Below are 144,179 nucleotides of genomic sequence, written 5' to 3'. Positions count from 1 at the left end.
AACCGCGACAGTAGCGGGCTCGGGGGGAAGGCATAGATCAGATTGTACTGATCCCAGGGAACTGTCAGAGCATCTGCCCCCTGAGCAAGTGCATCTCTTGTCCTTGACACAAACTTGTCCAGTTTCCTGTTGAACCTGGATGCAAACAGATCTACGTCTGGAGTGCCCCACTTGTGACATATGTTCTGAAACACGTCGGGGTGCAGAGCCCACTCTCCTGGGCACAATTGCTGGCGGCTGAGAAAATCCGCCTGCCAATTCTCCACTCCTGGGAAGAAGACTGCAGAAAGACACGGAACATGCTTTTCTGCCCAGACAAGTATGCGATTCACCTCCTTTTGGGCCACCAGACTTCTGGTACCGCCCTGGTGATTGATATAAGCCACTGCGGTGGCATTGTCGGACTGAACCCGAACCGGGAAACCTCGCAGTCTGTAAGACCACTCTATGAGTGCCATGTAAACTGCCCGAATCTCCAAGATATTTATGGGCAGTAGACTTTCGGTCGCAGACCATTTCCCCTGCGAGCACGTTCCCTCCAATACAGCTCCCCAGCCTGTCAGGCTCGCATCTGTTGTGATAATCTTCCATGAGAGAGGAAGAAAAGTTTTGCCTTTCAGCAAATTCCTGGTTTGTAACCACCAGACAAGACCTTTGCGTGTCCCGGGGGATAAACGCATAGGAAGATCCAGGGATTGGGGCTTCCTGTTCCAAGCCGCAAGGATGCATCCTTGCAGAGGCCTTGAGTGGAACTGGGCGAATGGGACGGCCTCGAAGGAGGCGACCATCTTTCCCAATAGTCTCATGCACAACCGAATGGAGGAAGATCTTCTGCCCAGAATCAGGCGCACCAGATCTCCAATGGCCAAGGCCTTTAGCCTTGGAAGAAACACCCTGCCCTGAGCGGTGTCGATAATCATACCTAGGTATTCTAACCTGGTAGTCGGTTGTAGGTACGACTTTTCTAGGTTTATAATCCAACCTAGGCGTTCTAGATGTTCTAGCGTTTTGGTGACGCTGCGACTTAGGAACGCTGCAGTTCTCTCCACGAGAAGCAAGTCGTCTAGATAAGCCATGACGGCTATACCCTGAACTCTTAAGATTGCTAAGAGAGGGTCCAGAATCTTTGTGAAGACTCGAGGGGCTGTAGCAAGCCCGAACGGCAAGGCCACAAATTGAAAATGGCGCCGCTCTACCGCGAACCTTAGAAATTTCTGGTGTGCGGGAAAAATTGGCACATGGAGATATGCATCCTTGATATCTATTGATGCCATGAATTCTCCCCCTTGCAGGGAGGAGACCACAGTGCGGATTGACTGCATTCGGAAGGTCTGGATGTGTAAAAACCGGTTTAGGTCTCTCAGATCCAGGATAGGTCTGACACTTCCATTTGGTTTTGGAACGGTGAAGAGATTTGAATAAAACCCTGAACCCTGATCTTTCGGGCTCACTTCTACTATCACACCCTGGGATAGTAACTGATCTAAGGCCAGGAATAGCGGTTTTTGCTTTACTGGATCCCTGGGGATCCTTGACCTTAGGAAACGAGAAGGTGGAATCTCCTGAAACTCTAGCTTGTAGCCCAGAGATACTGAAGAGATCACCCACTTGTCCTGGATCTCTTCCCGCCAGGCGCCTGCAAACTGCAGGAGCCTTCCCCCCACTCTGCCGAGCGGGGGCGCCCCTTCACAAGGAGGTTTTGGGGCTCTGCTTGGCAGGCTTTCGCCCCCAAGTCTTTTTCTGTCCCTGGGCTCGGCCTTGAGCCTTTCTAGCAGAGGAGGGCTGAGAAGGCCGTCGCCACTGTTTAGAGCTTGATGCTTCGGGAAAGAGAGCACGCCTAAATGAAGGACGCTTGCTCTTTTTGACTGGAAGGAGAATAGACTTACCTCCTGAAATATTTTGGACGAATTTATCTAATTCTTCCCCAAACAAACGCTCCCCTTTAAACGGGAACCCAGTCAGGAGTAAACAGTTTATCGGGATGTCCCCAATCCTCATACATCAATTTATCCATTAAAGGATGAATTGGGAAGGAATAAGCAGTCTGTGGGGCTTTCCTGACTCCCAGGGAAGAAACAGAGGACGTAGCGACTTCAGCAGCAGGCATTCTGAATGTGGTACGCACCAATTCAGTATAATACTGCACCTGCTTTCTGAGTGCCTGGGAGGAGGGGACTATCTCCTCTTCCACTGACTCATCCGACTGCTCATGATCCCTATCCAAAGATAGGGATCCCTCCTCATTTTCAGAAGAACTATCCGAGAGAGGGATTTCAGCAGAGGGAGGGGATCTACCCCTTTTCCTGCTATCTTTTAGGGAAGCAGAAATAAAATTCATGATTCTCCCTTCAAAACCCTCCAATGTAGCCCTAAGGGAGTCCTCAGTGACATAAACCGGGGCTGCGACATTAGGAGAGGCTGCAAAACCTGACAGGGGCACCGACTCGTCTTGAGAGGCTGGCTCCAGTCTTGCAGAGGGGGATGGTAATTTACAGGCACTTTTGGAACCCCTGGACCTAGGCGGTGACTTGCCAGTGCTCTTATTACCTCCCCCTGAGACCCTCTTACGAGGAGACATAGTACTAAGCTACAAAGCAGAGGTACTAGTACAAGTGCGATCACTGTTGCGCTTAAAGTCTCACAATAAATAAATATATGCTTAAACTGCACAACCTGATGCTGAGTAGGTGTCTTAAGGTTTGCCTGGATCCAACCCCACGGATGCTTACTGCCCACAGCTCCTGTGTCTCCAGTTACAGTCCCCTGACGCTCTGGGCTTTTAAAACTGCCGCCTGGCGCCTGCGCAGTACAGCGCCGTGCACACTGACGTGCACGGCTCGCAACCACACCCCCCCCTCCTCCATTAGGCCGGGAGCGCCCCGGCGCGCGTGCACGAGGACCGCGGAATCCGGGGGGGGGAGGAGAACCCAAAACGGAGCAGCGTGGGACCCCTGAACTGCGTGGGACCCCTGTTTACCTTCATCTGTGGCAGGGACTGCAATGGAGACGTGAGTAGCTGGGGAAACCAGGCTTTCACTGAGCGTGTGTATTGAAAGACATGTAAGTATGCATCAGGCTGCTCTTACTCCCTCTAGTGGTGGAAACCAGGTAAGACATACAACTACTCACAATGAGGAAATCCATTCATATATTTAAATATACAGGATGACTTCCCTTACCTGTCCCCGCCGCAGGAATTGCTGAACCAGACCAATTCCAGCCTTCACCCATCACGGCGGGTATTGTTAGCCAACCTTCAGGTATAACTGGGGCTCTTACGAGAAGAACCTCCCACCTGGGCCATGTAAAAAGCTCTGCCAGAAACTTTCGTGCGCTCTGTATAAACAGTACACCAAGTCTGGTTTTCCCAGAGCCCAGTCTTCCAATGGAGAGGACTTACAGGCAAAACCTAGCTTCTTCGGCAGACGAGGCCCGGGTACCATACCATCTTGGGAGTCAAATATCGGTCCGAGGTATGGATCCGGTTTGTTGTAGCCCTTCGGCCCTCGCAGGGACCTGCATAGAGCTAAAGTTTTACGTGACCATCACCCAGACACTGGCGAAAAAACTGAGGTGCCTCCCAGATGGGAGGGGTTATATAGGGGAGGAATTCTCCTTAATTAGGGTCAACCAGTGTCCAATCACCAGAGGTGCCTATATAACCCACTATGTAATGAAGCTCCTGTGTCCCGTGATGTATGATCAAGAAATATATATATATTTTTTAAATACCAATGAAATACTCAAATCACCCACATACACTTGAATGTAAAATGACTGAGAGAGATCTCCATATTAATCAAAAATACTAAATTAATAAGGGCTTTCTTTAGATCTTCAAATTATTGTATATAAGTTATCTTTTGTTATTAAAAAAAAATATTTGCCCTACAGTAAGCCTATATAATTAATTAAAATTTACTAAAAATCTCAATGAACTCTTGAGAAAAGTTATTAAAGCGGAGGTCCACCCTAAAGTGGACCTTCCGCTCATCGGAACCCTCCCCCCCTCCGGTGCCACATACGGCACCTTTCAGGGGGGAGGGGGGTGCAGTTACCTGGATAATCCAGGTAACTGCACCCACTTCCGGGACAGCTCTCTGCTTACGCCCCTTTCCGCAAGTACCCGCCCCTTCCCGCAAGTGCCCCGCTGCCTGCTGGGAAACACACAGCTCCCAGAGGCAGCGGGGAGCGTCCTTATTGCGCAGCGCAATTCGCGCATGCGCAGTAGGGAACCGGGAAATGAAGCCGAAAGGCTCCATTTCCTGATTCCCATACCCAAGATGGCGGCGGCAGGACCCGACAGATGACCTAGCGATCGGCTTCGGGTGCCGACATCGCGGGCGCGCTGGACAGGTAAGTGTCACTATTTTAAAAGTCAGCAGCTGCAGTATTTGTAGCTGCTGGCTTTTAAAAAAAAAAAAAACGCGGAGTCCCGGTGGACTCCCGCTTTAAGGCCCAAAAAATCTTATTTTTTAAAAAAAATTGCTTTTAGTAAGTAATAATACCTTTTAAATATACATTTTTTCATTCATGAACCCTCCTCTAGTCTAATCTGTGTAAATGGATTTGCATTTCTCTGTTGGTAATACATTCCTTACATGTCACATACTCTTCAGAGAATGATCTGTTACTGTCATTTTTAGCTGCTATGCTTTGTATCTCATTCACTGTACAATTCGGTAAAAATCTAGTTTCTCGTTTTTATAATGTTTAACCTTTTTACCACTTTTTAAATATATTTTGTTTGTACATCTGCCAAAAATCATGTGCACTATGTTATATGACTTTCCTGATTATAGTAATGACAAAAAATTTGTTTAGAGGATAATCTTGTGAAACTCACAGATTGGGTCCTGCCCATGAACTGCGGTTGGCCATTTCCCCGAGAAAACTCCTCCCCCAACCAAAGTCCTTACTTTTACCAGAAATACTCATTGACAAAGACTTTTAACAATAGTTTTTTTTTTTTACAATTTTTTTAGATTCTTTTTCTTTATTTTCTTTCCACTTCAGCGAAACTTTCTGAGAGACTTATTTCAACTTTGCAGTTCAGTTTTGTCCCTTCTCGTTTTCACATCATAGTGGTCTATTCTGCAAAATCTTTAATTATTTAAAAAGTATTAATTTATATAACAAAACAAACTTCCAGTATTGCTTTTCCTATTTCTTACCGCAATTTTTTTAGATTGAACAAAACTTTCATATTTTAATATTTTCTCTGGGTAGCCTTATGTCTACCACATTTAATTTAATAACCAAATCCAAGTTTGGAATTTTTTGTAAAAAATGCTCAATCCTTAACTTATTATTTCCTGCAACCAAATCTGTAGGATTTTTGTAAAACACTAAACACCATGTTGTTTTCCATTATCTCAATGGTATACAGTTCTTTCCACAATCTTAATCAATATTTTTTTCTCTGAAAACTGTGTTCTGCCCCCATATATGTGTTTTAGAATGACCACGTGTAATAACACACATTTTCTGTTGTTCAGGGCTTAAATATTCATAACATTTACATGCAGCATTAAACTTAGTTTCCTTATTAAAAATGTATTTACACTCTGGCATTAATTAATTACCTTACTACTGCATGTATTCCTATATTCCATCTATATGAAATGTATCAATTTCCCGATAGTACAGGGACAAACTTCTGAGCCTTGAGATGTTAACCATCCCATGTTACCCTTTTAGATAAACAAACACACATGTACATTTAAAAAAAACAAGAGATGAATAATGTCCTTTAACTTTATCTGTTAACTCTCATATTAGCTCACCCAAAGAGTACATCTGCCTGTTGTACCTACAATGGTGGCTTTTTCAAATAAAGTGAAGTCTTAGTTCCTGTTTTAATGTTTTTTTCTTCTTGGGCAACAACCCAATATTTTCTTATGTGAGACTTTCTCACCTTCTTAGGAACTAACCTTGGCAGAAATCTTCATATACGTAACCGTTACGTTTACACAAAGTCCTGGATTTGCAAAAATAACTTGAAGCATACCATCCAATTGGCCTTGTCAATCAACTTCGTAGGCTGTGTCTTTTTTTTTTTTTCTTCATGCAAAGTTACAAAGTTTGGCTACAGGTGAGAAAACAGAGAAAAGCTCACCCTCGACTTTTACTGGACTGTTGTCCACATCTGATGCAAACGCCTCCTTATTAATAGATTCTGAACCGTCTTATTTTTCTTGAAACTTGAATATTCGCAAAACTGCGCTAATCTCTCCCCCTTCAGCAAGGATGGAGATGGCTTCAGTCTAAAGATAAGTAGCATAACTCCACCCATTGTCCTGACATAGTAACTCAGAATAGAAGTACCCACACAGCAAAATTACTTCTCTATGCCCTTTGTCCTGTAACCTTCAGAAACCATCACTAATTACATATAACATTTATGTGTTTCATATATTTTTGAGAAACTTTTATCACTTAAAATATTAATTAACTCAAAATCATCTAACGGTTTGAGTGCACCTCCACTGCAAAGGAGGACTTTTACTTTTGCTGAAGTTCAGCTTTAAAATCCCAGGACTTTCACATAATATATGAGACAGTTAAGGGGTATGCAAGTGTAGCGCGCTGGGGTTTAGTGAAGGAGCTCCTCACCAAATTATTCCCTGTCAGGAGTAGCTACTGTAGATAGTTGTTAGAGATTCATTGAGTTCCCCCTAAGTTTGGCCTGGTTGTACTTTTCTCTTTTGCCACTAGGTGGCTGAGCACTTGGTGACATTAGATGTGAGAAGGACATTTCAAGGTCAAGTTATGGGTATATGGGATATCTCAGCCAATGGACATGGGGTTTTCTGGAATCCTTTAGCCTGCTGGGAGAACCTATATATTCAGGTAGAGTCAGTTGATCTATGTTCTGTGCCACCTGGACTGACGTCTGGGTGGATGTGTATTGTCTGCCCTGGGCTGCTAGGCTGGAGATTGGACCTATCCTGGGGGCATCTGGCTGGCAGGCTGTGTGTGGGCCTATCCAGAAATGAGAGGGCAGCGCAGGGTTTGGACTGCGGCTTGCAGTTCAACCAAAAGTGATGGTTCTGCCGGCCAGAGAAACTGTCGGGGTGTAAGGTGGAAGGGAAGCTGACGCCACTAAGGGACCAACCACCTTTACCAGGGACCACAGTGAGTAACTCAAACAAGTACCGGAGCAGTATTCTCACCGAACGGGCACAGTGGAGAATTGGGAAACTTCAGGCAGTGATCAAGTCAGGGAATCAACCAGCAGAGATGATGCTTGCAGAGCAGCCTTGTGCGTCAAGCTAGGGACTGAGCCAGTCAGCAGGGGTGAAGCTTGAAAGGTATCTGGAGTGCCAAGCTAGGGACCCAGCAGGGAAGTGTGGGTGACGCTTGAGGGAGATACCACTGCAAAAGCCTTGAGGAGCTCACGAGATTCAGAGTCATGCAGTGGGTGGATGAGGCTGTTCCTCCAAATACCCCTCAAGATGGACTTTCTGAAACTATCACCTAAAACGTCTGGGAAATACCCTCTAGTGCTGGATACCTGGGGCTACGGTCGTAAAATCAATCTGGACAGTGTTATCCTTCGTAGGCCAGACAAGCGAGATGTTAAATACCATGTTGTCACCGTGAATGCTAAAGGAAAAGGTGTGACACTGCCAAATCCCAGATATTACTGGTAAAATCTTATCAAAATGATACCTTGTGGATTACAAATATGGGTTGTTGTGAGAACCTGTTGAGGTAGAAGGGAAGCTGTCGCTATTAAGGGTCCAACCACCTTTACCAGGGACCAGAGTGAGTAATGGAAGCAAGCACCAGAGCAGTATTCTCACTGAATGAGCACAGTGGAGAATTGGCAAACTTCAGGCGGTGATCAAGTCAGGGACCCAACCAGCGGAGGTGATGCTTGCAGAGCAGCCTTGTGTGTTAAGCCAGGGGCCGAGCCGGTCAGCAGGGGTGAAGGTTGAAAGGTATCTGGAGTGCCAAGCTAGGGACCCAGCAGGGAAGTGTGGGTGATGCTTGAGGGAGATACCACTGCAAAAGCCTTGAGGAGCTCCCGGGATTCAGAGTTCAGTGAGAGACTAGGAGCTCAAGGGGCTGAAGAGCTACAAGTGGACATTGTAGTGAAGCTGAGAGAACTGTTGAACTTTGTGTTAGGAACTGCAAGAAAAGTTGCCATAGGAGACAGAAAACTTCCACGTGCAGAAGTGGCACCTTGCTGAGGCCTGTCCATGTACGGCTGTCCTCTTATTGAAGTCTCAGAGTCTGCCAATTTAAATTGTAACTACTTACGGGTGTCCTAGCCCTAACCCTTATTCCCTTGCAAAATATAAAAAGGATTGTTAAAAGAAATAAAACCTCTTTTGCATCCAAGAAGCAGGGCAGCCATCAGAAATGTTGGGGCCCCTTACACATCTTTAGGCCTGGGCCCCCCCAGGGCCTGGCAATGCATCTCCATCCATGCCCAGCATCCCTCTCCACAGTGTACCCCCATCCATGCCCAGCATCCTGGAGAGGGGTGGATGGTGCTGGGCGTGGATGGGGATACATTGCGGAGACTGGAGGGATGGATAGTGCTGGGCTTGGATAGGAATACTTATTGTGATTTTTTTAATCAAAAATATGTAAAATAATACGTATCGGCCTAAACTGAGGAAAAAAATATATATTTTTATATATTTTTAGGGGATATTTATTATAGCAAAAAGTAAAAAATAATGTGTTTTTTTTCAAAATTGTCACTCTTTTTTTGTTTATAGCGCAAAAAATAAAAACTGTAGAGGTGTTCAAATACCACCAAAAGAAAGCTCTATTTGTGGGAAAAAAAGGACATCAAGTTTGGGAGCCACGCCGCACAACCGCGCAATTGTCCGTTAAAGCGACGCAGCGCCGAATCATAAAAAGCGATCTGGTCTTTGGCCAGCAAAATGGTCCGGGGCTTAAGTGGTTAAAAAGGCTGCAGCCAGACTTTGTGGAGGGAGATTTCTGCAGCATATTTGGCAAGTACAGAATCATAGTATATATAAAATAATATGCAAAGGGGTTGGAGGGAAGCTTCAGAATGGCAAATTTGTTTACAAATTATGTGAGCAGACTGCAATTCCTCTTTAAGCTTTGGCAATAGAACTTGGAAGGTGATTGGTTTATATGCAGAAGTGAGCCTGAAGTAAACCCCTTAGTGATCGTAACCGACACAAGTATACACTATAGAGGGATTTGCTTTGTTCATATTTCATGTTTGAGGTTTACAGGCACTTTAAAGTAGATTTTTTTTTTTTTTAATTAAGACTCATAGCTGTTACAGCAGAGGATGTCATTTCATCTGTGCCCAGTCTTGCCATGAAAAGTAAATCCAGCTCAGAGCAATCCTCTTATCTTTCTTCAGTAAGATAAAAACAGAGCACAGAGAAAAGGTGTCCATTCTTCCCCCTTGCTGTGAGTGACAGGTGATTTCCTTATCTCATGCACGAGCGTGAGAGAGGCGTTCTGTGTACTTCACATAGGTGTATCCTTTTATTATATAGCTTTGTTAAATATACAGGAGATTGTACAGAGATTGTATAGGGTATGGACACCTTTAGCGTTAATAGATAAAAATGTTTTTATTTTTTATTTATTTGTAATTTTTTCCCAGAAAAGATATCAACCTTAGACACTACATAGCATCCTGGTCATACAAATATAATTTATAACAGCAAAGTTTTAGATATAATTTGGTATCAAAACATTATACTATCCATCACAACAGACATCCCACCAACACTATCTTTCTTGGCATTGACAAATGTAGTACCCATTGGAGAGGTAGTTCTCTGGTTAGAGAGTTATCTAGAATGCAAATGTCATGGATACATAAAATCAGGTCACATGTTCCTCATGGTCTAAATGTGGACGTTGATGTGAAAGCTTTTATTGATAACGCTTAATTTCTGCTATGAAGCATTCATTTGTTTTTATATGTTTGGGTATTTGCCTTTTTCAAAAATGGAGCATAGTTTAGAGTGACTACCAGAAGCTCAGAACAAGGTGTGGTTGTTTCCTATATTGTATATATTGCGATGAGTCAGTATGCCGCCTGTGCCCCAGAACGACGTCATCTGTGATGAAGTGCGTAGGGAGGAGTGACGTGGTGATGTCACCGTGTTTTTGCAGGGCCTTAATGGGCCGGCTGCCTTTTCTTTTATGCTTAATTTACATTCCTCAATGTAATTATACTACAATTCTACTATAATTCAACTATAAACGCCTAAGATTTTACACTACGGAGGCCTTATTTCTTTTTGTGGTTCATGTGTGATCGGGCCCTTCCAGGAGGTGGAGGCTTGACACCGATTGCCTTGGATGACAAAAAGCCCTGGCTGGGTATATAGCCACAAACGGTAAAGACTTCCTGTAATAGGAAGTCACAACGAGCTGGTAAGTGGCCATTCTTATGAGGTGGAGGCTTTCTTTGAAATTCATATGCTACTCTGGTGAAAGTGTTAAGCACTTAGGGATTCATTGGACATCACGTCATTGTATGGACTTGCTTTTAATGTGTTCACTATTGTTTTACATATATATATTTTTTTAGTTTAGCATAATTTCATTTTTGGATTATTTGAATGTGTGCTGTGCAGATCTCACAGGAAAGTTGCTGTTTTTTTACATTCATTCATTTGCTATATTCACTCATTGCTGATTTGTGACAGTGCAGTAATACCCAATTTTTATATTTTTCCTGATCTAGAACAGCACGGAGGATGATCAATGTTTTATCTTTCTGAGCTAGTAAATATGGACGCGGTTTCTATGGAAGCAGCCTGGAATGGGAGAAATACAGAATATCAAAAGCACGTTCAGTGCTGCAACCCACAGCTTGGAAGAGCTGGCAGTTATCCACAATAGTGGCAGCTGCGATGAATAACCCTATTATTTTTTTATTTTCACAATCAATTGCAAAGGCAAGCTCTCTGTGACCTGCTGGTGACTGAACTCTGCTTCCCATAAAGTCAATCAGGCTTGTAGCAGCTGCTGAACAAGTTACAGGTTGCTTACCTGCAGTGCTATAGCACCATCTGTGCCATTTGCAGCTGGGCTCAAACCACTGAAAACCTTCTTCTTCGGCTTTGTTCAATAAAGTGCTTAAATGCAAATTTTTTAGGGCCACTAACCTACAGCAACCAATCAGAACTCCATCAGCTTAAAGCGAAACTTCCGGTAGGTATAATAGTCACAAATGTATGCAGCCTTGTAATCAATAATAGATCATTAAATATATTTATTTAAAAAGCGGTCAGTATAATCAAGTGAATTTGACCCAGTATTAGCCTATTGCAGTCTACTGTACAATCTGTACAGCAGAGCTCGAGAGGGGGGGGGGGGGTTGCTGTAGTGCAAGGAGTATGCTGATAAGAGGAAAGAGCAGATTGACAAAGAGATGAGCACATCAGTGTGCTGCTTTATAGTTCGCTTTCCAGTCACAGGGTGAGGATTGGGAGGGGGCCTGTAAATAAAAAGTGAAACTGCAGCAGGGAATGATTAGGTCCCCTACCCAATTAAATGGGGCTGTTGGGAAGGGCTGCTTAATTCTCAGAAATGGATAGGCAGAAAATGTAAATCTTTTAGTTGTATTGCTACCCCCCCAAGTAGCCACTTGGTAATTTGGAGACTCTGTTCTGCGCCTCGACTACAAGAACAACCTTACCCCTCTGACACACCTATAGAGTTAAGCTTACCTTACACACTATGCAATCTGATTGTATAATCTCCTTTAGATCTACCGTCAACTATGTAATACAAAGGCCAGTCAGATGGTATACAGATTGACTGGATAGATTAGGTGTGTTCTCCTACCTATTAGGTGGTAAATTTAAAGGGGATTGTACAATAGATTGTATAGTATATAGCCACCATTAGAGTAGGATGTAGAGACAGGATATAGAGAGATTGAATGTGGTTTGTAGGCCATAGGGAGGTGGAGTGGTGTGCAGGATGGGGTGCGGCAAGTTGGATTAGGGTGCAGAGAGCTAGCATGTGGCAAGAGAAGAGAGGCAGAAGCTTGTAATGGGAGGTGGGGAGGGAGTAAAGAGTTGGAGTGTGGTACAGAGTTGCCAACCCTCCAAAGCAAAATTACTGGCAGGATGGCAAAAATTTACAAACAGCACCAATTTTTTACTGGCACTGCAAAAAAGTACCTAAAATTACAGTTTTCAGTGCTAAACAGTACAAATATCAATATTTAAACTATAAACATACATCTAGTGCTATTAGCAATGTGTTTAAGTTTAACAAAAGTAAAAAAAACATATTTCTGTATTGACATGAAGGTCAGGTTACCATAACCCAGCTAGCACAGAGTTCCTTCTTACATCAGAGTCTGCAGGATTCCCCCTTACAGTGAAACAAAACTCTTATGTAAAGGGGAACACTGCAAATCATGATCTAAGGGGGATCTCTGATGTAGAGGAGGGCTCTGGTGACCAGAGACCACCTTATATCAGAGTCCACTGCATTCCCTTTACATCAGAGTTCCCACTTACATCAGGGTCTGCAGCATTGCCCTTTCACTGTAAGGGGCAATCCTGCAGACTCTGATGTAAAGGGGAATGCCAGAAACTCTGATGTGGGGGCACTCTGGTGACTAGAGACCACCTTCTGCAGAGTGAATACACTAAGGTAAGGGGAGTTACTAATATAGAGGGGAACCTTTATATTAGTTCCCCTTACATTATTGTATTCACTCCCCTTACATCAGCAACCCCCCCCCCCCAGACTGGTCTGGCGGCGCTGTCACTGACCTCCCCTCAGGTGCATTGTGCAGGGCTCAGTCAGATGGCTCCAGCTTGGCGGTTCTGGTTTTCCTAATGGTCTCCTCTCCACAATCCACACACGTCTGACTTCTCCCTTGACCTCCATGATCGCGGCGCTCCCACTAATGACTCCTCTCTGGACTCCCAATCAGAGACTGCAGACATGATGTAGGAAATAGTCAGAGGCTGCGGACATGGTAGAGGAAATAGTCAGAGGCTGCGGACAGGAACAGGAGATGGTCAGAGGCTGCGGACAGGAACAGGAGGTGGTCAGAGGCTGCGGATATGGTACAGGAGATGGTCAGAGGCTGCAGATAGGAACAGGAAATGGTCAGAGGCTGCGGACATGGTACAGGAGATGGTCAGAGACTGCAGACATGGTACAGGAGATGGTCAGAGGCTGCAGACATGGTACAGGAGATGGTCAGAGGCTGCGGGCAGGAGATAGTCAGAGGCTGTGGACAGGAGATAGTCAGAGGCTGCGGGCAGGAGATGGTCAGAGCTAGGCTGCGGGCAGAAGATGGTCAGAGGCTTCGGGCAGGAGATGGCTCCTCACTGTTGCGTTCCCCCTGTGCTGAACCTCTGAGAACGAGTGGCGGCTTCCATTTAAAAATGGGGCCAGGCGGTGACATTACTTTACTGCGCATGCGCTACCCAGCCGAGCTTGTACGATCTTTCCCGAGTCCTGCAGGCTTCGGAACGGCACATGCGCAGTTGCATGGCCGGCCTGTAGCCATCGTTTTTACGGGCACCGGCTGCCTGTAACCTACATTCATGGGCGCCCCGAAAATGGGGTGAAATTCACGGGCTGCGGGCGGTTGGCAACACTGGTGTGGTGTAGGGCAGATACAGGGATTTGGGCTGAGGTATGTGGGGTGCACAGAATTGGAGAGAATGTAGAGAGTTCGAATAGGGAGCAGAAATGGGACACAAAGTTGCAGTGAGGGTGTAAAGAGCTGGAGTGAGGCGCATAGGATTGAAGTGCAAGGATGGGTGTACATGTCTAGAAAAAGTTAAATCTAAACTTCTGATGTGCGTGTGTTCCGGGTCACTGGTTCAAAATATAAAAGCTGTTATATCAGTATGACTGCCTGGCAACTAGTATCTTCTGAAGGAGAGGACAACAACATCATCCCTGTCTCTCTCTCTCTCTTAGTTCTTTGTATAGGGGGATATGATTTCAAATTTACATTGACCTGGATATGACTGTACAGTAGAAACAGAAGGTCATATAATATCTTACAAAAGTGAGTGCACCCCTCACATTTTTGTAAATATTTTATTATATGTTATCATGTGACAACACTGAAGAAATGACACTTTCCCACAATGTAAAGTAGTGAGTGTACAACTTGTATAACAGTGTAAATTTACTGTCCCCTCAAAATAGCTCAACACACAGCCATTAATGTCTAAACTGCTGGAAACAAAAGTGAAAATATCCAAATTGGCCCCAAATTGTCAATATTTTGTGTGGCCACCATTATTTTCCAGCACTGCCTTAACCCTCTTGGGCATGGAGTTCACCAGAGCTTCACAGGTTGCCACTGGAGTCCTCTTCCACTCCTCCATGATGAAATCGCGTCGCTGCTGGATGTTAGAGACCTTGTGCTCCTCCACCTTCCATTTGAAGATGCCCTACAAATTCTCAATAGGGTTTAGGTCTGGAGACATACTTGGCCAGTCCATCACCTTTACCCTCAGCATCTTTAGCAAGAGAGTGGTCATCTTGGAGGTGTGTTTGGGGGTTGTTATGTATGCATGTTGGAATACTGCCCTGCGGCCCAGTTTTCGAAGGGAGGGGATCATGCTCTGCTTCAGTATGTCACAGTACATGTTGGCATTCATGGTTCCCTCAATGAACTGTAGCTCCCCAGTGCTGGCAGCACTCATGCAGCCCCAGACCATGGCACTCCCACCACCATGCTTGATTGTAGGCAAGACACACTTGTCTTTGTACTCCTCACCTGGTTGCCTCCACACATGCTTGACGTCAGTTTATCTTGGACTCATCAGACCACAGGACATGGTTCCAGTAATCCATGTCCTTACTCTGCTTGTCTTAAACAAACTGTTAGCAGGATTTCTTGTGCATCATCTTTAGAAGGCTTCCTTCTGGGACAACAGCCATGCAGACCAATTTGATGCAGTGTGCGGTGTATAGTCTGAGCACTAACAGGCTGACCCCACCCCTTGAACCTCTGTAACAATACTGGCAGCACTCATACATCTATTTCCCAAAGACAGCCTCTGGATATGACGCTGAGCTTGTACACTCTGGTCTTGACCACCATGCTGCAACTTAGTTTCAGGGTCTTGGCAATCTTCTTATAGCCTAGGCAATCTTTATGTAGAGCAACAATATTTTTTTTTCCGATCCTCAGTGTTCTTTGCCATGAGGTGCCATGTTGAACTTCCAGTGACCAGTATGAGAAAGTGAGAGCGATAACACTTGGGGATTTCTTGGGGATCCCCAGGTCACCAGAACTAGTGTCCACATTGGAAGATTTCTCCTCTATTACTTTTCTGGGAATAACCCAATTTTTTTGATATTTTTTTACTTTCACTTAGGATAATGAAGGTAAACAGAATAAATAGAGGGGGTGACTCTCCCTAATGGGGACACAGACAGCAATAAAAACTGACAGGGGTTCTAATCCCTCTAGACTCTATCCAAAACTAAAGAAAAAGTTTTGACTTTAGTTATACTTTAAATGTACTGACAGTTATATTTTACCATGAAGGCTGGATAGTAAGCCCAATGATGATTTCCCTATTCTGCCTCACTGTATGCCAGTAAAATAATGGGTCAATATGTTGTGATAAAGGCAAACATTGCACTGCTTCATTTGGTTTGGTTTGTAGTACCCAAAGGATACCACAAGATGGCAGAAAAGGGTTACTTAAATAATGAGTAGCGCACGTTCAAATTTAAACTTTTATCTATTTATCTAGGTCATGGTATATCTAGTAGTAGTTAGCAGTGGCGGCTGGTGGTAATTTTTTTTTGGGGGGGGGGCAAACAGGGTCAGGCTCGACCGGTCGGTCGGTGCACTTACCTCAACCACAGTTGGCTTCCCCGTGTCTCCTCCATGGGTATCAAGAGCGGGCATTTCCTCCTTTCCCTTCTCAGCATCTTCCGTCTCCTCCCTCCTCCTCGCGGCCAATGAGAACACTTCTCCTTTCATCCAGTCGGGAAACGTGTCTCATACCTATGCCTCCTGAGAGGCGATTCAATGTTAAAATTGCTCTGCGTCCAGAACCTACCTTATTTTGAAGCCTATTAAAGCCTCTGGCTCTAATCAGGTGCTTAATGGAAAAACCCAGCTGCTGTAATTTATGTGCCCGGCCTCCTGAAAAGGGGCCGGATGCATGAATAGGGTGTGGCCGCGGCGATGGAAAGGGGAGGAGGCGCTCATGAGCTCTTAATGAATGCCCCTGGTAGTTAGTCACATTCAACTGGATTTATTCTGTAATTAGTAATCAGCTAAGGTGTGTACGGATCCTAGTCTGAACCCACCTAACCACTTGCAGGGAAAGAAAATCTATCACTTTTCCCCTGTCAGAATGTAGCTTTGTCTTGTTTACTAGGCAGAGTTACGTCCTGTGTCTCTTCCACATGATTGGAGGGTGCTGGTGGACATCCATTTCCCGGCACCCACTGATTGGCTTCTGCTGTGACAATTCACAGTAAAAAAGGGGCGCTAGTGGCACACACGTGCCCCCTACCCGGAAGTGAAAAATCATGTATATACAGTATACGTGATTCTGCACAGCGGGGGCTGCCCTGTAGCAGTAAATCTGCTATGGGGTGGTGGGCCGGTGGCTAAACAAGCCCACCAGAAAGCTGTCACTGAAACTGGGGCATTGCACTGCAATTGGAGTGTATATGGGTGGCTGCAAAGCAGGGAATGCCTTCTGATTGGCCCAGTACAGGGACAGCTTCCTGGTGGGCTTGCTCAGCTGGGTTCCAAACATGCCTGAGTTCCTCCCTACCTGTAATGTTGAAGACATTGCACAGCTTATCTAAACTGCTTCTTCACTGCTGATGAGTGTTAGGGATATACCCCAGCATTTATGCAGTCACACAGGTAACTTTTGAGTGCCAAAGAACAGAATAGGAGATGTGAAGGTTTATGTAAAGACAAGTTTTGTTACAGAATGTAAATCCTTGGATCTCCAAAAACTCTGCAACAGATGTTTTTTCTCAAAGGGACTTCTCTGTATATCAGGGTAAAATACGCTTTTTGGTCTCAAAAGAATGTCTCTGTAGAACAGGAAAAATTCAGAAAGGACCCTCTGTTCATTGCTTTCAACACCCTTTCAAGCAAACTTTGCATAAAGAGAGAGATTTTCAGTTCACAGACATTACAATGAATGTTTAACCAGATGCCGACTGCCCCACGTACATTTACTGTGGCAGGGTGGCCGCTCTGGGCAGAATCACATCACTTACCTGTACATTATTCTGCACTTCCGGGTCTGGGGCACGCAGGCGTGCCACTGGCGACCCACTCCCACTGTTGCCGATCATTTTGGACCCAGGCAGAAAAACAAGGCAGATCGTCATTCTGCGACAAGGGGATTCAGTGATCTTGTGTTTCTGCTAAGTAGGGACATGGATCTCTGCCTTCCCACAGTACAAGCATCCCCCACGCAGTTAGCAAGCACTCCCTAGGAACACATTTAACCCTTTGATCACCCCTTATGTTAACCCCTTCCCTGTCAGTGTCATTAGTACAGTGACAGTGCATATTTGTTAGCACTGATCACTGTCTTAGTGTCATTGGTCCCCAAACAGTGTCAAAAGTGTCAGTAATGGCGTGTACACATGAGCGGAATGTCCGACAGAAAAAGTCAGACGGGAGCTTTTCATATATATTCCGTATATTCTGATCTGACTTTTTCCATCGAAAAAATTGACGGACCTAGAAAGAGAACATGTTCTAAATTTTTCCGATGGAACCAATTCGTCTGTATGCTGTTCCGACGTGCCAAAAATGACGCATGCTCTGAAGCAAGTATGAGACAGAAGCATTCGGTGTGGTAAAACTATCGTTCGTAATGGAGCACATTCCTCACGCATGCAAATTCTGTGATCTTTTAATGCAGCGCATTCTTTTATTCTTTATAATGCTGGAAGAATGAAGTTGTTTTGTTGCTGATATTCACACAGAGTTCTCACAAACGTATTTCTTAATTATTTCTCGTGATCTCATGAATAATCCTTTAATTTTTAAAAGCCCAATCTCCATAATAATGTTTAGAATTATTTTTTTAAGTCTTTTTTTTTATTTCCTCAAGATCTCCTTTTTTTTGGATTATTGAAAAATTATTTTCTAGTGATCTCCATATATAATTTATTTTTTTGTGTGTCAAGTTACCACAATAACATTATTATCTTGTATTTTTTTTTTATTTTGAAAACTGACATTTTATTGAATTTTCAATTTTAACAAAGATACAGAAGAAAGAACAATAAGGTACATTTAATGAAGGTAGGCAGTCACAAGCTACATTACTCTGTGTGGCGGGTGGCCTATACCAACCGAGCCGCCAATAGTTCTATTCAGTGGTGTGGGCATAAAATTCCGGCTCTCTGGGTCCACTAATAGTATAGCAGAAACAAAAAATACAACATTACATCAACTCAAGCATTACACCACTACCGACGTACATTTACAGGGGGAATTAGATTCCTGCATTCTTCCACTGATCAATTTAGTAAACCTTCATGTGACTTTGATAAAGGAGATTGAGGGGAAAGAGGGAAAATAGGAAAGATGGATAAAGACACGTAGAGTCGTGTGAACAACCCTAGGACGGGAGAAAAAAGGTACAGATTAGATAAAGAAGGAGAAAGAGGAGGAAAGTAAAGGACGCCCGTCCGACCGACCCCGCGCCCCTGCCGTCCCCTCACTCAAGGGGTGGGGGCCTCCATCCTATCCCAAAGGTCCCATACCTTGTTATGTTTGTCGAGAGTGTTATTTAGGGACGCTGTGAGATATTCCATTCGCCTGACGTCTCTGATTCTGGTATTCAACTCAACTAGTGAGGGGATTTCCCTTTTCTTCCATTTTAGAGCAATTAGGCATCCCCCAGCCGTCAACACATGGGCTAGTAGTTTTTGGGAGGATCGGGAGAATGAGGTAGGAGGAAGGCCCAGGAGAAATAGTTTGGGGTCTAATGGTATTTGTACTTCAAAAATGGTTTGTAATAAGGCCTGGACTGTTTGCCAATAGGGGACGACTTATGGACATGTCCAGTAAATATGGAACAGTGTTCCTGCTGCACTACGGCAGCGCCAGCAGCGGGAGTCAGCGGAGGGGTATATAGAATGGAGTAGCGACGGAGTTTGATACCAATGTAGCATAACCTTATATTGGTTTTCCTTATATAAGGTGCATACGGAGCTTTTAGCTGCACGTGACCACACCTGTTGCCATGTCTCCAAAGGTATGGTCTCCCCTAGGTCCCTTTCCCATTTATCCATATAAGCGTGCCGCGGTCCTGTCAAAGAGGGGTCCACTATCAGAATTTGGTAGGTGAGACCATGCCTTTTGGGGACGGGCCTTCCAGGCATACTTTTTCAAACTCTGTTAAAGGGGAGAATTGTAAGGTCGGCGTAAAAGATTGTGCAAAGTGGCGGATCTGCAGGTAGCTATAGAATGCTTGTCTAGGTATATCATATGAATCTTTTAATTCCTGGAATGATCTAAGTGTCCTAGTCCTGGTATCCACCAACTGACCAAAGCGGAATAGACCTCTACTAAACCAGTGTTGAGACATTCGGGATGACAGACTATCTGGGACAGTGGGTGTAAACAAAAAAGAGGTTGCCGGGGAGGCTGTGGAGGTCAGCGGATATACCTTTTTGGTGCGGAGCCACAGTGTGCGAACAAGCGCTATTGGTCCCAGTGATTGGTATTTACTAAGACTAACTTCCGTACTCCATAACATGGAGTTAGGGTGTGTAGGGGCCAGCCACAGCTTCTCAATTTGAGACCAACGGTTATAGGCGTGTAGCGTACTCCAAGAAGCTATTGGTTAAAGTTGGGCTGCTAAATAATATTTGGTTATATTGGGGAAGGCAAGACCCCCCTGGTTCCGTGGGGCAAATAATACGGACTTGGCTAACCGCTGCCTTCCATAGTTCCAAAAGAACCTTAGAAGGTCACCTTGGAGCTTCCTAAGGTGTGCTGGCGGGATTGGGATGGGTAGAGTCTCATAGAGGTAGAGAAGTCTGGGAAGGATTGCCATCTTAATGGTTGCTAACCTGCCAAAGAGGGACAGTTTTAGAAATTTTGGCTAGGGACGTCCTAATGTCCTTAAATAGTTGGGGGAAATTAGCTTTATAGAGAGTCTCATAGGTCGGAGTGAGATGTACCCCCAGATATTTTAGAGAGGAAGACTTCCAGGAATAGTTAAATGAGTGAGAGAGGGTTGACAATGTCCTCGGGGTCATATTAAGGGGAAGGGCTTCCGTCTTTGAGTTATTCATTTTGTAGCCCGAGAGGAGGCCATAAGTATCTAATTCCTTATGGAGATTTGGCAGGGAAATTTGCGGCTGGGTCAAGGTTGGGAGGACATCATCCACAAACAGGGACACTTTAAAGTCCCTCATCCAGACCGAGATGCCATGAATGTTCAGATTTTGCCTTATATGGGCAGCAAGGGGTTCGATGCATAGGGCATACAAGAGAGGGGATAGGGGGCATCCCTGCCGAGTCCTGTTAGTTATAGGTAGCGTGGGAGAAAGGGCAAACTGGGTCCTAACCATGGTCAGAGGGGATGAGTAGAGATGAGAGATGGCTTGGAGGAATGAGTCTTCCACACCCGCCCTCCGGAGAGTGGCAAACAGGAAGGGCCAGCCCAGCCTATCAAAGGCCTTCTCGGCATCTAAGCTAAGGAGGATTGCTTCCGTATTGTTCCTGTTCGCCACCTCCACAAGGTCAATCACTCTCCTGGTGTTATCCCCTGCCTGTCGGCCGGGGATGAAACGCACTTGGTCTTTGTGTATCAGTGAAGGCATAAAAGCGTTCAATCTGTTGGCCAGTAGTTTAGTAAAAAAATTTAAATCTGAATTTAGGAGAGCTATCGGCCTGTAATTAGGGCATAGAGTGTGGTCTTTCCCAGGTTTGGGGATCATTGTCAGGAAGGATAGTTTGCATATCCCTCGGGATGGGTATCGAGCACATGAAGGTGTTAAATAGTGATGTAATCCGGGGGAGCAGGGTGGCAGAAAAGTTTTGTAGTAAAGGTAAGGTAGGCCATCAGGCCCGGGGGCCTTGTTGTTTAGGAGGGCTTTAATTATGTCCTCGACTTCCTCTTCTACAATTGGAGAGTTGAGGCTAGCTAGGGCCGTGGGGGAAAGCCTTGGGAGGTCACAGTCTGCTAAATTTTCATCGATTGCTTGGGCCAAAGCGGGTGGCGGGGGGTTATGGGGGACGCTCGGGTCGTTGTAAAGGGTGGAATAGTAATCATGGAAAAGTTGGGTGATTTTGGATGGGTGAGATTGTAGAGTACCGTTTGATCTTGTATTTTTTTATTAACCTCAAGGAGGTTGGTATCCCTTGTTGATTTGATATTGTCTTTTGGAAATGTACCTGCCCACTCACAAGCAAACTGTCTTTTTTCGTAGGAAAACACATAGGCAAGTATTTTCAGAAATTAAAATCTCCATTTATTCTGGGTAACAAAATAAAGAGGAAGGCAACGCTGGAGAAACTTTTGGAGTTTGCGAGGACTTTTGGCCCCCAGGGCACACATCAATGTGTGGAAAATAAAATTGTTAGCTTGAGGAGTCCATATAATTTGGAGCCCAATCTGGTCCAGGTTTCCAGAGATCAGGACCAGCAGCTGACATATATGTCCCCAGGCTGTGGTACTACACCAGCCTGCATATTCTGTCAGACCAGACTGAAGCCAGGTCATCACTTTCTTCTCTTCACTGCAGCCTTCCCTCCATGCTTCCCTGCAGGCCTCCTTTTAAAGGCTGTGGCTCTGATGGTGGACTTGTGACAGGAGGAGTAGGATGGGCAAGCTCATATACATGGCTGTTCTCTGTCAGCTGGCCCCTGAACCCCTTCTGAAGGGCCTCACCAAAAAATTTCCTCACAGAGGAGGCGTTAGCCATCCTCCAATTTCATCAATCTAGTGGCTAGATAGCAGCCATAGGCCTCTTCAGCGTTGGGGGGGCTTCTGGGGACATCACTTGCATCCCTAATTAGGCCCAGTGGTGCCTCCTCCATCATCGCCCCCTTCCTGGGCCTTTTTGTTTTAAAGTGGAGGTGAGGCACCTGGGATTGGGTGAGGCTCCTACTGGCTGACACTGGGCCCGGTCCACCACCTGGCTTACACTGGGCCTGGCCACCTCCTGGCTGACACTGGGCACAGCCTCCTCCTGGTTGCCACTTTCCAGGCCCTCCTCCTGGCTGAGCGCATCCTGTGTATAAAAAAGGGACATAGTTTTAGTTTTAGATTCATCATTCACACACAATTTTCTGCTCATGACTTGCAAATTGAATGTTAATAAATAGAAAAGACTATCATTCTGACCCCAGCATTTTTCATTCTTGTCCCAAACATTTTTGGCCACTACTGTCTATTGATATGTAAATCATTAATTTGTTATCAATTATAACACCTAGTTAACATCATTAATATTAGGACAATAAATATATCTAAAAATAATATACCTGGCTCCAGCGGGGCGCATCCACTTCTTCCAGGATGGAAGGCCCAGGTTGTTCCTCGCCTTTGCTGGGGTGGAAGGAAGGCTGCCCGGAAGGGTAGAAAGTGATCCCCTGGTTGTCCAGAAACCGCAGTTTGTTGAAGTACCACAGCCTGGGTACATACACTTGCGCTTCTGCTGCTCCTGATCTGAGTGATTTCTGGATCTTATTATGCTCCTTCTTATAAATGTTCCTCAAGATCCCAATTTTCTTTTCCAAGAACATGATGGTTGCATCGGGGACCCGAGTCTTCACAAATTCCAGAAGTTTCTCCAGTGTTGACCTCCTAGCTTGTTTATTATAATATAAGCTGTGTTTAACCTCCCACAAATTCCTCATCTCCCTGTATTTGTCTATGAAACTGGCCATGAATTCTGGGATTCATCTTTGCTGTAAGACAATACACAAGACAAAAACACTAATGTCAGCCTAAACTCTCATAATCATATCCCAATATAGGCCTCTATCTTGAATCAGTATTGGCAACTGATGGCCCAAGATCAAATTTTACCTTTGTTTCATTGGCCACTTCCGTTCCTCCTTCCTCTGCACACAGATCGTACGCACGACATGCGTAACGTGTAACACGACATGCGTGTTAGCTTGATATACACTGCGCATGTGTGAAACTCCGCCCGTGTTGCCCACCCCTGACGTTCTTTCTAGACTATTCCCTGCCCCTTCTTGTTCGGCGCGCAGTAGGAGCGACATGGCGGAGACATAGCAGGTGTGTGATTGGGCTAATAACGAGGAGGAGGAAAGCTGGAGGCTGAAACGTCCCGATCCCAGAAGAGAAGATTTATGGCCTCCAATATGGCCTTTCTAAATGGTGGAGATGGTGGACATCTTGAGGAGGAATGACTATGATGGCAAGAATGGACCTTACACCAACCCAAATGTGAGAAAGGCCAAAATCATGACGAAAGTTGTGAAGTGTCTGCACACAAATTTTGGGTACTACGATCAAAGGAGCAAATAAAGAAACGCTGGTCAGACCTGAAACTGAGGGAGCAGGATCAGTATAGATGGATCAAGAAAGTTCTTCTAAAAACTAAGTAATTGTCGTGTGTTCCAATTATTATTATTATACTTGTATGCTGTGCTTGCATTATACTTGCATGCTGTGTATTTTCGTTACTGTTGTACAGTTTAAAATGGCGACTTTCATGTTTGTGGGCACATTAGTCGTTGTAGGAAACATTGTTTGCTCATTAAATACAATGTTTTGGGCAGATACAGATTAAATACATTTGGTCATGCTTATTGGTCTAAAAATATGTTTTGTACATTGACGTCTAGATGTGTTTGTAACTAGAATGAAATGCAAGCTTGATTCAGTGTAATGTAAGGAGAGGACACTCAGCAGCTGTTTACACATCTGGACTAGTGTGGGACACAAGAACAAACTTTTTAAGGTGTCCCACACAGGTGCTCCAGTGGATACTTGGGGTGTCTCCATCTGTGAAAATTGACAGAAAAAGGTAAGTATTCCAGCTTGGGTAAGGTAAAAAATCAGGTCTTCAGCTTGGAACTCTGCCCAAAACAGACAATGTTTCATATTCCTATTTCTGGACTCAAATACCTGTGTGCTAAGTATACCTTTTGTTTCATTCTCATAGGGGAAAAAAGACTCCGAGGACACCACTCAGAGGACACCAGGAACTCCACACCTTAAAAAGAAGGGGAACTCAGCAAAACACCACACCCCAAGGATCTGGAGAAAGTCGGTGAGATTGTCCACACAACAGGTGAGTGTCTGACACCCCAGCTTCAGGTACTATATGTATGCCTGCATATTTGGGTGATGTGCTGGTTGTTAAAGAGCAAACTGAACATTTCACAAGTGACAGTGCACAAAGGCTAATCAACGACATCATGGTGTGGAATGGTAAAATTGAAATCATAAGGAAGAAACTCAATGTTATGGAACTACAAATGAAGAACATGATTGATGTGTTTGGTAGAATCTGAATTTCTTCCAAATGCCACCATTTTTCCATTTCTTGGACTTTACCAAAACATTTTTTGACATTTTAAAAGCCAAATTTTGAAGATGTGCTATCTGCCATCAGGGGATATCAATGTACTCGTTCTGTGGGTGCAACCCCTTCCTCGTAACTCTAGTAGGTGAGAGGAAGGGGTTGCACCCCTAAAAAACGTCCATTGATCCCCCATTGTGAGAGATAGCACATGTTGACATTAGGCATGGGATCAGGAGGGAAATACCCATTTTAACTCCCAAATTTTGTGCATCTTCAAAATTTGGCTTTTACAGGGGTGACATCACCCTAACTGATGAAGGCAATAGCAAGACATTTTTGACACTATAATGTCTGATATTGCCTTTGGTTTTTCTACGTTGAACTTTGTAAGTTCCAGAGTTTTGTATGTTATATTTAGAAACATGTGTGTTTATACCAAAAAAAAGTAAAAAAATTGAGAAAAAAAAATTTACATCTAAATTTTATAACGCACATGTGAATGTGCACAGAATAAAAACTTTGCTAATCAACAATGTGTGACTTCTTCTTTCAATGCTCAGTACCAGTTTTTGAAGTAATTTTGTGTTTACAGTCACAATGGGGCTTATTTACTAGGAAAATCCACTTGGCACTACAAGTGCACTAGGAGAACCTAGGAGACAGCCAAAAACAAACACAAGCAATAAAGAAAATTCAAGATTTTATCAGATCTTTTTTTAATTAAAAAAAATATTTACACATTGTTTGGCATAGTAATGGCCCCCCTAACCATAAAATAACTAATAATGAACTTCACGGGCGCTTTGGGATGCCAAGCCAGGACAGCCAGTATCCAGGCCCATCAGGGGATTCTCAGGAAGTCTGGCCTCAGGCCCAACTGAGGCAATATCATTTTGGGCATTTTTCCTTAAAAAATTGTGCAATATGCAGCAGGATAATATGATATGGTTGATTTTGTAGTCCGCCACATGGATTGCTATCAGAAACAGGTAGAACCGGCTAGCCATTATCAAAGGTATTCTCAACGACTCTTCTTGCTCTGGCCAGCCGGTAGTTAAAAACCCTCCTCTCCGGGGTGAGGGTCCTCTGGGGGAATGGCCTCATCAGGTGCTCGCCCAGACCGAAAGCTTGATCAGCAATAAAGACGAATGGCAGTTCTTCAACATTGTCCGCATCAGTTGGCAATGCCAGGCCACCAGTCTGAAGACGTTGGTAAAACTCCGCCGGGGCGAAGACTCCTCCATCCAGCCATTCTTCCCCACGTCCACATAGAGGAACTCATATTGTGCCGACACCACTGCCATTAACACTATACTATTAAATCGCTTATAGTTATAATAGTAAGAACCTGAATGGGGTGGTGGCATGATCTGGACGTGCTTCCCATCTACAATTGAGAATGTCCCAACAGTCGGCAAAATGGGATGCCACAGTCTGCCATTCCTGTGGCATTGAAGGAAACTGTGGAGTCAAAACAGAAAAAAATATATAAGTACTTTTGCACATAACATTGCAAGAAGATTAGACACAAACATTCTTGGCCGACATCAGAATAACATTTATTTTATGGAGTATTTCAAGACAAAAATGGTCCACTAATCAAATTCCTCACCCCTCTGATGACCCATTGTAAAAATTTTAGGGGGGGAGGGTTCAAGCTGAGTTTGGGACCCAAAAAAAATCCTCTGCCTGAATTTAAAATAACATTTGTACACATTTTAGGAGGTGTTTAGGGTAAAGCACTACAATAGAGCTGACAAAATACATTGTATATGACTAGGCTAGGTATATATGGGCCCAGGATAGCATGCTGGGGAGGTTAGTGAAGACAAATATGCATGTAGGCCAAAAAAGGAGCATTATAAGCTTACAGCATGCATGGGGACAAAGGGGACATTCACAGCATATTCCAATCATGGTAAGTTGATGAAAGAAATACAATACATAGATACGCAACATGACTTCAAAACGGGTCAGAACAAACTAACAGAATGCACTAAAGAGCGAGCTGAAAATCAGCAACGAGCAGACAAGAACACACTGAAAAACATATATGAACTGACTGCATGCACTGAAAACCAGATACAAACCCATAAGCACAAACTGAACAGTAGTTCAAACGATCTGAAAAGCATGAGTCTGAAAAGCGTGAATCGTCTTTAACCAGACGTCTACTAACACGAGATTAGCAGAAGGAGCCCAAAGGGTGGCGCACTGGGTATTGAACTTCCTTTTTGTTGTCCCGTCATATGTGTTTTACGTCACCACGTTCTTGACTGTCGGAATTTGGTGTGATCGTGTGTACGCAAGACAGCTTCAGCAGAATTCCGTTGGAATTCCATCGGGAAAACCTTCAGAGTTTATTCCAACAGGGAAAACCGGTCATGTGTACATGGCATTAGGTGTCCAATTCCACTTAAATATTGCAATCCTGCTATAAGTCGCTGATCGCCGTGATTGCTAGTACAAAATAGATAAATAAATAAAAATTCCAAAAATATATCCCATAGTTTGTAGACGTTATAACTTTTGCACAAACCAATCAATATGTGTTTATTGGTGGATCTCAGACTGGCATGGTGGGCAACGCTGGGCGGAGTGGAGGCAGATCAGCAAACGTCTGTTTGCTGATCTCCCTTTCCAGCTACTGACCTGGAAGCAATGTGTAAAATGTCCCTTACGGGTCCTGGTATCATTCTAGCTGGGGAAGAAACTAATGGTGCACCTGGAGGTCAGGTAAGAACCCTTTCTTTTAATTACCGATGTCCCGAGAAAGAAAATCTGTCACCAAAAAAGCATCACAAAGGGGACCTTTTGTCCCTTATGTGATGAAAAAAGTGTAAAAAATTAAAGTTACACTTAAGCACTTAAAATCCCCCTCAATTTTTTCTAACCTATCCCCCCACATACATGCACATTGTCATGCTCACTGGAGTGAAAGCAATAATTCTAGGCCAGTGGTGACTCTAGGGGGGTACATAAGATACCACAGTCAAAACGGGGGGGGGGGGCATATATATAATATATATATATATATATATATATATATATATATATATATATATAAAAATACATTTACAAAAATACGGGATTAATACAGTATGCAATGATACCTATATTGTACTAACCTAACACTTAAAAGACAAGCTTTCAAGAGTTTTAGCAGCTAGACTCAAAATCAGTTCACTGAATCAGATCAGGCAGCTATTGCGATTGGTTGCCAGAGGTTACAGTGTATCATTACCACTCACTGACTGGCTGCTAGAGGTTACAGCACACATTACGGCTCACTGATTAGTTGTTAGTGGTTACAGCACATGATTTCTGCTGGTTGATTGGTTGCTAGAGATTACTATGGACCTCAGGATGGCATGACATACATATCAATGCCAGCGGCTGCCGCTATTTACATATGAATGCTTCTGCTATTTACATATGAATGCCGGTAATTGACATGTAAACACAGGGTCTGCAGGTAAGCCATTTGTACACAAGAATAGGCCTGAGCTGGGCAGCATTATTAGCAGCAATTCACACTGAGATATTGGGACACAGCACAGGACTAAATCTTCAAGGGACGAGGGAATTTAAACCAGGATAGTTGGCAAGTATGAAGCAGCTGCTTTGGGCCCCACAACAATGACAAGGCCCAGGGCAGCTGCCCCTTTTGCCCTGCCTTAAAAATAGCCCTGACATCCAGCACTGGTGTCAGCAGATGCACTATTACAGCCCTACACCTTGTCCATCTAAATGCATGTGCTTCTATTGTTGGAGACTCACATGAATTCAACTTTCAACAGAAAATGGGGTGCCTTGCTTTGGCTTATGTATGTATTTGAAAATGTGTGCAACTAAACCCCTGTCTTTGACGCATACTGCTCGACAGGTCAATTCGGTTGGTCGCAGGCTGGTCGGTAAGTTGAGCGTGGACATTTCTTTATTTTTTAGGGTGATGTAGTGCCAGGTTAGGCGATATAGTGTCAGGTTAGGTGATATAGTGCCAGGCTAGGGTGATATAGTGCCAGGCTAAGGTGATATAGTGCCAGGTTAGGTGATATAGTGCCAGGTGAGGTGGCACAGTGCCAGGCTAGGGTGATATAGTGCCAGTCTAGGTGATATAGTGCTAGGTTAGGATGATATAGTGCCAGGATAGGTGATATAGTGCCAGGCTAGGGTGATATGGAGCCAGGTTATGGTGATATATTGCCAGTTTAGGGTGGTATAGTGCCAGGCCAGGTCTGCATGTAGTGACAGTGTCCTCAGTCACTTACAACATGGCAGGTGATGAAGACTCTCTGGGCTGCTGTGTTCTCTCCCCTCTTCTTTAGCTGAGGGACCAGGATGATATAGTGCAGGTTAGGTTAGGTGATATAGTGCCAGGTTAGGTGATATATTGCCAGGATAGGGTGATATAGTTCCAGGTTAGGATGATATCCTGCCAGGTTAGGGTGATATAGTGCCAGGCTAGGCTTATATAGTGCCAGGCTAGGGTTATATAGTGCCAGGTTAGGTGATATAGTGCCAGGCTAGGGTGATATTGTCACGGTCAGGAGTGAGGCCGAAATGCTGAGAGGGCTCCCCTTGCGGCCGAGCGCAGCACAACCCTGAAGTTGACACAGGGATGCAGTGCCCACGGTAGCACAGGTTGCCAGGTAGCAGCAGCAGAGGCCAAGTACGGAGTAAGCAGGCCTAGAAGGGCAACTGTGCTAGGAAGTCCGAGAGTAGGCAGCGGAAGTCCAGAGAATAGTCGAACAGGCCGGGATCAGGTGCAGGAAGCGGATCAGGAACGTCGGGTACAAGCCAGGAGTCAGAGCCAGGAGAACAACAGGAACAGGTCAAGCAAGCCGGGTCGGTACACTGGAGATCAGAAAACAGGAAGCACGGGTACAGGTTTCACAGGAGAGCTGACGATTATCCAGCAATGCAGGAGTGTCAGGCGATCGTTTAAATGGACGAGATGACCGGGTCACGTCGTGAGCGCGTTGGAGCGATCGTACGTCTACGTCGAGTACGTTGAGTATTCGTGGCATCACCGCGTATGCCCGCCCGGTTAGACGTAGCGTCGGTCGTTCGTCTGGAAACTACCTTGCGCTTACGTAGGCGCCGACGCGCGTTAACACGAACGAGCCTCGTGATATTGCGGCTATTTCCCTGACAGTGCCCCCCCCCAAGGGGCAGCCTCCGGATGCCCAACCGAGCCCATTTTTCAGGATACCGGCTGCGGAACCTATGTAGAAGCTTAGGAGCATGTACGTGGTTGGCAGGCTCCCATGAGTTTTCCTCAGCAGAATACCCCTTCCATTTAATTAAAAACTGGATGGTCCTACCTCTCCGACGACAGTCGAGGATGGACTCCACTTCGTACTCGGTTTCTTCACCAACCTGAACTGGAGCCGGGGGCATTTCTTCTCTACCTGAAAATGGACTAAAGGTAACAGGTTTAAGGAGGGAGACATGAAATATGGGATGGATTTTAAACGATTCAGGCAAAACAAGTTCAAAGGCTACGGGATTAATCTCCCGTTTGATCTCAAAAGGACCCAGAAATTTAGGTCCCAGTTTCCGGGAAGGGCAAGGCAGTTTGAGATTCGCTGCTGAAAGCCACACCTTATCCCCTGTCTTGAAGGTAGGGTTGACTCTCTTCCTTTTATCATACTGCTTCTTGTATTCCTCCTGGGCCCTTCTCATGGAATCTTGCAGTGTTTGATAGTTCGAGTGAATGAGATTTACTCTGTCTTGGACTGCCGGGACAGACGATTCAGGGATGGTGTTAGGCAGGAATGAAGGGTGAAATCCGTAGTTTGCCCAGAAGGGTGACTGGTTGGTGGAGGCGTGCACAGAGTTATTATATGCGAATTCCGCACACGGTAACAGGGAAGCCCAATCATCCTGGGAGAAGGAGCAGAAGCATCGCAGGTATTGCTCCAAAGTTTGGTTTGTCCTTTCGGTTTGTCCGTTACTCTGTGGGTGGTAGGCAGACGACAAACATATCTTAATTGAGAGCAACCTACACAGTTCTTTCCAAAATTTGGAGGTGAATTGTACCCCTCTGTCCGATACGATGCTATCAGGTACCCCGTGTAACCGGACTATCTCCCTTATAAAAGTTTTTGCCGTATCTAGGGCAGAGGGGGTCCCTTTTAGCGGCAAAAAATGCGCCATTTTGGACAGGCGGTCTACGACTACCAAGATGGCCGTAAACCCCTCAGAGGGAGGTAGCTCCACAATAAAATCCATGGAAATTTCTTTCCATGGTTTCTCCGGGACTGGCAGTGGCCTTAACAGACCCCAGGGTCTGGTGTTGGATCCCTTATTGCGCTGGCAGATGGTGCAGGAATCCACGTATAATTTACAGTCCGCCCTTAAAGTAGGCCACCATAGGGACCGCCGTACAAGGTCTGTCGTTTTCCGCACTCCGAAGTGGCCTGCGAGTTGGTGGTCATGGAAGGTCTTCAATACCAGTAACCTGGCCTGTTGGGGAACAAAAATCTTGTCCTGGCGCCATAGAAGCCCTTCTTGGCTCCTCAGGGACGAAACTTCGGTCTCCGTACACTGCCTAGTAGCCAGTTCGATAGAAGACCTTAGGTCTGGTTGTAATAACAGGAAATTTTGGGGAGACAGAATTGTACTGGGTGGAGCTCCTTCAGGGGTGTCAGGAAACATCCTCGATAAAGCATCCGCTTTGCTGTTCTTAGATCCCGGGCGGTAAGTAAGGTGGAAGTTGAATCTTGAAAAGAACAGAGCCCATCGGGCCTGTCGGGGTCTCAGACGTCTGGCCGTACGGAGATACTCCAAGTTCTTATGGTCCGTGAAGATTAGAATGGGATGAGCGGCACCTTCCAGGAGGTACCTCCATTCTTCAAGAGCGGCTTTGATCGCTAGAAGTTCCCGGTCCCCAACATCATAGTTCTTCTCTGGGGGACTCATCTTCCGAGAAAAAAAAGCTACGGGATGCAGTAAAGCTTTGGGACCTTGGCGTTGGGATAAGATCGCCCCGGTGGCCACCTCCGAAGCATCAACCTCTAGCACGAAGGGTAAGGCGGGATCTGGATGCTGCAGGATGGGCGCAGAGGTGAAAAGGATCTTGAGCTGATCAAAGGCGGACTGAGCTGCTGGGGACCAGTGGAACTTGGTGTGCTGGCGAGTGGTCAAGGTGATGGGGGCTACGATGGTGGAGAATCCCGTATGAATCTTCGGTAAAAGTTAGCGAACCCGATAAACCTCTGTACCCCCTTTTTGTCGGAAGGAGCGGGCCAATCCAGGATGGATTTTACTTTCTGCGGGTCCATGGCAATTCCACCTGTAGAAATAATGAGTCCCAAGAAATGGATGGATTCCTTCTCAAAATCACACTTTTCGGCTTTGGCATATAGCCCATGAGTTCTAAGAATACATAGTACTTTCTTAACATGTACCCTGTGAAGTTCTAGTGAGGTTGAAAAAATCAGAATGTCGTCAAGGTAGGCGACAATAAAGTGGTCAAGGTGCTCCCGAAAGATATCATTAATGAAATGCTGAAAGGTTGCCGGGGCGTTACATAGTCCAAAGGGCATGACTAAATACTCGAAGTGACCAAATCTTGTTCTGAAGGCGGTCTTCCATTCGTCCCCTTCCCGAATACGGACAAGATTATAAGCCCCACGTAGATCAAGTTTCGTAAAGATACGTGAGGTATGGAACCTCTGGAGGAGTTCAGGGATAAGTGGAAGAGGATAACGGTTTTTGAGAGTAATATTATTTAATTCCCGATAGTCCACACATGGTCTTAGGGTCTTATCCTTTTTCTCCACAAAGAAGATACCTGCTCCGGCAGTGGATGAAGAGGGACGAATGAATCCTTTGGCCAGGTTTTCATCAATGTAAAGTCTCAGAGCCTCCAGTTCAGTCTCCGAAAGGGGAAATATCCGACCAAAAGGAATGGGGGCCCCGGGTAACAATTCAATGGGGCAGTCATAGGGGCGGTGTGGAGGTAGGGTATCGGCTTTCCTCTTGTCAAACACGTCTCGGAATTCCCGGTAGACTGCTGGTATGTGAGAAGCCGGACCGGGTACAGGTTGTACAGTCAGACAACTGGTCAGGTTGCAAGGGACGGGATCTAGGCAGTGCTGCTGGCAGTAGGCAGATGTGAAGGAGACCACCCTTGTGGGCCAATCGATCTGAGGGTTGTGCGCCTGTAGCCACGGGATCCCTAGGATAACAGGGAACATTGGGGAGCTCAGCACATCGAATTTAAGGAATTCCCGGTGACCCGAATCGGTGACCGTCAGGATGGGACTAGTTTCCTTGGTGACATGACCTGAACTAGGTAAGGAGCCATCGGCCAAACGGACGGTCAGTCTCTGTTCCTTGAGGTTCAGTGGGAGAGCCAGGCTCCTAGCCAAGGTTAAGTCCAGAAAGCAGCTGCAGGCTCCAGAGTCGATGATGGCTTGTAGAGGGATCCTGCTGCCTGCCACCATCAGTGAAACTGGAAGAGTGATGTGGGCAGAAGCTGACTTGGCTACCTGAAGATGAGATGGGGTGCTTGGGACTGGTTTACTCGGCCTTGTGGGGCAGTAGTTAATGAAATGTCCCGATTTCCCACAGTAAAAGCAGAGGTGTGCCTGACGGCGATGGAGTCTCTCTTCGGGGGTTAAAGCAGGACGGGGAGTGTCCTCCAGAACGGGAGCTACTGCTGGATGAGCTGAAGGTGGGACCTGGATGGAGCAAGTAGTCCGAGAGCGTTCAGACTGACGTTCCCGTAGACGCCTGTCGAGCTGGATGGCGAGTAAAATGAGGTCCTCAAGAGTAGTGGGGATCTTTAATCTGGCCAACTCGTCTTTAAGGGCTTCGGACAACCCCATACGGTAGTGAAATCTTAGTGCTGCTTCGTTCCAGCCGGAGTCAGAGCTCCAGGTACGGAATTCTACTGAATAGTCCTCCGCAGGTCGCCCACCCTGGCGAAGGGCGTACAAAGTTGCTTCGGCTGTAGCTGTCCGGAAAGGATCATCATACAGGCGGGTCATGGCTTCAAAGAACAAGTCCAAAGTATCTACATAAGGGCTGCGTTGCTCCAGCAGGCCGTGGGCCCACGTCTGGGGATCGTCCCTTAGTAATGAAATGGTGAACCCCACCTTGGTTGCTTCTGAAGAAAAAGTCTGAGGTTGCAGGGAGATGTAGAGGAAACATGAGTTCTTGAAGGATCTGAATCTTCTTCGGTCCCCGAAGAAGCGCTCCGGGGCTGGGACTCGTGGTTCCGGGGCAGCTGAGACTGTAGAAGCAGGAACTTGACCAAGGAAGGTGGATGGTTCAAGCGGGTGTTGCAGGCGTTCCTTCAGCCAATGATATTTCTCTCGGAGCTCCTGAATAGCTGGAGTAAGGGCCGTAAGTTCTTGTAAAACGGCCTCCAACGGGGAGGAACCTCTGTCGACCTCTGACATGGCTGGATTATACTGTCACGGTCAGGAGTGAGGCCGAAATGCTGAGAGGGCTCCCCTTGCGGCCGAGCGCAGCACAACCCTGAAGTTGACACAGGGATGCAGTGCCCACAGTAGCACAGGTTGCCAGGTAGCAGCAGCAGAGGCCAAGTACGGAGTAAGCAGGCCTAGAAGGGCAACTGTGCTAGGAAGTCCGAGAGTAGGCAGCGGAAGTCCAGAGAATAGTCGAACAGGCCGGGATCAGGTGCAGGAAGCGGATCAGGAACGTCGGGTACAAGCCAGGAGTCAGAGCCAGGAGAACAACAGGAACAGGTCAAGCAAGCCGGGTCGGTACACTGGAGATCAGAAAACAGGAAGCACGGGTACAGGTTTCACAGGAGAGCTGACGATAATCCAGCAATGCAGGAGTGTCAGGCGATCGTTTAAATGGACGAGATGACCGGGTCACGTCGTGAGCGCGTTGGAGCGATCGTACGTCTACGTCGAGTACGTTGAGTATTCGTGGCATCACCGCGTATGCCCGCCCGGTTAGACGTAGCGTCGGTCGTTCGTCTGGAAACTACCTTGCGCTTACGTAGGCGCCGACGCGCGTTAACACGAACGAGCCTCGTGATATTGCGGCTATTTCCCTGACAGATATAGTGCCAGGTTAGGTGACATAGTGCCAGGCTAAGTGATATAGTGCCAAGCCAGGTGATATAGTGCCAGGTTAGGTGATATAGTGCCAGGTTAGGTGATATAGAGCCAGGTTAGGTGATACAGTGCCAGTTTAGGTGATATGGTGCCAGGCTAGGGTAATATAGTGCCAGGCTAGGGTGATATGGTGCCAAGTTAGGGTGACAGTGCCAGGTTAGGGTGATATAGTGCCAGGCAAGGGTGATATGGTGCCATGTTAGGTGATATGGTGCCAGGTTAGGATGATATAGTGCCAGGTAAGAGTGATATAGTGCCAGGTTAGGCTGGTATAGTGCCAGGTTAGGGTGATATCGTGCCAGGCCAGGTCTGCATGTAGTGACAGTGTCCTCAGTCACTTACAGCATGGCAGGTGATGAAGACTCTCTGGGCTGCTGTGTTCTCTCCCCTCTTCTTTAGCTGAGGGATCAGCCTGAGGGAAGGAGTCTGTAGGAGGAGTGGAGGAAGGTCTCTATATACAGGAAGGAAGGTGGGTGTATATATAGCTGTATACACCCACCTTCCTCCATCACTGACTGCAGATATACATTATCTGTCCTGTATACAGGTATACAGTATATACAGTAACAGGACAGATGGTGTATATCTGCAGTCAGTGATAATGGAAGAAGGTTTCTATATAGAGGAAGGATGAAAGTGAGTGTATATAGCTGTATACACTACACAGGACAGATGTAATCACAATTTGTGTATATCTGTGTAGTGTATATATACACACATTTTTGATATAAAAACATCTAGGAAGACTGACAAGTGACACTTCCTGATTGACCCTCAGTACATGGCAGAAATCCCCAAAATGTATAAAGCGTGCATTGCAGCCAGCGAGACATGTGGCACACTCACTGACATCCTGATGCTCCAGCTGTGCGAATGCCATCCGCCCTGGGCCCAGTCAAAAATACCAACCTCCAACCTCCCCTTAGAGCCGGTCCAACACACACCTGAAAAAAAGTACTGGCCTGCAACCGCCTCTCACAGTCAGGGCAATACACACCTGAAAAACGTACCGGCCTCCAACCTACCCTGATAGCCAGGGCAACACATGCCTGCAGAAAAATAGACTACCAGCCTCCAACCTCCCCTTACAGCTGGTCCAATGTGTGCCTGCAGAAAAATAGACTACCAGCCTCCAGACTCCCCTCATAGTCGAACATGTGAACATGTTAAAGTCTATGGGACATGAATGTGAAATCAAAAGTGCTCATTTTAAAGGCTTATATGCAAGTTATTGCCATATCAAGTGTATGGGGACCCGGGTCCAGGTTACATTAAAAATTCATTTAAATATCTTGCCTGGGGAGTTCCCTTAGTCTGTCTGTAAAGTAGCACATTTTTCCCATGTTTATAGCAGTACCGCAGCAAAATGACATTTCTAAAGGAACAAAAATTCATTAAAATTCCTTGCGGCTGTAATGTATTGCTGGATCCCGGCAATATACTTAAAAAATCATTTAAACAAAATGGTGTGGGTCCCCCCCCAGTCCATTACCAGACCCTTTGGGTCTGGTATGGCTATTAAGGACTCCACACCAAAATGTAAAAAAAAATGGTGTGGGATCCCCCCCAAAATCCATACCAGGCCCTCGAGATCTGGTATGGATATAAACCACTTCAGCCCCAGAATGATTTACCCCCTTCCTGACTAGGCCATTTTTTGCAATACTGTCAGTGCAGTTGTGCGACACTGTACCCAAACAAAATCTATGTCTTTTTTTCCCACATTATTTTTTGCGATATAAACAAAAAAAGCATCACTTTTGAAAAAAACTATTTTTTTTACTTTTTGTATAATAAATATCCCCAATTAAAAAAAAAAAATAATACATTTCTTAGAGGATAATCATTTAACCTCTTACACCAATTTCTCCCACAATATATGTAGAAGGTGAAGAGTCACTTACCTTTGTCTGGAAGGTCCATGAGTTCAGGATGCACAGGCACCAACTTTTAGTATTTTGCTCTAGTTGAGGGCTTCTTCATACTTTACTTTGTTCTTGGTCATGATTTTGACAGCCAGTGGCTCATCAGTGTGGGTGTGTGATATCAAAACCATCTGGAGGGGACAGATGGAGAGAAAATTATAGCTGACAATCTGGGACATTCACTTACATTTAATGCTTCATTTATGGTTGCATAGTAATGGCTAAAATCACCAAAATGGCAATTTATTCATCATAGGGTCTACATGGGTGAAGCTGCTGAAGTTATGGGACCTTCTCTCACTACTGGCTGGAGTCTCACTCAACCAGCTGCACTGAGATATAAGACCATCAAGAATCCACCAAGAAAGGGGAGGCCTTCCCCTTTCCATATAACTCATACCTTCAAAAATAAGCTGTTGTCCTAAGTTTCACCACCCTGATACCTTCTCTGTTATATAAAGTTAGAAGCCCAATTGAACGTTTACTTGAACTCAGCTAAATACATTGCAGATGCATCAAAGCAAAATATGTGCCATGTAAGTCTTACAATTTGTTTTAATTAAAAAGCAGCCACAACTTAAATAGAACCTCTGTCCCACCAGCAAACTGCATAATGGAACCCTTTCTCTCTCAAGAAGCAGTGGTCTTTCTACAGAGGTTCAGCATGCCCTTTCTAAATCAGAGCCTGGAGTTCTTCAGTAAGTATGGAATATGAGCTTTGCTGATTGGAGAGCTCTAGCTCTGACTCATTAGGGGTGTGTTGAGAAACGTTAAAGAGACCACTGCTTCCAAACAGAGAGTAAGGGACCTGCTGTGCAGCATGTTGACAGTGGACAGGCTTTTCTACATTGGCTTAAGCTACTTTAGAAAAAAAATTGCTGTAATTGTCCTTTATTTTGATGCATCTAGAATGTATTTAGCTGAACAAATTGAAAGATTATTTGGTCTTTTAAATGTAAGTTCAGCTCTGCAACATTCATAGAAACCTAAGTAAAAATACTTTTCCTTAGTAGAATAGGGGGAGGGGATTTCTGTCTGTGCCATTGTCACAGATTTGCCATCATTTCCTCACTGGTGAAAATGTCATTAGCAGGACAGGAAGTGAGGGGGAATCTCTTGAATGGAGCCCTGGATAGTGATAAAACCTAACAGGGGTTCTAAACCTCCACCACTCTATCTGAAGTTTTTAAATTAGAGAAAGGATCCAACCACTTAGTTTTCTGAAAACACCCTTTCCAAGAATACAATGGAATCTGAAGCCATCCAATATCATTGGGACAATCTCCAAAAAAAATGTAATTCTGTTGGAGTCTCAGTGTGACTGAAAAGTTTTGGTACAATCTGAAGAGAAATACCACATTTTCATGGAGTCTGAATCACAATGTTATCGTCAATTTTTGGAGGAAGGGCAAAGCAAACACGTCATTTTGGTGGGGTCTCAACATGAACATAATTTTTTGGGGACGTCTCAATGTGACCATCACATTCTGGCAGAGTCTCAATGTGAACATCACATTCTGGTGGAGCTTAAATGTGAAAGCCACATTCTGGTGGAATCTCAATGTAAATGTCACATTTTGGTTGAGACTCAATGTGAAGGTCACACACTGGTGGTGTCTCAGTGTGAATGTCACACTCTGGTCGAGGCTCAATGTGATGGTTACTCTTTGTTGGAGTCTCAATGTGAACTTCACATTCTGGTGGATCCTCAATGTCAATGTCACACTCTGGTGGAGTCCCCATTTGAAGATCACACTCTGGTGGAGTGTCAATGTCAATACCACACTCTGGTGGAGAATCACACTCTGATGGAGGCTGCATGTGAAGGTCACACTCTGGTTCAGTCTCCATAGAAAGTTACACTCTGGTGGAGTCTCAGTGTGAATGTCACACTCGAACGAAGTTTCAATGTGACAGTCACATTCTGGTAGAGACTCAGCGTGAACTTCACATTCTGGTGGTGTCTCAATGTAAACGTCCCATTTTGGTGGAGTCTAAATGTGGACATCACATTCAGCGTTCCTCACTGGGGCAGGCCTGCCATGTGAGCTGTGTCTGTGGTAAGGACCGTGTACATCTGCAATAAAAAAGGAATCATGTAGGTAAACCAATGGAAGTTGAATGCTCGCATATTTGTGCCTTATGAGGATAGCCTTACTAATATATACATTTTGAATTTATACCTTTCAATTTTTTGTACTACTTGTACACTGCATTGTATTATGTAATATATCTCAATAAAAAACTATTTAAAAAAAAGGAATCACATTTAGCACCTTTACCTACAGTTCATATGTTTTTCTTTATGCAACATCAAATTATAGAGAGAAAAGATAAAAACTCCTGTGCCAGGGACAATAAACCCAACATGACAGGAATACAGGGACAACTACTGCTGGCCTTCATAAAAAAAATGCTGGTTGCCTGGCACTCATCCCAACCCACTGGCTGTGACACTTTCTACAAGTCAGTGAGTCAAGAAGCTGGCAACAAGTCTTTTCAGTTTAATGAGTGGGGAGTTGCAAACCTTTGCCAGGAAGTAGTGGTGTCACCTGCCTGGCTGTGAAATGTGGAAGGGGTTGGTAATCCATCAGACCAGCTAACAAATAGTACAAAGATTTTTTAACCACTTACAGACCGGAAGATATTCCTGCTTAATGACCAGGCCATTTTTTGTATACGACACTGTGTCGCTTTAACTGACAATTGCACGGTCGTGCGATGCTGTACCCAAACAAAATTGACATCCTTTTTTTCCCACAAATAAAGCTTTCTTTTAGTGATATTTGATCACCTCTGCATTTTGTACTTTTTGTGCTATAAACAAAAAAAGAGCGACAAGTTTGAAAAAAAAAAACAATATTTTTTACTTTTTTCTTTAAATATCCCCAAAAATGTTTTTTTTTAAAAATATCTCTTCATCAGTTTAGGCCAATATATATTCTTCTACATATTTTTGGTAAAAGCAATCGCAATAAGCGTATATCGATTGGTTTGGGCAAAAGGTATAGCATCTACAAACTGTGGGAAAGATGTATGGCAGTTTTATTATTTACTAGTAATGGCGGTGATCTGTGATTTTTAGCAGTACTGCAACATTGCGGCGGACAGATCAACACTTTTGACACATTTTTGGGACCATTGACATTTATACAGCAAGTGCTAAAAAATGCACTGATTACTATGTAAATGTCACTGGTAGGGAAGGAGTTAACACTAGGTTGTGATCAAGGGGTTAAATGTATTCTCTAGTTAGTGTTTGTTACTGTGGGGAGATGGCACTGACTGAGGGAGATATATCGCTGTTCCTACTTACTAAGAACAAACGATCTGTCTCCTCTCCCCTGACAGAACAGGGATTTGTGTGTTTACACACACAAATCCCCATTCTGGAACTAGTGCCACATGTATCGGTTTCCCCGCAGTGCAGTGGGCATGTGCCTCCGGTGGCTCTTAAAGGGAACAGCGTATCCATAAGTTGTTTTGCGGGAACGTGCCACTTAACCAACGTATAACGGCGTGAGTCGATCAGCAAGTGATTAAAGAAAAACAGCAGGGAGCGTGCAAGAAACTGGAAGACGTACATGTATGTGATCCAGCCTGGCTGTGTCTCCCTCCCGCAGTAAATGTAGAGTAGGGGATTGGCAAGCAGTTAGGAGGTTGCTCACTTGGCACAGGTGCCTCTATGTCCACCATGCAGCTTGGCACAGGACCCGGAAGCAAGTGTAGGTCACAATGGTGGCAGTGCCTGCTACACTGCTACACTGATTTCCAGCTTCTACAGAGATTGGCCAGGTATGGCACATACATACTTATATTGCTCCATGGTGGACCATTGTATAAATTGCTATACCTGGAATTCATTTTTAAAAGTTAAGTCGAGTTGCCAAATGCCAGAAAACATTAGCCCTCGTACATATACCATTGGAAGTGTTTTGTTATACCAGTTTGATACAGCTCGCGAATAAAAAAACAACAAACTGTGGACTGTGCCATATATTCTGTGAGCTCAGAACTTCCTGTGCTATTTTCCTCTGATTTTATCAGTTACATTGTTCTAAGGCAGTGATGGCGAACCTTGGCACACCAGTTGTTTTGGAACTACATTTCCCATAATACTCACCTACACTGCAGAGTGCATTAGCATCATGGGAAATGTAGTTCCAAAACATCTGGGGTGCCAAGGTTCACCATATCTGTTCTAAGGTATCTCTGAGGACTACAGAACCATGCCCCTCTATGTTATGGAGAAGAGGAGAGGGCGGAGTCCTGTTTTCCTCATACAGCAGGGTGAGTTTTGTAATCCTAGGAAAAGAAGAAGGGCCTATCCTGGCTGGATGTACAGCATAGGCCGAGATGCCCAAGAGCAGCCTCCCGAGACGGTCCAATCTGAGCCTCTGCAGCTAGGAAAAGTGCTCCGCCCCCCCCCCCCCCCCGGCCACTTCTCAGCATTAGAGCTATGTACTGTAACCTGCCCCCCTTTTCGCAGGCCACCACATTTGACAAGAAGATGCGGGCAGCCGGAAGACAGTGGGGCTGTACTGTATCGAGGCAAGCGGGAGCCTGCTGTCCCCAGTAACCAGACCATTAAGTAGGTGAATCAAATAAACAGATTTAAAGCTCCTGCAGATGTGGGCTGGGAAGGGGAAGCACTAGCAGTGAGCAGCAGTCTTTTTATTCTGTTTGCTGGGCAGGCTGAGGCTGTCAGCAGATGACACCCGCAGAGGGATGGGAGGACGAGGTCACAAGGATGGATCTCAGGGATTCATGCTGGAACTTGTAGTCCCTCACTTTTGGGGATGTGACCCTCCCAAAAGTGAAGGACTACAGGTCCCAGCACGAACCCCTCAGAGCTAAGGCTGTATCACACCCCGTGCCACCAACTAGTGAAGGACTACAGGTCCCACTGTCCCAGCATGAACCCCTCAGAGCTGAAGAGGTGTCCCCCTGGCCCTCCAACTAGTGAAAGACTACAGGTCACAGCATGAACATGTGAGATCTAGAGGACTCACATCCTTAGGTCTCAGGGGTTCATGCTGGGACTTGCAGTCCTTCAATTTTGGGGATCTCATTCTTAAATATCAGGGTCTCATGTTGGGACTTGTCCTCCACTAGTTGGGGGTGGGGGGGGGGTCACGTCCACAGCTCTGAGGGGTTCATGCTGGGACTTGCAGTCCTTTACTTTTGGGGGGGGGAATCACATTCTTAAATCTCAGGGGCTCATGTTGGACTTGTTGTCCTCCACTATTTGGGGTGGGAAGTGTCACGTCCTCAGCTCTGGGGGTTCATGATGGGACTTGTAGTCTGTCACTTCTGTGGAATGTGCCCATCCCAAAACTGAAGGACTGCAAGTCCCAGCATGAACCCCTCGGAGCTGAGGATGTGTCACCCACCCCTATCCCCAACTAGTGGAGGACAACAAGTCCAAAAAAGGAAGTGTCTCACAAAAGTAAGTACACCCCTCATATTTTTGTACATATTTTATTATATCTTTTCATGTGACAACACTGAAGAAATTACACTTTGCTACAATGTAAAGTAGTGAGTGTACAGCTTATGTAACCATGTAAATCTGCTGTCCCCTAAAATAACTCAACACACAACCATTAATGTCTAAACCGCTGGAAACAAAAGTAAGTACACCCATAAGTGAAAATGTCCAAATTGGGCCCGAAATTTCAATATTTTGTGTGGCCACCATTATTTTCCAGCACTGCCCTAACCCTCTTGGGCATGGAGATCACCAGAGCTTCACAGGTTGCCACTGGAATCCTCTTCCACTCCTCCATGATGATATCACGGAGCTGGTGGATGTTAGAGACCTTGCACTCTTCCACCTTCGGTTTGCGGATGCCCCACAGATGCACAATAGGGTTTGGTCTGGAGACATACTTCACCGGTCCATCACCTTTACCCTCAACTTCTTTAGCAAGGCAGTGGTTGTCTTGGAGGTGTGTTTGGGATCGTTATGTTACATATTGGCATTCATGGTTCCCTCAATGAACTGTAGCTCCCCAGTGCCAGCAGCACTCATGCAGCCCTAGGCCATGACACTCCCACCACCATGCTTGACTGTAGACAAGACACACTTGTCTTTGTACTCCTCACCTGGTTGCCGCCACACACGCTTGACACCATCTGAACCGAATAAGTTTATCTTGGTCTCATCAGACCACAGGACAAGGTTCTAGTAATCCATGTGCTTAGTCTGCTTGTCTTTAGCAAACTGTTTGTGGGCTTTCTTATGCATCATCTTTAGAAGAGTCTTCCTTCTGGGACCATGCACACCAATTTGATGCAGTGTGCGGCATATGGTCTGAGCACTGACAGGCTGATCCCCCACCACTTCAACCTCTGCAGCAATGCTGGCAGCACTCATTCATCTATTTCCCAAGGACATGTAATGCTGAGCACGTGCACTCAACTTCTTTAGTCAAACATGGCAAGGCCTGTTCTGAGTGGAACCTGTCCTGTTAAACTGCTGTATGGTCTTTATGTAGAGCAACCGCCATCTTTATGTAGAGCAACAATTTTTTTTTCATATTCTCAGAGAGTTCTTTGACAAGAGGTGCCATATCAGTATGGATGTCACAACACTTCCTCAAACTCCATCTTTCTAAAACTGAGCTTGTTATATTTCCTCCTTCACGACCCCCCCCCCCCCCCATAACTTCACCATTAATATCAACAACACCACCATTGGTCCCTCCACACATGCCAGGGTCCTGGGTGTAATCCTTGACTCTGACCTCTCCTTCAGCCCCCATATCCAATCACTGGCTAAATCCTGCCGCCTTCACCTCCGCAACATCTCCAGAATTCCTGACTAATGACACCACAAAACAACTTGTTCGCTCCTTGATTATTTCCCGCCTTGACTAATGCAACTCTCTCATTAATGGCCTACCCTTAAGCAGGCTATCCCCCCTTCAGTCTATTATGATTGCTCCTGCTAGACTAATACACCTCACTAATCGTTCCGTGACTGCTGCCCCTCTCTGCCAATCCCTTCACTGGCTTCCCCTACCCCACTGTGTAAAATTCAAATTGCTAACTATAACATACAAAGCTATCCACAACATCGCCCCCATCTACATCACCAACCTCATCTGCAGATATCGTCCAAATCGTCCCCTCCGCTCCTCCCAGGACCTCCTGCTTTCTAGCTCCCTTTTTACCTCCTCTCATGCTCGCCTTCAAGACTTCTCCAGAGCCTCACCCATCCTCTGGAACTCCCTGCCCCAGTCTGTCCGATTAGTCCCTACCCTGTCCACCTTTAGGAGTTCCCTGAAAACTCATTTATTCAGGGAAGCCTATGCCACACCCACCTAACTGTCCCCGAGCCACCCCCATCAAATCATTCTCTGCAGCTATTACCTTTTGTACAACCACCCCCTCCCTTTAGAATGTAAGCTCTATGAGCAGGGCCCTCTTGTACCTTTTGTATTGTACTGTAATTGTGTTGCCCCCCCATACATTGTAAAGCGCTGCGTAAACTGTTGACGCTATATAAATGGTGAATAATAATAATGTTGACCTTCCAGTGACCAGTATGAGAGAGTAAGAGCGATAACACCGAATTTAATGCACCATGCAGTGATCATCTACTTATAGCGGGACTCGTTGCCATAGAAACATTTGTAAAGGGGAGAAGTTAGTAAGATGGCCACGCCCATGTGGGGGCACCAGAAATATTTCTGCACCCAGGCGTCTGTGACCCAAGGATCGTCCCTAGAATGAAGTGTGTTAGCGGCAGAATTACCAGGTCATAATAAAGGAAAAAATTAAAAGGAATGCAGCCACCACATCTAAAGACTAATAATCTGCAATATATTATATTTTTGTTTAGGGTTAAGATACACTTTATTGGTTTACATTGCAAAATTGGAAGTTGTCTTTATATATGTGAACATGTCCAAACAGAACATAAACCTGAAGTGTTACTAGCCACATATTATTTTTATTAATGATCTGACATTGCCTTATAAAAACACCAAGGCCACGCTACTTCCATCTGCTGCATTACCGCTGGCAGTGGCTGACTTGTTGCCTAGCAACAAGACCAAAAGAGAATGCACTTGATTGATTTCTCCTCCGACCAATGGCCTTATGGATTGCTTTTGACTGACACTCGTTCTCGCCTAAGACTGACTCCGCCGACACCCAATCAGATGCCAGCTTTCTTTTTACCTTGGGAAAGGCAATCGGGGGCGGGCGTGGCGCTCTTCAGCCAATGAAGAGCCGACTCGCTTTTGACAGACGTCGGCTGGGTCTAATCGGAGGCATCTGTCGATTTGCCGAGGGCGGGCGCTATGGCAGTCTCCCAGGACGAGGAGGCCGAGGATCGATACGCGAACGAGAAAATGGCGGCCGCGGCTGGTACGCCTGGCTCGGGGGAGGGAGGAGGTGAAGCCGAGCCGGACAGCGAGCCGATTCCTGGCGAGGAGAGGTCGTCGGAGCTCGGCGGTGTCCCAGAGAAGCTCGGTCCTGAGAATGAGCCTTGTCCGCTTGACGGGAGCGAAACCGGACACGGCGGAGAGGGGCTGCGGCAGCCTGGGGAGGAGGAGGCGGAGGCGTGTGCTGGGCCTGACCGGGCACAGGGAGCCTCACCATGGCCACCAGATCTGGGTGGCCTGGCTGCTGTGGAGCCCTCAGAGATGGACACTGGAGACTGCAGAATGGGGGAGTCTGCCCTCCTCTCCACTCAGGAGCAAGAGGAACCTATGCAATTGGGGGAGGACTGGCCCTCAGCCCCCTGTCATGGAGCTCCAACATCTGTAGACCCTGCCTTATTGGAAGCTGGTGGGGAGATGACCTCTGCTGAGGTGGTGCATCCCCTCAATATAGAGGAACCCACATCTACACCCTTGCTGGTTCCCTCAGAACTAGAGGAGACAAGATCTACATTGTCACCTCTCCAACCCATGATGGAAGAGCCAATGGATGAGGGGTGCCCTTCTGCACCAGGTTTCAGTGGCCAACCCGCCAACGACCCATCCTTCCCGGAGCTGCACATGGAAGCAGATGGTGAGATAGTCTTACTGGAGGGAGGGAACCCTCCAGAGCCAAGAAGCCAGAGGCCTTCACCATCGCAGCCTACCCCAGTTCTAGAGGAACTGAGATGTGCATTGTTCCCCACCCCTGTGCTAGAGGAACCAAGATCTGCATCTTCTCCCACCCCTGGATCTATGTTGTCCCCTACCCTTAACCTTGAGGAACCAATACCTACTTTGTCTCCTACCCTTAATCTTGAGGAACCGAGATCTGCTCCATTTCCTATGCCTGATCTTGAGGAACCAAGACTTGCATTGTCTCCTACCACTTTTCTAGAGGAACAGAGAACTTCATCCTCTCCTACCCCTGACCTAGAGGAACCAATATTTATGTTATCACCTATTCCTGATCTAAAAGAACCAAGATCTTCAGCCTCTCTTACCCCTAATCTAGTGGAAGCAAGATCTACAGCCTTTTCTACCCTTGATCTAAAAGAACCAATATTTACCCCTGATCTAGCAGAACCAAGATCCACAGCCCTTCCTACCCCTGTTCTAGCGGAACCAAGGTCTACATCCTCTCTTACCCCTGATCTAGTAGAAGCAAGATCTACAGCATCTTCTACCCTTGATCTAAAAGAAACAATATCTGTAGCCTCTCCTACCCCTGATCTAGCAGAACCAAGATCCACAGCCTCTCCTACCCCTGATCTAGCAGAACCAAGGTCTACAGCCTTTCTTACCCCTGAGCTAGTGGAACCAAGGTCTACAGCTTTTCCTACACCTGATCTAGTGGAACCAAGGTCTACAGCCTTTCCTACCCCTGATCTAGCGGATCCAAGATCTCCAGCCTCTCCTACCCCTGATCTAGCGGATCCAAGGTCTACAGCTTCTCCTACCCCTGATCTAGCGGATCCAAGGTCTACAGCTTCTCCTACCCCTGATCTAGCGGATCCAAGGTCTACAGCTTCTCCTATCCCTGATCTAGCGGATCCAAGGTCTACAGCTTCTCCTACACCTGATCTAGCGGATCCAAGGTCTATAGCTTCTCCTACACCTGATCTAGCGGATCCAAGGTCTATAGCTTCTCCTACACCTGATCTAGCGGATCCAAGGTCTATAGCTTCTCCTACACCTGATCTAGCGGATCCAAGGTCTATAGCTTCTCCTACACCTGATCTAGCGGATCCAAGGTCTATAGCTTCTCCTACACCTGATCTAGCGGAACCAAGGTCTACAGCCTCTCCTACCCCTGATCTAGTGGAACTAAGGTCTACAGCTTTTCCTACATCTGATCTAGCAGCTCCAAGATCTCCAGCCTCTCCTACCCCTGATCTAGCAGCTCCAAGATCTCCAGCCTCTCCTACCCCTGATCTAGCGGATCCAAGATTTCCAACCTCTCCTACCCCTGAGTTAGCGGAACCAAGATCTACAGCTTCTCCTACATCTGATTTAGCGGAACCAAGATCTCCAGCTTCTCCTACACCTGATCTAGCGGAACCAAGGTCTACAGCTTCTACACCTGATCTAGTGGAGCCAAGCAATACATCTTCCCCTACACCTGATCTAGCGGAACCTAGGTCTACAGATTCTCCTACACCTGATCTAGCGGAACCAAGGTCTACACCTTCTCCTACACCTGATCTTGTGGAGCCAAGCAATACATCTTCCCCTACCCCTCGTCTAGAGGAACCGAGATCTTCTTCATTGCCTCAACCCCTCACCCCATCTGACCTGGTGTTTGCAGATGCCCAAATAAAGCGAGGGGTAGATTCAAAATTCCAGCAGCCATCCATGTTGGAAAATTTTCTTCAAGAATCTGGACTTGAAGTCAAGGATGCACAGGAGAGCTCACCACTGGAGGTACAGTGTATAGAGGATTCTGCCCCTATGAAGTCAGTCTTGGTTCCAGCTGCCGAGTCAGTGTTAGAACAGGTAGTTTCCTCCGTAGAAGCTATGGACACACACGGACCAATATCGGAGGTGGTATTGCAGGTGGATTCCGGACCTATGGAGTTTGTTCTTGAACATGAGCCAGCTTACAAGGTTGTATGTCAGGTTCAAGAGCCTGCCTTGGAAGTGATGCACACATCTGTCCCTGAGGTTGTGTCACTTACAGAGGACTCTCATGAGATACAGGAACCCATCTCCGAGTTACCACTTCATGATTCAGAGCCTTTTTCCACTGTGGTCAGCTCTGAGCCTGAAATGGTATTGCATCTGATGCAAAATCCCTCCATAGAATGCGTTGTCCCTGGATCAGTAACTCATTTGTCAGACTCTGTTCCTGAAATTATAGATAGCAAAGCAGTTGCCAAGACTGTAGAGACAGTATGTAATGCAGGCCTTGATCTTTTTGAGGCCAAGATGGAGTGTGTGCCTGAACCATTACATAAGAAAATACAGCATGAACTAAGCACTGTTTCTGTAGAGGAAAAAGTACTTGCTTTAGGTGTTGCTGAAATTAACCAAGGAGTGCATCCTGTAACTGAACAATGTACTGAACTTGGGGTGGAAGTAAAGCTTTTCTTACAACCAGTCCTAAAGACGTTGGAGGAAGGGCCAAATAAAGAGGACTTAAGTAGTGGTTTTCATATAGTATCCCATAGAACAGAATTAAAATCAGAGGAGACCTCCCTGCATGTGGTCTCCAAAGTAAAGTCTGTTTTGGAACCCGGGAACATTCAGATGTCTAGTAAAGTGGCTCTTGTGGAAACAGAGACACAAGCAGACAGTGCAGTCACCACACAACTAAAATCTTTGGAAAATGAACTGGACCCTAACTGCATTCATTTTGATACTGAGCCTAGTATAGAACCTAATTTAAAATGCACAGAAAAAAGGTCCATTGCTGGTGATGTTGAATGTGACCTGCTTTCTAGGAACACTAACCAAGAATTTAAATCTGTAGATAAAATAGATTCCAACCCAGAATTAGACCACCAGCGGGTATCTAGGATTGCTTCTGATGCTGCACAGTTAAATGACTGTAGTGAATGGTGTCTGGAGGAGTCCAAGCTTTCCCTCATTGATCCTGTCATGGAGGCATGTTCGGACAATCATGATCAATGCGAAAGTCCTCTTGCTGTACCAGAGCAAACTGTTGCAGTTGGTGGCATTGCTGATCTCTCACCTGGTTCAGAAGTTCAGGTTACGCTTGATCACATCATTCAGGACGCGTTGGTGGTTTCCTTCCGCCATGGAGACAGAATCTTCTCAGGGGTTCTAATGGATCTGTCTAAAAGGTATGAAAGGTATCTGGAAGCTTGCTTTTAGGTTTAACAAAAAATATATATTTATTTATTTGGGCAATTTGAAGAGGAACTTCATTCTCCCACTCTTCCTCTGTTGTGTTCATTGATTTTATTTTTATTTTTTTTAACCTTTTCCTACTTCTTCTTTTTTTTTTTTTTTTTTTTTTTTTTTTTTTTTTTTTTTGTGCACCGTTGTCCTCAGGTCACATAATCACCTGTTGAATCCAGCATAGTCGCACTGCAATTTGCTGTTCAGGTGACCTGGGTCCCCTTGTGCGTTTGGCTCTCTAGTCATTGGGAGCTGTCTGTCTTTTTTCCAGATTCAGGCAGATGGCACCCAATGACATGCGCACTTCTACGTACTCTGTGTGCCTCTTACAATATAACTAGAATATCCCAGGAAACTGTTGGCACAGGGACATGCCATTCTCACCTGGATGAGAATGGCGGTGAGGGCGATGGGCTGAAATTTAGAAGAGAAAACAAAATGTAAACTGAAAAACCTTTTTCAAGCAGCAGTGAAGAATGGGTTGCAGTGGGCGCAAGTGTGTAATTTTTAGACTGTAAGTCTACTTTAAAAATGATGAGAACTTATCCTTTACCTTTTGCTGCTGTGGCCTACTGCACTGTACAGAGCCCCGAGGGGGTGTTAATAAATGTAATTAAAACGTTTTGCTTGCTGTCCAAAAATAGTACAGTGTACGAAAGTTTACTAAGGTTTTTTTTTTTCAGCAAAGTTTGTGTTCGTTATTTGCAGGGAATGATTCTGCAAATATGTGTACAGACATGGTAAATAAAGTCACTGTTTGTAACAAGGGTGAGGTTACCCATTAACAAATTAGTTTGTGTGACTAATAATACATATTAAAGGCTTGTTCTCACCTGGTATAGTGGGGCGGCATTGGCCAGCTATTCCAGTGCATTTCCTCTGCAAGACCAGTCAAAATGACTTGTCTCCTATGTGCCCGTGTTACACCGCTGCCTTGCTATTTTGTGTGTGTGTGTGTGTGTGTGTGTGTGCGCTGAAAAAAGTACACCAGGCTGTCCCCCTATTGCGTTCAAGGGCAGTGCTGCCACTGACCATGACCCATTCAAGTGAATTTGGCCACTAAGCATCTGCCATGTACAATGCATGCAGTGCGGTGATGCCACATACCCACGGGCTGCTGCTAGTGCAAACTTAAGTGGGCCAGTTCCTTTCAAATCGTGTATGGGCAGGCTGGTTGTACTAAAGTCAATCTATGGAGTGACTTCAGTGCAACCAGCCTGTTGGGGGTTTATTTTATTTTTTATTTTTTTCCAATCGCAGCCGGCGGCCACAGCTGCAAGCAGTGATCATTGTATTCTGACAACTAGGAAACCTGCCTATGTCTGAATACAGTTGCTCTGCAAGAGGGAGTCCCCCATCAACTCTAAAAGCCCGTTCACACTAGAATGCAGTGCGGGAAAGCTGTGTTCCTGTGCGGCTTCCCACATGGCATTCGAAATGCACTGCTCTTGCGAAGGGGGTCAGTGCAAAGACGGCACCCCAAATGCAGGTCACAAATGTAATGCTTTTGCCCGCACCAGAATGTAATGCATGCACTACTTTTGGTGTGGTGTCATTTCAGCCCATTCAAAATGAATGGGGCTGAAATGGCACTGCATGTGAATTGCATAGGAACTGCACATTGGTCCTGTGTGATTAACATGCAGTTCCTAGTGTTAATGGGCCCTGATTGTGTTGATTGAGGGGGGGGGGGGGGGGTAAATGGAGCAATGTTCTTTCCTTCAGCCCATGGTTGAAGGAAAGAAAATTGTATAATGTATGGCCTTCCTAAGTTTGCAAACTACCTCTGTGGACCACTTCTCTTTTACTTAAAGTATGACTGAAAATTTTTGCCTTTCATTTTGGACAGAATTTTTAGATGGATTAGAACACCTTTTCAGGTTTTATTTCTGTCTGTATCCCCATTAGGGGGATTAACCCCCTCTTTGTCCTGTTTACCATTATCATTGAAAGTAAAAGAAAAGCCCAAATTTTGGGTTGTCCCCAGAAAAGTAACAAAGGGGAAATATTCCAATGGGGACACTTGTTCTGGTGACCGGAGGGTCCCCAAGAAATTCCCCTAATTTTTCTCTCCGTTCCTGTTTGGTTATGGGACAGGAAGTGAAGGGAAATTTCCACAATGGCACACAGATAAAACAAAAAAAAAACATGATGGTTATAACCCCTCCCTTGCTCTATCAAAGCTGAAATAAAAAGTTTTGCCTATAGTTCCACTTTGAGTGACCATACAGTCTGTTGAGCTCTGTATGCTGTTGTAGCAAGGGATCAGGTAAAGTCCTTTTTTACTGATGCCTCAAGCATAAAGGACTACTTAAATCATTTTGAGTTTAAAACTACTTATTTTACCCTGCATTTAGAACCACATAGTTCTTCTGGCTGTAAACCCCCCTGAATTTTGGCCTATGTATTCATGCACACCTAGGTGTTTAGCAGTAGGAAAAACTGCTTGATGTGTGTAAATGCTAGGCTTGTCAAGCATTTGAGCGTTAATTCAGTTCAGCAGCTATAATTATTTTGGTCACTGAAATGAATTAATGTTCAAGCGCTTGCCGCACCATAACGCATTCAGGCTCATTTACGAGCGTCATTTTATTTTTGTTTTTTTTCTGCCAAAATGCCACTGCCAGAAGGAAAGGCGTCTAGGAGAGGTGAGCAAATACCCTGTGTGCATGAGGCCTAATGTATTATCTGCATTGGGGTAGAAAAACTCCCCACTAAGGATGAGATCAGGCGTGTTCGCATACTCCACGTGCAGAGCCCGCCAGGAAGTCGGTGCAGCGCTGCGCTAATCACAGGCAGTGAGACATTTCCTCGATCTCTGCATCAGGGCAGTGTCTCACTGCGTGTGATTAGCGCTGTGCCGACTTCCTGGCGGGCTCTGCATGTGGAGCATGCGAAGGCCTGAGCCCATCCTTACTCCCCACTACCTAATCTACCTACCCCCATCTCTAAACAATTGCCCGACGAAGTCACAGATCCAGCGTTGTTCCAGCTGCATACCACACTCTCCTCGCTTTGTGCTTTCACAGGGAACGCTAATAACAGCGGGAGCCATAGACTCCTGTTTCTGTCAGTTAAACTACTGCAAGGAGGGAGCAGGGACATGGCTTACTGGTGCTGTTTATGTCTGTATATGTACACAGCCCATCTCAGGCGGTCGCTCCCATGGCTACCCCCTTAGCACCAGGCTTGCTGAGGGGGCACCGGAAGGAGGAGTAGATGGCATCGGTGGGGCGGGGGGCTGAAAAAAAGGTAAGAGACTGTAGAACAATATTGCACCGAGCAGAGTAGGTAAGTATATCTTCTTTTTATTTTAATAAAAAAAATGTACCCTTCATTATCACTTTAACCCTTGAGAGCCTCCCTGCAAGGGAAATGAGCTTCAGCATTTACCAAAACTATAATGGAAGGGCAAACCTCCCTTTTTTGTAGCCAATTGCATGGACTCTCATTATTGTTTGTAAGTCTAAAGGACGTTTGTACAGTCAGTGTATAACCGTAAGACCCCTTTCACACTAGGGGTACAGCGCTAAAAAGAGCACCTGCAAAATGCCCCGAAACTGCCTTTTTGTCTCCAATGTGAAAGCCCCCAAGGGCTTTCACACTGTAGTGGTGCGCTAGCAGGACTGTAAAAAAAAAAAGTCCTGCTAGCAGCATCTTTGGAGCGGTGTGTATACGGCTCCTTCCCATTGAAATCAATGGGGCAACGCGGCTATACCGCCGGCAAAGTGCCTCTGCAAAGTTGCTTTGCGGTGGCTTTTAACTCTCTCGACTGCTAGTGGGGGGTAAAACCGCCCCGCTAGCGGCCGAATAGCACCACAAATCTCACAGTAAAGCACTGCAAAAAATAGCGGCGTTTTACCGCCAACGCACCTCCTGCCCCAATGTGAAATGGGACATTTTTACCTTTAAACGGTTTACTAGACCTAGCGTATGCTGGTGCTGCTTTAAAGCCTCATTCGCATGGCTGTAACACAGCTGTAAAAACGTTACTGATCCTTAAAACAAGGAACAAACGTTCTTGTGTAACGATCAGTAAAAAGATTGCAGTTTTTTAATGAATAAAATTGTTCTCTTTTTTTTTTTTTTTTTTGTCAGCGCTATAAATGTATACGCATGTCCTCAGATGTAGATTTTTGGTTACAAATCTAAATGCAGTGCATGTTTTACGCACCTGTGTCTGTCTCCATTGAAAATAATGAAGCTGCATTTAGATCTGTAAATTTAAAGGATGAGTTCACTTTTGGAACATGTTCCACCCTATATTTAGGGTGGCGTATGTAACCTGTTCAGCTCCTGCAGCCTCTTAAGCCCCCACCTTCCCCTCCCAATTAAAAAAACAAAACAAAACAGCACTGCTGTGCATGGCTCTGTGCACATGGCCACACCATTCAGTTTCTCGAATGAATGAACTAAAAGTACTGTCATCCTTCCCAGCTGAGGGCTTTTAGTTAATGAACTGGGAGGGCGCTGGTGAATGCTCTTGTAGTCCATTGAGTATTTATGCCATTCAGTAACTGCCCACATTGGCGGTACAGGCAGACAGTGTACTTGGTCTGCTGATCGTGGTTGCATTGCCTTACAGGCCTCCAGGGGAAAAAAAATAAAATAAATACACATTTCTTTACCTGCAAAAAGATGTGCATTTATCTGTTTGTGTAAAAGGTGAACTTGGCCTATAAAACAGTTGTAACTGTGTTTTGTTTTTTTTGTTTACAGCCATGTGAATGAGGCCTAAAGCTGCCCAAAGATATGCTTGTTCTGCTCCAATTTGCTGCTGGCAAGAAATAGTTAAATATTCAGATCTTTCCTCTATCGCCTGAGGGCGACCAGTTCTGTTTAAAGGAGTTGTAAAGGCAGAACTTTTTTTTTTTTTTTTATCTTAAAGGATCACTAAAGGCAATTTTTTTTTATTTTTTTTTTAATAAAAAAACATTGCACCGCTGTGCAGATCGTTTTGCACAGAGTGGCCCCGAACATCCTCTTCTGGGGTCCCTCGGCGGCTGTCTCGGCTCCCTCCCGCAAGGACTCCACAACTTCATGCGAGCTCCCACGCATGGTGTGGCGTACTTGCGGGCCCACTCCCGTGATACAGCTAGTGGCTGTAGCCGCTCGCTGTATCACTCCGCCCCGCCCCCCGGCACGCAGCGTCATTGGATGTGATTGACAGCAGTGCGAGTCAATGGCTGCGCCGCTTTCAATCCATCCACTCTAGCCAATCAACGGCCAGGGTGAGCGGCGAAGAGGATGTCAGGGGTGAGCGTGGGACTTTAGAGGGATCAGGTAAGTAAGACGGGGGGGACGACGGCATTGTCGGTTGTTTTTTCACCTTTAATGCATTAAGGTGAAAAAACTTTTACCTTTACAAACTCTTTAATGCATTCTATGCATTAAGATAAAAAAATGAGATTCAGCAATTGTACTGTGAAGGGAATGGCTGAATCTCCAGTGTTTCAAGAGAAGCATCTTCTGCTCATTTAGGCCAGAGACCTGCAGTTCAGCATACAGGACACAGTGCTGTGAAACCAATTACATTAGGACTTCAGCAAATATTTGGTTCTCTTTAAAATTAAAACCGATAAGGGGCAATTGTGCCTTTTTACACAGGTGCTGCTGTGATTTTTGCCGATTTGCTCTTATTGCTTGGAAAGTTAGCAGGAGTACTTTGTAAGACTGGCCATACAACTATAGATTATCTGCAGATTTTCTATGGTCAGATGGAAAAAGTGGAACAGATTCCTCCATCTATGCTGAACTGTGTGGCCCAAGCTTCTTCCATATCTTGCTAGTCGGCCCCACTGGCTCTCACAATACTTGAACATTCTGGTTGGTTGCAGGCATTGTTTAGGTTGAGAGCCAGCGGGCCGACTAGCAAGATACTGAAGCTTGGTCCAGTGGGGGATTCATCCATCCACACAGTTTAGCATACATGAAGAAATCTGTTGCACTTTTTCCATCTAACCATAGAAAATCTGCAGATATTCTATAGGTGTATGGCCAGCTTAACTAGTGCAGGGTGTGTGAGTAGGAATATTTTAGGACCAGGTCAGGGTATGTCATCTCAAACATGCAAGGTAAGTAAGATCCTTGCCTTGTTCATTTATGCTCAAAGCCTTATTAAAGAGCAGCTCCAGGCTTAAGTCAGCATCTACAACTACTGTAGCTGCTGATTTTTAATATTGGGACACTTGCCTGTCCAGGAATCCAGCAATGTCTTCCTCCGTGCCGACTTTTCGATCGGGTGCTACTACCGCCACTGAGGGAAACCAGGAGTGAAGTCTTGCAGCTTCACAGCCAGTTCCCTACTGCACATGCACAAAGTGCGCTTCGCTCTCTTGGCTGGCTGCAAGGGAAGGAGGAGGAGGAGGGGGAGGTCCGAACTTCTGTCAAAACCAGATACCTGCCCCCCCCCCCCCCCCCCCCCCACCAAAAAAAGGTGCCAAATGTGGCAGCAGAGGGGAGAGGAGGCAGACAAGCGGTGCTTCCCCTTTTGGTTGGAGCTCCGCTTTAAACCATATTTACAAATGTGTATCTGCCCTAACTCGGCTGTGTATTTCAGTACACCAAATTACACCCAACATAGAAACTTCTGTGGTGGAATTTTTTTGAAAGAGAACCAGTCACAATTGAGTTTATGTAGGAGTCTTGACTAGAAGAGTGTGCAAGCTTACATACATGATGCTTCAGCAGGTGTATCAAGGGCTATAAGGTGACCTGAAGTGTGACAGTAGCTGGCTTGCCAATCGCCTGGCGTCGCACATTTCTCTCCCCCCTTCTGGGTGTACATTGTGGGGTCAGGCACTTGACAGGCCAGCAGCTGTACTTTTTTTTTTTTTTTTTCCTATTAAAGCCTACAGAGCATTGCAACTGCGATCAATGCATTGCAGGTACGATGTACACGCTTCTGCATGGTTTACATCCCAACCCCAGGTCTGTACAGAGCTGTTATGTGGCTGGAGGAAGTAAGCAATGGATTTCAAGTGCAGTGATGTTACCACACTTGTGCTGGCACATTCTACGAGTTCCTCTACAATGTTCCCATTCACAGATCCCTGTAAATGGATGACAGCTGTGTGGGCAGAGCAACACACAGCTAAGGATGCTACAGGGATGAAATCCCCATAATTCAGGTATGTGGGGGTTGAGGAATGCAACCATGTTTCATGTTTCACCCTAAATATAGTGTCGAGGAGTTATAACATCTGTCAGGTTTTTATTGTTGGTTATGCCTCCAATAGCGAGATTTGCCACTGTCACCAGAAGGTGAACCTGAGGGTAAATCTAAAAATTTGAGGTATTACTAGAAAAGAAATAGATGGGAAATCTCTGATGGGGAACAATTGTTCCAGTGACAACTGATGGAAATATACCCCTTTCTGTAGCGCTTTTCCTCTGGTCTACAGCAGCGGTTCTCAGCGTCAGGCCTCATGTTTTTCTTTACATTGCACAGCTGCTTTAAATCGATAAAGGGGGGAAAAAACGTGCTTAGTAAAAAATGTATTAAATACATATATCAAATAATTAAAAAGTCCAATGAGCAGCAGCTTATTAAGACAGGGCTTGACAAATTTGCTTGGAATCTAGGAGCCAGCTAAAAAAGTTAGGAGCCAGGTCCGTAACGGCGATTCGGACCTGTCCCTGGCCTGACATGGAGACAAGTGAGAGGAAGATAGCGCTCCTACCTGTCTCCAAGTCATTGCCCATAGCTCTTAGAGGGACATTTTATTTATTTTATTTTTTTCAAATGACAATTTTTTTTTTTTTTTGCATTTTAGTGTAAATATGAGATGTGAGGTCTCTCTGACCTCGCAGATCTCATATTTAAGAGGACCTGTCATGCTTTTTTCTATTACAAGGGACATTTACATTTACATTTTACATAGGAATAAAAGTAACAATTTTTTTATTTATTTTTTTAAAGAACCGTGAAAAAATAAAACGTTAAAATGAGAAAAAAAAATGTTTTAAATGCGCCCTGTCCCGCCAAGCTTGCGTGCAGAAGCGAACGCATACGTGAGTAGCGCCCGCATAGCAAAGCGGTGCTCAAACCACACGTGAGGTTTATGCTATGGTTGGACTTCTCTCCTTATGCATGGCTGAGGCACTGAGCATTTAAGTCTTAGTCGTACGGTGCCAGGAGCGTTTGGAGAATTTATGCAGCCATCCAATCAAAGCCTGCCAGATGATCTTCCATACAGGCAAAGGCCTTGGCTGGGCTAAAGCCATCTACCTGGTTTTGCTTGCCAGCTGGTAAGCAAGTTTTTCTTAAGGTGGTGGTGCAATTTGTTGATCGAGCTCACTTTGGTGTTTGTTTGGATCAGGATTGAACTGTCATTTCATCACATTCTGTTACCTACAAGCAATTGTTTGGATTTAACCTTAAAGCAGCGCAGCTTCTTCTTTCCATGCTTTTAAATCAATATCGATGACATGGTATTGATAAGAGCTATTTTATCTAAGGGATGTTTTGAAATTTTGATCATCTGAGGCCTCATTCGCGTGCAGCAAGATCCTGTGTAAAAAGTGGTCCGTACTGCAAATTCGCTCATACAGAGATACATGCGCTTATGCTTTGTATGAGTTGAGATGTAAATGGGAATCTGGACTGTTGATGTTTACATCTAGCCTTGAGTGATTGGGAATGAGTCATTCACCAGGCAGCAGCAACGCACACATGCAGAATAACTGGCCTTCAGTCACTCAGAATGACCTGAAGGTTGAAGTTCTGTGCCTGTGCACCACCGCCGCTGCCTACACATTGTTTACATTTCCCCCTAGCCTGGCAGTAGCTCATATATTCTATGTAGGCTGTATGTATGTAAAGGTTTGCACAAACCTCTACATACATACAGTGTAAAATATGGTGAACATCAGACTAGGGATGCAGATTTTGGGTTCTGGTTTTCTACAGCTAAACCTTATTGGCAAAACTGTGTGAATGGGCCCATACCATACAATACTGCTGCACTCAGATCCATATACATTCTAGATCTAAACGTTCGACTATCTCAAAGCAATCAGTAAAAACAAATTTAACGTAGTTTCCAATTGGAAGTAGCAGAGCATTTCCACACATGGTGGACACTTTTTGTAACAGTATTGGTGCTTGTGAGGACGTTCCCACAATCGGTGCTTCTGATTACTGTATTGGGTTGGTGTCATTGGGGTGTGTGGTGTAGGATTTGGATGATCTGCCTAATGATAGCTTGCTTCTCCACTTGTATGGTGCCTGCTGCACAGCCACACAGCACTGTGGTGGAATGGATGAAGGAGGGACTGGGCAAAAAAAGCAGCTGCAGAACACCTACTGTAAGTGCTGTACTATTTTTATATGACTTATCTAGTAGTTTCAAGGATAAGCTTGCCTGCTTCTAGTTCTGTAAAATGAACCTATACTTTGCCCATCTAGGGAAAAGTAATAGGTCTGCTGGAAAGTGCATTCTTCACTGTTATTCTGTGCTTGGCTGTCAGAACAGTAAACTCTCTAGTACTTCCAGGTACAGGGGGGTCCCTGGGTTACAAACAAGATAGGGACTGTAGGTTTGTTCTTAAGTTTAAATCTGTTTGTAAGTCAGAACAGGTACATTTTTTTTAAGTGTAGCTCCAGCCAAAAAATCTATTTCTTAAGTTTTTTGGATAACATAGGGAAGGGTTATCACCCCTGTAACATTTGTTTAGCTGTCTGTGCCCCTGTACAGAAGATTTCACCTCCCTTTCTGTCCCAGTGATAATTGGATTTTGAAAATTTTGGGCTGTTAGGGAAACAAGGATTGGTTATAAAGCATCAGTGGAGACACCTTTTTCCCATATTAACTCTTACAGGAGAGAATTTTCCCTTCCTAGAGGTATATTTCCTCTTACTTCCTGTTATCTCCCTCCGTTTGTAAGTCGGATCTTTGTAAGTAGGGGACCCCCTGTATAAGGTAGTGCACATGATTCTTTCCTCCCCCAGTGCATTGCTGTTTTATAGAGCAGCGTATCGCAGGCCTGAATGCTGTCACTTTTTTCACCCTGAATTTAACAGATTTTATAGGGGACTGAGGATGGAGGGAGGCTCCTTCTGACCTTGAACTCACACAGATCATGTAGGATGGGTGAACAAGGCAGCTACAAAGTGAATGAAAGGTTAGTATGAGCAGCAAAGGAACAAATTATCCAGCAAGCCTGTTAGTTTAGTGAGAATGAGCAAAATACAGGTTCTCTTTTAACATTTGCAGGATAATTGGATGTTGAGATAGAGTAGAGATGGATTTGAATACCCGTCAGTTTTTATTGCTTTCTGTACCCCCATTAGGGAGATTCCGCTTCCCTATTTGTCCTGTTTACTATTATCATTGAAAGTGAAAGTAATTGCCCACGTTTTGGGTTGTCCCCATAAAAGTAATAGAGGGGAAATCTTTCAATGGGGACACTAGTTGTTGTGACCCAGGGGACCCCAAGGGATTCCTTTAATTTGCAGGGATTTCCTCTCACTTCCTGTTTGGCTATAGGACAGGAAGTGAAGGGAACTCTCCGCAGTGGGACACAAATGACGGGGGAAGAAAAAAAAAAAAAAAATCTGTCCGGGTTATAACCCTCCTTTACTCTATCCCAAAAAAGTTTTGCCTCCTAGTTCTTTAATTTTGGAAGATTAATATGTACTAACAGACATTTTAATATATTGCAGCATTCGTTTTTTGTTTCCTTTAAAATACAGCCCTTGGAAAATTGTTACTGAGCCAATTGCCTGTGTATGTGGAGCCTAACTAACCAACTAATCCAAAGGTGCTTTTACTTTTTTCTAAATGGTTTTTCACTTTTTTTTTTTTTTCCCTTCAAATTTTACTTCCAGTGGAGACATGTCTGCATACTATGGGAAAATGCTTTTTCCTCTTATTCAGGATTTCTATAGTGCCAACAACTTGCACAGCACTTTGCAAACTAAAGGGGGATGATTACAATAGAATTCACTACCCTGCTTGTTAGTGCTTAAAATCTAAAAGGAAGGGGCAAGTAATATGAAAGGCAATAACTGAGGGATGAGCTGATTGAGAAAGTAAAGCTGGCTATACATACATGGTTCAGTTTTCATCTGGCTGAATGAAAAAAAAAAAACTGAACAGGTTCTCCCATACACACATTCAAGGTACCGTAAATGCAGGACTCCTTCCCGCTGTGTCATTGTATTGTGACAGCGGGATAAATGGCAACAAGCTAGTTCACGAGAAGTCAGTCGATAGACTGCTGGACTTCCTGAATTTTGATCCATGTATAGCCATCATAAAAGATCTAGTTTGACATTCAGTGGTACACATTTGTAATTTAAATAGCCCTCTTAACGTCTGAGCTTTAGATTTGGTCAAGGCTAATATAATGTGTTAATTATGTTTTCCTTTATGTTCCTGATCCAAAATGCTCAGCTGCAAATTCCATAAACACTTGTGGTCAGTGAGCCCTGCTTTGCATTTCCTCACAGTGGTTTGTAAACCATAATCTGTTGGAATTTTTTTCCTAATACTCGGACACTGAAGAGTAGTAGAGCCCCATGGCTGACTCTAAATAATGAAATAGCTGTGGGTTTAGGACAGAAGAAAGTCCCTTTAGTAAGAGGACTTGCACTGATGTATTTCCTGAAAATACAGCGTAAATCTTAAAGTGGTTGTATAGTCCATTATTTTTTAATTTTTTTAAACTTTTACCTATTTTACCTATAATAAGGCTTACCTCTAGGCAAAAAAAATCTCATAAACCTGTACGGTTTAGTAGATATTCCCCTCGCAATGCGCCGCTGACTTCAGTGGCACATGCGCACAGGGGATTCTCGGCTGAAAGTCCGGCAGACGCCGGACCCTCCCAAAAGAAATCTCCCACGCGCATGTGCGGGAGTGACGATATCGCGGCTCCGGCCACTCGCAACGCTGGAGCCACGATACCCAGAAGACACGCCGAGGGAACATGTTCGCTCACTCGGTGTGGATCGGGCCAGATGTCGGGGCCTCATTGTAAGGTAAGTATTTCATAATGAGCTAGTAGCTCATTATGCCTTTTTCCTTTTGCAGGTAAAAAAAAAACTTCAGCGGGTTTACACCCGCTTTAAAGCAGAGGTTCACACAAGAATGGAACCTCTGCTTTTTGGAACCCTCCCACCCTCCGGGGTCACATTTGGCACCATTCAGTGGAGATGGGGGTGCAGATACCTGTATAATACAGGTATTTGCACCACTTCCGGGAATAGCCTCCCACTGGAGTCACGCCCCTTACTGTCTCTCCCCCCCCCCCCCCCCAGCTGCCTCCTGGGAAATACACAGGTCCCAGGAGATAGCGGGGACCAGTTAAGATGCGCAGCGCTACTCAAGCATTCGCAGTAGGGAACCGGGAAGTGAAGCCATAACGCTTCACTTCCCGATTTCCTCACCTTCTGTGCTGCAGCTTCCCTATGTTGCTTCCCATGTGGGCATGCAATAAAGAAGTGGGGCCTGGAGCGCCGATGGGGGACCCCAGAAGATCTGGGCTGCTCTGTACAAAACTATTCCACAGAGCAGGTAATTATAGGTGCGTGTGTCTGTGTGGGTTTTTTTTTTGTTTTTTTAGTGAACGTTTACTATCACTTTAAGAGAAGTTGAGATTTAAAAAAGAAGAAGCAAACATACACAACTTGCCTAGGTAGATGCAGCATTAATCCCATACTGTATTTGTCCCCTGCTGCCTCCATGACTGAGAAGTGAGGGTAAAAGACCACTGATCACTTCGTTCTCGGAACAATTAGTTCCTGACAAAGAGTGGTGAGTGTCTGCCAGTCACCGGCTCTCTACTCTGCCCCTCCAGCACTGGGCTGTGGACAGGGCACGAGTGGCTGGCTCGGGCATCTTGGTGGATCTCGACATTAAAGAGTCTGGACCGGCTGAGTAACGTTTGCCAACAGTGGACTTTAGCTACCTGTCAGCTAATTACAAATCACAGGATTGCAGAACTAAGTGCATTCCTGTGACTCAAAGGAAAATGAGGCCAAAAGAGCTTCGACCCTACTTATTTTTTAAAAGCTAAATCTGGGCACAATTGCCTTCACAGGCTTTTGGAAGACAAGCATTCTAGTTCTTCAAGAGGACCTCACTATCATACAGACATACTTCTGCCACTTGATATCAATTAGTTTACATGCTGAAGGAAGTGCAGATCCCGCTGTACTTCATGGCTGACCCAGGTGTAAGTGCTGCGATCTCATAAACCTTAGTGCTCGGGCTGCGTTTCCCCCTCCATCTCTCTTCTTGGCATTCATAAAACAGATCCTGGGGCCATATGTTTTGTGAATGGAAAGGAGGAGAGGGGGGCAGAGGCATGACTCTATCTAGCACTAGGTTCTGTGATATCTGCAACAACCAGAAGGTACAGTGGGAGCTGTACTTCATTTGATTTCCCAAAGAACAAGAATGTAAATCTGTGATTGAAATTATGCCAAGAGGTGGGCGTTAAAACGCTGCTCCAGTCAAACTTCCCTCCCTCCCAGAAGAGTTGCTAAAAAAGCACACATGGTGGTGGACTTAAGTCAGGGGTGCCCAACCAGTGGCCCGGGGGCCAGATGTGGCCTGCGGAGCCCTCTGATGTGGCCCGCGACCTCCCTGCTGTGAGACAGAATAGAAAGAATACTGTTATTAAAGGTCAGTTTATTACTAAAATCGCAGTGTATTCTTGATTCCTCTTGTACCAAATTGTAATGTAGCTGTAATGTCTGCCCTCATGTTGTAAAGCGCTGCGCAAACTGTTGGCGCTATATAAAACCTGCATAATAACATATGGGCATATCTTTTCTTCAGTGGTTACTGGGCTGCTTTCAAACTGATCCGCAGGTGCAGGGCAGTTTACCTGCGGGTTACCTGCACTGAGCCGTAGACTTCTATTATTACCTGCGAGTTTGGTGATCTTTCTGAAAGTGCACGAAACCTGCAAATAATAATAGAAAACTATTGCAAACTGCAGGAAAGCCAAAGGTACACTGCGTTGCACACGTGGTGTGGCTAAACAGCAGCGCATCAGTGTGAAAGCAGCCTTGGACCCCTTTCACACGGTCAGTCCGACCAATTGAACCCTCCATTCACCTCCTAAGTAGTCGCAGACATAAACCGACTTGTATTCTACCTCCAATACGCTAAAAAGTATCGTGGGCTGCGTCCGTGTCTGCTCTCCAAATGCAGAGTGGACACGGACATGCCATCCACCGCTCCACTCATTGTGGCACATGACCGTTTACCAAGTCTCTTAAGTGGCCCTCGCTCTTCAAAAGGTTGGGCACCCCTTAGGTCTTAGGTGATTAAAAATGTTTGTCTATTTATTTTTCAATAACATGCCACTTTGTGTGTTTTTTTTTTTTTTTAATTTATTATGTGAAAGTTCATCATGCTAATGTCCCTGATGTAGCGACCAATGGTCCGTGTTACTTGGTTGTAAAGGTTTTTTTTTTTTAGCTTAATGCATTCCACATCCACTTATACTTACCTGGGCCCCATCTTGATCCAGCGATGTCCATGAAAGCATTGGCTCTCCCTGGGGTGTCCTGCTGCTGTCAGTCGTGGCTGATGAGTAGAGAGCATGGACAAGTCGTGCTCTGTTCATGTCCATTCACAGGAGTGCAGCTCGGGAGCAAGCCTGCTCGAGTACCCCCATAGCAAAATCACAGCATTGTGAAGCCTGGAAGAGTAACATCACTGAATCGCAGGTCAGCCTCTGCAGTTACAGTTTCCGAGATGAGTGACAATATTGCAGCCAGAGATGCATTACTATTCCTACATTTGGCTAGTTATTAAACAAAACTGCATTAGTTAGAAATTGGACTTTAACCACATTCTATTATAAAAAAAAAATTATATATATATATATATATATATATATATATATATATATATATATATATATATATATATATATATATATATATATATATATATATATATATATACATACACACACACATCTCATACAACCTTGTTGGGAAGTGGTTATATCGGGATCATAGCTGCAACCATGATCCTGGTAGTTTAGAATTTGCAGCCAGCGATGGGCTTTCCTGTAAAAGTGATCTGAGTGGCTCTACAGCCACCCAATCACTTTTTTACAGGGTGTGGCAGGGCCCCCAACTGCTGTTGCCAGGCTCTCTCGTGCAATAGGGGAGCCCAGGTCTGATGTGGCCAGTTCAGTTACAGAGGGGTCGTTTCATCTGGGATGTAGGTCCCACACGTATATGTCAACACTGATCGCAGCCCCCATGTGAGGTATCTTGGCGAACGTGAGAGCAAGAGCATTTCAAGCCAGAGCTCTAAACTTGAAAATGTTAAGGCTTTTAAAGTGCTGCCTGTGGTATATTAAAATTGTCCATAGTCTGTCTCCATTCAACTGGAGTGCATAATTTCAAAGTGTGACATGTTGGGAATATAATTACTACGTTAATCTCGGCGTAACGTCTTTTATATTGTACCAAACATTGGGTATTCTATTGTATTTGTGTGCACTAAAATTATTTTGTGTAGGAGTTTTTTTTTTTTTCCTAAAAGTTAGTATTTGATAAACTGCTGCACGACTATTGTGTGACATAAAAAAAATTGCAACAACTGCCATTTTACTCTAAAGGGCTTTGGTTTTCAAAAAATATATAATGTGTTGGGGTACTAAGTAAATATTTTAGCTAAAAAAAATGCAGATTTTTTTTACATGTGTGAGAAATGTCAATATTGGCCAAGCCATTAAAAAGTGGATGTAAACCCCAAATTTTTTTATTTTTATTTTTTAAAGAGGAGCTGCACCTAAAAAAAAAAAATATTAAAAGCCAGCAGCTACTAATATTGCAGCTGCTGACTTTTAATAAAATCACACTTACCTGTCCCAGGTTCCAGCGATGTCGGCGGCAGATGACGAGCCATCGCTCGTCTCGCTGCTGCCACCGCCGCCATCCTCTGTCAGGGAATCGGGAAGTGAATCATGACGGCTTCACTGCCCGGTTCCCTACTGCGCATGCGCGAGTCGCGCTGCGCGTCTCTTATGGTCCCCCGCTGTGTCTCTGGGAACTGTGTGTTTCCCAGAACACAACGGGGGGGGCGGAGCGTCTGCGGGGGTCTGCGGCGGTCTGGCCGGAAGTGGGTGCAGTTACCTGGATTATCCAGGTAACTGCACCCCCCTCCCCCCTGAAAGGTGCCGATTGTGGCACCGGAGGGGGGGAGGGATAAGATTAGCGGAACTTCCCCTTTAGGGTGAAGAACCGCTTTAACTTAAGAACATATCTGTTATAGCAGAGGTGTCATTTTATCTGTACCCAGTCTTGCCACGAAGAGTTAATCCAGCTCTGAGCAATCCTCATCTTTCTTCAGTAAGATACTTGAGGTGATTTTAGCCTATTAGTGCAATTGTGACAGAGAAAATTGAGTACTGTCCATGATACTTTTTTTTTTTTTTTTTTGCACTAACATTCATTTTTCATGGACGAGCTTTCGGGTGTGTCCCCTTCAAGGTCCAAGCAGTATTGCTTGGACCTTGAAGGGGACACACCGCAAAAGCTTGTCCATGAAAAATGTTAGTGCAATTAAAAAAAATATCATGGACAGTACTCAATTTTTTCAGTAAGATAAAAACAGACACAGAGAGAACTAGATGTCCATTCTTCCCCCTTGCTGTGACTGACAAGTGATTTCCTTATCTCATACACAAGCCTTAGAGAGGCATTCTGTGTACTTCACATCCCCCCCTCCTTTCTTCTCCAGCTCTCCCAGAATTGGCTGCACCACCCCTCCAGCATGATTGGGCATGCTGAAGTCATGTGGTGACTTTCCTGGGTTTTAACTGGATGTTAGTGATCATGGTACATAATCCACGAGACCAGCAGAATTTCAGTGTAAGAAATATTAATGCCTGCCAGGGGAATGTAGCGGTGAGTGGAAGGGAGATAAAGGGGGAGATATTTGATGGGTAAGGATACATGCAGGAGGCGTGTATATCCTTATAGATCAGCACTATGGAAGTAATTTAGTTCTGCCTAGCCACTCCAGAACTTAATCCCATAGAAAATATGTGGAGGGAGCTGAAGGTTTGAGTTGCCAAACGTCAGCCTTGAAACCTTAATGACTTGGGGACAGCCCCCCCCTAATAAGCAACTAAGCGCCCCCTCAATCCAGCAATGTGCACTGTCCCAGGACTCCCTCTCCTCATTGGCTGAGACAGCAGTGGAAGCCATTGGCTCATCACTGCTGTCAATCACAGCCAGTGAGCCAATGAGGAGAGAGTGGGGGGCAGCCTCAGCTTTTTCTTGTGAACGCATGGAGCAGGGTTTGGGAGCCGGTGCCCCCACAGCAAGTGGCTTGTTGGGGGCACTGGTCATGGGGGGGGGGGGGGGGTAGCCAGGAGCAATGGTGGGTTAGAGAATTGGGGCTGCTGTGTGCAAAAACACTGCTAAGGGCAGGTAACTATATCATGTTTATTTTCTTTCTAAAAACAAAAAAAACGAAACCTTTAGCCCAGGTTTACACTGTAGTAATGTCAGACATCGCATGTGATTCACACCTGGACTGCGGTGCCGATCACAGGCAATGTCTGTGCAGTGCCAGTTTTATGGCTGAACTCTCATTGGATCCGCATAAAAGAAGGTGCAGGGCCTCTTTTTTTTTTTTTTTTTTTTTTTTTCTGCCACACTGGAATGGGATCACATAGGTGTTCTCACCCATGCGATCCGATTCCTGTCCGAATCCACATTTCACACTGCGATCTGTGAACCGATCTGGGTGCGTCATTAACATTGTATTGACACCCGCATCGGTTCACAGAGGGCAGTGTTAACTGCCTGCAGCAGAGATACGATGCTATATCCAAAGCTAAGGTAAAAAACAAAAAAAAAACAAACATGGCTGGACTTGCATTTTTAAGACCTCATGCACGCAGCCTAAAGGGGTTGTAAAGTCTCAGTGTTCATTCTATGCATTAAGGTGAAAAACCTTCTGTGCTGCAGCTGCCCCCCTTTTTCTTAACTGAACCCGATCTTTCCAGCGACGAGAAGGAGCCCAGCAGCTCCAGCCACTGTCTCGGGTCCTCGTTGGATGGATTTATAGCAGCAGGAGCCATTGGCTCCTGCCAGTTAAATCCAGTGACACGGAATCCAAGGGACTGAGGCCAAGTCCTGCTGTCTGTGTCAATGGACGCAGCAGCAGGACTCGGGAGCGAGCCTGCACAAGTGCCCTCATGGAATGCGGCCGTGGGGGCACTCGAGAAATGTAGGAGCCAGGAGCGCTGCTGGGGGACCACAGAAGAGGATTGGGGCTGCTCTGTGCAAAACCCCTGCATGGAGCAAATAAGTATAACATGTTTGTTTTAAAACAAACTTTAGTATCAATTTAAGCCTGGTACACACTACAGTGGGTTGCACAAAAACTGACCGCTCTGGTCAAAGCCAATGTAGTAACCTCCCACGCTGAGCTGTTATGTTCTGACAGGAGGAAGCTCCCCCCCCCACCATAACACTCCGATCAGTGCTCTCTGCCATTAGCTGATCAGGAGTCGGTTGGCTGCTGGTTTTCCAGCATGCACGTCTGGCAGAAACGGCCAGCTTCTGTCCAGCAGACCGACATGCACACGGGCAGAATGACAGGCAGTATTTTTTTGTATCGGAAAATGTCTCCTGACAGTCTGCCCGTGTGTTCGGGGCTTTAGTGATTTTATGTAGGATCTTGCTGACGGCACAAGTTTGTGTGTATTGCATCTGAACTCATAAGGACCTACACGCACGTATGTCTATACGAGGTGAGATGTACATCCTGTTCTAACTGTTCACCATTTACATCTCTCCTGAATGGGTCAATCAGTGCAGGCGCACATTAAACTCGACCTTCAGTTATTGTGCACCTACGCTGATGTGAATTCCTGCACATTGTTGATGAAGCGCCGACCCTGAATTCATTAGGCAGTGTCAGCGACGCATAGAGTCCATTTATACTGTACATGCAAATCTTGGCAAAATATTTACATGCGTGTGCAATGTGGTCAAAAACAGACCACGAATGCAAATGTTTCTATTATTAATGTATGCAGCTAAATACCTCAGACCAATGTGGAACTGTTATTGGGCCCATGGCATATAATATTGCTGTGTTGAGATCTGTATACATTAAGGATGCAAACGCAGATTATTGTACCTATAAGTACATGAGTCCCAAGAGATGAATAGAAACAATTTATTACAACTTGGCGTCATATGCTGCATCAGTCAATGATTTTAAAGGCTTACTCATACCATGTCTGAGCTGTATTTTTCTGCACACTACCCCACATGTATGATGTGAAGAGGGCATGTAGAAATGTAGGATTGGGTGCTTAGGAGGGAGTTCTCTGCTTTGATGAAATTCTTTGTGGTTGTTATAAGGTGCAAAGCTTTCTGTACCAAGTGAGGGGGGAGGGGAGAGGGGAGACGGCACAACCACTCTAGTATAGTAAGTTCCAACCAATTTTAATAAAAAAGGATTAAAAGGTGTATACTCACAAAAGTGCATGAGAATCTCACATGTAAAAAGCAAGTCCCAAACATGTGCAGGTGGATGATTTACTGAAGACAGAGTCTGGATCACTACGCCGATGACTGCTGAATGGAGAGCTGCTCTGACAGTCTGACATGCACAATGTGCCTCGGTTTTCTCACTTCTAGGATGGGTTGTGTGGTCCACCTTATGTCAAAGGACTCGTTTTGAGGGACCTTCTTCCTCAGCTGACCCTGAGACCTCAGAAACTCAATGCCAGAACGAGCTGTGCAGGCTGCCCGGGCATCCGGCAGCCAGCCCAGTGCTCCAGCAGCCTGCACAACTCATTTCGGCATCGGGTTTCTGGGGGTCCTATTTAAACGGAGCGAGTGTTTCTCATGCACTTTTGTGTGTATACATCTTTTAAATTAAAAAAATGCGTTTGAACTTACTACACTAGAGTGGTTGCCCTCCCTCCCATATTTTTTTTTTTTTTTTTCACTAGTAATGGTGATGATCAGCGATTTTTTTTTTTTTTATTTATTTTTTTTTTTTTTGTCGGATTGCAACATTAAAGCAGACAGATCAGAGACCTTTTTTTGGGACCAGTGACATTTATACGGAGATCAGTGCTATAAAAATGCACTGATTACTGTATAAATGACACTGGCAGAGAAGGGGTTAAAACTAGTGGTGATCAAGGGGTTACATGTGTTCCCTGGGAGGGAGGGAGTGAACTGACTGGAGGAGAGAGATCGCTGTTCCTGATCACTAGGAACAGACAATCTCTACTACCCTGTCAGAACGGGGATCTTTTTGTTTACCTTGACAGATCCCCGTTCTGGCTCTCTGTGGAAATCGCGGGGCGCCGGTCACACACATCTGCTCTAGCGCCGTGCGCATGTATCTATTGCACGAATAGACGTCTAGCTACGGTGATTCGTGCAATAGAGCCAACCTGCCGGTCAGCAAGTGGTTGAAACAGAACATGGGGAAATGTACTGCATATTGTGTTTTGCTCTTTTTCTTTACCTATTTTGAGAACATGCACTATAAGGAGCATATATGACAAGAGGCCATTTTTGTTTGTGGCAAGGTCATGTAGTCTTGATGTCAATGAATTTGGTCACAAGTTTTCATTTGTTTTAACAAGCAGGGAAAAATGGGCTAGTGCTGGATCTTTGCAAAAAAATTTAAATTAAAAAATAGTAGTATTTGGCCAGGGTATATGGAATTGGATTGTTGCCTAAACCAGCTGCGGACAGGCATTGTGCTATATTTTTTCCATGCTTAAAATAAAACGCATACTTTGTATTAGGGCTGCAAGATTAATCGTTAAAAAGGAGCTGCACCTAAAAAAAAAAAATATTAAAAGCCAGCAGCCACTAATATTGCAGCTGCTGACTTTTAATAATATTACACTTACCTGTCCCAGGTTCCAGCGATGTCGGCGGCAGATAACGAGCGATCGCTCGTCTCGCTGCAGCCACCGCCGCCATCCTCTGTCAGGGAATCGGGAAGTGAAGCATGAGGGCTTCACTGCCCGGTTCCCTACTGCGCATGCGCGAGTTGCGCTGCGCTTCTCTTATGGTCCCCCGCTGTGTCTCTGGGAACTGTGTGTTTCCCAGAACACAACGGGGGGGTGGGCGGAGCCATGCGGCGGTCTGGCCGGAAGTGGGTGCAGATACCTGGATTATCCAGGTAACTGCACCCCCCTCCCCCCCGAAAGGTGCCGATTGTGGCACCGGAGGGGGGAGGGATAATACTAGCAGAACTTCCCCTTTAGAGTGAAGAACCGCTTTAACTCGCAATCTTGATTCAACCCCCCTCTCACAATCTTAATCCAGCATTTCCACAATTCGGTGCAGAGTTGTTCTCTGCTCACTGTTTATCAACGTTGCTCGGTGCTAAGAGATAACTATAAACAATGTAACATTTTGGTTCTTTTAGATCAGAGGCATGAAGTTCGGTCTGCAAACAAGTTCAGTTTAACCACTTAAAGACCAAGTCTTTTTCTGACACTTGTTGCTTACAAGTTTAAGGCTGGATTCACACCTATGCAAATTGGATGCAGGTTTCCCGACATCCAATTCGTATGGTAGGAGATTGTGACCGGCTCGCTATGGAGCCGGTTCAAATATCTCTGCTGCAACTCCGGTGCAAATTTGCACATGTTTCCTGTGCGTCCTTTGGTCCATTTCAGGTCTGAATTCAGCCCAAAAATTCAGGCTGAAATCGGACCTGAAACGGTGAACTGGGACGCGTCGGACCCCTGCTGTGAGCCGCATGCAGCAATAGTGTGAACCCAGCATTAAAGTCAGCATTTTTTGCTAGAAAATTACTTGGAACCCCCACACACTGTATTTGTGCAGCAGTCTTTTGAATGCAATTTGGGGAAAAAATACACTTCAATAAATAAAAACAAAAAAAAAAACGAAACTGTAAAGTTCGTCCAATTTTGTTTGTATAATGTGAAAGATGTTATGCTAAGAATCGTGATCTTTATTCTAATTGTGATTCTCATTTTTTCCAGAATTGTGCAGCTCTACTTTGTATTCAGTATAGTATAAACTGTTCTGTTCCAGGCCTAATGAAGGGGGTGTTTTCTGACCCATGAAATACAGTGACTTTGTGATGGCCTTTTATCTCATTTTTTGAAATACAAATCTGGATGATTTCCTTTCGGTGTGGCGCTTCAATCTCAGACCTCCTCATTTGATTTTAAAATGACGTTGGTGAATTGTTTCTTAGTAAACTTGTTCTGTAAGAAATAGACTGGCTTATCTTGGTCACTGACAAGTTTGCTTGTTGGGAAAATCTGTGTATTGATGCTGGATCTGCATATCGGGCAGAGAACTAGCATTTTCAGAAGCGGAGGTCAGCAGTAGTAGTGATCCAGCATACAGTTGCATGAGTTTACAGTGATATGGGGGTGCATGGTGTCTCTACATTGGGGAAATTTTATTTTAATCTTTGCTGTGGTTGGAAGTACTTTATACCTGGTATGCTTTGTATGCCGTGCACGGTACCCTGACATCTGAAAATACTTGATCCCTGGTTGTCATGCTGCTGATCTTTTGTAATTTCTCAGTCACTGACCTACACAAAGTTTTAGGGCCCCTTTCACGCTGAGGACATTTTCAGGCATTTTAGCGCTAGAAATAGTGCCTGTAAAGCACATGAAAACCGCCTCTCGTTCGTTTCAGTGTGACATTTCGCAATGGTGCGCGTGCAGGATGTTAAGAAAAGTCCTGCGCGCAGCATCTTTGGGGTGGTTTGGGAGCACTGTATACACAGCTTCTAAAACGTCCTGCCCGTTTGTAATGAATGGCCGCCGGAAAATTGCTTTGGAAGCGCCGCAACACGGGCGCTTTTAACCCCTTTATCTGCTAGCGGGGGTTAAAAGTGCCCTGCTAGCAGCTGAAAACCAAGCTCAAGTGTGACAGGGGTCTTAAATGTCTGAAATGCTGACTTCACTTGACATTTGCCGATTTGCAAACGCATTACAAGTCAGTAATTAAAAAATGATTGATGCCAAAGGCAGATGGGTATCTTGCATTTTCAGAGAATGTTGGTGATATTAACCAGTTCCAGACCAGCTGCCGCAGTTATACTGTGGCAGGTTGGCTTGGCTGGGCCAAGTGTCGTAGCTGTAAGTAGGGGGCACGTACGGACGCCCCCTAGGCGGCCTTGACCATTGGATTTGCTTCAGAACCTGCATCAGTCAGGGTCTGCATCGCCCTAGGCAGTGTCAGACTAGTGCTAGTAGCGCTAACATGCATGCACCATACACCTACTTTAGTAGTATAGTTTCTGAACGGATCAATATCTGATCTATACTAGCATACCCAGTAGTTTAGGGTTCCCAAAAATGCTGCGCTTTTGGGATCAGCCCAGATACCTGCTAGCACCTGCGTTTCAGCCCCTCTGCCCAGCCCACCCAAGTGCAGTATCAAGTGATCACTGTCACTTGCAAAACACATAACTGCAGCATTCGCAAAGTCAGGTCTGATCCCTGCAAACGTTAACAGTTTTTTTTTTTATTTATAGCATTTGAAGCAGTCGCTGACAGTCATGTGCTCCTTTTTTGAGTCTCACTAGTCTACGAGTAAATTTAGAGGCCAAAATGTGCCATCAAAGTTACACTAGTGAAGAGGTCTACACATTTCTGAGCCTGACAGAGTGAAGAGGGAATCGCCCATCTGTCCGATTCTGGCTCAAAATACGAACCAGTAGACAGCAGCGGCACCCTGACTGATAGCTCTGACGATGGAGTAGTGGTCCCTGCCAAGGTCAGGCATACCCGACCCCGTTCTTCTGCTGTTGAGGTGCAAGAACTGCAGGGCTCTCATATGGAGCAGAGAGCCAGTAATAGTGCCGCTCATCTTTCTGGTCAACTGGCAAGCACCAGCGGCCTAGTACATTCTGGTCGTACATCCAGCACTGCAGTAACACTTGGTGACGTGGCGAGTCTAATAAGTGCAGTTGAAGCTGGTGAGGTGGCAAGCACGAGTAGTGTCCCGCAGCCAACAAGAAGACAAACACAGGCCAGTCAAGCTCATAGTGCCCTTCCTGCTGCATTTGCCAATCCGAATTGGGAGCCCACTACTTCTGCAGCACCTGTACTGATTCACTGGCCAACCTGGAATTTAGGTGGAAACAGTTGCTTTTACGTCACTTGATTTGTATTCACTGTTTTTCACGGAAGATCTTATAGACCTATTGTGGACCAAAGCAATTTGTATGCTGGTCAATTCATCGCTGCTAATCCCCAGTTGACCCTTGCCAGAGATTGGAAACCTATTACGGTTTCAGAATTTAAGACCTTCCTGGGCCTATCCCTCTTCATGATATATAAAGGTGCATACAAAACTAGTGCTAAAAATATAATTAACTAATTAGTTGCACGTGGCGCTGTTACCTGTGTGCCTTTCAGTCAACACTCCCTAATCTTCTAGAAAATCATATCCCACATCATACAAAATGTGATAAATAATAAACACTTAGGTAAATACCCAAATTTACATTTAGATTAAGTGTACAGTGACATAAATGAACAAACGTGAATATAGTCCATCCGCCAAATACCAAAAAAAAATCTAAAATGTATAGAAAAATATATTATCTATAAAAATAAACCAAAAAAAAATTATATATAATATCCAAATAATAGAGTCTTTTTATAAAAGCGTGAGCAAATCTCCAGTGTTTAAGTCTCCTTATACACGTGACTCCTTCACCACACCATCCGTGCTTAATGACCCCCCTTCGTGAAAAAACTCACCAAATGCTAAGCCTTACACTCTCGTGTGAGGCAAAAGGGCTTGCAACAGATCTCTCAAGATGTAATTTGGATATCAGCACATCCGATTTTATCTTCTCCAATTGCGTACTTCAATGTGTATATATGAATACCTCAAAGAAAAATCACAGAGGGAGACCCCAATAGTGTAATACTGCAATCACTCTTTAATGTAAAAAATCGCACTCTTTATGCACTCACATGAACTTAAAAGGGTAAAATCACTTCAAAAGGATAAAGAAACTTGCTTCACAAATCCACTCCACAACAGCATTCTGAATACGTCGGGGCATTGGTGGTCACAGCGGACTTATTAGATACGGTACTGGATCACTTAATCTCACCCCTCCTCGTGCGTCCCGCCTGGTCCCACACAGCAGGTCCGTTCGAAGAAGGCGCCTTCAGATCAGATGATTCAGTTCACTTAGTCCTGTACCTCCTTCCCAGCTCCGTGTATGTCAGCTCAATGTTCACCAGATAGCCACGCCACTGATCAGAAAATGGGCATTTTGCAAGTTTCAGCTCACATTGATTTCAGTGAGGTTCTGGTTTGGCTTCCGAACGTCTTTGAAGTTCGCCGAATGAGGCTCAGACTGAACCCAGGGTAGTTTAGCTCATCTCTAATTGTCAATTGACAATTAGAGATGAGCTAAACTACCCTGGGTTCAGTCTGAGCCTCATTCGGCGAACTTCAAAGACGTTCGGAAGCCAAACCAGAACCTCACTGAAATCAATGTGAGCTGAAACTTGCAAAATGCCCATTTTCTGATCAGTGGCGTGGCTATCTGGTGAACATTGAGCTGACATACACGGAGCTGGGAAGGAGGTACAGGACTAAGTGAACTGAATCATCTGATCTGAAGGCGCCTTTTTCGAACGGACCTGCTGTGTGGGACCAGGCGGGACGCACGAGGAGGGGTGAGATTAAGTGATCCAGTACCGTATCTAATAAGTCCGCTGTGACCACCAATGCCCCGACGTATTCAGAATGCTGTTGTGGAGTGGATTTGTGAAGCAAGTTTCTTTATCCTTTTGAAGTGATTTTACCCTTTTAAGTTCATGTGAGTGCATAAAGAGTGATTGCAGTATTACACTATTGGGGTCTCCCTCTGTGATTTTTCTTTGAGGTATTCATATATACACATTGAAGTACGCAATTGGAGAAGATAAAATCGGATGTGCTGATATCCAAATTACATCTTGAGAGATCTGTTGCAAGCCCTTTTGCCTCACACGAGAGTGTAAGGCTTAGCATTTGGTGAGTTTTTTCACGAAGGGGGGTCATTAAGCACGGATGGTGTGGTGAAGGAGTCACGTGTATAAGGAGACTTAAACACTGGAGATTTGCTCACGCTTTTATAAAAAGACTCTCTATTATTTGGATATTATATATAATTTTTTTTTGGTTTATTTTTATAGATAATATATTTTTCTATACATTTTAGATTTTTTTTGGTATTTGGCGGATGGACTATATTCACGTTTGTTCATTTATGTCACTGTACACTTAATCTAAATGTAAATTTGGGTATTTACCTAAGTGTTTATTATTTATCACATTTTGTATGATGTGGGATATGATTTTCTAGAAGATTAGGGAGTGTTGACTGAAAGGCACACAGGTAACAGCGCCACGTGCAACTAATTAGTTAATTATATTTTTAGCACTAGTTTTGTATGCACCTTTATATATTTTGACAGTTTGTAACAAGTGGCAGCTAAGGTGTAGAATTTGTGTCATTTAAGCGCTGTGGTGATACACTAGGTAAAGGGTTCGGTGTGTGTGTATCTTTAATAATTTATCCCTCTTCATGGGCATAGTTTAAAAAAAAAGAAAAAAAAGTGAGTTGCGGTCATATAATCATCCTGGACCACTGACCCAATTCACCATATGCCCGTGTTCTCTGCCTCCATGACCAGGACACGTTACGAGCAGACCTTGCGGTTCATGCATAATGTGTGTGTGTGTGTGTGTGTTTACGAGGGAAGTGATAGTCATGTGGAGCCGGAGAACTTCCCAGACTACATAGGGAGTGCTGGTAAGATTGTGTGGGACTTGGTGTCACCTTATTGCGAAAGGCCTACCACTTGTAGGTGCCACTTTTTAGTCACCTTTTTGATTGTTAAATTGGTGCATCTAATCGCCGGAGCTTCCCCGGGCGTCTTGTAGAGTCCAGACTTAGACTGTGGGGGGGGGGGGGGCGGGGGGAGTCTGCTTGAAATGTAATAATTTGAAAGCAGTGAAGTGGAGGGATTCATGGAATGTTTTCATTCTGTCCTCCCTTCATGCAGATATGACAGTCCAAATTCCTATGGCGACTGGTGTTGAGGAGAAACCCCTCTGTGTCCACAAATACAACCTTAACATGGGAGGGGTGGACCTCAACGACAAGTTGTTAGCGCAGTACCTAATTGCCCCTAAGACCAGATGCTGGTATAAAAAAATGTCTGTATAGTTATTCCAATTGGCTCTGCTGGATGCTTTTGTGCTATACAAAGTTTCAGGATGAACTGGATCCTTCCTAAAATTCCAGGAAGAGATCATCACAGCTCTTCTGTTTCCAGATGGTTCTATGGCCCACCTTCCCAAGACAAATGTAGTGAGCTGGCTGCATGGGAGGCATTTTCAGTTTGTCCTCCCTGGCACCCCTGCCCACAGAACTCCCCAAAGAAGATGTCATGTCCTGACTCCACCCAAATATATATAGACTCTCCCAGCAGGCCAAGGGATCAAAGGAAACCCCTGCCCATTGGCTGAGATTACCCATAACCTGACCTTGGGGTGCCCTTCTTGTATCTAGTACCACCAAGTACCCGACCACCTAGTGGTATAAGAGAAAAGTACAACAAGGTCGAACTTAGGGAGAACAGATATCTAACAATCAACCAGGATAACTACTGGCAAGTAAATTTGTGAGGCGCAACCCTGCCTACACACCAGTGCCGAAAAGAGGATGTGAGATACAGTATATGATTCATCATATTTAATGCAAGTCCTGAAATTCTTAAATATCCTTGGGATATTCTTACAGCCGATCTCCGGGATAAAGAGATACCCTTGCAGTGTTCCTACTCAACCCCCTGCCCCACGATTTCAGGGGTAAAATGCTTGTTTGATCCAAGGGCTGAAGAGGCTGTATTTGCCTCATACCACCCTCTGAGAGACTGAGTGACCCAGGTATAACTAAGGAAGTAGTCCTAAAATAATGGGCATCAACATATGGCAATACAGTTATCAAAAGGTCTATAAATGTAAAAGAAATGTCCATACATGGGCTCCCACTTCTGCAGTGTCAGCAGTCTCCATTCTGGGTAGGGTCTGAAGGCAACAAGAGAATAGAGAGAGAGCACCACTGTCTGAATATAGCTTATGTGGCAGTACACAGGTGAAAAATAAAGTAATGCAGTCACATGAGATCAGATAAATTGAGCATGTAACAAGATGCTCTGCAAGACTTCTGGCGGGGGGCGATCTTACAAGTTATGCCAAGGAACTTGGGTAGGGTAAAATAGAGGGGGCATGCCATTCTCAGTGTAGCATATTTTATTTAACCAGGGCTTGACAAATTTGCTTGGAATCTAGGAACCAGCTTAAAAAGTTAGGAGCCAGGTCGGTAATAGCGATCCGGACCTGTCCCCGGCCTGACATGGAGACGAGTGAGGGGAGGATAGTGCCCCCCCCCCCCCCCCGTCTCCAAGTCATTGCCCATATCTCTTAGAGGGACATTTTATTTTATTTATTTATTTTTTTTGCATTTTAGTGTAAATAGGAGATCTGAGGTCTCTCTGACCCCAGATCTCATATTTAAGAGGACATGTCATGCTTTTTCTATTACAAGGGTAAAAGTTTGTCACCATTCCATGAGCGGGTGCAATTTTGAAGCGGGACATGTTTGGTATCAATTTACTCGGCGTAACATTATCTTTCACAATATAAAAAAAAAATTGGGCTAACTTTACTGTTGTCCTATTTTTTTTTATTAAATACATTTTATTTTTCCCAAAAAAAAAGTGTGCTTGTAAGTCCGCTGCGCAAATATGGTGTGACAGACAGTATTGCAACAACCACCATTTTATTCTCTAGGGTGTTAGAATAAAATATATATATGTTTAGGGGGTTCTAAATAAAGGGAAGGAGATAGGCAGGCAATAAAAAAACAGGCAGAGGAAGCTCCATTAGCATTGCTGGTTGTCATACTAACGGCCACCACAAGAGTGCGCCAGATTATAGAAGGAATCATAAGACCGCAGGCCTCAAAGCCGCGGCCTCAATTACTGGCCGCCAGCGGAACGGCCCGAAGCGATCACGCTGGGGGGGGGGGGGGGGGGGTCCACGGAGACAGGATACCCCCAGCTGTGCTATGCCAGGTTGCTAATTCTAGTCGCAAATGCGACCTGGCGCCTGGGTTTTGTTGAGCCCTGTATTTAACCATGATTATATTGGGTAATAATGCAGCTGTACCAGTGTCTGTAACTGTAACAGTGGCGCTCTCTCCCTCCTCTCCTGTTGCTTTTTTTTCTCTCCTCCTCATCCCACTGGCTTCATAACACAGTTTAGGGCTATTAACCCTACATTGTATATGGAGAAGGCAGGCACACGACTGACTAGGAGGGATGGAGGAGGCCTTAAAGAGTAAATGCATGTATTGCTTCTCTTATCCCTGTGCTTTTATACTTAATGAGTCTTTAACCCTTGCAGTGTGGGGATAAAAAAAATGGTGTGAAAAGTGGGTAATTCATAATGTAGAAAGACAGTGAAGGTCCACTTTAAAATAAATATGTGTGTGAACTGAGTAAAATTTTGCAGTATGAACTTGCACCATGGAGGAGATTTCATCTGACTTGCCGTTGGTAGTACTATTGCAGAATAGAGAGAAGCTCAGTGACTGATTTGGGACTCACAATTCTCACACAGACTGCAATGCTTCTGGCAGCCCTGTTAGGACCTGGTGTGTGTCCAGGAAGTGACAGTATGTTTTCTGTTCTCTTCCTTCTTGTCCCAAAGGGAATAGAGCACTGACATGCACTGCATAGTTCCAGTATGAATGCAGCCCTTCTTTGCCGGAGGCGGCTAGCTCATCATTTTAAGATATGTGCCCCGTCACCCAGAGCTTTATAAATGTTCATTGGACATCTCCACACTGAATCACAGCGACTTCCTGAATCACAATGATCCTGACTGGATAAAAAAAAAAAAAGTACCGGTACTTTCCTTTGTGTAACTAGATATGAATTCCCTTGCTCTGATGCCTTGTATACGGTTAATGGGGCATGAACCTATGTTTTCACTGTGATAATTAGATTTTTTTTTTTTGTGTACATGGTAAAGTCCTTTCTTAGCTAGCCATGCATGGTGAAAATTTCGGCCAGCTACCACTAAACCGGATAAAATTTGCTCAGATTGTGGTTCTGTTGGTCACCTACTGCTCGACATCCCTCAATTTAAAAATAAAAGATGCTTGGCAGAAAACTGTCAGCCAAACAGCGTCTGCATCTACCGGATGGAGGCACTGTTTGGATAATTTGACAGCTGACCCTGCAGTCACCATAGCGGAAGACTCATTCTTGTGTATGGTCAGATTAAATTCTTTTTTGCTTTGGTCACAGACCTTGCTGTTCAGTGGTCTGTATTAAATTGTGATGTTGAATACATTCTGTGTATACAGGGATCTGGAACTCTGAAACGCGAAGTGCATTTTCAGTAAACCTGTAACGAACGTCACCCTCTGGGTCTTTGCAACGATCAATAGAATGGCTCACTGTAGCTTATGTATGGGCGAGCTTTCCACTGCAGGGCCTGCACTTGGCTGGCAGGGGGTAAATTGGGCACATACAGCCTTGGTTCTGTAGTTTAGGCTCCATGCACATTTTTTGAGCTTCCGCGTCTAGGAGCAGAAACTCTCCTAAATGCCACTAATGGCGTGTTTTAGGCTTTATTTTATTTTTTATTTTTTTATGGCAAAAAAAAAAAATATATATAATATATTATAAAGTTTGGACAGACCAGCCCCATAGGCTCACCCCAAGAAGGGAACACAAAAGGACAGTCATGCAGGACAATAAAGTAGGCTTTAGAGGCTGCATAAGAATTGAGCAAATAGGGCTATTCCAAAATATGCAAGTTTTAGACAAAACAAGGTTTAATCTTTATCGGGGGGGGAACCATGTGTAACTTATAGGTAGAAATTAGAGCTGCACGATTAAAAAAAACGCGATCTCGATTCACCCTCCCTTACAATCTCTTCTGCTGAGTAGGCGATTCTTTCATATAAACAAGTGCAGAGATTATCTGCTCACTCAGCTGTCAAAAGAAAGCATCTGGGACAATCTGCCAAGTGTAGAACTTGAAACATTGTAACTAATGCTTCTTAGATCAAAGGGAAAGAACTTCTTGTGTAAACAAATAATCTGGGCAGTCTTCCAAGCTTTCAACCAGTGTAAATGCAAGAAGTTTAACCACTTAAAGTCCAAATCTTTTTCTGACACTTAAGTTAAAATCAATATTTTTTGCTAGAAAATTACTTGGAACCCCCAAACATAATAATCAAAAAAAAAAAAAAATTGTATATAATATAATATTCTCAGAGACCCTAGGGAATAAAATGGCAATTGTTGCAATATTTTTGTCGCACTGTATTTGCCCAGCAGTCTTTCAAATACAATTTTTTTGGGGAAAAAATACACTTCAATAAATAAAAAATAAAAAAACACAGTAAAAAGTTATCACAATTTTTTGTTTTGTTTTAATGTGAAAGATGATATGCCGTGAGAGAAACGTGATCTATCTTCTAAGCAAAAAAATTCTCATTTTAGCCAGAATCGTGCAGCTCTAGTAGAAATGCCTTATTCCTCGCTCATCCTGGTATGTGGGCAGGTCTTTGGCATCCTCAATTATAATACAGGACCACTGTACCATCATAAGGGGGATCAATCGACTTGGGTACAGAAAACTTGCTCATTCATGGTTTGAATCTTGGCTGAACGAGCAGAGATTTGAGCCATTTTATGGTCCTCTTAAGTATATGCAGAGCAGACACACCCCGCTCCCTCTGGATGTAAGCTGACCACCTATCTGCTCGCACTCAACTGCTATCCGATCCAATCTGCCAGATAGATGGGGAACAGATCCCCATCCATCTTAATAGTTTGGATGCTGGCAGGTGTCAGCGGACATGTGTCCATTGATATTCGCCACTCAGTGGCGGAGACAGGAGGCAATGACTAGTGAACACGATCAGTCCGTCCGTGTGAAAGGGTCCTAATGACGGCACACAAACAAATTCCCCCATCCAGACAAGTGAGGTGAACATTGCATTCTCACAGTGGAACTACTGATCAGCAGCTACAGCCAATTGTTATATTCACTTCTGTTGAGCGGGAACAGCCATAGATGTACCAAAAATGTCTGGTCCCTCTGAACCGGCTGCATTTTGATCCATCAGCTCTTTGTTGCAGTAAGACCTTCCCTTTATGTTCTAGAGATGAAGGGTTTCTGCAATCCAGCAATAAGGTCAGCTACATATGCATTGATTTCTTTCACCAAAGCCCGCAGGGGAAACGCATAGACTCCTCAATCTGTTAACAGCATGGATAGAGGGATCTACTCTGCTGTCCATCATATTCTTCTCCCGATGGCCAACCAACAGTAGCTCAAACCAGGGGTCTCCAAACTTTCTAAACAAAGGGCCAGTGTATTGTTCAGACATTAGGGGGACAGACTGTGGTCCCCCGGGAGAAGAAAATGCCCCAACGTCAGGGGGAGTAAATGCTGCCTCTGACTTGGTGTTCAGTGGGAGTAAGAAAAAAGAGACATAGCATCTCTGGTCAGTAGGATGGGTAATGGAGGAATAGTGCCCCATTATTCGCATTTTTGGGGCAAATGGTGCTCCATAGCTGGTGTTAGTAGGAGTTCTGGCACACCAGGGGCTGGATAAAGGCAGGCAAAGAGCCACAGTTTGGAGACCACTGGTTTAAACCAAAAAAATTCTGGAAAGCCATGTCTTGATATACAGTACATATGAGCATATACCACAAGTGTGGTATATATTCATATGCATATCCAGACATAATTTTTCATAATTGTGACTTTTTTTTTTTTCTTTTTTGCTTATTCTTGTAGCGCTGATAAAGGGGGACTGGTGTTGCCCCCAAAAGGCATTGGCTTAATAATGGATTTTATGGTTTAAGCTACTGTTTGGGAACCCCTGCTGTATGGGAGCTGCCTTACCAGAACTATTGAGCTTGTTTTGAAGTTTTTTTTTCTTTCATCTGACTACACTTACAAAGTCTAAAAATTCCCAGCGCCTCTTTGCGTTTGTTGTTCTGGAGTCTGTTGTATTCTGACAGCAGCTACTCCATCTGGTTGGCTGCATTTACTTTTTGGCTGAAACTTTTCCATCTGGCACCTTTGATTTTTCAGATCGAAGTTTTCTGAGCTGGGTGGTGTCAGCAGGGCCAACCATGCCTTGAATTTTGTTTGGCTGTATGGCCAACATAAGAGAACTTTGCAGGGCTGATGTCTGCTTGAAATTTCAGTTAAACAAGAAGGACTTTTTCATCAGTTAAAACAGAAGTTAGGGGTTGACTGGATTTCTTGCAGATTTAAAAACAATAACACACTGGAAAATGTGTTTATTGCAGAGAAGTACTGATTTTTCTTTTTCTCTACATTTTTTTGCCTAAACCTTTTAAATTGTAACTGACTGTCCAATCAGACAATATACACCTTTTATATAGTTGTGCATGTTATTTCGCTAAATTGAGGGAGTGGTGAGCGCAGTGAATAGGAGGCCTTCACCTGGAAATTACTTTTTCCTGAGTTTCATTGCTGGAGATTTCCGTTTATTAAAGGGGAGGATCTAAGTTCAACAGTCTATAAGTGATTGGTTGGCTCTAACTGAACACCAGCCTCAAAACTGGTGTAGTAATCTATCGTGGGTTGACTCTTGCAGGATATTGCAAAAATGAATGCTATAAAGTGCATATGGTAAAATGTGAAAAAAATGTATAACTTGACAATTAAAGTGGTTGTAAACCCTTACAAACCACTTTGACCTACAGGTAAGCCTAGATTAAGGCTTACCTGTAGGTCCAAGAAACATCTCCTAAACCTACACGGTTTAGGAGATATTTGCCGAAAGACAGGCGCCGCTGTCTACGGCGCAGGCGCACTGAGCACGCCGCTGTCAACAGCGATATGCCGCGAGTGGCGGCTCCCGTGCGCATGCTCCAGACTACAGGGGACAGCTGTGACTTCGCTGGCTCCTGTGTCAGGTAAGTGACACATAATGGACTACTATGCGATGCATAGTAGTCCATTATGCTTTACCTTTGCAGGGAATCAAAGAGGAAGTAAACCTATCAGGGTTTACTTCCTCTTTAAGAGAAACTAAAGACAAAACTTTAATAGGGGCCCGGGGTTATATCCTGTCAGGCTTTTTTTTTTTTTTTTTCTCCCTGAGTTTGAGTAAGGTTCCATTCACACCTGAGTGATCCGCTCATGATTCAAAATTGAGGCACACTCATGCGATACCATTGCTTTTTTAATGGCACCCCCAAGTCACGGCAAACCACAAATTGCAATTTTTAGTGTGATTTATTGCACCATGATTGGGGTGTCATTAATAAGGAATGGTATCACACAAGTGTCCTGTCAAATTGTGGTCAGACTCGTGGCGATTTGGATCGCTCGGGTATAGGTGTAGATGGGGCTGCTTTTTTTTTAATTTATTTTTTTTTCTTTTTTTTTGTTTTTTTTTTTCAATAGAGGAGATTTCCCTTCCATTTCTGTCCTATGGCCAAAACAGAAAGTGAGAAGAAATCTTTCCAAAGTGGGGGAATTCTGGGGTGTCCCCAGAATTAGAGTCCTCATTATAAGATTTCTCCTCTATTACTATATGGTGACAACCCAAAATTTGGGACTTTCTTTTTACTTTCACTTTTGATGATAACCATAAACGGAACAAATGGAGATGGGGAATCCCCCTAAATGAGGACACTGACAGGTGACTTAATCCCCTACACTATATCCAATTTTTTTTTCCGGTAGTACACTTTAACATACTGTTCTGAAAATATTGTTTGTGAATTTGGTGCCTATGTCTGCGCAGTTGGAGGTTAGGATTGAAGGTATTTCTCAATGTCTTGCAATGTAACTACAATATAGGCAGTTATTGCCTTTTATCCTGTCCTAGAAGAGATACTGGGCACTGAGTAAAGCCAGCTGGGTGCTAAGATGTTGAATTATTATTTATTTATTTTTTTTGGTATAGCTCTATTGTAAAAGTCGGTTATTTGCTAAGTGCTCTTTAGCACAGTTTCATTGCAACTCTGTTTACATGCCACTGTTTGCACCTGCTGAGTCAGACCAGGAAAACGTATGTTCATGTGAGGCTTTGTTTAACTACTATTCATTTTATATTGACTTAAATATATCTGTTATGGTGCGTAAATAAAGGCACACTCTGTTTTTGGTGAGGGTATATCCGCTCCTTTTACAGTGTTCTCACCTGCCACATTGTTCTGCCAGGTCAAACGTTTCTTGGTTATATAACATCTGCCAAAAAAAAAAAGTTATCCATGTTCTAGTATAATTTTCTTCTGATCTTAAAATGTATCCAGGCCTAAGGACAAAAATGTTATAGTTTCCACTTGCTAATCCTTAGAAGTGGCGGCTGCATTCGTGTTGAGGATAACTAAAGCATGGTGATTTCATAGCACTTTGGGATGAATCCACCCTGGGAAATGGGGACCCCAAAAAAGGTCATTTTACTCCAACAAACTTTGACATTCATGGGTTTTCTGCAGCTGCTCAACAAAATTTTTTTTTTTTTTTTTTTTTAATCCCTAATGCAACCTTTTAAACCGGTCACACACTAGTTGAATTTCCATCAGTTTCATTCATCTGAAAATTACACAGTGGGTGTTCCTGTTGGCTCCCAAGTTGAAAATTTGTTGGTCAAACAGTTTCTACAGGCCAGCTCTTGAAATGCAATCTCCACAGCGGGAAATTGGGCAGACAATAGATGGTGCAAATTTCTTTCCTGCAACCACGGGCTGCAGGAAAGAAAGTTGCATGATTCCTCCATCAACATCGACAGTGTTGACGGGGGGGTCTCCTTCAGCCGAGCAGTTGTCTTCTCCCAGGCAGGAGTGGACGTGGGAAGCTCTACCTGCTGGAAGAAGACAGTGATTATTGCTAGCAGCTATAGCAGCCGCATGCGATAATCATAAGCGAATAGGGCAGGCTGGGGGGTACATTCAGCCTGCCCATTAATGGTTTGAATCTTGGCTGGTTCAGCAGGAACTGGCCGAGATTCGAACTGTGTGCAACCAGCCTTAGATGTTGTCCCTTCCGCATTTGTGGTCTATTTTGAAGGCCAAGATCACCTTTTTGCATCGTGTTGCACCTGTATTTAGTGTGTAACGTGATGCAAATGCCTCCACTCTACCCTTAATTTAAGATTCACTCTCTAATTCTCCTGATCACCAATATCACTGGGAATCAAAGTAAATGAACGTGAGGGCATCATCCCGTTATCTTTTCAGCCTCCATGTCTTTTTTCCCTGTCATCCTAGCGGCTGGCTTGCTTGGATGGCTTTTACAGGCAACAGGAGAAGACAAAGAAAATTTGGAATGGCTGCGCTTAGGAAAAAATTTCAGGTTGCTGCTGCCCCCTGAATCCGCAGCCCCTGTTAGGAGGCTGTTTAGCTGTTTATACCATAGTAATATTATAAACGGCTCAAAAACAGGAGAAGACAACCCCCCCCCCCCCACTCTCTCCATTGGTGCCTTCCGATGCTCTACCGTGTGATCGGAAAGCCCGTGATCTGATCCGGCGGTGGCAGGTTACCACAGAGCCGGCCATCTCTGACCTCGGGAGGCCGTAAGTGACCTCACCTCTGGCTCTGACAGATGTAAACCCAGACATTTTTTTTCCCCAGAAAGCAGAGGTGTGTGTGTGTGTGTGTGTGTGTGTGTTTCTCTTCTCTTGGGCTTTCCAGGGGAGAGAAGAGATCTGGAGTCTTATAGATCCCAGATGTCTCCATAAAGAGGACCTGTCATGTTTCATTGTTATTACAAAGGGATGTTTACATTTCTTGTGAAAGGAGTAAGAGTGATCAAAGGGACAGTGTAAAATTTTTATTTTTTTTAAAAAGTGCCCTTGTGCTCGCATGCAGAAGCGAACGCATACATCATAGGTGTTCACACCACACGTGAGGTATCGCCACAAACATTCTAGCGAGAGCAATAATTTTAGCACTAGACCTTCTCTAACTCTAAGTTGGTAAACTGTAAACCTTTTTAAAGCGTCACCTATGGAAATTGTTAAATACCATAGTTTGTCCTCATTTGGTGAGCATGCTCCTTTTTTTTAAAGCATGACATGTTGGATATCTATTTACTCAGTGTACTATTTCTTCATATCTTTACCCAAAAAAAGGGTTACATGTTGTGTTTTTTGTATATATAACGTGAGTTTGGGTGTTCTGAGTAATTTTCCAGCAAAAGATGATTTTTACATGTAGGAAAGAGGACCTAGACTGGTATTGGTTGAAGTGGTAGTAAAGAGCCGCCTCTTCTCTTGTACCTACAGGTAATTTAACAATCCGATTTACCTGTAGGTGCAATGAATATCTCCTAAATGTGCACTGTTTAGGAGAGATTTTGGTTGTTAAGCCACTTTCACATCTTCATACTGTCCGTGCTGTGTCCCCCTGTGTGAGTGATTTATAAAAAAAATAAAAAAAAAGACTGATTATACCTTTCACAGCGCCCATCAGTGATCACGTGACCGGCTGGCTCTCTCTCCTTTCCCCGTCGGAGAGCTGCAGCTGAAATCACGAGGGAGGGAGAGAGAGCGCCGGCCACGTGATCGCTGAGAGGCGCTGTGAAATTTAGGTATAATCGCCTCTTTAATCACTTACACAGGGACTCAGCACTCATAGTATGACAATATAGATGTTATTTGAGCAGCAGGAGTTGCGGGGGCAAGCACTGTCACCAGCTGACAGGCGGGGGACAGACGAGAGCAGGGCTGCGGATGACTGAGGCATGTAAACTGACCACGGTGTCAGGGCTCAGCAGCCATGATGAACCATGGTCAGTTTACGGGGGGGGGGGGGCAGAAACTAGCAGGATCGGCCAGGTATTTCAGGTGTTATAGGGGTATAACGTGCTTTAACCACTTCAATACAGGGCACTTCCCCCTTCCTGCCCAGGACAATTTTCAGCTTTCAACGCTGTCACATTTGAATGACCCAAACTAAATTTTTATCATTTTCTTCCCACAAATGGCTTTCTTTTAATGGTATTTGATCACCGCTGGGGTTTTTATTTTTTGCTAAACAAAACGCCAACATTTTTGAAAAGAAAAAAAGTTTTTCTTTGTTATAAAATTTAGTTTTCTCCTTCACTGACTGACACTGAGGAGGCGGTACTAATAGATGGCACTGAGGCACTGATTGGTATTGCGGTGGGCACTTACTGCTGTGATTGGTCACAGCTGATCATGTTGTAAAGAGCCTACGTCATAGGCTCTTTGACACGATCGGCGATGCAGTGTGTTAATGACACACCGCACCACCGATTTAATACTTTGCGCGCCCCCAGGGACATCCTAAAATGCCCAGTCAGGATAATTGAGCCACATTGTGGATATCAATCCGCAGTGGAGTGGGCGGGAAGTGGTTAAAGGAACATAATCTTTAACCCAAAAAAAGAAAAACGCTTTAAAGCCTGCAAATCTCAAAAATTAATGTGACGTTGAATTTGAGAAGTACACTTTACTAATGCTGTGACCTTTTTTTCCTTTTAAGGTTTGGACCTCATGGAATCCCTGTAACAGTTCATCCTAAGCGAGAATACAAAAACAAACCAGAGGAACCTACGCAGGTACAAAGCACATCATTCCAGGAAAACCCGAAAAAAGAAATGCATAACGAAGATGGAACTGCAGATGTTTCTCCTGTCCAATCTAGTGAGCCCTGTGGAGTTCATAACCTGTGGACTTCAAAGCCACCTCCACTTTTTCATGAAGGAGCTCCTTACCCCCCTCCTTTGTTTATCAGGGACACTTATAACCAGTCAATACCTCAACCTCCTCCACGTAAAATCAAGAGACTCAAAAAGAAAATCTACAGGGAAGAACCCACTTCGATAATGAACGCTATCAAGCTAAGGCCCAGGCAGGTATTATGCGACAAATGTAAAAATGTTGTGGCAGATAAAAAGGAGGTCAGGAAGACTGGTACTGACTCTTTTAAACTAGAAGAAGGAAAGCGGAGGAGGCATGAAAGTGTAACTACTGTGAATAAAAAACTAAAAACTGATCACAAAGTAAATGGGAAAAGTCAGAATGAAAGTCAGAAGCGGAATTCGGTGTCCAAGGTTACAAGTCTTAGCCATGGCCGTGGAAAAATGGTCAGAGTGGCTTCACAAACTCATACTTCGAAAGCCCAGCTGCACACAAAAAAGGTACTGCAGAGTAAAAATATGGATCATGTAAAGGCAAGGGTAGTATTAAAAATGGCCAAAGAAAAGGCACAGAAAAAGCAAAAGGATGCATCGTCCTCCAAAAACACCCACAACAAAGTCCACTTTACACGGCGCCTTCAGAATACAAGCTCAGGGACTCTTCCACCAAGACTACGTATAAAACCTCAGAGGTACCGCAACGAGGAGAATGACTCTTCACTCAAGATTGGACTTGAGAGTTTGCGAAGCAGCAAGATTGGTATCAAGCCCCAGACCCGCCACACTGCCACCCGTTCAGCAGGTGAGGCCCCTTCAAATGGCCCTCAAGAGGCCAGCAGTGATATTAAGAACACGAGTGTCTGTGTACCACCTGACGAACAGGATGAGCAGCAAACACTGAGCAAGCGAGGCAGCAAAAGCAATATTACAGTTTACATGACCCTAAATCAAAAAGCAGACTCTTCCACTGCTTCAGTGTGTAGTAGTGATAGTACAGATGATTTGAAATCCACCCACTCTGAGTGTAGTTCTACTGAAAACTTTGATTTCCCCCCAGGCAGCATGCATGCACCTTCTTCATCATCTTCCGCCTCTTCAAAAGAAGAGAAAAAATTGAGCAATTCCTTGAAAATAAAGGTGTTTTCCAAAAATGTCTCTAAATGCATGACCAGTGATGGCAGGACCATATGTGTTGGGGACATTGTATGGGCCAAGATATATGGCTTCCCTTGGTGGCCTGCCCGTATTCTTACCATAACTATCAGTCGGAAAGATAATGGCCTGCTTGTGCGGCAGGAGGCCCGCATATCATGGTTTGGGTCCCCAACCACATCCTTTCTTGCTTTGTCACAGCTATCCCCCTTTTTAGAAAACTTCCAGTCACGATTTAACAAGAAGAGAAAAGGTCTTTACCGCAAGGCCATCACAGAGGCAGCCAAGGCTGCCAAGCAGCTCACTCCAGAAGTGCGGGCCCTTCTGACACAATTTGAAACGTGATCCCTGCCACACACGTAAGGTAGGCAAGTTTAGTGGTTTGTTTTTTTTGTTTTGTTTTTCATAGCTTAGACATATAAATATTTTTAAACATTTTTATGTGGTCTTGGCTGGAGTGAGATCTCCTCCCCCCCCCTTTTTTCTTTTTTTTTTTGTTTAAAAGTCTGCAGAGCTTCATTTGTGGCAGCCCACATTTCACTTCACTAAAGATACCTGAAAGGAACAAAATTAACTATTTATGCAAAGACAGGTCTCTACTAAACAGGCTTAAAATGGCACCACGTTTGTGTATTTACCATAGCCCCTGCCTGTTAATGTGGACCTGCCAACTGTACAAATTTTTTTATTTTTTTTTTATATTGCCTGTTTGTCATTTATTTGATCACCTGTGATAGTGGATTCATGTTATAAAGAAAATATAATGTACATAAGTTAGATTTACAGTGTAGCATTTTTATTTCTTAAATTTATTATTGGGGCGAAAGTTGAGATCAAATCTTTAAAAAAAATAAAATAAAAAATGTGGCCAGCGTGATATGGTCATATTGAACATAATTGTTAAAAAGGATAAAAATCTGATTTTTCTCCTTGCTCCTTTTTTAAGATCTGTTCTAACGAAGACATGTTGTGATTTGTTAAATGTCTCATTGTTACATTTTTTGGATGTATCTTTATCAAATGCATATTTTTTTTTTCCAGTTTGTTTTTCATTAAGGTATCTGTTTGCAGGTCAGAAATTATGAAACAAATGTAACTGTATTGCTCTGAAATGTACAAAAAGTGTAAATAAAAGCCACTAAATCTGATTTTTGTTTTGTGTGTTACTGAGAAAACTTTGCAGAGCAACTGCTTCTTAGAATGAATGTTCCAATAACTGAATTTGGGGAAGAAATAAATATGCATTGAGAGAGAATTGGCACTTCTCAGGGTGTGATGCACAGATTTATGATGAAGCGGAACACAATTAAATCTTTTCCATATAGATTGAAAACCACGTTAAATCCTACTTGTGGTCATATATATATATTTAATTATGCTAGTCCAGCGTTTATTTTTTTTTTTTAATTTTTTATTCAAGATTGGAATTTTTTTTTTTTTTTTTTTTTTTTTTATTTCTGTGTTCTTGCTAGAGAGATGCACTCCCTTTTCTTGTGGTCCCTGTTTTCTCCAGAACAGTGTGTAATGGACGATACAAACTTTTTGAGTTATCACCGGAAAAACAGTTGAAGCAAAATCTTCCACTGGAGACGCCTATCCTAGTGAAAGGGGGGTGTTTCCTCTTATTTTGGAAAGATTTCCTTTTCCTGTTGTCTCTGGGATGGGAATTGAAGAAAAATCTTCCTGGTGAGACATGGACAGTAAAAAAAAAAAACACAGGCTTGCTCTATCCAATACAAACAAAAAATCAGCTTTACATGTACTTTAAATGTTCTTGTGAGTATTGGTAGCAAGCTTGTTGCCAATTATTGGGGAGTTTTGTAAGTATGTCTGTCTATCATTTATTGCTATTTAATATAATACTGTTAATATACATTGAAAATAAGAGAATTTTTAGTCTGTTTCCTTGGGTCATTATAACTTATTATTATTTTTTTTTTTTTTTTTTATCAAATCATAGGGGTCTTTTTTAGGTTGGAACATTTATGTAACCTATGAAGTCAAAAATTGTGCTGTCATTTTCTCCTACTGCACTAATATAAACCGGTGCATGGGTAAAATTCCTATTCTTTTCATTTTCTTGAAAGATTTGATCGCTGGCTTGTGTTTTTTTTTTTTTTTTTTTTTTATTACTTTTTTAATACCTTTTTTTATTAATGAAAATAAGGAGTTCGGATGTCATGCCAGTCAGTATGCAAGTAAAGGAAAGGTGACCTTCACCATGCATTCCCTGCAATCTAATGTAGTTTTGAAGCGTGTGCATTAGGAACATACCTGCAGTGAATGTTTGAATGTCACATTCACTGCTTTTATAAATATTAGTGTTTTTTTCTAAGATTGATGCATCATTCACAACACAAATCTAACCATGCCGAAGGCAAAATTATCAGAGGATCTAACCTAGGCATTTGTTTACAATGCTAAATAAATCTCTCAGAAACCAGCTTAACTTCTAATACTGCTCCAGTTTAAAGGTGCCACAAATTCTGACAATAAAAACTTAAAGCAAAGGGTGGTGGTAAATCCGGTGAAAGATTTGTGATTACCAATGGCAACCAAACTAGTGTTCTGTTAGCTACACAAACTTGCATATGGAACAAGGCAGCATTTTTATTTCCTGGTATTACAGAAGCCCCATAATGTTTTGCATCTATTTATGCTAAGAGTGTATTCTGAAGAGATTATATTTAGAAATGTTATTGGGCACTCGCGTGCATTGAATGTGCTGTTTTATAGAATGTTTTGGTGTTACATTTTATATAAAAAACGAATTCAAAAGAATGACCATAAACTTTTAAATTGGGTAACTATCAGCTACACAATACAGCTATTTTATTTCACTAATATTGCATGACATTTTTAACTTTTGTTTTCATGTATTCTCTCCTGCAAACAGAAACTGATATTTAAGTTTTCATAACGATATACATATTTTTTTATTTGCATTTGGTCTGTGGTTTTATGAATTTTTTTTTTTTTTTTTTTTTTACATTCATCTGAAAATTGGACCATTTTATGTTGAATATTTCATAATTCTGGTATCCATCTTTTTATCACTTTTTTCTTTTACCTACTAGAAAAACAAAGTATTTTTTGTGGTAGAAAAGAGTCGGCGTCCTTGGGCCCCTTTCACATTTTCAGAGTCCGCCCGCTCAGCAGGGGATCTCTGCTGATCAGGCAGATGACAGATCCTTGTCTGCTCCGCTGATGCAGCGCGAACATGAACATAGCCTGCTGTCCTCTGTTGCTAGATGGAAACAAACCACCCGATGGATAGGGAATGGGTTTTTAGCGGACCGTAAAGGATGTCGGCAAGTGTCAGTGGTCAGTCATCCGCTGCTCCATAAATGACAATGGATGGTCCGATCAGGTCAGTCTAAAAAACTGACAGGTTGACCTGAAAAGGGTACCTTAGATCAGTGGTCATCAACCCTGTCCTCAGGCCCATTAACAGGCCAGGTTTTATGTATTACCTTGGAGATGCAGACCAGAATACTGCAATCACTGAGCAGCAAATGCTATCACCTGTAATGTATTTCAGTTATCCTGCAAACCTGGCCTGTTAGTGGGCCCTGAGGACAGAATTGATGACCACTGCCTTAGATGGTTCAGTTTGCAGAGGTGCCCGATGTGGTATTCTTATCCTTGCTCCCAAATTCAGATATTTGAAGGGTTTTATAGCTCATTTAGATTGTCTATAGTGCGTTTTTTATTTAGCAACATCCAGTGTTTTCCTCCCCCCCCGGGGGGCACACACCTGTTCTGCTCCCTCCAATTTTAGTTTTTAGTATCTTGCATATAAGCATATCAATATAAAATCAATTATAATGTAAACAAAATTATAATCAATATATTGGGGTTGGCTTTACAATAACTGTGTGTAGCCACTTTAAAGGCATTACAGCTTGCTTGTAAGGATAGTGGGTGGAAACCTGCAAGTCATTATTTACAGGCTTGTGGCCAACTGTGCATGCTGGGGTATAGCATATAAAGTATGCTGGTACTTGTATATTACAAGTTAAAAAAAGGTTACAAAGGAAAGTTGTGTGTTTTTTTTTTTTATTTTTTTTATTTTTTTTCTTGATGCATTCTGTCAGCAATGTTCGGACATGGTTAATGTTTTGAAACACAGCTCCCCACCTCCCTTAAAAACATTAGGGAAAACTAAATAGAATCTTTCAGTCCTGAAGTTTTCAAAAAAGACCATGAAAAAGGTAAGCAGAATTTTTATATATATATATATATATATATATATATATATATATATATATATATATATATATATATATATAATATTCTAAAAAAAAAAAATCCTGTTAATGCTATGTAAATAGGAGCATGAGACGTAGGTTTCATCGATCCACAAACCTAGGTGTAATCCCAGTTTGGCTGCAAAAAAGGGAAAACATATTTTAACAGGTATGAACTTGGTAGGCATTACACTGGGCATAATTGCATGCAATGTATTCATAGCATAGAGTCCAGTCATACTCCCAGCTAAATATTTCAGTGTAGGGTACTTTGGATTTGTTTTTTACAAGAATGAAAGACGGGGGAGCAAAGTGTTTGTGTGTGTGTGTTTTTTTTTTTTTTCTCTCGTTCATTAACAGACACAGCACTCCCTTATTCAGAACCATAGGGCTATATTGCCCCCTACAGGAGTAGGACACTAGGCAGACAAAAAGACTTGTCTACGCCCATTGGTAGTCCTAGGTGATATACACCCCCTCTCTGCTATAGGCCTTCATTTTTTTTTTCTGCCTAGTCAGCAGTAAGGACCTAGTTCCCTGCTGGGATCTCTAGTCCTGGCAAATTTTATTTTTTGTTTGTTTTCCTGGATTTTTTTCCCCGTGAGATCTGCAGTCAACTGCCGGAATGGGCGATGGGCTGGACACTTGATCCAGTGGTTTCCCCAGTCTGGCCGGTGAGTGCAGGCCTGCAGCTATGCACTAGGTCAGCCACGACATAGCCCCACTGGACAGGGGCTGGCTCTGCGAGTTAAATGTCTCGCAAGGTTGCATATGACCATGTCTCTGCTCGAGTCGCAGAGTCCCTTGTGATCGACAGCCCTCCACTTTAGTGGTGAGGAGGTTCTGTCTGTCCCCCTCTCCCCTTGGTGGGTTTGCATTGGACGTGGGCCCCACTCCGGGTGGGTTGGTCCTGCGGGTTTCCCTCCGCCCTTACACCCTCTCTTCCTGGGGTGGATGGTCTCCTGGTAGCCCCCTTTCCTCCTTTTTATTCTCTCAATGGGGTAGTGTGGTGCCATGATGGATCCTGGGGGATGGGTTTGAGTACTGGTGGGCAGGGGGTGCGCACCGCCAAGTGCAGTGCTTACCGGGGGGGAAGGCACTGGGTGCTCCCGGGTGTCCGGTACTTGGATCCTCATTCTCTCTTTCATGGGCTTACCTGGGGTCTGTCAGTCTCGTGTAGTGGGGCCGGCGGCCATTTTGCCATAGCCGGCATCATTTCTCCCTAGTGCCTGCTGACTTCTTATGGTTGGCTGCCATGATTTGGTGTTTTTAGTGCTCAGGCAGCGGCGGCCATTACTGTGTAGCCCACACAGCGTTTTTAGCAGGTGGAAGCTCCTCCTTTTAACCTGGTGCTGACTCCTGTGTTATCCTCCTTGGATGCCACGTGTGTGCGGGCCTACACCAGAGGCAGCAAGTGATACGCTGGTGGGGTGGCGAGTCTGGTGGGGTCCCTTCCTCTCTCGGCTGTGGGGTGTCCTGGTACTGCTACCGGCGTGGAGGGTGTGCCTTTGCAGTGGTTTCTTGGCTGGGGGGGTCTCTTCTTGCCCCTATGGAGTCTCAGGAGCATGTTTCCCCACCTGACCCCCCTATCAGAGGCTGCAGGCCCCTCTGGGCCCCAGCCATCCGTTAACGCACTGATGGCGGCCCTGGAGTCCTTTGCTTTAGCAGGTAGTGTGGCTGAAGTGTTGGACCGCGGACCAGGCCACAAAAAAAAACCCTAGCTGATCTGCCTTTTCAAGCGATCGTTTGTTTGGGGTCACTCTGGATGATATCCTTAAGAGTGTCACGGGGGGGGGGGGGGGGGGAGAGTAATTTTCTTCCACAGTCAAAAAAAGGGGAAGGAGCCACATTGCAAGCGTGGTCCTTCCTTCTCGGTGCACAACATTTTTTTTTCGTCCCTCAGGGCCCACTGATAAAGGCTCAAAGTCTTTCAAGCCCCCCTCGAGAGGTTCCAAGCAACCCTGGTCAAGAAAACCAAGAGCGGGGTTCTCCAGACCCCCAGATAAGGCTCCTTCAGCATGAAGGGGCGCCCTCACCCGTAGTCAGGTTGGGGGGATGTCTTTGCTGGTTTCCGGGCTGTGGACCTCTCTTATAAACGACATGTCCGTCCACAAAGTGATTCTGTCTGGTTACAAGATCGAGTTCGTCTTGTCCCCCCAAGCATATTTTTTTCCATCCAATCTGCATCTGTCTCCGGACCGTTTTGTTAGCCCTCTGGGGCACAGTGCAAGGCCTGTTGCTTCAAGGGGTAATTGTCTCAGTTCTGGTGTCGGAATGTTTCTAGGGTTATTTAAACCTGGAAAAAGAGTGCGGCACTCCAATTTTGGCCCTCCAAGGCCATGAACCGCTTTGTGCTGGTGCGGAAGTTCATAATGGAGTTCATTTGCTCCATGGTGGCATCTTTTCATCAGGGGGACTTTCTTTCCTCCATCGACATCAAGGATGCCTACCTCCGCTTTCCTGTGGGAGAGGAGCATTATCAGTTTGCGGCATTACCCTTTGGTCTAACCTCCGCTCCTCGGGTCTTCACCAAGGTATTGGTCCCAGTTCTGGCGCTGCTGCACCAGCGGGGAATTGCTGTTCTGGGCTACCTGGACAACCTTCTGCTGTGAGCAGAGTACCCAGTGACCCTCAGGGGCGATGTGGAGATCGCTATTCAGACTCTGGCAGATTTTGGGTGGCTGATAAATTACCATAAGTCTGTGCTGATTCCAGTTCAGAAATTGGTTTATCTGGGTCTGCCTCTGGATTCCGCTCTGGCTAGAGTGTTCCTTCCACAGGACAAATTCCATAAGTTACATACTGCTGTCCAGCAGGTTGGTCTCTTTGTGGACTTGCATGCGGGTGCTAGGCCTGATGCTGTCTACATTCGAGGTGGTCCCGTTTCCTCAGTTCCACACGAGACACCTAAATAAGGAGATCTTGTTAAAATTGGACCAATGTCCAGGGTCTTTGGACAGTCTCAGATTCGGCTGAGCCAAGGTGTCAAAGGGTCCTTGATCTGGTGGCTTCGTTCCCTGGCTCTTCGGCAGGGGAAATCCTTTCTCACTCTTTACTGGATGGCGGTCACCACCGATATTAGTCTGTCCGAGTGGGGAGGAGTCCCAGGGCCTGAGCTCTGCTCAGGGTCGCTGGATGCTGGAGGAATCCAGGCTACCTATCAACATCTTGGAACTCCCGGCAATCAGACTCTGTCTGGATCATTTGGCGGATCAACTTCAGGGGCTGAAGATATGGATCCAGTAGGACAATGCCATGGCCGGTGGTTTATGTCAACCACCAGGGAGAAACAAGGAGTGTGTTAGTGGGCCTGGAAGTAGCTGGCATTCTCCGATGGGCAGAGCGTTTCGTCCCGGCCATCTCTGCCATCCACATTCCAGGGGTGGACAACTGGCAGGTGGATTACCTGTCGACAAGTGTTGGACCAAGGGGAGTGGTCCCTTTTTATCAGGAAGTATTTTCAATAGTTATGTCTGCATTGGGGCTATCCAGAGGTAGATCTTATGGCATCTCGGGTAAACGTGAAGGTGCAGAGGTTTGAGGTCTCAGGACCCTCTGGCAGATGCCTCAGATGCTCTGGTGGCTCCGTGGGCCCAGTATTGTCTGATCTACGCCTTTCCTTCTCTCAAGCTTCTGCCTTGGCTTACGCAGGATCGAGGCCAAAGGAATTCCAGTCATTCCAGTCATTCTAGTGGCTCTGGACTGGCCTTGTTGGTCCTGGTATGCCGACATGGTGCGTCTGCCTCTTGGGGAGGATCTGCTACCCCAGGGTCCGATATGCCACTCTGCTTTACTGTTGCTAGATTTAACGCCCTGGTTGTTGAAAGCCAGGTGTTTGAAGGATAGAGGCTTACCTGTGTCAGTGATTCCGACACTACTCAAAGCTTAGGAAGTATACTTTCAGGAAGGTATATCATTGGATGTAGAAAGCATATATTTCATAGTGTGAGTCAGTGGGATTTCACCCACGTTCCTTTTCGGTTGCTCAGATTTTGACTTTTCTTCAGAGGGGCGTTGAAAAGAATTTGGCCTTGAGTACTATCAAGGGCCAGGTGTCTGTTCTGACAGTTTTCTTTCAACGCCCCCTGGCTTCGCATTCCCTGGCGCGTACCTTCGTTCAGGGGGTGCGATCTCCCTTGACACAGCGGGACTTGAATCTGGTGCTTTCGGTTCTCTAGAAGCCTCCGTTTGAAAATATTTGCGAAATTCCCCTGCTCACTCTATCATAGAAGGTGGCGTTCATGGTGGCTCTCACCTCTGCTTGCAGGGTGTCGGAATTGGTGGCACTATCCTGTCGCACTCCCCTACCTGGTGATTCATAAGGACAAAGGTGGTTTACATCCTTGTCCTTCATTCTTTCCAGAGATGGGGTGTATATCACCTGGGACTGCCCATGGACGTGGCCAAGTCTCTCTCTCTCTTCCCCCCCCCCCCCCCCCGGCTAATGTACTACTCCTGTAGGTGGGCGATATAACACTATGGTTCTGAATAATGGAACGTTGTCAATGAACTCACAGAAACAGATTTTATGGCAAGTCAAAAATCCTATTCTTTGGGTCCAGTGCATGGAATTGTACAAGCGTACAGAGGGGGAAAAAAAGCCATGTGCTCTGGTTCAGTGAACAAGGGGAAAAGCAGCATTTGGCCTGTTTTCACACGTGCTTCAGCTTGTATAGCAATGTGAACAGCAAGCTTTTGACACGCTTCAAGCAGCTTTTTCTAAGCCTTTAAAGTGCCCTTCAGTGCTTGTTTCGGAAATGTATACACAGATCCTAATGGGAATGTCAATTGCCACTTTAACCACTTAAGCCCAGGCCCCTTTTTGCGATTCGGCACTGCGTCGCTTTAACTTACAATTGCGCAGTCATGTGACGTGGCTCCCAAAAAAAATTGGTGTCCTTTTTTCCCCCACAAATAGAGCTTTCTTTTAGTGGTATTTGATCACCTCTGCGGTTTTTATTTTTAGCGCCATAAACAAAAATAGAGTGACAATTTTCAAAAAAATTCAATATATTTTTTTTTACCTTTTTGCTATAATAAATATCCCCCAAAAATATATAAAAATAATTTTTTTTCCCTCAGTTTAGGCCGATACATATTATTCTTCTACATATTTTTTGGTAAAAAAAAAATCACAATAAGCGTTTTTTATTTATTAAATTTTTCTTTATTATTGTGATTGTAACATTATGGCGGACACGTCGGACAATTTTGACACATTTTTGGGACCATTGGCATTAATGCAGCGATCAGCGATTTTAAAAATGCATTGATTACTGTAAAAATGTCACTGGCAGTGAAGGGGTTAACACTAGGGGGCAGTGTAGGGGTTAAAGTGGTTGTAAACCCTTACAAACAACTTTAACCTACAGGTAAGCCTAGATTAAGGCTTACCTGTAGGTCCAAGAAATATCTCCTAAACCTATACGGTTTAGGAGATATTTACAAAAAGACAGGCACGCGCCGTAGACAGCAGTGCACTGAGCACGCCGCAGATCACGGCGATATGCCGCTCATGTCAGCTCCCGTGCGCATGCGTGGGAGTGACGTCATCGCGGCTCCGGCGAATCACAGCGCTGGAGCAGCGAGACCCGGAAGTCACTCTGGGATACATGGCAGCAGCAAAGATAGAGGACCGCTTTGGGGCTTCGTTCTCAGGTAAGTTATTCATAATGAGCTAGTATGCTATGCATACTAGCTCATTATGCCTTTGTCTTTCAGGTTGCATTTTAAATAAATAAATAGCCTTTACGTCCGCTTTAAGCATGACCTAATGTGGGTTGTGTGCTTTTTTGCGTTTACTGTAGGGGGTGTGACTTGGCGTGTGGCATCACTGATTGTCGTTCCTTATGACAGGGTACAGACGATCAGTGGCAGGCTCACTAGGAAGCACGGGGAGAGGTTTGTGTACACTTGCCTCTCCCCGTTCTTCAGCTCTGTGACCCGATTGCGGGACACCGGCGATGATCGGGTCTACGCGTCTCACGGTCACGGAGCTCAGGACCGGGTCGCATGTGTGCTGCCGGCGGCGCGCATGCAACCTACCCAAGTCGGCAAAATGGCACGGCTGGGCACAAGCACGTACACGTACAGGTACGTTGCCCAGCCGTGCCATTTTGCCGACGTAGATCGGCGTGAGGCGGTCCTTAAGTGGTTAAACAAGCTGCTATCTGGTTTCAGCCTTTGGGTAGTGCGGAAGCCTGCTAGCTTGTTTAAAGTGGCAGTCAACATTCCCATTACGATTTGTGCCCATTTATAAAGTGGAGAAGAATGGTACTTTAAAAGCTTCAACAAAGCGTGCTGAAAGCTCTAAAAATGCTTTGTAAAAGCTTGCTGTTCACACTGCTCTTATACAAGCTGAAGTCTGTGTGAAAGAGGCGTAAGTGTGAATAAACCTTCATCTGTTTTGGAAATTTTATATGAGAGTTTTTCTTCACATTTTGTGATGAAAGGGTCTTTAAAGCGGAGGTAAAACCATCCATAAAACTGTTTCAGTTCCGGCACATGCTGGAAATGTAACGCTCCCATTGGTTGTGCTCTCAACCAAACTGTCATCCCATCCAATGACTGGTATCATAAATGACCATATCTGCAGCAACATGGCAGTTGTAGAATAAACAGAAGCAAAGATGGCAGCTTCTTTGGCTGAAAATGATAGGGGGTTCTACTTACACTTTTTAAGCAAGCCCAAAACATGATGTGTACAGTCAATATATCGCCTAGTCTAGCAGCAAGAGCTTGGGCTAAACAGAAATACAAACTGGTTGTCTTCTCCCATTGACTAGCAGGTGGAAAATGACACGAAGACCCCGTTCACATGGGGCAATTAGCTGTGTAGCGCATGCAGGTCCATCTTTGACCTACACAGGGATGCCCAGGTGTCGCGTGCATCCCCATACCAGTGTCCCATTGTGGTCTATTGGGATATGCGGCTGCATGGACACAGCTGCTGTGTCCTCATATGTCCTGCGGATACCCAAACCCATCCCGTGTGGGTTTGGGTATCCGCAGGACATATGAGGACACAGCAGCTGTGTCCATGCAGCCGCGGGATGGGTTTGGGGACCAGCAGCCACGTGTCCCAATAGACAACAATGGGATGTATGCAACACCTGTGCCAGTAAAAGTTGCCCCTGCATGGGGCACAGAGCTTATTGTTCTGTGTAAAAGGGGCCTAATAGTTAAGATTTTACAATAGTTCTTTAACCACCCTGTCATGCAGAATAGTGGGTGGAGGGGAAGGGTTCAGTAGCAGGTACCAAGTGGTTAAGGGGGAGGGAGGGAAACCAAGCAGCGCTGTGTGGGTCTATGAAGAATGCAATGCAATACTGACTGCTGCGCTGCCTGTTGCAGCGGTGCTGGCACCATGAGAGGCGACAGGGCAGAGACCCTTTTTATTTTTGGCAGGATCCTTGTCTGCTTAGGTTCACATATTTTTGATGTGACAGCCAATGGATGTTTTTATGCATGTTGTGTTAGGACAGTCCCTTCAATTAAATGGGCTGCCTAATGAACAGCAAATACAGTACATCCCCTTCCAACCCCCCCATTTCATATAGAGATGGATAACCATGTGGTCTGTGTTGATGGATGCAGGCAGTGCAGCTTGGCATCAAGCCTGCAGGTGTGCCCCCATAGCAAACAGCTTTCTATGGGGGTACACTCAGAAGAGAAGGAGGTTTCGGGGGCTTCTCAGAGTAGGCAAGTATATCATGTTTGTTTTTTTTTTTTAATAAAAAACTTTGCAATCACTTTAATTATCCAATGATGTGAAAAAAGCAAGTTCCTGTTTCCTTTTATTTTATCTGCTGGCACCCTACTGCAGGAGTGCACCCTGTATGTGGTCAGTGACATCACTACGTCTCCACATGTGAGATGGTGCTGACAGGGTCTTTTTTTTTTTTTTCCTGAAAGGCCAAAGGGGCTGCCTCTTTAGACCCAGTTCACTTTCATGCAAATCTGATGGGACCTGAACTTCATAGATTCGCATCTCCCCTGAAAGTACATTTGTTTTCTTTGAAGGCCGTTCACATGGATGCAGTGCGATTTTTGATCTGGTTAAAAAAAGGGTCAAGTGCAATACCAATTTAATCTCCAGCTATGTCCAGTCCTCTCAGAACTCTCATTAAATTTATACCTGTCAAACACAAATCGCATCAATGTGAACCAAGCTTTAGTGGAATGCTTCTACATTTAAGCATGATTTCTGTTTGTTAGCTGAACGTTCTGAGAAAATGATAATGAGATTAAAAAAAACGAAGATGCAATATTTATTGCAGCTTAGTGAATTGACCCTCATGAGTTTATTGAATGCTGTTAAAAACGATAGCATACTATAAAGCATGAGACCAAATAATACTCTCTTCAATTTTTCTTTTCTTTCTAGCCAATACACAATAGAAGCTGCGCGCTGATACTCACAACGGCACGGTCCACTGGAATTTTTCTATGGTACATGTAAAGGAAAAAAAGGACATTGTTTTTGTGTCTGTTTGGAAGGTGTGAAGTATAAAAAAAAATGAGCTGTGAAAAAGAAGTATAACTTATACAGATTGTTAATTCTATTGTAAATTTTATTTAAAACATAAAGATAGTTCTAAGAATATTGCAAAACTGAACGCATGAGTCTGTACAAATTTAGTTGAGAACCATATTCATCAAACTGATGTTTTCACATTTCTTTTTTCTCTGATGGAATTTTATTAAGTTTACTGAGTTGTGACTGCAGTTTGTTTCTTTCTATTTAATTTGTGAAGTTGTGAATTTTTTTATTTTTTTTTGTGTGTGTGCAATTTACCAGTGTTAAGTGCAGTTGAAAGCAACTGGACCAGAGCTAAACTGATGCAATGAAGAATATGGGACCAAGATATTTTTTTGGCAAGGTCTTCAGTCAACATCAACCTGCACTGGAACTGTAATACGTTTTGGGATTACCCACTAGTTTCAGAGGCCTAGGTAGGAATTTTATTACAGCAACCCCTAAAGCATTCCCAATGTTGTAAGAGCAATATATATTTTGCTGGTCACAAAATTGGTTGATGCAAAAAAAAAAAAAATACATTTATCATGACATATAACGTTATAGTACTTGATGATAACTGGTAATTCAAGGATATAATAGTTGACAGCTCCATCATGAAACTGTTATTTGCTATTCTGGCATTTACATTGATAGATGAGGATTGTGTATGGCCATGTTTACAGTGCTAAAAAGTGGCAGTGTCTTGGTGGTAGGCTGCTAGCCAGAGCACTTCATCATGGGAAGAGGTTTTGCAGTTGCAGTGAGCGAGATCTATGGCTGGGGTTGGATTTACACAGACACTCACTTTGAATGGGGAAGGTGACTGTGAGGATGATTTACTAAAACTGAAGAGTGCAAAATCTGGTGCAGCTCCGCCCACGTCATTTACAGAGTTCTGTGAGTGGGAGAACTACAACTACCATCATTCATTGGGGCTGGCAGCATGTAGTTCTCAACTACCAGGGAGCTGATGCACAGTCTAAGTAGTTCATTGATACTTCCTATCATTTAATAACTGCCTGCCTGCCAGCTACACTGACAGTCTGCAGAAGCCTGAGAGTGCACCCCTGTATCTCCTGATCAGGGGTGCAATGCTTTACAGGCTTCTAATAAATAAATTAAAATAAATGTTTTTTGTTGCCTGCAAAAAGATGTACATTTGTTTTGTTTCTTTAAAAAAAGGTGAACTTCTCCTTTAGACCTATTTCACAGTGGGGCTGTGGCCGAATTGGTGCTAAAGCACCGTTTGTTTTAGTGGCACTTTTTGGCCACTAGCGGGGAGCTTTTAACCCCAACAAAGGGGTTAAAAACTCCTGTGTTACTGCACTTTTCAGGTGCTTTGAAAGCGCAGCCCATTCATTCCAATGCAGCACTCCCAACCTGTGCCAAAAATGCTGCTTGCAGGACTTTTCAGAACGCAAGCGCCCCCGCACCAGTGTGAAAAGTCACACTTGAATGACTGGGAGGTGATTTTCAGGTGCTTAGCAAAAGCTATTTCCAGTGCTAAAGCGCCTGAAAACCGGTCTTGAGCACACACCTAACACGTTGGGTAATTGAGATAATTCCAAATGGACAGGCCAGAAAATCGTTTTCTAAAATGTATCTCAACCCAAAAACAAAAAAGATAATATACTGCAGTTTACCAGTCCTTTAGATGTGGCGGTGCATTTTTCTTTTCCTTTTATTTTAACCTGGTAAATCTGTAACATGTTTCCTGTCTCAGGATGACAATGTTCACTGACTATTGTATTTATAGAGGTTGTTACCCAGGCTGGATTACAAACCTGTTTTCCTCTCCATCTTGATTACTTAGCTGGAGGAGATTCATAATTAACAGTGTAGCCATCCTGCCCTAAGCAACAGTGCCCCTTTAGGCTGGGTTCACACTATTTGTGGCGTGGGGCACAACAGGGGGTCTGGAGTGTCCCTATTCACCGTGTCAGGTCAGAATTTTTGCCTTGAAATTGGACCTGAAATGGAGCTAAAGACACACAGGACCTGCCTGCAGTGCGCTCTGCAGCCACCCTGGAGATGTGTGAACCGGCTCCATTGAGAGCCGGTCACACACTCCTGTCATGTGAATTAGATGCAGAGAAATCCACATCCAATTTGCATCAGTGAACCTGCCCTTAGTGTTGCAAAGCCTGATTGCTAGTCTCTTCCAAGTTCAGTGGTATCTGCTGCTGGGGAGTGTCCCTGGCAAAAGTGCAAGAAGATACAGTAATGCTAGGAGATAATGATGTACCCTGGCCAACCACTGTGTGGTTTATTGCCAGTGGTGCAGACTGGGAGAGGATATAAATATTTGGATGTGTCCTTGTGCGCTTATTCTTCCTCAGGCCAGGCACCCATGTGCTTTTGTGAGACAAACCTTAAAGCTACGTACCCGCGATCAGATTTTCCGACGGGAAATGTGTGATGACAGGCTGTTGGCGGAGAATCCGACTGTATACTCCATCGGACAATTGTCGGATTTTCCACGGACAAATGTTGGATGGCGGGTTTTAAAATTTTCCGTGGACAAATGTCTGTCGGACAAAAGTCCGAAGTATAAACACGCATGCTCGGAAGCAAGGACGAGCCAGAAACTGTTGGTCTTGTAAAATTAGCGTTCGTAATGGAGCAGTAACATTTGTGACAAGGCAAATTAGAAATCTCGAAATGCAGCGCACAATTCTCTTCTTCTTTAATGGGATAATAATGAAGCTGCATTGCTGGTGATACTGATGGAGTTATTACAAACTAATTTTCAAAGGCTTTTTTTCTAGTCATATCAAGATTATTATGTGCTTTTTTGGGGGGGGGGGGGGCAAATTACCACAGCGCCATTATCCCGTAGTTTTTAAGATCAAAGATACAGTAACTATGTTGGTGTCCCTTGTCAATTTTACATTTAATTTTTTTAAATGTAACTGCCTACTCCCAAACTGTCATTTGAAGTAAACACATAGCCAAGTATTATTCTCCACAAATTTTTTTACTGTGCATTTAAAAAAAGAAAACAAATAAAATTAGACATGCTATCTGCCAATAGAACTTAACCAAAAAGTGCATTCTATGCATCATTATTATTCAACCAAAAAAAAAAAAAAAAAAAAAGCCTCATGCATGTGTCCTGCTTCTTAATATAGGGGGGTCAACAATGCCAACAGTTGGTGAAAACAGGGGTCCGTCGTCCGGAGATAATTTCAAAAAACATCTGGATTATTCTGCTGGAGCTCCCGCAGCAAAGGCATATGACATAATTGGTCACGATTAATAAAGCAACCAATTTTTGGTCCAAGAACTCCTCCTCCTGTTCCTGGACTGGACTTGGGTCAAAGCAATAACTCCAAGGCCAATAATAAATAACAACACGTTATCTCCTCCAATTCCGCAACATGTCTGGTTGACGAACAGCCGTTCAGAAACTAACTAAAAAGCGCAAATCAAACACTCAAACTTCTACTAACACAAAATTAGCAGAAGTGGCCCAAAGGATGGCAATAAAGAGCTGAAAAAACACGTAGTACATCACTACGTTCGTGTTTGTTGGCCAACAATTTCTTGCCGTTTATATGCAAGACAAAAACTAGGCACATGCCTTCGGACAAAAGTCCGAGGTTTTGTCTGCGGAAAATCCGATCATGTGTACGAGGCTTAAGACCCCCATACACACCATTAGATTTTCTGCAGATTTTTGGCTTCAGATTTACCAAAAACATACAATATGAGGTAGGGGTGCACCGAATGAGTTTTTTGGTACCGAAACCAATTCCGAAAATGAAAAATACACTAGGCCAAAACTGACCGATACTGAAAATGACTGTTTTGAAAAAATATTTTTATACAGGAGATGGTCAGAGACTGGGGACATGGTACAGGCGATAGTCAGAGACTGGGGACATGGTACTGGAGATGGTCAGAGACTGCAGACATGGTACAGGAGATGGTCAGAGACTGCAGACGTAGTACTGGAGATGGTCAGAGACTGCAGACATGGTACAGGAGATGGTCAGAGACTGCAATTTGTATGGACATTAGTAGATAATGGCTGATCGGCCCTTTCACCTAACCCAGCGCTACCCCCCAGGACAAACCACCCCCCCTCCATTAGTACAGACCCCCCAAGACGAACAAACCTCCCTCCATTAGTAAAGACCCTCCTCAGGACAGACCCCGCCCCAGGACAAACCAACCCCCATCCATTAGTACAGACCCCCTAGGACAAACCAATCCCCCTCGATTAGTACAGACCCCCCCCCAGGACAACCCGCCCCTCCATTAGTACAGACCCATCCAAGACAAAATCCCCACCTTCCATTTCGGTACATAAAAACATATGGGAGAACAGGTGGAGAACAGATCGCAGCAGGCAGGAGTTAAGACAGAGAGGAGAAGAACACATGTCGATGCAGGTATGGACCGCCCCCTCAGCGACATCACTGTAAGGCTAGTCTCTCTCCACACAGATAGCTGCTTCGATCGCCAGCTGCTTCACTCTCTTCCTCTGACAGGAGGGAGGTGGGACAGTCTTGGGAAACAGCGGCAGTGGGGAGAGTCACCTCTTGACACGGAGGAGGATGGAGGGGAGCACTCTGTTGCTTCACCGCCCCCACTTCTGGTGTCCGGGTGAACTGCACCCGCCTAGGATCGGCCCTGACGACACCTCCCCATTATAGGTTGCAACAGGGGCGGGGCCCCCACCCCATTTTTTGCGTGATTTCTCTTTCGACAAATAGCCGAAAAAGGCTATTTTCGGCGGCCAAAATTTTGGTGCATCCCTAATATGAGGTCAAACCTTAAGCGTTTCAGTTTGTATGCAATCAGGCGGGCCCTTGCACTACATGATTTTGGTAAATCTGAAGAGAAAATCCAATAGTGTGTACGGTGCCTAAGCTTTCATTGCCTTGCTGGAAGTGGCTTTCCCAGAAGGAGTGGATACAATCCTGAGCTGGAGCACTAGAGACAAACTTTGGCTGGAGGTGTCTGAAAAGCTTGAATTTGTCATTCTAACATTTGAGGTTCTAACTGTGGGCGCCCGACTATGACTTCACAGCCGGTAACACACTGTGCATGTTTGGGCAATCTTCTGGGGCCTGTGACGTGTCCCAGAAGGTTGCAGGGGGAGAGGTGAACTTCCTTCATGTGCCATGGAGCTGTGGGAGCTGGATGCTCATAAAAACTGGGGTTTCACCTCTACTCCAAAAAATGACATGCCAAATGTGGCACGTCAGTGGGTCACCACCACTTAAAGCGGAAGTTCCATTTTTTGGGTGGAACTCCGCTTTAACGCATTCTCTACATAAAGAACCTTTTAGGGGCAACTCCCCCTCCCCAAATACCCAAGCCTGATTTCAGTCTGGCATGTCTCTCTACTTCCCTCCACACTTGTCTGGACTCAATAGGATTGGCTCCTTCTGCTGTCAATCAAATCCAGTGGTGGGGGGCCAAGCCGAGTTGCACTGTTTGTCAGTAGACGCACACCGTGCAGCTTGAGAGTGAGCCAACACAAGTACCCCCCCAAATCAAGTAGCTGGGGGGGTGGGGACGAAGGCAGGAGGAGACAGGTGCGCCAGCAGGGAGCTCCAGAAGAAGAAGATCAGGGCTGCTCTATGCAAATCCACTGCACAAAGCAGGAAAGGTATTATAAAAAATAGTGTTATCACCTTAAAGGTCCTTTTACCTGTGAAAGTGCAAGTATGATTTTCCTGGAGTCTGCCATGATTATTGGGCTCTAACCCTCTTTTCCTAACTTTATGGTTGCAAATTTAGAATTTTGACTAAATTGACAGGTGCCTATCTGTCCAAAACCCCCACTAAAAGTCAAGGACATTTGACTTCAGTGGGTATATAATAGGGGGTGCTGTAGAAGGAAAATTCAGCTCACCGAAGAGTTACAAGACCACTGCAGGTATTTTCTGTACTTGCTAAAAATGTTCCTAGCCTAAAAAATAAAAACGAAATAGAGCCACCACATCTAAGGACTGTAGGCAGCATATTACATTTATGGTCCTGGGTTTTTACACTTTAAGGACATTTTCACACTACTGTGTTATAGTAAACCCTTAGCAGTAAGGTCCTAAAGAATTGCAGGAGGCCAGTGAGTGATTCAGAGTGTCAAGATCAACATTGGTTTTGGTCACCCTAGGTATTAACTTTTTCTACGTTCAGGTTTTAATGAAAAAAAATAATAATAAATCATTGGAAAAATAAGTCTGCTAATCAGCAATCCTGCTACAAAAAAATTATTGTTCTAAATTTCAGGACTAACCAAATCCCTGGGTTAGAGCGCTTACTTACAATTCTTGTACAGTATTTCTCATTTTTCTGGGAATTTACAGATACTAATTTCTATGCCTCTGTTTTATTTTTCTGCAATTAAATATATTTATGTGAGTCTCAACTTATATATTTGTTTTTCTTTAAAGCATTGTCATCTTTTTATCATGATTTCAGCTCAAAAGAATATTGTGTAGCATTAAGATAAAGCTCAATAAAAGTAAAAACTTTTATATATTGTTTATGCATTGATGTTATTGTTTTCTTTACATCACTTATATGGTAGCACAATACAACGCAACTAATTGTACATAAGCCATATGGTAGCATAGAACAACAGTTTCCCAAGTCTGTTGCCTCAAGACATTTTTCCATCTCAGGCTTTAAATAGTACTTCTGCACTCACTGTAAAATCCTTTTCCTGAAGTCTTTTGAGGGACAAAAAGTCTTCAACCTTTGGGTATACTGCACCTTCAGTGGGACTGGATACTGACAAAAAGTAAAAACTGTAGACCAGCCCAGAACAACCCCTCCTATTTCCAGAGTGGCTCAGTTTTATAGCAAAGCAGTACTGAGAACATGATCAGAAACACGTGTCCCTAAATTAACTCCATGAAAAGGATATGATTGTAAGTACAAAAATCCTATTTTCTTTCTCATCCGTTGAAGGACAAAGGAAGTCTTTAGCTTTCTGGATGTCTAAAAGCAGTCCAATAGAGGGGGACAGCAAACAAGCGCTAACCTTAGGCACAGCCATCCAAGAGAGAACTGGGGAGTCCCACGGGAGTCTATGCCCGGAAGTGGGTGTAAATACCTGTCTTTGACAGGTATCTGCACCCCCTCCCCCCTGAAAGGTGCCAATTGTGACACTGGAGGGGGGGAGGGTTCCAATCAGCTGAAGTTCCACTTTAGGGTGGAACCCCGCTTTAATATATTAAAAGACATGGAGCGTGGCATTTAGGATTGGTTTATATTGAGTAGTGTACAAAGTGCAGAATGAACCCGATTTAAATTATACCAAGGTACAGGAAGGAACAGGGGAAAATAGGATTTTTTGTACTGTAATTCACCGACTGACACAGCTCCTCTCTTTAGACCATTGGGTTGTTACGTCACCTTCAGGAGAGGACTAGGCATAACATGTTAACATGTGGTAATTAAAACTAGAACTTTCTAGTTCCACCCAAGGGGCGGTCCCTTAGGTAACAACCCCTCAACCCCCCCCTTACAGAGAAAAGGATTTTACGGCGAGTACAAAAAATCCTATTCTCTCTTATATTCACCAACTAACACAGCTCCTCTCTTTAGACCATTGGGACGTCCCCAAGCAGTGCCAAAACGAGGGGTGGGAAAAACAGCATAAAACTTCATCCACATGGCATGTGGGAACCAGTGTAAACTTTACCCACAAAAAAAGAGGGTGCTCCTCAACAGAGACACTACCCTCAAACCACACCAGAACTGTGGTAACAAATGCAACAGTGCATTTACTTAAAAGTACTGCATTTTTACCCCCAAAAAAACAGGAAAAAATGTATGTGCAATTGCAATTATACAGCTGCCTGCAAAACTTTGCGGCCAAAACAGACATCGGCCAAAACAGACATCAGCCGATGCACTGACATCTACCTTGTAGAATTTTGTAAAAATGTGAACAGACGACCAAGTCACCACTTTACACACTTGAGCGACAGACGCTTGATGGTGGAAGGCCCAAAACGTTCTGATTGCCCTTGTGGAGTAGGCCTGTACTACAATCTGTCTGATCCACCTGGAAATGGTGGCCGACGAGACCACTATGCCTTTGTTCGGACCAGACACCAAAGCAAACAGGGAGTCTGACTTCCGAAAGGGAGCCGTTGCAGACAAATACACCCTCAGAGCCCGAATCACGTCCAGGGCATGAACAGCCACCTCCTTAGGACGTGTCAGCTTAGGACACAGAGATGGTAACATGGTGTGGAACGCCAAAACCACCTTCGGCAGAAAAGAAGGTTGCGGACGCAACACGACCTTATCCTTATGGATAACCAGATAGAGCAACTTGCAAGACAAGGCCGCCAGTTACGAAACCCTCTGGCCGATGTGATGGTCACTAGAAAGACCACTGGGAAAGAGTCAACAGGGGGTCTCTCTGATATTTTCAAATGGCGGTTTTTGAAGCTCCGATGTAAATGGCTGACAGGGCCAGTACATTTCGCTCTGCCCACCGAAGTATGTGAGCGACCTTCCGTGCAGCGGCCGAGCTTCTTGTTCCTCCTTGGTCATTGCCGTGGCATTGTCTGACTGGATCCTGATCAGACTCGAAGTCTTATTGACCATGTGGAGAGGCATAGCCTGATTGCTCTCAGTTCGAACAGACTGATCGGCAGCTTGGATTCCTCCACCGACCAGAGGCCCTGGGTCGACTGAACTCCCATTACTCCACCCCAGTCTGATAGGCTGGCATCCATTCTGATCACTGTCCATTTCAGAGGTAGGAACGACTTCCTGGACCGATGTGCCAGGGACCTTAGCCACCAGAGCAGGGAATCCCTGACTAACTGGCTCACCTGAATCTGCCAATCCAGGGACAACAGACATTTGTCCCATTTTGTCAAAATCTCCTTCTGCAGGACTGGGCATAGGGTACTACCTCGAAGGAGGCCACCATGAGACCCAGGACTCGCATGCAGAAGCGCAGCGACGACCACCTGCGGTTCATCAGCAGTTTTACCGCAGCTCTGAAAGTCTGCAGCTTTTCTGAAGGGAGAAACACTCTCGGTTACCATGGAGTCCCGCAGTAAGCCTAGGTACTTCAAACACTGAGTCGGTATGAGCACAGACTTTTTTTAGGTTCAACAACCACCCCAATTCCTGCAGGGTCTGCATGGTGATCGACACATCCTCCTCTAACGCTGAGGCAGAAGATGCTCTCAGGAGCTTGTCTAGTTATCCCGCGATCGCAGAAACTTCTGATGCCGGAGGCATATGGGTATGTGCAGGTACGCATCCTGGATGTCTAAGGACGCCAGGGAGTCCCCTTGATGGAGTGCAGCGACTACTGAGGGAACTGATTCCCTTCTGAACCTCTGTACTTTCACAAAGTAAATTGAGGGCTTTTAGGTCCAAGATTGGACGTACCTTCTTGGGGACTACAAACAGGTTTGAGTAGAACCCCTGGAAATGTTCAGAGTCCGGAACAGGTACTATCACCCCGCGACTCAGCAGATCCCTTACTGCCCCCAATAGGGCCTCCAGGCGAGCTGGGAGTACAGGTATGATGGAGGGGAAGAATCTGTTTTGCGGCCAAGAGAGGAACTCTATCTTGTAGCCTGAGGAAATCAGATCGCAGACCCATTGGTCGGACAGCCGAGAGGTCCATCGGGCTGCAAACTCCCGAAGGCGACTCCCCACCCGTGTTGTGGGTGGGGGGCAAACCTTCATGCGGTCGCACTTTTGCTCACAGGCTTGTGGTTCCAATGACGCTTTGGTCCTTTAGAGGTTGTCCTTTCGGGCTGGGGATGCTTGGTCAAACCCACAGGCAGATGAAAAAGCTGTTTGTGAGCAAAGAAAGGGGGCCCTTGCCTGCGGCGTGGCTCCTTAACCTTCCTGGCCTGTGGGAGTAGTGTACTCTTACCACCTGTGGCATTTTTAATAATGTCATCTAATGAGGCTCCAAAGAGCCGTTCGCCAAGGCGCATCAGCACCACTGCTGACACCGAAGCCCCGGATAACATAGGGAGAGTATCCAGGGCTGCGTCACAAATGTACTTCAGGCCTTGCACTAGTTCGTTTGCTAGTTCCACGCAGACAGGAGAAGCCTGTTGTTCTCGCAATTCGCGGTGGAACAGTTTTGCCCACTCAGCTAGTGTCAGTACTGGTCACATGGTTGACCCCCACAACCGTAAACAAGGAACGAGCCACTGCCTCGGCCTTCCTGTCCGTGGGATCCTTAAATGCAGGAGTCCCCTCTACCGGGATCGTGGTTACTTTGTTTAACCTGGATACTGTGGGGTGCACGACCGGAGTAGCCAACCATTTTCTGAGAAGGCTCCCCTCAAAAGGGTAACGCACCTCCATGTATTTGGGGACCGAAAAGGTCAGTTGCGGTCGACCCCAATCCTTGTAAATTAACTTATCAAAATAAGTCAGTCAGATACGGGAACACCTTAGGTGAACGGGCTGGCTTAGGGGACCCAAAAGGGACTGCTTTTTACCACCTTGCGGCCACGCACCGCCTCCATCCTGGCAATGAACGAATTGAGGGCCGCCGACAAGGCGTCCAAAGGCACTGCACAGTCTGCAGGCGAACCGGTTGCAATTGCCTGGAATTCGGGGGAAGAAACACCAGTTTATGAAGCCATGCTGACCCTACCCTGTCTGCCACCTGATGGGGACTTAGGACAGTGATGGTCCCACCCTTCTAACTGCTGCTGCCTGAGAGGCTCTTTCCCGCAGGACTCACCACCCTGACTGGTTCTGCCATGTCCAGCTAGTAGTGCCTGTGTCCCTTGTCAGCTCCCAGTTGCATAGGAGATCACACTGTGCTGTCCAGAGCTGCTGCCTATGGCACTGAAACTGATCCAAAATGTAAATCGGGCTCCAAGAAAATGGCCGCCGAGCGTCCAGTATAAAGGACATTAACACAGGGAAAATGGCTGCCGAGCTACAGGAAAGCATGCTGCTCCTTGCCCCACCTATGATGGCTGCTGAAAACTGTATACCATGAGGGACAGCGGCAGAGAAATGGCGGTGAACAGCGCTGCAGCGATTGGCAGGTACAGCCTCCAGACACCCCCAGGGAGAGATCCACAAACACACATCAGGGCACAGCCAGCGCAGTCCCCCCCAGACGAGAGCCCCCCGGAGAGCCCCTGCATATGACACACACCGCTCAGCAGCCCTAATGCAGCATCCCCCATGGGGGGGGGAGGGAAGATAGGGAGAAGAGAGAGAGGTGAGGGACCCCCGAATCGACCTCCCAGGGAATGCCCAGCTGCTCAGCCCCACTGAAGCAGGGAGAGCTGTACTTACCAGTCCTGCCGAGCTGGGAGACATTCCAACACAGACCCACTCTCTGATCAGTACGAGGTGGCTGTTGGCCTGGCACATTGTGACGCAGACATCAGTAGCCTGGTCATATGTGTGTCCCGGAGCATTAACGCTCACCGACCTCCTCTGGAGCTGAGGCATGTCGTGGCCAACCCAGCGCGGAGCTCTGGTCTGCACACGCTAACTGGCCAGGCTGGGGAGACTACAAGGATAAGATTATCCAACCTGTCACCCAGCCGGCTGTTGATAGCAGATCACAGGATCTTTAGGCTTGCGCAAAAAGCAAAGCTTCTGCAGAAAAAACATGGACCTATGGGCCCGCAGGGTTCCTAGGTCCTTCTCCTTCACTAGGAAAAATAAAACTGAGGCTGCAGTAGCAAGCTGAGGGGTTGTTACCCAAGGGACCGTCCCTTGGGTGGAACTAGAAAATTCTAGTTTTAATTATCACGTTAACATGTTAGGTCTTGTCCTCTCCTGAAGGTGGCGTAACAACCCAATGGTCTAAAGAGAGGAACTGTGTCAGTCGGTGAATATAAGAGAAACTTGCTTTACAATTTATAAACTGTCAGTGACGGTATTATGAGCCAGCAGCCCTGCAAAGTTTCAGCTGCTGGCTCTCCAAAAAGGATGCTTCTAACATCTCCAGTACGATCTTTACAAGATAGGCCACAAACTGATGACTTCATTGTTTTAGGTCAGGTCTGTATCACTGACAGTCCCCATCTAAAACTATACCCCCCCTAATAGTATGCTGCTTCTCTCACTGATCAGTCACTGGCTCAAGGAAGAGAGAGCACCTGTAAATGTTAATGAACTGCAGCTGATATGACTGTACTGTGTAAATCAAAAAAGGCAGGATGGAGAGAAATACAAATCCTTTGGCAAGTAAAACGGCTCCCATACACGTATTTCAGCTCTGTATTTAGCCGCTTGCCTGGAGTTCAGCTTTAAGTAAGGATCAAGGTGGCATGGACAGACCTTTCACATTTATAAACATGTCAACAATTGTAGTTCCCATACTACTGTCCTGAAAGGTTCATATCATATGCTATGTAAACAACCATCTAACAGACATCACCTTAAAAAAGCCTGGGTGGATGGGGCGCATGCGCGGCGCGATGCGGGACGGACGTGTCTGAGCACAGCTCCGTCTGACCCGGTCTGCCAAGCCGGATTTCCCAGGGCCTTTCGCCTCGTTTCTGGCTGAAAACCACCCAGCACCCCTGCGGAATATACCTGCACATGCCCAACCACAAAAAACGGAGGATTAAGCGCTCTAAACACTCCGCAAGCCCTCTTCACATCATGGAGAAATCCCAGGCTAGAAAGTCTCAAGATGGCGCCGGTGCCTCCGTGACTACAGGCCTCCCCGCGCTGTCTCAGCACACCACCCACAGTGAGTACTCCTCTCCTCTCTCTAAGGCTGACCTAGACAATAGCCTCACAGCCATATATGAGAAACTCGCTGACAAAATACAGCAGGAACTGCATAAAACAACCAGCGCTCTCACACATGAGATTGCAAACATAGGCAGCCGCACTGACATACTGGAAACCAAACATGACGAACTTTCTCTCTCCCACAATGACCTCAGAAAAGATTATGAATCTCTGGCCGACAGCTTTGCGTTTATGCAAGCTCAAATGGAAGATTTGGACAATAGAAACAGACGCAATAACATCAGAGTCCGCGGTATTCCAGAGTCGGTTACCGACCTCGCACCAAACATCTCTAAGCTCTTCCAAAATTTACTGCCAGATAAGCAAATCTCGATTTTTACCTATGACAGAATTTACAGAGCCCTTCGTCCCAAACCAACACCTGACAAACCTCCACGTGACATTATCATGTGTATGAAGGACTTTTTACTAAAAGAAGAAATTATGCGTGCCTCACGAAATACCCCAAACATTGTGTTTGAGGGCCACAAGATCCAGATCTACCCAGATATATCCCCAGCCACTCTAGATAGGAGACGCAGGATGAAAGAGGTCACTTCCATTCTACAAACAGCTAGAATCAGATATCGCTGGGGTTTCCCCTTTAAATTGTCAATAATACATAATGGCTCAACCTACACGGTCTACAACATAATTGAAGGCAAAGAACTCCTGGTTAAGCTGGGCCTTCTTGACCCCGAGCCTCCTGCCAGACCTATCTCTACCCCGCGCTCTTCGCCAATCTGGTCAACACCAGCTTCAAGACGTCCCCAGAGGAGTCAAGTAAGATGGCGACAATCTCCTCAGAACTAACATCTTTCCTCATCTAAGTGCCGCCTGCCTCATCGCCTCCCCCATGGTCACCTCTAGATCTCCAATCAAGTTCTCTGAGACTCCCCACTGTCTGTTACTTACACCATTGTATCTAAAGGATATGGACTCTGATATGGACTCTGATCCTCCCCCCCCTTTTTTTTTTTTTTTTTTTAAGACAAATACTGTTGATCTGATTCAGCATTATTGTGTCCCTTTATAATGGTTATACATATTGATCCTGGTTTGATCTTGCTGTATAGACTTCTTTTTTTTTTTTTTTTTTGCTTTTTTTTTGCTATCTTTTCTTTTCCTTTTTTTTTTGGACTGTTTGATTTTCTTTTTTGGTGGGATGGACCGAGGGTCTGGTGGTGGGGAAGGTCGAGCCCCTCTTCGTTTTTTTTTTTGTCCCTCTCCCCCTCTCCTCTGCTCCTCCCATATATGTCTTCGTGACATGTGGTAATAGCAGAATTGATAGCGATGCGGGATGAGAGGGAGGGGTTTGGGAGACATGTTTTGTAATGGCATTACACTTTTCTTTTTTTTTTCTATGTGCTTGGCTTATCCGCCGTCGCTGGTTTGTCCCCACATCCGACCCGGTGCATGACGCCCCCTCTTTTTCGTAGGGTGTGCCTCGTGGACACTGTGGGACGGGTTTCGGACATATTTGTCCTTCAAATTCTACTGTTGGATCATCTGGCCTTTTGCCACTTGACCCCCTTTTTGATTTTGAATATTCCAGTTTTTGTTCTATTTTGCTATTTGGCCAGTTTGGCCCAGTTTAAAAAATGCATAATTATTATGATTGTTTACTCTATTTTGGTATTATGGTACAATTTTTACTTTACTTATGTGATACCTCATGACTGCATCTCATATCCCACTATCCATATCATACTCACCAGATTTATTATTTCCACCTCTCCCCTAGATGTGGGCTTTCATTACGTTTCATTCTCCCCCTCTATACTCCCACGTACCTTCTCTCAACGGAGATTCATCTCCCATCTCGTCACCACTATCGATAACATTCCTCTAACATATCGCACTCAAATCTCTCCTAATGGGCCTTAGAGTACTCTCTCACAACGTTCAAGGCTTCAATTCCCCTCACAAACGCAAAAAAGCCTTCCAACATTATAAAAGACTGAAGGCAGACATTATCCTCATGCAGGAAACACATTTTTCAGCCACAAACCACCCAAAATTTTTTGATAAATCTTACAGCCAAATTTATTTTACCACATTCCACAACAAAACTAGAGGGGTTGCCGTTTTTGTCCGCAACTCTATTATTTTTGATATCCAAAACATCTACAAAGACGAAGACAGCCGCTTCATCATCATTAAGGGCACCATCAACAATCGCCATATCACAATTTCCTCACTTTACGCACCCAATGAATCCCACCACGCCTTTTACTCCAAATTTTTTGATACCCTGGAAAAATTTAACTCCCCACACTTGATTATAGCAGGAGACTTCAATCTAACGGCTCATCCAGCTTTAGATAGAAGTAATGCAACACCATCCTCTAAAACCTTTTCTAAATTTATGAACAGAACTCTCAACAGCCTACAATTGATAGACTCTTGGAGGGCACACAACATCGGTATTAGGGAATACACTCATTATTCCTACCCTCACAATTGTTATGCCCGACTAGATTACTTATACTGCACACCCATCCTACTCGCTAATTCATCCGAAGCACTTATTCACTCCTGCCCATGGTCAGATCATAACATAGTCTCGATCGATCTCACCCACATAGGACTACCTCCAACCCCTTTTAACTGGCGTTTAAATGACTCTCTACTAACAGACCCCTCTATTATCCAAAAGGTTTCTACCCATATCGATAATTACTTTCTAGATAACTCTACAGATGACGTATCTCCCACGACCCTTTGGTCTGCGCATAAGGCAGTCTTAAGAGGCCACCTCATTCATATAGCGGCTACCAAGAATAAAGAGAGACTTGCTACAATTAAAGACCTTACTAGGGATCTGGATCTGCTATACCAAAAAATACACTTTTCTCCATCTCAAGAAATTAACTCTCAGATTCAGGAAAAACGCCAACAACTTGACACTATATTATCAGCAAACACGGAAAAGGCACTTAGATATTCCAAAGCTAAATTCCTACTACATGGCAACTCCGCATCAACGATGTTCGCACGAAAACTCAAACAAGAAATTAACCCGCCACATTTATATAAGTTGCGAGACAACAATGGCAACATTGTTACTCACCCCCAGGAGGTTATGGAAATCTTCACAGCCTTCTATAAAAATCTTCTCTCTGACCCTAACCCCCATCCTCAAACCCCACCGCTTGATTGGATAAATAACCTACACCTCCCTTCCCTCTCGAATGACCAAATTAATTCTTTGAAAGTCCCATTCACAATTCCTGAAACCATAAAAGTCATTAAATCTCTTAAAACCTCCACCGCCCCAGGCCCGGACGGCTACACATCCTCCTACTATAAAAAATTCACTCCCCTCCTGGCTCCCAAATTAACTAATCTTTTCAATCATATTCTTCAAGGTAACCAGTTCCCCGAAGAAATGCTCCTGGCCAATATGTCCTTAATCCCCAAGCCACATAAAGACCACTCCCTTCCACAAAATTTCCGTCCAATATCTGTTTTAAATAATGATCTAAAAATATTTGGCAGACTGTTGGCAGATAGACTTGCAGCAGTAATTCACAATCTAATTCACATAGACCAGACTGGATTCATTCCTAATCGTCAAATAGTTGATAATATTAGACTTGTCACCAATATTATACAAGACGCTAATCTGCATGGCAAACCAGTCTGTCTTCTTAGTCTCGATATTCATAAGGCTTTCGACAGTGTTGATTGGTCATACCTTAATCTTCTTCTTCCCAAATTCGGCATCCCTGACAAATTCCTTCATGGCTTTAATGCCCTTTATCATTCCCCACACACCAGGATCAAAATACCTGGCATAAATTCAAAATTTTTCCCTCTTAGCAGAGGCACTAGACAAGGCTGCCCTCTATCCCCCCTCTTATTCGCCTTAGCCATAGAACCCCTAGCCCAAGCACTAAGGAATAACATCAATATTAAAGGGTATACCAAGGGTCCCCACGACTTTAAGTTGAGTTTATATGCTGACGATGCTCTAATATTTCTATCCGACCCACTTATTTCTATACCTAATCTTCTTAATGAACTTAAAGTCTTCCAAAGGCTCTCGGGTTTAAGTATTAACATCAGCAAATGCTCAGCCCTTCCCATTAATATTCCCCAAAACACACTAAATATCCTACACTCAAACTTCCCATTCACCTGGACCACAAGCTCATTTAGATACCTTGGCATTCACATATCCCCCCTCTTTCAAATCCCTTTATAAGGTCAACTACCCCCCTTTATTTTCCCACATAAGTGCCCTACTAGATAAATGGTCCTCTTATCATATCTCCTTTTTGGGTAGAATCTGTGCCATTAAGATGTCCATAGTTCCTAAACTTTTATACTATTTTAGGGCCCTCCCCATAAACGTCCCCAAAACTAGAATTCTAAAGCTTCAAAGAGAAATAAACAAATTTATTTGGGCTAATAAAAAACCCAGATGTAGTAACTCCCTCATGCACAGGCCGCAAAATTTAGGAGGTCTCGGTCTCCCAAACATCTGGCACTATTTCCTCGCATCCAAGCTCTCCCAAATTTCTCAATGGCATGCCCCTATATAGAACATCCCATGGAAAACATTTGAATCTTCTTCTATCCTTCCTCTATACTTACAAGGCCTCTTATGGTCGAATCACAGCAATTTTCGTACTTTAAACAAGGCTAACATGATAGTTGCACAACTTTTCCAAATTTGGACAAAGATCAAGGATACATTTAACCTTGCATCTACCATTTCCCCACTAACCACATTCCTCGGGGATAGGAGATTTTCTCTTTCTTTAGATGTCTATAATCAATATGCTTTATGGTCTAAATACAAACTTTCTACACTGGGCTCCTTTATCTATAAATCTTCTTTCCCTACATTTAACTCACTTCAAATCAAGCATGACCTCCCCCCTACGGAACTCGCACGTTATGACCGAATAAAACAATTCTTTGATCTTCACTACACCTTACAACCCCTCTCTTCAGAAACACTCTTTGAACACATTTGTTTGCACTCCTCCAGAGACAGAGGTCTCATCTCACTACTCTATAACCTGTTAAACTCCTCCTCCACCCCGGAAAAATCTGCCCCAATGTTACACTGGGAGGAGGAGCTTGACTGTTCTTTCACCCCAGAACTTTGGAGCGAGATGACTGACAATCTCCGGAAAAGTAATAAAGCAATAGCCTTTAGAGAAACCCCTCTCAAACTATTTTCAAGATGGTACATGACCCCGTCCAAAATTCACTCCTTTTATCCCGAAACTTCCCCTAATTGCTTCAGGGGCTGCACAGAACCAGGCACATATGCTCATATTTTCTGGAGTTGCCCTCAACTTCAACCCATATGGCAAGCAGCTATCACCAGATTTGAGCTATCCTCAAAGCACAAAGTCTCCCTTACACCACAAGTATGCATATTGTATGCCAATCTCCCTAACACTCCTACTCCTTGCACGAGACTGTTTCACTCCCTCATTAGCTCGATACAATGGATGATTGCTTTAAATTGGAGAACTAATACCCTTCTCTGGTCGCAAGTTTTGAACCGTATGGAAATGCTCAAACTATCAGAAAGAATTCACCATACCTTATATGACAGTATGCACATCTTTAACAACAAATGGTTATACTGGTCCCTACCTTGATCACATTCTGGTACCCCCACTCGAAACCTCTCTTCTCTCTTTAGGTCCCGTACATAAAATTGTAATTCTATTATCTGTATCACTTTTCCCATCCCCTCTAATTTCTGTACCACCCTCACATTATGTAAACCCTAGCTTGTATTATTATCTACGCTTTATGCTATATTTTTACCAAAAATTATCTTTTTATGCATTTTATTTGTATTTTCTAACTGACAAATAAAGCTTTTGTAAACAAAAAAAAAAAAGCCTGGGTGAACAAGCATTGTTAGAGACAGCACATTTCCCCTTTTTATACATTTAAAAATCTGAGACACTAAAAATATTAATTTTACTAGAAATGGGCAGTCCAGGGCCACCTGTATATTCAGATTAGGCTCGCTCAGTTATGTCACTTTTGTACACTATACAGCCTCCATTTAATTTTTATATTTTTGTAAAATAAGTTTCATAGTTTCATAGTTAGTAAGGTTGAATAAAGACACCAGTCCATCCAGTTCAACCTGAGTGTCTACCCCTATCCTGGTAAATTGCACACTCACATTGGTCCCTACCCTCAAGGAGCCCACAATCTAAGGTCCCCATTCATATACTAGGGCCAATTTTGGACAGAAGCCAATTAACCTACCTGCATGTCTTTGGAGTGTGGGAGGAAACCGGAGTACCCGGAGGAAACCCACGCAGGCACAGGGAGAACATGCAAACTCCAGGCAGGTAGTGTCGTGGTTGGGATTCAAACCAGCGACCCTTCTTACTGCTAGGTGAGAGTGTTACACACTACACCACTGTGCCGCCCCAAGTTTTCCTCCTTTCACAGCACCTCCCCAGGGCAGTAGAGGTAAGTAAACATTCATAAACAGCAGTCAAAACTGTTTTTATGTAAATGAACAAAAACATAATACAGAAAACCAAAAAAAAAAAAAAAATGGATGAACAAAAAGGAAAAAAAAAAAACACTAAAAATATATTAAATATTTCTTAAATTGCAGCCTCCTCTTTGGACAGGTTGGTAAAATGTATGATGCCTGCTTATAACAGAGTTCACCACAAACTAATGCATTTATAGATTTGTTACTATTCCTTGGAGCAGCTGATCAATGAAGATTGAAGTCTTTCTTTATGAGTAACAATAGCATTGTGAAGGATTGCATGCATGTCATCTGTTGTTGCGATTCTGAACAAAGTTGACGGAGTAAGATCCAGTTTCTGAATCCTGATTGACCTGGAAGTTGTTTGTTGACAACCCAAAAGGTTTCAAAACCAGATCTCCCAAACTCTTCAGTTTACCTGAGGGATATAAAACAAACATTGTTGACTCCATAAATCACAGAGTTTAAAGTGAGCCTGTCATCATGTGGTTGAAACAAAAGTAAAGACAGCCTGTAAGGGCTTATTCACACAGGAGTACAATAGTCTGCATTCTGATTCGTAATTTATACAGACCTAAATGCAGTGCTACTATATGCTATGCGCCCATGCACACTGGTCCGTTTTGGTCCAAAACATTTAGCCACAGAAACCAAAGCTGGAAAGATCTACATTCACAGCCATACATTTGGCCATATTTTTACACACTGTATGCATCTACACATTTGTGCAAATGTTTAAAATGTGTCCCTTGTACATGGACCTCATTTTGCCATTGATGCTGCCGACGATGTAAATATCAACAATATGTAGCCAGCAGTGTCACCACCAATTACACACTGCTGCCGTTTACATTGTCCCTTCTAAATAGGTCATTTTATGTGTGGACTGTAGCATATTTATCTCAATGCACACATTCCTGTAAAAATTGCTGTGTATGTAGACAGGTGCTGCAGCAACTAGCGGGTGGAACTGAAGACAACCAGAGTGAAAGAACGTCGCCAACACACCACTGATCTCCAAAATGGGTCCAAAGCTTTAATGAGCGATAACATTGTTACAGTCGAAGTAACGTTTTGGAGTCTCACAGGATCCCTGATGAAGGCTTCGAAACACTGCTTCTGCTGTAGCCATGTAATCGATCATTAAAACTTTGGACCCATTTTAGAGATCAGTGGCGTGCTGGCGACATTCCTTCACTCCATTTATGTGTGGGTGGGCATGCACAGAATTAACTTGGTCTTCAGTCATTCATATTTGAAGGCCGGAAGTAATTCTGCAAATGGATTTAGGGAGATATGTAAACATTAGTGTGCCTACACATTGTCGGCAGTGACATGTTGGCCCTGCAGTGTTTCAGGCAAAGGTTATCACAAGGTGAAAATGTGTAATTAGAGAACATTTTTCTTGAAAGATTGAAGTACTTCATTTTTTTGAAAATTCGTTATACATAGACTTCTGTATCATCTGTGTACTTTTTGCACATTATACTATTGGATTTATTTACATGCTAAAAATAGGTGTGCATTTGGATTATGTTTATATGCAATTTTTAAAAAGGACAGATTTGTGATTTTAGATTTGTTGGCACCTTAACAGAAGGAGGTGTTGGGGCAGCAGTCACTAAGCGGTTAGCTTTTCTGCCTAGAAACAGTAGGGTCATTGGTTCGAATCCCAACCACAGTACTATCTGTCTGCATGTTCTCCCCGTGCCTGTGTGGGTTTTCTACAGATACTCCAAAGACATGCTGGTAATTGGCTCCTGTCTAAATTGCCCCAGATAAAAGGGATGCGAGATAGGGACCTTAGATTGCAAGCTTGAGGGCAGGGACTGATGTGAATGTACAATATATGTGTAAAGCACTGCATAAAATTGATGGTGCTAGAGCAGTACCTGTAATAAATAAAATAAACTTATTACATACAGAAACCTGTATATGCAATTTGACACTTTATCAACCACTTGTCTACTGGGCACCTTTACCCCATTTCCTGCCCAGGCCAATTTTCAGCTTTCAGAAAAGTCACACTACACTCTACCCATATGACATTTTTCTAATTTCCACACAAATAGAGATTTCTTTTGGTGGTATTTAATCACAACCGTTTTATTTTTTGCTAAATAAACAAAAAAAAAAAAAAATACTGTAAATTTTGAAAAACAAACATTTGTCATAGTTTGTTGTAAAATGTTGTAAACATTTTTCTCCTTTACTGATGGGCACTAGTTGGCAGCACTGGTGGGCATTATTTGGACCGTGCTGATAACCAGTGCCTTGATTATCAGTGTAGATGTCCCTTTTACAGAAGTCAGTTATCGTCTCTCTCCTCACTGTCAGCGCAAGGAAATGAATGCAGATAACCGGCTTGTGTTTACTACATGCTCAGCTGATCATGATGTAAAGGGCCACTGTAATTTTCCCTTTACCCCGATCTAGGATCAGCGGTGTCCTAAGGACAGGGCAATCACGAAGCAACATATAAAAACACCCTTCCAGAACTGGGCGACCAAGCTGTAGCCATCATTCAGCTATAGCACGGTCGGGAAGTGGTTAAGGGAACGTTTTATATGAAGGTAAAGGGAGCACTGGATATGTTTTAAGTGTATGATGTATGTGTCACAAACTAGATCTGTATCAGAGCTTCTCCACCAATTGAAGCCTGGGGGAAGATTCTTAATAGATTTTAAATAGTAAATTTAGAGCAACATTTCTACAAAAAATGTAAACGAATACTACAAATCTGAATATTTTGAGTACTTCTGATCTACAGTATCTCACAAAAGTGAGTACATACCTCATATTTTTGTAAATATTTTATTATACCTTTTCATGTGACAACACTGACACTTACTACTTTGCTACAATGTAAAGTAGTGAGTGTACAGCTTGTATAACAGTGTAAATTTACTGTCCCCTCAAAATAACTCAACATACAGCCATTAATGTCTAAACCACTGGCAACAAAAGTGAGTACACGCCTAAGTGAAAATGTCTAAATTGGCCCAAAGTGTCAATATTTTGTGTGCCCACCATTATTTTTCCAGCACTGCCTTAACCCTCTTGGGCATGGAGTTCACCAGAGCTGCACAAGTTACCACTGGAGTCCTCTTCCACTCCTCCATGAGGACATCACAGAGCTGGGTGATGTTAGAGACCTTGTGCTCCTCTACCTTCCGTTTGAGAATGCCCCACAGATGCTCAATAGGGTTTAGGTCTGGAGACATCCTCGGCCAGTCCATCACCTTTACCCTCAGCTTCTTTAGCAAGGCAGTGGTCATCTTTGACGTATGTTTGGGGTTGTTATGTTGGAACACTGCCCTGCAGCCCAGTCTCCCAAGGGAAGGGATCATGCTCTTCTTCAGTATGTCACAGTACATGTTGGCATTCATGGTTCCCTCAATGAGCTGTAGCTCCCCAGTGCCAGCAGTACTCATGCAGCCCCAGACCATGACACTCCCACCACCATGCTTGACTGTAGACAAGACAAACTTGTCTTTGTACTCCTCACCTAGTTGCCATCACACACGCTTGACACCATCAGAACCAAATAAGTTTATCTTGGTCTCATCAGACCACAGGACATGGTTCTAGTAATCCATGTCCTTAGTCTGCAGCAAACTGTTTGTGGACTTTGTGCATCATCTTTAGAAGAGGTTTCCTTCTGGGACAACAGCCATGCAGACCAATTTGGTGCAGTGTGCGGCGTATGGACTGAGCACTGACAGGATGATCCCCCCCCCCACCTCTGCAGCAATGCTGGCAATACTCATACATCTATTTCCCAAAGACAACCTCTGGATATGATGCTGAGCACGAGCACACAACTTCTTTGGTTGACCATGGTAAGGCCTGTTCTGAGTGGAACATGTCATGTTAAACCACTGCATTGTCTTGCATTGAATACTTCATCAATGTGCTTCTTCTGTACTAATTAGAAAGCTGGGGGTATTTGTGGGATATGCTATATATAACTGTAGCTGCGGTAAAAGTCCAGACCAAGCTATTCTGTCTGGCAGGGGATGCCACGAATCTTGCTACAGAGAACAACTTATCCTTTGGCAGGTAAAGCAAGCTGTTCCCATAAAAAGGGGAATGGGCTATACTTGGTAATCACGGGCTGATATGAAATCACATTTTAAATTGCTTTCCTATTTTGCCTATAAGATACTTAGAACAGAAAATCATTCTAGGTTATGAGATTCCAAATGATCCATGGGTCATATTGTTTCACTGCACAGGCTCCCCAGCAGGACCCTATAAAAAGTCTGTGACCCCCACACTTGCTTAACGCTGCAAAGGCGCTTATTCCACGTCATTGGAAGCAACCTACAATCCCATCTCTACGTCAATGGCTTGTGGAGGTTGACCGCACATATCAACTGGAGGACCTTACGTACTCCCTCCAGAAAAAGGCAGACTTGGGGAAATGGATTTGGTCCTGCTGGGTAGCCTTTAAATATACCTCAGATTATGCGGAAATTATGGCGCAAACTGGTTAAGTTCATGTGACTTTCTGTGTGTTATTTTTTGGTCTGAGACAGGACCGGGCAGATCCCTACTTTTTCTCCTCCTTCCTCCCTCCCTTTCTCCTTTTTCTTTCTTTGACTTTCCCCTCTCTACCCTCTTTTACTGTGGTCTTTTTCTTTTTCCTTCTCTCTTCCTTTTCTTAGTGACTTGGTTTACTGCGCTTTGGATGGTACATCAGAGGTTGCATGGTTATGCATTTGCTATCCCAATCTTTGGTTGGGGAATAATTCTGTCATACAGAATGGGCGGGCTTCACTTATCCTCAGAAGTTTCTTCTTAGTATTGCATTGTTAGCGACTTACTGTTACAAGTCCCGTCCTATGTCTTCTGTAACACTGGTGTCACTATGTATGGTATATTGTATGTAATACGCTGTCTGTCACTATTTATTTCTACTTCATTCTTTAATAAACACAAATTAAACAAAAATAAGATACTTAGAACAGTCTGTGAGGGAGGAAACCTGGTTACTTACTGATCATTTCTTCTTTCATTTTCTCATTCCTCTCTTCAATCTGTTTAGGCAAGCGCTGCAAAATACACAAAACAAAAATGACTTGTGCAAGATTTTTTTTTTTTTAATCAATTGCTAAACTATCATACAAATTTGTAATTGATTAGGGCCGATTCACAACATTAATCTCAGTGGAACGTGCTGTGGATTTCTGTGTGATTCACATGCCTTCTTGGGTGCAGTTTGTTTTCATTCCATTCATCTGAATGGGCTGAAAATGCTGTGGACTGCACAAAAAGTAGTGCATGCACTACTTTAATAATAAAAAAAAAAAAAAAAAAAAAAAATACACAGCAAACGAATCACATGGTACTACTGATCCAGTTCAAGCAAATGCAGTGCAACCTACATTTAAGGTGTTGTCAACACTGACACCCCCTGCAGATTGCAACTGCAGTGCATTTTGAACACATGGAACACTGGTTTCCCACACTGCTTTCTGGTGTGGAGAGGCCCTTAAAAATGTATGTCTGGGCAAAATAACGAAACGAAGATTCAGTACATTTCTGCAACAAAATGTACTTTTCACTAAGTTTTGTCCCTTTAAAGAAGAGGTTTTTAACCTTTTTGAATGTGGTGAAAGCTATGGACCCCTCCCCAGAAATGTTCGCTACTATTCTCATTATTTAGCTCATTTCAATGAATCTAAATTTTTTTTTTTTTAATCTGACCCTCACGGACCCCCTGAAACCCATCCCTGGGCCACTCAGGGGTCCATGGACAGGAACCCCTGCTTTAAAAGGGTAATGCCACCTTTGTGGAATATATAAAACAAATAAAAAAAATAAAAAATACAGGCTATAATTTTCTATCAAATTTAAAGCGGTTCTCCACCCTAAAGGGGAAGTTCCGCTAATCTGATCCCCCCCTCCGGTGCCACAATCGGCAGGGGGGTGCAGTTACCTGGATAATCCAGGTATCTGCACCCACTTCCGGGACAGACCGCCGCAGACGCCCCCCGTTGTGTTCTGGGAAACACACAGTTCCCAGCGGGGACCAGAAGAGACGCGCATGCGCAGTAGGGAACCAGGCAGTGAAGCCGCAACGCTTCACTTCCTGATTCCCTGACAGAGGATGGCCGACATCGCTGGACCCTGGGACAGGTAAGTGTGATTTTATTAAAAGTCAGCAGCTGCAATATTAGTAGCTGCTGGCTTTTAATATTTTTTATTTATTTTTTTTGGTGCAGAACCGCTTTAATGTTCCTTATCCCCCAGAGTACCCAACTCTTCTTCCCATTTTTTCAGGAATAGTGGTTCCCCTGGTTCCTTTTCCTCCTCTAGAATTTTATAAATTTTGGACAAAATTTTTTTTTTTGCAGCTCGGGTCTGAAAGCATTCTCTCCATAGGTCTGAGATCTCCTTCCCCACGGAGTGGCCGAGGCAGCGTCTGAACAAAATGTTTAATTTGTGCATATCTCCAACTATCTAATTTCCTACATCCCCATCTTTGTCTTATTTCTCCTAAAGTGCAAAATCTGTCCCCATTCATCACATCTTTCAACAAAATATCATCCTTTTTTACCCATCTGGTGAAATAAACATATTCCTCCTTCCCTGGTTTAAAAAAAACTTGTGTCTAATAAAGAAATTAAAGGTGAATTGTGCTGCCAATGATTTAATTCACCCACTTTATCCCATATTTTAAACAAATTAATAGTTAGTGGGTTGGTGCTCCTCCCCAAGTCACGATAGTCCCGTGGTATCCAAATCCTTTTTCCTAAATTGACTCCACTTTGTGTTTTCTCTATATTTACCCACCCTTTATCCCCTTTGTCATACACCCAGTCCACCACCCGTGAAATTACTGCTGCCTGGTAATATCTTCTGAGGTTCGGGGCGGCTAATCCCCCTCCTACTTTCCCCCTTTCCAGAGTCGCATATGAGATTCTAGGATTCCTACGTCCCCATATATGTTTTAAGATTAGGGTTTGGAGTTTCATAAAGAACTCCTGCGGAACTTTTATTGGGATCATTTGAAACACATATGTCAATTTTGGTAAAATAAACATTTTTAGCGCGTTTACTCTTCCTATTAACGACAGGGGTTTATGTCTCATGCTTTTAATACATTCTTTAACCCTATTTAATATGTCTGTATAATTGGCTGCGTATGTAGATGACAATGTGGGTGTAATTCTTACTCCCAGGTACCTTAACTCTTCCCTACACCAGATAAAGGGGAAGGACCTCTGGAGTTCCTCTTGTTCTTTTTTTGGTACGGTTATGTTCAGAATCTCAGTTTTTGACATATTGATCTTAAAATTTGTCAGCTTCCCATATCTGTGGATCTCCTTAATTATGTTTGGCAGAGTCACCCTGAGTTCCGAAACATAAAATAATATGTCATCTGCATACGCAGAGACCTTATACTCCTCTCCGCCTATTCTCACCCCCCTTATATCTCCATTCTTCCTGATAGAAGCCAGCAAGGTTTCCAAAGCCAGTACAAACAGCATTGGAGACAGGGGACACCCCTGTCTAGTTCCATTGTATAACTTTACTACCGGGGAGAGGTTACCGTTAATTTTAATTTTTGCCGTCGGGCGGGAATAAAATGCTTTTATCCATCGTAAGGTTTTTTCTTTTAACCCCAAATATCCTAAGGTCTTAAACATGAAGCCCCAGTCTACCCTGTCAAATGCTTTTTCAGCATCCACCGATAACAGGGCGACTGGGGGTCCACTGCTCTCCACCCCATGAATCAGCATTAGGGTTTTAAGGCAATTATCCCTCCCCTCCCTGCCCGTAACAAACCCCGTTTGGTCACTATGGACCCATTGGGGTAGCAATGGTTTCAGTCTTTCTGCTATCACTTTTGAGAATATCTTCACGTCCGTATTCAGAAGAGAGATTGGTCTATAACTCCCAGGGGTTGTTGGGTCCTTCCCCTCCTTTAATATCAAAGTTATGTAAGCCATCAATGCTTCTTCCCTCAGTTCTTCCCCTTCTGCGACTGCGTTCATGTACTCGCATAATTTAGGCGCCAGTATCTTTTCAAACTTTTTATAATATAGGATTGGAAACCCATCCGGGCCTGGACTTTTCCCAATTGCCATTCCCCTTACCACCTCGTCTACTGTTACCGGGGCCTCCAACATTTCCAGCTCATCCTCTGGGACTGTAGGAAGATCTATCCCTTTTAGGTACTCAATAGTATCCTCCTTATCTCTACTTTTCTCCTTTCCCTGTCCTACCTTATATAACTGGCTGGAATAGTCATGAAAGACCGTCGCTATTTCAGGGGTGGAGTGCTTCATTTCCCCCTTTTCATTTTTTATTTTGGATATAAAGGACGCATTTCTTCTCTCCCGCACTACTCTTGCTAACCATTTCCCAGGTTTGTTCCCCTCCTGGTATCTTATGCTCTCTGCCCAGTGGTTAACTCGCACCCTTTCCTTCTCCAAGAGTTCTTCTAATTGTAGCTTCTTATCTTTTAGCTCTACTTTCTCTGGGATCCCCTTTGGTCTTGTTTGTTGCTCCAATTCCCAAATCTCCTTATTTAGATCTTGTAACCTTTTCCCTATTTCCTTTTTTTTCCCTGTCCCGATGCTTATTAAAATTCCTCGTATAAATGCTTTGTGGGTCTCCCATATCGTACGCCTCGTAACCCCTGGGGAGTCATTTCTTATAAAGAACTCTTCTAGCTCTGTTTCAATTCTACTTCTAGTCTCTGGGTCCTGGATCAATGCTTCATTTAATCTCCATGTCTCTTTTAGCCTGATCTGTTACTAGCTTCAGCTGTGCCATGACTGGAGCATGGTCAGACAAGGAGATAGATCTTAAGAATAGCAGGTACAATATCTAAGGACAATATGTCAGCGGAGATGTCATTTAAACTAATGGCAAGATGGTATATCGTCCCACAAAGAGCGCATAAGAGAAGGGCGGACATATCAGCACTATGCTGGAGGGGCTGCGATAAGGTGGGAACTTTTGCACATATCTGGTGGGAGTTTGGAAAGATTGGCCCATATTGGGAGAAAATAATAGGAAACATCTTCTGGATAACAGGGGAACAGGTAAAGAAGGATCCGTGGACATGCCTGTTCCATGATACTGACAAAACAATAGGGGAATACAAAAACTCATTGATCCCTCACTTATTGATTGCTGCAAAAAGTCTGATCCCAAAGAGATGGGGCACTGCCGAACCCCCATCCACGAGGGAATGGTTAGGTAAAATAGAGTGGTTAAGATCAATGGAGGAATCAATATCTAGAAGAGGAGACCAAGTGGAAATTTATTATAGTAAATGGGGAAAATGGTTGGAGTTCAAGAAAACAAGGGAATATCTCAGAATGAGTGGTCCCGAGGGGAGGTGAGAGGGGGAGCAAGAGAGAGAGAGAGACGGAGAGAGAGAGGGGAGGGGGGGATGGGGATATATAAGGAAATGGAATAGGAAGTATATTTTTGCAATATTTTTACTTTTCGAAATTCTAACAAAATAAATAAAGAATAAAATAGAGGAAAATGTTGGAAAAAGGGATTGCATGTGATGTGAAAGTAGCACTGCCAATAGGCAAAATGGTGGCGATAAGTAGAAGGGAACTAAAGCAACAAGGGCGTAAAGCTTGCCACAATTTGTTGATGAGAGATTATGGCGTGCTATATACTGATGCAAAAAAAAAAAAAAAAAAACGCTTTAATGCAATATGGCAACCTGCTGGATGACAAAGGACTTTACAACTGCAAAGTGTAAGCAACAAGTCTGGTGTTTAGGCAATATCCTTTGTTGCCTAACCACTCACTAGTGAGCCTTCACTCAAAAATAGCTTTTTGCCTGCTTGCATCTTAAAAAGGCAAAAATAGTTTACGTTTTTATTTATGGTCCATCCGATTCCTAGGCAATGACGGAAGAGGCATCTGATGTCAAAGTAGAAGATGGTGGCATGGGTTCTGATGTGCAGTGTGGAGCAACAGATCACAAGGGGTGGGGTTAGGGAGACAGAATCAAGGAAACAGGAGGCCAAAGGACTCATACTGCAGCCTGCAGTGTATGCTGTGCCCAAAGGCAATATCCTCATGACCTTTAATATCCATTTGATAATAATCGGATAAACTTATGAACCGAAGACCAAGTTGAGGTCTTACAGATCTGAGCCATAGAGGCCTGATGATGCACCACCAAAGAGGCACTAATCGCCCTGGATGAGTGTGCTCTTAATATGAGAAGGAAGAATTTTCTTATTTAAGCTGAAGCTTGATCAATCACTTGGCAAATCCATTTGGAAAATAGTGGATCTTGCCGCTGCCTGTCCATATCTTGGACCCTCTGGCAGTACAAACAAAACCTGTGTTTTGCGAACCTGAGCGGTCGGCTTTAAATAGATTCTAATCGCTCTTACTACATGAAGAGACTGTAGTGCTTTCTCTTTCCCAGATTAAGGCTTCTGGGGAGAAGGAAGGAAGAATAATACATTGGTTTAAATGAAATGATCTATTAAAAGTAGATCCTTTTAATAGGCTAGGGCCGTTATGCCTTGAGCCCTTAACCTGGCTAAAGAAGGTGCCATAATCTTTCAGAACACTCGTAGTGCTGTGGCTAAGCAGAATGGCAGTGCCACGATTGAAAAAGATAATTTTATATTTCAAACCGCAGAAATTTCTGGTAAGCTGGAAACTTTGGCACATGGGAGATATGCAACTCCCCTCCTTGCAGGATGGACACAGCTGATCGAATTATGTAAGGATCGGATGTTCAAATGCCAATTCAGATCTCCGAGATCTAGAATGGGTCTTACCTCTGTGTTTGGCTCTGAGACCTTAAATTGTTTGTGCCAACAAAAACCCTGTTCCACTAAGGGAATCTCTGATATCACCGACTGGGATAACAGCTGATCCAGAGGCCAGAAAGAGAGAGACTTCTCTTTCCCCTTTTCTCTTTTTTTCTGGAACCTTAGGAGCATTCTTTGAGACGGACACTCTTGCATAAAGACTGCCACATCAGCAGCCCCAAGGACCCCACAGGCAGCACCCAAACAGGACCCGAACCCTGGACCCTCATAGCAAAAGCCGACTGGGCCATCCAGGCTCTTGAAACTCTAGATATAACCTAGAGAAGAAAATCGCAGAAATCCCTCTGCTCTTAACATTGTTCCTGCCAGCCTTTGAGAATCGCAGGACCTTTCCCCTCACCCGAACGAGTGGGGGGTGCTCCTTCACGAGAAGGCCTTAGCATTCTGCTTTATGGGCTTTCTGCCCCTGGGAACTAAGGCATAGGAGAGGCTGCACGATTATAGGAGAACTGTCTGAACATCCTTTTACTGGTAAAGAGAGCTTTACCCCTTTTGGATGTACTTATCCATTCTAAATAGTCATACCCCAGAAAGGGACACAGACTGGCTAAGGGTTTTCACCTGGTGCTTCGGCTGATTAATATTTCAGCCACGGACCTGTGCAAAAATGCACTAGTCCAAGAATAAGCCATAGGGCTTATACGATCGAGTCCTTCATAGCATCTGTGAGACACAGTGTGCGTCAATACACCAGCCCCTTGTTGGGCCTGCTGATCAGTCAGAACTTTCAGGCATCTCACACCTGTTCCTTAACCCCTTGGAGTCCACATTCCAATGCATTGGCGTGACTCAAAATATGCTCCACCAAAATAGTGGAGCAGATGTCAAAGGGTTAATGGACTGAGCTACTCCCATTGCAGCCAGAACTGGAAAAAAAATAAATAAATAAATATATAAATAAAAAAAACACATCTTGTCTTTAAAAGGAAAATCCAACCTTAACTTGCTGGATCCTTTAACATCAGTGCATTATCCACTGGACATGCGAGACTCTGCTCACTGAGGTGATTGAAGCATTAATAGGTGAAACCCCCATTTCTTTCATAGAAATGTTCCCATTCAGAATACATAGCTATGCATGAATAGGAAAAACATCCCCAGGTGGGGGAGGTTCAAATGAACCCTATTAGAGGTAGATACCTCAAAAGCCTGTGCTGCAGGCAAAAAAAGGGTTAAGTAAGGGAGTAGACAAACACCTGACTTGTGCGGCTACTCCTTCCCTGTTAGGATCCTCCGAAGAGGAAAAATAAAAGGATAAAAAAAAAAAAAAAAATGCCCACCTGGGGGGGGCCCAGGAAGTGATCAGAACCCCCGCCCCCCCCCCCCCCCTTCAAGCTTCTGCTGTTTCCAGCATCAGAATGGTGAGTACTCAATACAGCCTCCAGTGGCGACACATAGACATGACAACACAATACATGGAAGGAGAGATTCCTGAGAAAATCTCCACTACCTTTCCTCGCAGCAGGGTTTATCAGAGATTTAAAAAAATAAAAAATCTTCGCCCTTCACGGTAGGCTCCAAAACCCTGAAAGGAAATCTTCAGGAACAGGGGTACACTCAGGTAATCCCGCAATCCTGGACCTTCGAGAAGACCCTGCCAGTAAACTTTTTTTGGCCTTACTACCAAAAAGTACTGGACCCCAGGGCCCAGCTTTAAAAGCATTCGCAAGCAAAACCTTGTGTCTTCAGATGAGAAGGCCGGGGTACAGATCATTTAGTCCATTACAGAGACATCAGAACAGATCCGGTCAGGATGGCTGGCTCTCAAAAGATTGCTGCCCGTGGAGCTCAGTACAACACATCCTTACACGTGCCCAACACCTTAGACACTGGCAAAAAAAACTGACTACCAGTAATGGGGAGGGGTTATATGGGGGAAGTTCATGCCAGTGTCCAGCACCAGATACGCCAATATAACCCACATAGTTATTACTATGGCTCGGTGTCCCCTGATGCAAGAAAAGAAAAAATACCTCTCGTGTGCTGATTAACATTTTTCCTGTTGGAATATACACAAGAGCAACGGTTATGCATTCTTTGGTTTGGGAGCATACACTGGACATCATGCAATGGGTTCATTGTTAATTTCAGTTGCTCAAAAATATATTACAGCTACAGGACTTTTAAGTCTTACCATGCAGGCTTCTCTGGCTTGGCGACATGATGCATCCAGATTCATAACAGACTGGTAATCAGCTAAGGCCTCGTCAAGTTTTTCAGTCTTTTCATATAGTTCAGCTCTTCTCAGTAAGGCGCGGACATAGTCAGGATTCAGCTCAATTGCTGTAATCAAAAAAACATTATAGAAAACTGAACCATCCTTTGCTGACATCTATATTAATCCTAAAAACACAGATGTAACCTATATGAAAAGGATTACACACCAGTGTATTAAAAGGCTTTGAGCACGCTCGGTAAAAGGTCATGCTCTGTTCATTTTATAAGGAACGATAAAGCTGACCTAGCATTGAATATATATTATTATTCAGGATTTATATAGCGCCAACAGTTTGCGCAGCGCTTTACAATATGAGGGCAGACAGTACACTTACAATACAAATCAATACAGGAGGGATAAGAGGGCCCTGCTCGTTACAGCTTACAATCTAGAAGATATATTTCATACCGGGTGGTTGTGATGCCACCAACAGCCTGTTTATACAGTGCATCCGGAAAGTATTCACAGTGCTTCACCTTTTCCACATTTTATGTTTTAGAGCCTTATTCAAAAATGGATTAAATTAATTAGGTTTCTGAAAATTCTACAAACAATACTCCATAATGACAACATGAAAGAAGTTTATTTGAAATCTTTACAAATGTATTAAAAAAAAAAAAAAATAATAATTATTCCCATGTGCATAAGTATTCACAGCCTTTGCCACGACACTTAATATTTAGCTCTGGTGCATCCTGTTTCCACTGATTAATCCTTAAGATGTTTCTAAAACTTGATTGGAGTCACCCTGTGGTAAATTCAGTTGATTGAACAGGATTTGGAAAGGCGCACACCTGTCTATATAAAAAAGGTCCCACAGTTAACAGTGCATGTCAGAGCACAAACCAACCATGAAGTCCAAAGAATTGTCTGAAGACCTCCTAGACAGGATTGTACCGATGCACAGATCTGGGGAAGGGTACAGAAACATTTCTGCAACAAGAGGGGGTTATTGCCAACTAACTGGAATTCTGTCATTGCAGTATATGCCCACTTTAGTAACTTTTGTTCTGATGGCTGCCTTTTAATTATTTATTTTTTTACAATTCTGTCCATGGTTTTCCATAGCACAGCTGAGCCCTTTCCTTCCCTTTTCTCCCTGCGCTCATTGTTCTGTTCTCCCAGCTGGCACACACAGGCCCCACAGACCGCTCTCGAGGGGCAGCGACGGTGGCTTACTTCGGGCTCTGATGCACGGTCTGTGTGCCTTTCTCCTCTATGCATCAGGGGGCGGGTGGCGCAGCACGCCGCGCCGTCACGTGATCGGGTCCATTGAAGTCCCACTTTGAGGAACTTTGTTTTTACAGAAACATTTCTGCAGCATTGAAGGTCCCAATGAGCACAGTGGCCTCTATCATCTGTAGATGGAAGAAGTTTGGAACCACCAGGACTCTTCCTAGAGCGGCGCCACCCAGCCAAACTGATCGAGCAGACAAGGGGCTCAGTCGGGGAGGTGACCAAGAATCCGATGGTCAGTCTAACAGAGCTCCAGCATTGCAGAGAACCTTCCAGACAGGCCTGTATAGTAGAGTAGCCAGATGGAAGCCATTCCTCAGTAAAAGCCACATGACAGCCCACCCGGAGGACTCTTAAGACCACGAGAAACAAAATTCTCTTGTCTGGTGAAACAAAGATTGAACTTTGGCCTGAATAGCAAGCATCATGTCTTAAGGAAACCGGGCATCACTCATCACCTAGCCAATACCATCCCTACAGTGAAGCATGGTGGAGGCAGCATCATGCTGTGGTGGTGTTTTTCAGCAGCAGATACTGGGAGACTAGTCAGAATCGAGTGAAAGCTGAATGCAGTAATGTACAGAGACATCCTTGATGAAAACCTGCTCCAGAGCGCTCTGGACCTCAGACTGGGGAAAAGATAAGATAACAAAAGGAGTGGCCTAGGAACAACTCTGTGAATGTCCTTGAGTGGCCCAGCTGAGAACAGAGGAGATGTGATCAATTATAGGAAAAAAAAAAAAAAAAAAAAAAAAAAAAAAAAAACTTTGCATTTTTTTTTATCTATACACAAAATGTTTTTCCTTTAATTTCTATTTTAAACTGAAAGGGATGTTTTACAAGGGTTCACATACTTTAAGACTAAAGCCAACAATACATGGATAAATATTCGGCTGGTTCAGCAAGAACTGGCTGAAATTGATCCATGTATGAGTAGGGAAGTTGTACAAAAGCTGATTGACGATCAACTTCTGTACAACCTCTCAGTTGGATTTTCTCCGCTCGATCAGCGCCACCAGCTATAGCAGGCAGTGCTGATCAGTGTATTCCAACGGTGGGGAAGTCTCCTTGCTGCCAGAATACAATAGCTCAGTAGGGAGAAATAGAGTATGTGGATGGAGAAATTTTGTTATTTTTCATTCAACCTGCTGGGGGGGGGGGGGGGGTTGGGGGGACCACGACTTGCCTGCATCTTGCAGGCCTCACAAGGTGCTACAGGTCAGCAGTACTGTTAACTTAGACACTTTTCAGGGCAAGTCAAAATTACTTTACAATCATTTCACACAGGAAATCTACACAGGATGTCATTTGATTTCTAAACTTCTAAATGTAGAATGAGATACATTCAGAAAACAAACATACCTTTGGTGCAGTCCGTTAGTGCAAGGTCTTTTTTGTCCTGTAAAAGCAAAAATTATGAAAATATACATGAGAAGTTGTAATGATTATGGCAATACATGTGGCTTTAAGCTGGGTATACACTGACAGATCTCACACAGAGGAAGATGGGCAAAGGGAGGTCCATTTATTCTCCTTCATATGCTGCGCAGCCGTGACTTGCTGCAATCTTTCTTTGCAGCTTAATTGAAGCTAGGGGTGCAACGGATAAAAAACCTCACGGATCGGATCATTTTTCGGATCAGCAAATAATAATTGAATTTGCAAAAACCTGTGAAAATTCCCCCACCATATAGTCCCCACTGTAATATACATCTCCCCCATTGTCATATTGGCTGAGCATGGCTGGGTATCGCCAAGTATGGCAGAGTATGGAGGGATGGCTGTGACTGCACTTGTCACAGAGCAGCGCTGTGGGCTCTAAAGATCCAGCCCACAGTGCTGCTGCCATCCAATCTCTCCCCTCCACTGTACAGATCTGTACACAGAGGGGAGAGAGGAACCGGAGTCAACATGACGCCGGTTTGTTTACAAGTGATTGCTCCATCATTTGGTGCATAGGCACCCTTTTGACAATGTACTTTATTTGTTCTGAAACATGATGTAATTGTACATCTGCTCATTCCCAACACTGCACCGAAAACAGAAGCTAAGCATCTCTTTACCTGTTTCAGTCTAGCGGCTGCTCGGTTGGAAAACAGAATAGATCGGTCTTTCTTGTAAAAGGCTGGACATTTCTGCAGAGCTTGAGAATAGATGTTTTCAGCTTCAACATAATCTAAACCAAAGCAGAACAAAACATTTCACCACATAAAATATTTACAAAGGGGAAAATCGGTTTCTTTCACTTGAACATCTGAGTTGAGCCAAAGTCCCCTTCCACACTGGTGTTTCGTCAGTCTATGTCCTGTGATTACACAGATCACAAATGCACTGCAAGGTATAAAATGGAAAACTTTTTTGTCCTGGTTCACTTTTACTCCCCTGACCGAATGCGATATAGGAAGAAGATACATGTGCACTTACATAGGGTTTTTTCCCCAATCACAGGATGAAGGACCAATCTGAATGGACATAGATGTCAAATATGTGTCATATGTTTCTGTCCTGCTTAGACTCTGCAGAGGCTTAGTTCATGGATCCCCCGCTGAGTCCAAACAGAGGGTGTTGGTGTCAATGGGCCATAAAGAGCAAGCAGGAAGGAGAAGAAAGAATCAGTTCTGTGATTCTTTCAGCTGTGAGTGCAAATTTAAGCTTGAGCTATTGAGCATTGTAAATAGATTTTAAAAGGTAAACATGGGGGGAAAAAAATAAAAGAAGAAGAATGTACCTAGGGGCAAGCTAGAAGGCACAGCTGTGCTTCTCAGTAGTTATCCAAGAGTTTTTAGGTTCCTTTGTCTCATCATGCCACAACCTGACTGGTACAGCCGTTTCACAAAGTGAAGTTTTGCTTACCTGCTTTCTTAAACAGCTCATTCCCCTCTTCTTTTAAACGAGTGCTCTCCTTTCTTCTGTCCTTTAAAAAATATGACAATGACTGGTTTACACCCATGTCCCAACAGCACCATAACACCCCCCCCCCCAAAAAAAAACACTTATTAAATGTTTCCCATGACCATCTCATCTCCAAAACAGATTACTATTGTTATTCTGGTGCAGTTAAGCACTTTGCTGATGGTATGCAGCACGCTTTGTTATTTTTACCTACAGGTAAGCATATAAGGCTTATCTGTAGGTAAAATTAATATCTCCTAAATGTCCACCATGTAGGAGATATTCACCCTGCATGCAGCTGCTGACGTCGCCTGCACATGCGCTCTGAAGGTATGGCATACCCTGTCGGATGTTCAAAACACTTGCTGGAATCGGGGGTTCCCACGTGCATGCAACGTCATCTCGGTTCCAGCCACTCACATCGCCATAGCCCGTGATCCCGGAAGAAAGGATGGGAGAAGAGGTCAATCCTCTCAGCGGTAAGCGGGCACCGGTGGAAGGGCTTTTTTCTAAGGCGAGTATTTCATAATGTGCTAGTATGCGATGCATACTAGCACATTATGCCATTGTCTTGCAAGTTTTTTTTTTTCTCTAATAGTTTACTACCACTGTAATTAAAGTAGTTAAGGCTGAAGGTTTTTTAGCTTTATCCATTCTATGTATAAAACCTTCAGCATGCAGCTCCATCTAGATCAAGCGATGTGCATGAGAGTGTGCTGGCTTTCTATCTCTTCATTCGCTCAGAGACAGGAGCCATGAATGCTGTCAATTACAGCCAGTGAGGAGGAAGTGGGGGCAGAGCTGAGCCATTTTCTGTTTGTCTTATGGATACAGAGTGGGGCTCAGGAGTGAGCATGAATGAATGCCTCCATAGCAATTGGCTTGCTATGAGGACATTCAGCAGGAGCGCCAGTGGGGGACCCAAGAAAAGGAGGATCAGGGCTGCTCTGTGCTAAATCCTTGCACAGAGCAGGGAAGTAGAATATATTACAAAAAAATAAAAAAAAATGTAGGTTTACAATTGCTTTAAATCTGTTAGTCATCCAACACTCCCCTCCCACCCAGACTGACAATGCTGCTGTTCTAAAGGTGCCCCCTGTATTCCTTTATCCAGAGTGGGGGCAATCTAATACAGGAGGTGTGTAACTGGCCAGATCACCAGGTGAAAATGGAGAGAAAAAAAAAAAAGCCCAAGAAAAGAAAACAAATGCAGCTATCACATCTAATCATTGGTAAGATACAATGGGGGGCCATTTACTAAAGGCAAATGCACTTTGCACTGAAAGTGCACTTGGAAGTGCAGTCACTGTAGATCCGAGGGGGACATGCAAGGAAAATAAACAGCATTTTAGCTTGCACATGATTGGATAATAAAATCAGCAGTGCTTCACCTCATTTCAGATCTACCCCTCAGATTTACAGTGACTGCACTTCCAATTGCACTTTAAGTGCAATTTCAAGTTCAGTTTGCACTTGTAGTGCAAAGTGGATTGGCCTTTTGAAAATAACCCACCATATGTCACATTTTTGGTTTTGGATTTATTAATCGCTTTTTGGAGATTTTCAACAGTGTTTATCAGATTGAAAAACAAGCCCTCATAACCTCGGCAGCTGCTAGCACTTTACAGCAATTCATCTTCAAAATCCAAATTGTTCCTCAGCAGCTCAGGTCACCCTCCCAGCAGCGATTTAGTAGCTTGGCTCCTTCCTTCCAGCAATGATTCCTTAGCACAGCTCCCCCCTCCTAGCAGTGACTCTGCAGCTCACTGGGTTCCCCTCCCAGGAGTGACTCAGGAGTCTTCCAGTCTACTCCTCTCTGATATAAACACAGAAGTTGCTCTGAGAGGGGGAAGCTATGGGCCTAGAGACTGACTACCACACTTCTGCTGTGAAAATTGAGGATGAGTTCCTCCACACTACATGCAACGGCAGAGATCTGAGAAGGCAGGTTTTGTGTTTCAAGCTCATTTAATGCTTGTTGACAATGTGAGTACTTGAATGTCAATAGCCCGGTCATGGGTTCACTTTAGAGTTACCATTCATAAGAGAAGCTACCATGAGGCAGCTGTGGTCACTGCTATGTGATCTTTATTCTTCATCTCCATAAACAATATACTGGATGAACACATTTTAACCTATTGATTTCTCATAGCACCCATCAGTCACAGTATGCTGCTATGATAGCAGGCACACCATACAGAAGGGCAACTTGTAAATAAGTCCCCAGCAGTGTGCAAAAGCTTTACTTTCAGCATTTAGCTTCACAAATATATCATCCTCCCAATAGTCACCTCTCTCTCGTCCTCACTCATGTCCTTCTCCAGCTCCTGCAGGACCTCCTCCTCCATCTCTACATCTCCTATCTCAGGCTCCATTACAGGATCGGGATCCTCCTCCTCCTCCTCGCTGACAGGTTCGGGATCTCTCTTCTCTGCAATGACAGGCTCAGGACTTCGGGTCTCTTCAGTGACAGACTCAGCATGTCTCTTCTCTGCCATGGCAGGCTCAGGATCTCCGTCCTCCCTGGTGACAGGCTCAGGTTTCCTCTTGTCAGGCTCAGGACCTCCCTTCTCCAAGACAGCAGGCTTCTCTGCAGCGCTCTCCTCCGCCTCCAGCACTGTGAACTCTTCCTCTGACTCTCCGTTCAGCCTCTCCGGGTCCTCTGTGCAGTCATGGAAGTCTTCTTCCTCTTCCTCCTCTCCTTTACAAGAGCGCTGGCTCAGCGGTTCCTCCATATCTCTCAGCCGGCGACAGATCCTGAGCCCAACACGTCACTTCCGTCGCCTACTGATGAGGACGGCTAAACTTTCGGCCTTATTGGTCGGTAAGGTTCTTGTTCGGAGATAGGCGTAGTATTTGAATACAGCAAACTTTATTGCAACAGACGAGGCTTAGAGCGCAATCTTTTGTCTAAGTGGTGCAGTCAGGAGGGAGTCAGCGCACGCGCCTCAGGTAACCCACTCGCACTGTAATTGGACACAGTGGGAGCCAATCAGAGGCTTCTGGCGGAAGCAACCAATGATCGTTCAGGAGAAAGGCACGACGGTGGTCTGCCTAAGTAAAGGACATTCTTGCCAACATTGCAAAAGAAAAAAATAATAATTACAGGTCACTTTTTTGGCTGTAGGCGTAGCCGTATTATAATTAGGGGGTGGGGCATGTGTTTGTGGGCGTGGCATAGTAACAAAAACAGAGAACCCTGCTTTGTGTGGGGGGAAATGGGCGTGGTTTACGTGAGATAGTGGTAGTGGATCAAAGGGGTGTGGTTAGAGTCTGAGATGAATGAAGGGACAGCAGGCCCAGATCCTACACAACAATAGAAATATGTGTATTCTAGAAAGTTTAACAATCAGCAGATAAAGATACTCCAAACACCTGGTGTTAGCGCTTCAATCGCCCCGACTCCATGGTTGTTATGGTGTCAGGATGATTGAAGCGCATTATTTCTATTATTATAATATAAAATGAAATTATTCAACTCACAATAATTCTAAATCAGTGGGATCCATGAGCGTGTCACTAGCCAAATCACCTGCCACCAGTAGAGTCCTTTCTTGCATCAGGTGTCCCCAGCAGAGTCCATCCTTGCATCAGGTGTCCCCAGCAGAGTCCGTCCTTGCATAAGGTGTCCCCAACAGAGTCCGTCCTTTCATCAGGTGCCCCCAGCAGAGTCCGTCCTTGCATCAGGTGTCCCCAGCAAAGTCCATCCTTGCATCAGGTGCCACCAGCAGATTCCGTCCTTGCATCAGGTGTCCGCAGCAGAGTCTGTCCTTGCATCAGGTGTCCCCAGCAGAGTCCGTCCTTGCATCAGGTGCCCCCAGCAGAGTCCGTCCTTTCATCAGGTGCCCCCAGCAGAGTCCGTCCTTGCATCAGGTGTCCCCAGCAGAGTCCATCCTTGCATCAGGTGCCACCAGCAGAGTCCGTCCTTGCATCAAGTGTCAGCAGTAGAGTCTGTCCTTGCATCAGGTGCCCCCAGCGGAGTCCGTCCTTGCATCAGGTGCCCCCAGCAGAGTGCCTCCTTGCATCAGGTGCCCCCAGCAGAGTCCCTCCTTGCATCAGGTGCCCCCAGCAGAGTTAGTCCTTACACCAGTGTTCCCAGCCTCAGTCCTTGCATCAGTGTCCCAGGCAGAGCCATAGCTACCCCCCGTACATAGTTACCCCTCTCCCCCTAGTTACCCCCCTGTGCATAGTTACCCCCCTGCACATAGTATCTCCCCGTACATAGTAACCCCTCCTGTACATAGTTAAACCCCCTGTAAATAGTTAACCCCCTCCTCCTGTATATAGTTAACCCCCCTCCTGTACATAGTTAACCCCCCTCCTCCTGTATATAGTTAACCCCCCTCCTGTATATAGTTAACCCCCTCCTCCTGTATATAGCTAACCCCCTCCTCTTGTATATAGTTAACCCCACCTCCTGTATATAGTTAACCCCACCTCCTGTATATAGTTAACCCCACCTCCTGTACATTAAAGTTAAATTGCTGCCTGGTCTTTACACTGAGACAAGAGCAGAAGGAACTCCATGAGCAGCCTACACTGTGTGTTCAGTCGAGAGGGGAGGAGCCCCCTTCCTCTCTCCACTGAACACAAGGGGAAACGATCTAGCAGCATTGTCAGCAGGCATTTTGTTGAAGCCAGCTGCTCCAAAAGTGCAAAAGCAAACATTCCCAATTTCCCTCTGCAAAATCCTGAATCAGGATAGCCTTCGATCGGAGGATGTGAGAGGGGAATGGGCTGATCCTGTGTTTATACTAAGCAGGAACACAGATCTCTGTCTTCCCCTCCAGTCAGTAATCACTCCAAGGGAACACGTTTAACTCTTTAATTGCCCCTGATGTTAACCCCTTCCCAGCCAGTGTCATTAGTACAGTGACAGTGCATATTTTTAGCACTAATCGCTATATTGGTGTCTAGTCCCCAAAAAGCGTTACTAATGCCATGTACACGTGGTCGGACATTCCGACAACAAAATCCATCGGATTTTTTCTGGCGGATTTTGTGCCAAACTTGTCTTGCATATACATGGTCGGACAAAGTTGTCGGAAAATCCAATCGTTCTTAACAAGGTGACGTATAACACGTACGTCGGGACTATAAATGGGCCAGTAACCAATAGTTGTGGTCTCTTAATTTATTCTGAGCATGCTTGGCACTTTGTCCGTCGGAATTGTCTACTCACGATCGGAATTTAAACAATCGGATTTTGTTGTCGGAAAATTTTAGATCCTGCTCTCAAACTTTGTGTGTCGGAAATTTCAATGGAAAAAGTCAGATGGAGCCCACACACGATCGGATTTTCCGACAACACGATCCGATCGCACATTTTCCGTCAGAAATTCCGACCGTGTGTACCCGGCGTTAGTGTCCAATTTGTCCGCTGCAATATTGCAGTTCCGCTATAAGTCTCTGATCACCACCATTACCAGTAAAAAATAAAATAAAAATATCCCAAAGTTTGTAAACGCTATAACTTTTGCACAAACCATCAATATACACTTATTGGGATTTTTTTTACCAGTAATATGTAGAACAATACATATTGGAATAAATTGATGAAGAAATTCGATTCTTTTCATTGGGTATTTATTATAGCAGAAAGTAAAAAATATTGTTTTTTTTTCACAATTGTCATTCTTTTTTTGTTTACAGCGCAAAAAATAAAAACTGCAGAGGTGATCAAATACCACCAAGAGAAAGTTGTGGGGGAAAAAATGACATGAATGTTATTTGTGTACAGCGTGCAACTGTCAGTTAAAGTAATGCAATGCTGTATCACAAAAAATGGCCTGGTCAGGAAGGGGGGTGAAGAGGTTAAACCCTAATGGTGGCGATAATCACTTTAATAAATTATCAATTTATTTTCTGATTGATCTGCTTCAATAGGAATAATCAATGACAACACATTCAATCAATATGTCACATTCGGGGAAGTGAGTTTCAATGGAAAGGATACAATCATAATGGATAATAAATTTATTTTTGTTTCCATAATGTAATCCCATCATCTGATTGGGCACAATAGTAGAGTGGGAGTGGTTTAGATCTTTATCACTGTCTGGAGTCCCCATAGTGGAGATTTAGCCCTCATTTCCTCCGGGGTCAGAAAGGCAGAAAGTGAGCAGAATCCCTTCCATAGCAATAAATAAGGGGAGGAGCATCTACTGTACACACACAGCGGCCATCCTGGATTGCAGAGTCTCTTTCCAGGGATAAATGTTTTCGGGGACCACTAAGATCCCCCAAATGGTTACAAGGGAACCCATACTGCGAGAAATATGTAGGCTGCCATTGCTG

At 44.4% G+C, this 144,179-nt stretch overlaps 2 protein-coding genes across 5 annotated transcripts; one reads left to right on the top strand and one right to left on the bottom strand.

Annotated features, from left to right (window-relative positions):
• The first annotated feature begins 44,811 nt into the window (after nucleotides 1-44,811).
• On the top strand, nucleotides 44,812-107,852 carry PWWP2A (PWWP domain containing 2A). Of its 3 annotated transcripts, XM_077468434.1 has the most exons (3): nucleotides 44,812-48,752; nucleotides 87,388-89,060; nucleotides 101,333-107,852. In XM_077468434.1, exons 1-2 carry the CDS (start codon nucleotides 44,827-44,829, stop codon nucleotides 89,039-89,041), a joined length of 5,580 nt encoding a protein of 1,859 aa, XP_077324560.1. In that variant the 5' UTR covers nucleotides 44,812-44,826; the 3' UTR covers nucleotides 89,042-89,060; nucleotides 101,333-107,852. The 3 variants fall into 3 exon arrangements, with proteins under 3 accessions (XP_077324560.1, XP_077324559.1, XP_077324561.1); XM_077468433.1 differs by lacking the exon at nucleotides 101,333-107,852 and having other exon boundaries at nucleotides 87,388-89,844; XM_077468435.1 differs by lacking the exons at nucleotides 44,812-48,752; nucleotides 101,333-107,852 and adding an exon at nucleotides 58,886-58,935 and having other exon boundaries at nucleotides 87,388-89,844.
• TTC1 (tetratricopeptide repeat domain 1) lies at nucleotides 101,231-140,760 on the bottom strand. 2 transcript variants are annotated; one of them, XM_077468437.1, is made up of 7 exons: nucleotides 140,174-140,760; nucleotides 137,844-137,904; nucleotides 137,054-137,166; nucleotides 136,353-136,389; nucleotides 133,671-133,819; nucleotides 125,701-125,755; nucleotides 101,231-101,392 (listed from the first exon to the last, which is right to left on the bottom strand). In XM_077468437.1, exons 1-7 carry the CDS (start codon nucleotides 140,615-140,617, stop codon nucleotides 101,364-101,366), a joined length of 888 nt encoding a protein of 295 aa, XP_077324563.1. In that variant the 5' UTR covers nucleotides 140,618-140,760; the 3' UTR covers nucleotides 101,231-101,363. The 2 variants fall into 2 exon arrangements, with proteins under 2 accessions (XP_077324563.1, XP_077324562.1); XM_077468436.1 differs by lacking the exon at nucleotides 101,231-101,392 and adding an exon at nucleotides 120,688-121,116 and having other exon boundaries at nucleotides 140,174-140,754.
• Between the last annotated feature and the right edge of the window lie 3,419 nt (nucleotides 140,761-144,179).

The sequence above is a fragment of the Lithobates pipiens genome, unplaced genomic scaffold, assembly GCF_037356315.1.
Source record: "Lithobates pipiens isolate NorthernLeopardFrog02 unplaced genomic scaffold, aLitPip1_a1.2 Scaffold_8, whole genome shotgun sequence".
Taxonomy (NCBI): domain Eukaryota; kingdom Metazoa; phylum Chordata; class Amphibia; order Anura; family Ranidae; genus Lithobates; species Lithobates pipiens.
The sequence above is the reverse complement of the archived record's forward strand: the minus strand, read 5'-3'. Positions and strand labels throughout refer to the sequence as shown.

Coding starts and splice junctions, on each gene's coding strand:
- PWWP2A (XM_077468434.1), top strand. CDS start 44,827: ATGGCAGTCTCCCAGGACGAGGAGGCCGAGGATCGATACGCGAACGAG. Junction 48,753..87,387: donor CTAATGGATCTGTCTAAAAG/GTATGAAAGGTA, acceptor TTTCCTTTTAAG/GTTTGGACCTCATGGAATCC.
- TTC1 (XM_077468436.1), bottom strand. CDS start 140,617: ATGGAGGAACCGCTGAGCCAGCGCTCTTGTAAAGGAGAGGAGGAAGAG. Junction 137,905..140,173: donor TGAGTGAGGACGAGAGAGAG/GTGACTATTGGG, acceptor TATTTTTTAAAG/GACAGAAGAAAGGAGAGCAC. Junction 136,390..137,053: donor CAGCCGCTAGACTGAAACAG/GTAAAGAGATGC, acceptor TTGCTTTTACAG/GACAAAAAAGACCTTGCACT.